Consider the following 142,114-nt stretch of genomic DNA (forward strand, 5'->3'; position numbering starts at 1 on the left):
AGAGTACATAGTTTTGTCCTGTGTCCCTCATGAAAGTAAATAATCCATGGAGCCCTGTATCTGTAGTTTGTAATGACCTCAGGAGTCCTTAATGCAATCGCAGTCTATTACATGCAGCTGGAGGTATATTAATCTTACCTATTTGCCAGGTCTTTCGTTTAGTTTTCCACAGTATGGTAGATGTTCTGGTGCAATGAAAGGTAATAAAGACCCAAGATTTTGCTCTATTTTGTTCACATCTCAGTGGTCACCTATTCCTGCATTATTTCTGAACCTCTCACCCTTTTGCTGTTGAGAATTAAATTTGAAAATTGTGGGAAAAGGTTTCATTCAAGTTAGTGTCTGATCGCAGCTACAGTTGTGGGTGGAATTCAGTTACTGTTAAGGTGGTGGAACATCCACTCTTCCAGTGCTGAAGTTCAAGTCAGTCACTAAATGAACTGCAGACCATCCGTGGTGGGTCTGGGGGAGCACTGGAGCCGGGAAGCCGACCTTGTGTGCGGCTGGAGGGACTGGGGTTTCTGTGCTCACCTGGCTGCCTTGCTACCAACCAGCACATCCCTGCAAACAAGAAAAGCTGGCCTAAGCACAAGCCAGCTGGCTTTGTGAAGGAGGAGGCACATGGGCTTGGCTTCTACAAGGCACAAAGCAACGAGTCTGTTCTGCCTGTGTGCTGGGAAGCTGCAGCTGACTCATGCTGGAGCTCCCCTTGGGAGGGACAAATGCCTACAAAGCTGACTGACACCTCAGTTTCCTCACTAAATGAAGTGGTCTAGTCATAAACAAACATGTCACTTCTGGCAAAAATGCAGAGAATGAGTGAATTTCAGAATAATAATGGTGTAAGAGCTTAAGTCTTGCACTCTGTATCCTTTCCCTTTGCCTGCACAACCAGCCAGGAATAAAACAACCGGGTGCTCACCCAGGCTTGAGCAGGGGCCTGTGCACGTTTCTCAGGGCTCAGGGTAAAAGATCACAACCACTACCCAGAGCTTTCTATTGACAAGAGTCTGTTCTTTTTCACTTCTGATGTGAGGAGCCAAGGCTTCCTCCAGCCCCTCAAAACATGGATCCAAGCAAGACACTCCTGCTGGCTCCCAAAGGCTTCCCAAAGGAGAAGGCTTCCCAAAATGACAGCCTTCCCTTCGCTACCTGCAGTTTGCACCCTTCTGCAGCTGCAGAGGCTATGCTGCTGCCACTATCTGAGCCCTGCCTGTGCTCTGTGGCTCACGCTGGGCACCAAGCAGGACTTAATGCCTTTTGATGTGACAACAACTTTCTGCATGTTTTACTGCAGTACTGCAGGTGTCAGACAGCATGGAGCATCCTTTTTTCAGGCCATTTTCACACTCAGCCCATTGCCGATCTTCTATTTCGTCTCTTTGGAGAGCGGCTGGTGGACAACAGGACCGTCTCTGTGGTCACCTTCTCCGTGCATCTCCTCAGTCCCTGCATCTTCTCTCTCGGGGGTGACAAGAGGCCTGTAGTAATAAGCAATCAAAATTAAACCAAGCTATTAAATGGATGAGTGACCTTATTAACATGAAAAAGATAACAGAACAACCATGGCCAAAACAACTGCAAAGCAGATCTTCAGAAAAAACAATTATTACATTATTACACTTTTAATTTCTAATGAACCAACATTTTCCTATGAATTACTGACCAAAATGTGTTCAAATTCTAAGGCAGGAAGTCTTTCTAAGCTTTCCCTTAGTCAGTGGTGCCATTAAACACATTTAGAAGACATTTGAGTTTACACTCCTTTCTTCTCCGACCACAAGCACATACACAAATCCATACCACAACGGGCTTGCATCAGTGGGAGTTTTGACCAAGTAAGGGTTGCAGAGTCAGGCCCCATGCAGAGCCCTAGACACAGCCTTGTTCTTATTTAGGATAAAAGTGAATGCATTTTGATGAGCTAAGCAACCAAACTGGGTTAATATCCAGTTTGTCAACAAACTTGTTTTGGCATGCTGGGTAGACCCTGGCTGTCTACCCTGAGTAAACCCAGTCTTGGATTATTTTGTTCCCAGAAAATTGAAGGACCCTGAAATTTCCCTTGCAACTGGTAGTGCCAGCTATGTGAGGAGAGAGCTAGGAGCTCACAGAGGCCCTCTCAAGTATTTGGGAGGCTTTGGGCTGAGGACTAGCTGGGAACCTCTATCATTCCAGACAGACAAATCATGCATGCTCAGAGCAACATGGTGCTGAATGTGCAAAGAGCAAGTCCAGTCACACCGCTCGTACAATGCAATGATGTCCTCCGCCTGTGCCTGCATCTGGAAAACTCCACTGTCGGCTGACTAGTGCTGAGCAGCTGGGGGCACCTCTTGAATCACACCAGAACTAACACAGCCAGGACTAAATATACTCTGTTTCATGTGTTTACCTACAAATATAGGCACACACATATATATATAACCTATTAATATATATATAAAGAACAATCCGTGACCTTTCACAAGCACGAGGGCTTCCTGGAGATAGACATACAACCCATCAAGTGCCTTCCAAATTCTTTTTCATCAGGTTTTTCAGAACAAGAATTGCATTTACAGCATTTACGAACATGTTTACAGCCTCAGCTATAAAAATCTGTTAAAATAGCGCAATGGAAATTCAGGCACATTGTCTTTCTTTTGATGCAGGGGAGGCTTTTTTTTTTTTACAGATTATTTTTAGAATTTGGTGAAGGGTTTGGCTGGTTTTATAGCAAAAGCTGCTGTCATGTAAATACTAGTAACTTCTCAAAGACAAAAATGTGTGTATGGTTCTAATTTTAAGTACATGAGGTCATCGGTTAAGTGTTTGAGGACTGTGTGCTGGTCAGACACGAGCAGATAGATGCAGTGCAGAGACTCTTGTTGATCCGATTTCAGCTTCAAGTGGGTTAAGGAGGCCGGCTGGCTCAGGCACACACATAAAGGGCTTGATTTACACAGATGCTGACACAGGGTTTTAGGAGCCTCCAGACAGTCTGTGACTTGCGGACTCGGAGCCGTGCGGGAGGCGGGCAGGGCTGCCCCATCGCCCTTCCCAAGGCCGACTCGTAGTAATAGGAGAGTCCCTGTGGCGACCCACTCGCCAGGCTGCGGCGAGGCCCGACGCCCCCGTGGGCCCCGTCCCTCACCGGGGGTCCGGGGGCTCCCCAGAACACTGACTCCCCAAGCTCCGCCGGCCTCTGAAGGAAGGGTCCGGCCCCTAGGCCTCCCTCACGAAGCAGCACACCTGCCCTCGGCCCAATTCACCTCGGGGCCGGGCCCAGCCTCCCTCCCGCTCCGCTCTGTACCCCGGCGGGGCCCGGCGCGGCTCCACCCGTGACGGGAGGGACGGTGGTGCCGGCGGAGGCCGCCCGCCCGCGTTTGCCGCGCCCGCCCCCACCGCCCGGCGCTTCCTGCGGCGCGGGGCGGCGGAGCCTGGCCGTCGGGGCGGGGGCGGGGAGGAGGAGGGAGACGGGGAAGGGAGCGCGGGGCAGCGGAGGGAGGAGGAGGAGTCGGTGCTGCCGCCGGATGCTGCGAGGAGGCGCCGCGGTCCCCCTAAGCTGCCGGCCGCTCACCTGAGCGGGGAGGAGGAGGAGCCGGCGGCCGAGCTGCGCGGAGCCCGGCGGCGAGGCGGGCGGGAGCACGGCGGGCGGAGGGTCGGCCGGCCGGGCGAGGCCATGGCGCCGGGCGCCTAGCGGGGCCGGCAGCGCGGCAGGAGGCCCGCGTCCCGCCGTCTGCGCCCGGCTGCCGGCAGGGTCGGCCGGCGGCCTCCGCCGCGGCCTAGGAGAGCGGGCGGCCTTCCCCTCAGCGCGCCGGCTGCGGCGCCGCCGCCGCGGCCCACAAGATGTCCACTCGGACGCCGCTGCCCACCGTCAACGAGCGGGACACGGAGAACGTGAGTGCCTCGCCGGGCTCCCCTCCACCGAGCCCCTTCCCCCGCCCGGCGCCCCCTCCGCGGCCGCCGCTCCCCGGCACCTGGCGCCGGCCGGGCCTGGCCTGTCGCCCGGGCCGGGTACCCGGCGGGCCGCGGCCGTCCGTCCCCTCGCCCGGCGGGCCGGGCGCTCCCCGGCGCCGGGCCGGCACCGCCGCCTGCCCGCGGCTCCGGCTCCTCCATGCGGCGCTGCCGGGGCGGGTCCGGCGCCCTGGGCTCCACGTCGCCCCAGCCCGCCCGCGGCCGCGGGCCTCCCGCAGGCTCGGCGGGCTGCTGTCGCCCCGCACGGAGGCCGGGCAACCCCTGCCGCGCGTTGCCGGGCCGGGCAGCCCTTATATGTACTCGGCTGGAGCCGGCGGCTGCGGGCGTCCACAGGCGCTTGGCTTCGGTCCCCCGGCGGGGAGCGGCCTCCAGCCCCCGCCGGCCGGGCTGCCCTGCCTTCACGCGTCCCCTGCGCTGGGCACCCCCGCCCTGGGCCACGGCACCCACTCGTGCTCCTTCTAATTGCTTGGCGCTCGGCCCGGTCTCGCCTTCTGGGATTCTTTGTTTGGTTTGCACCTCGAAGCCGGTCCCCGGCGTTGCTATATTTCTTCCGCCGTTGTGCTTTGTGTTGTGCCTGAGAGCGGCTGTTGTCGCAGTCTTGGTACCTCCCGAATTGATTGATTGTATCTTCCTTTGTGCTCTGTTTAAACATCTTTGCGCTCTTCCTCTGCTCCGCCCGGACTTGATCGAGTAGAAGCATAAGGTTGTTCTCCATTGTGGTGGTCTTCCCACAGAAAACAACCAGTCTCAGTTACGGTAGACAGAGTACCTGAGAAATCTGGAAATCCTGGGCCGTGTCTGGTCCTGTCCATCACTGGTGATTATTTAAATAGGCAGTAGTATGGGAGGTGTGGAATTTTCATCTTGGGTAAGGGGACCATTATTAAAAGAGGTATGTTTGGAATGTGTACTAGATATCATTAGTTGCCTTTGGGAAAGTGGGAGAAGGTGTGGGAGGGAAAAAGTCATACGAAATTTAATGCATGCAGTCAAACTCAACTTCTCGTTGGGTGGACAGTGATTAGTAAGAATGAAGGAAGATGGCCTGGTGGGATGAAATGGGTTGAAGAAGATGCTTGTTTGTATTGCATCAATCCATAGAGGTTCTGGCCAACAGTAGGAACTTATGATGTTTGTTACTGTACAAGCCAAAGCAGCAGTGTCTGCTGAATAGGTTAGTGAGATATATGAAATGAGAAGAGGATTTGGAAGACAAAGAAAACAGAAATGAGATAATATAGGTAAAGACGTGAAACCGTAGCTTGGTGTCTTATTATAACGAGCTTTTAGTATCTGTTGCTCAATGGAAGTTTAATTGACGTAGCAATATCAGTGTGGTTACTAGTTAAAGCTTAAAGCGAGTAGATGCATTTGGTCAGTCCTAACTCTTCATGGGCTGATGAGTCCTCTATTAGTGTCGGAATGAAAGCAAGTCCTTGAGATGAAAATTGAAGTTTAGATTTAATTAAATGACAAAGTCCAGGTTCGAGTGATACATGTTACTTATGAGTCTCCATTTCAAACATATATAGGAATGTAGATGAGGGATAGATGACAGGAAGAGATAAGAAATATTTATGCATATGTCCAGTAATATACTACATGAGACTTGCAAAGTACATTTACACAAGGTAAATGGAAATATTCTCAAACATCATCAACTTTTATAGAATGAAAACTTCAATTAAAGTGTTAGTAGTTCATCTAGAAAATATCATGCTACTTTTGAATGCTCTGTTTTGACATCTAGAGATAGGTAGGAATTGTTTTTTATTATACTGTCCTAATCTCCAGGTATCTGGATCTAGGGTATCTAAAAGAAACAGGTTTGTATAGGATATCAAAATACTCAAACTTGCACATTTGGTCCTGAAAATCTTGGTATAAGTCTGTAACCTAATTAATATAATCCTCCAGTCAGATAAACAGTAAAGAGCCCTGTAGTAGTAAGTTCCCAAATCTGCAGAAAGTAATTCTAGTGTTGTCATTAGTATGGCATTGTCTGTGTTTTGGAGCAGAGATCTTGAGGTTGTCACGGCTGCCCTCTGTGGAGCCTTGGGAAGCCCTGTCTGGTACCCATGGTCTCCCTTATGTGAGACCTTTTGCTGAAGTGGCAAACGTGGGATGAAGAAGGAGATGGTCCATTGCTGATTTCCTGAGCAGCGTTCCTTGGTTTAAAATGGACGCTGTCAGGGGGAGGTGAGACTCTTAATTTACTTTTAATGTTCTTCCTTCTGCTAATAAACACTAATGGACTGGCAAAGCATTTGTGCTGATGGGTCTTGATGCACAAAGTTTAGCTGGTAATCTCTGGGTAACTGGGGCGGTGAGTGGTGAAGGGAGAAGTTATTGGAAAGAGTGAGGAGTTAAAGAGCAGCATAAGTAGGAGTGGTTTTGGCCTGGTAAATAAATCCATCTTTGTAGTGCATATTTCCAATTCCTGAGTACGTGTATTAGCAAAGTGCTCCTGTGTTCTGCAGCTAATGGTGATCTTCAGGAGAGCACTCTTTTCTTCGGTCTCATGTGCGTGGCCATCTCAGCCATGCTGCTCCATTGTGTGACTCTCAAGGGACAGACTGTAGCTCTGTATCCTGGAGAGAGCTGATTGATGGTTCCGAGTACAAACCTACATACGCGTCCAGCTGTGCTTTGTACATGGCGTGAGGTCGTTGCATGAAATATGGGGAACTACCCTACCACTGCCACCCCCTGTCTCTTGGCAGCTGCTTTCAGTGCTCTTTAAAATAGGAAATAAATAAAAATTCAATGTATGCTTTTCTCAGTGAGTATGCAAGTGTGTGTTCTGTCATTTGAAAAAAAAAATTAATACTGTACTAATTGGATATAGCACCTGCCATAAGAATATATGTTCCTTGAGGAATTATGGGATTTCCTGGTGGGATGAGTAAAAACCATGCATATTTCTGTAATTCTTTGTGCCTTTTATCCCACAGCGCCATTTGAAAATAGTCTAGAAGGGATAAGATCATGTAGCAGATTACTTGATAAGGTCTTATCAGAAAGCTGGAGTGAAAGGTACAGGGGCTGCCGACAATGGACAAACAACAGGTGGAGGGAAGCTGTGGTTGTGAAACAGTATGTGTATAACTGATAGGTCTGTGTTCTAGAAATTCACACCCTTTTTTCTCTTTCTTTTCCTTCTTGCTATTCTTTAGGTCTCCCACGGCTATGTTTAACTTTGCTAGTATATGTCTGTAAATATTTTTCATTGGAAATGTTATTTTTCTTGAATGAAAGCTGTGTTTAAGGAAACAAAATAGAATATGATTGTCAAACACTTAGTCCTATTGAACAGTTTATTGGGAAACTTGGGGAAATTAATGGGTGGAGGTGGTACAGTAAAGATTATTTTCATGCCTATTACCAGATTTATTTTTTTCAAGTGAGGGGCAAGAGTAGTTTTCAAAATAATAATTCTTCTGTGTTTTGATTCTTATATGCGTAACTATTTACAGCTTCCCATGATAGATTTTATGTAGGCTGCGGTAGGTAACGTTTCATGGCATTCGAACCCTTGCAGTTGGGGTTAGTTTGGGTGAACTGCGCTTCCCATCTCTGCTGAGGCTGGAGGAGGAGAGGGACAGGAATCAAAAGCTTTGAGCTAGAGTAGCTCTTTTGCTTTAATTTGAGTTGGTATTAACTGAGAAAAGAGGGACTTTTATGTCTTTCCCTTCATATTATATTGTATTGCATCATGTCATTAAGTTGGGGAATGGTTTCCCTGAATTAAGGCAAAAGGAAAGAAATATGTTGGTAATACAGTCTCTTAAATGTTTTTGGGGAGCTTTGTACAAGAAAAGATTCATAGAGGTTCAACAGTCGGCTGTATACTACTTGCTTTAGTAAAATTAATAAAAAGGAGAATGCTGTAGTTTGCTTTTTCTGACATGAGGACCTCTTAGTCTGGCATGAGAATACTTTTTTATTCTCCCTATAGTAAGTGTAATTTAATCTTTTGGAGGTATTACTATTATTTGTGAAGGCATTACTATTATTTGCGTAGTGGTGTTACCCGTCTAGCTAAGTTTTAAGGTATTTTTTGCTTTGTACTTTTCAGACGCATAAAAGTTGGTTAATTCTGCTGCAGAGATCTTGCATGTTTATGGTGGTGGAAGGAACAAACAAGGCAGGAGTGCTGGATGATAACACTGGCTAGAGTCAAGGAGGAATGTGGCCATTGTGGTTTGTCTTACCTAGCCTGTGCCATATAAGAATGATTAAGAGATGTCACAGCAGAGGGAGTTTTAAGGAGGGGTGATACAGTGACCTGTGATTGTGTGATTTGCTTCATTATCATGCAAATAATTATAATTTTAACACTCATACCCATTTGGAGGCTAGCAAGAGAAGGATGATGTCTCAGATGCCAGCTAGAGTGGGTGTGGTTAAGGATGACTTTCTGATAGTGAAGGCAAGTAGCCAGCTGCATTTTCAAGAGGGGGAAAAAAACTGAACAGGGCAAGAGATAGGATGGAATGGAGTGGTCTGGTTCGGGTAATAATAATAATTATACCATGTTTAATTTCTTCCTGGTTGTTGGTGGTTTTTATTTTGGTTTTTTGTTTTTTGTTTTTTTTTCTCCTTCTGGATTTGCTTTTGCACAATAACGACACATGGTTTTGATTTGGACCGAGGGGGCGTGGGAGAAAGTATCTGACAAGAATTCTCGTTCAGTGCCTTAAGCAGAAGAATGGCCTAGTTTCCAAGCCTTACGGGTTCAAGAGTACAGCTGTATCTCTCTTATCCGCAGGAGATGGGCTTTAGCAAAGTGGAGAATGCCTGTGTTTTTTCCTTGTAAGATTATTTTCCTTGATCATAAATACACCATTAGGTCATATGTTTGTTTCAATGGTAAGAAGAGGGCATGTTCTCCTAATCGTATTTTAAAGGTTTGTCCTTTATACAGACTTTTTTTGTTTTGGTTCAGGTCTTGGGCAAGCTCTTATGTTGTGCGGTAAAACATATGTTTAGCTAGAGCATTTTGCACGGAGAGAGCAAGGTTCATTTTGTTACGAAGTATGTTATCCATCTTGAGGTTAACCTAATTGTAGAGAGTCATGGGACAGGTGATATAGATGTTTAGTTTCATTTTCCTTCTGTAAAGAAATAGTTTGGAACAAACAAGTGAAAATGTAGCTTCACACTTCAGTGTTCTATCTAGGCATTGTGAAAGAGTACATAAAGTTCAGAAAGAGTTGGTGCAGTTTATACTACTTGTAACTTTATGTTTACCTATGAAGTATGAAATTACACAGTTTGTGGTTGGTGTTGTGAAAACTACTTGGTGTGGTCAGTGGAGTTAAACGCTGAACTAGAACAAGAAGATTATGATCCATGGAGCCTTGTTACTGGTGGGGTCTCTACCATCATACTTTTCTGATCACACAGACTTACTCTTTATATTAATACAGCTTTTTTTAATTGTACACTTGAAAAGTTTTAATCATCAGTAAAGACAGGATATTTTTTTTTCTCATGGCACCCAATCATATTTGGAAATTAATATTTCTACTATAAATGTGGTAAGCTTCTACCATCACAATTGCTGCTGTTTAGGAGAGGCAGCTCCTGCTAACTTCTAATTGATAACAATAGTTGAAACATAGAAAAAATAGTAATTTCACTTTTAAGTGCAGATACAGTGATTTCTGTAGAATTATGTTCTTGATCAGTGATTTGTATTTGCAGTTGCATAGTTTTTTTTCTTGTTCTCAGAATTTAATATAGACCTGGCCTTAATATCTTACTGATGTTTGAGAGAGAACTTACAGATTTCTTAGAAATTGGCCTACTAACAGCTTGAGAGTTTGAGCAAACTTTTCAAATGTGATATCAGAGAGATAGCATTTTATCGCTTCTGTTTAGATATTATCTTTTAGTAGCTTCAACCTTTCTTTTTTTTTAATATACATTTATGCTCTGTGCTGCCCTCCAGGTTAAATATAATACTTTTAAGTTGCTGCAGCCAGTGACGTGTTTCAAACTTCACTTATTTGTGTTGTGGTCATGACATGATGTATTAATTTTTTATTGTTGTTGGTAACGCAATGCTTGCTTTTTGTGGTTGGGGTTTTGTTTTTTGTTCTGGGGTTTTGTTGTTTTGTGTTTTTTTTTTAATCTTTCTGGAATTTCAGAATTGCCAAAAAATTGGGTTTTTATGACTTCACATTTTTTCTGGGTCTTCATTCTCAGATGTTTACTCCCCTCTAAGTAGTGGTAAATTAAGAAGAAATTAAGTAGTGGTAAATTAAGAAGAAATCTTCTTCACAGTTGAATCTTTCTGAAAACAACTGTGAAAGCAGGAAAGTTCCATTGAAACATTTACATCATTCAGTGTAATGAATATAATGCAGCTGAATCTGGGTTTTAATAATAAGCTCTTTCTCCACATCAACTACCAAGCCTTTTTAAATTGTTAACATTTTTCTACTTTCTTCACGCTATAAATGAACATTTTTTGTGTGTGTGTTCTCTCTGCTCAGTGCTAAACTGAGCTTTAAATTGGGCCAGTTGTATTTCATCTAAGAAAGAAAATTTTTCCAATTTTTTGTTTTTCTGTGAATAACTTGGTAAAATAGTAAAATCAAAGGATTGCTGAGATCTTGAGGTCAGTTTAAGACTTCATAGTTGTATGTGATGATGCAGCTTAGACAGTTTTTGGTTAGCATCTTGGCGAATCGAAGATTAAAAATTTCAAGAAGGATAAGATGGTCCTTGTTCTTAAGGCAGGGGTCCCTGTGCTTGTTTCATCTTATTTTTGCTAAGTAGTGACCAAACACACTGTAGCTGTCATGGTAAAATAGTTTAAGGCAGAAGCACTGGGAAGTACTCTCTGTGCTTATCATAATCCTGCTTCTTTTTGAACTGAGATGGCAGTTGAAAAAGAAGTTTTGTGTTTTAGGGTTCGTTTTTTTCAGATGAGCTTTCTGTTAGGGATTTCTTATGTATGCTTTCAAAGAAGACACCAACTTGTGCTGCAAGACACATGTTCACAGTTGTAGTAAGGTGTCTGCACAGTTAAATTCAGCTGGGCTACAATTAACCTTTAAAGCAATGAACCAGACATACCCATGGAGCAGTGCCACGGCTTAGGCTGTAATGGTTGATCAATAGAGTGTATTTGTGTAAAACCCAAAAGCACAGGTTTTCTGTGCATCTCTAGAATGGAAGATCATTGTTATTCTAAAATTCTCCATCTTACCAGGACAGATGATTGACAGTCCCTTTGACAGTCCCTTTACATCACGTCATGGAAAGCAGGCTGTCTTCTGATGGAATAAATGCATTGTCTGTCTGTTTTCAAGCTCTCGTATTCTGTTTGTTGTATATAGATTCAGGGAAGAGTAATTTTCCTTCTTTTATCTTGCCATTCCTACGCTTGTGGGACACCTTAGGTGTAGGCTACAGGTGTCACAATGAGAAGTGGTGCGCACTCCACGTATTTGGCATTAACGTGGTTTACGATCAAGATGACTTTTGTAAAGACTCCTGCTGAGCTGTTCAGTTTTTAAGTGCTCAGTACCAATAAGTCCTGGCCCTTTGTGTGCAAACTCTTTCAAGCTTGCTACATTTCATAAAAATGTAAGACATTTTATAGAAACCTACATTCATAATACAATAATACAGCGTGTTTTGAAAAAAATTATTTTTTCTTCACACTTGCATTCTTCAGAAATCTGGTAACATATCAGTAAGGGGACTGTTGGTTACAATAAGCTTTAGCCGGTTTCATTATTTTAATTTCTAAGCTGTGTGCAAAATCTAAAGAAGCACTTGAAAAAAAAAAAGAGCAGTAAAACATTCTTTAAATTTTTCAGTAATTTTGAATTCTGGGTAAGTATAAAATGTGATATGTGTGTTCATAGTCCTAATAATTTCTTAGATAAGGACTGATAAACATAGCTGAGTTACACTGAGGAGGGAATGAAACATGTTTATGACTCCAGATCAGCGTCTGCCTTGTCCATCATGACCCTAATGGTGTGTTGGCAGCAAGTAGGAAAATAATCCTGTTTTACATTTAAACTTGTGGCATGTAGAATTCACAAAAGTAGCAAAATGAGAGATCTTAGAGCAGAGAATGATATCCAAACTTACAATATATTTTAATTGATTCAACATGAGAAGCTTTGTCCAGTTGTGTTGTAGAATTGTATTTTAAACATACATAGTTGTGATATGGACAGCTTGACTAATAAGACACAACTTTATTTCACCTCTGATGAAAGCACTTGTATAGTACATCGATGTTAGTGTAGCTGAACATACAGAGTTGCCGGATAGCCCATGGCAGTCTTTTGCAAGAGCAGATAATGATGATGTTACTGGTGACAAAGTCTAATTGTTTTTGTATTATAAAGTAATAGTAGTACGTGATAACTTTTAAAATCTCAAGCAGAGACAAAATTAGGCGAGGTTGTTAGGAAGAAGTGATATCTTTCATTAGATGGATGTGGTTGGAAAGAATAGATTAGATTTGGATAGATTAGGCTCTAGCAGGGCTTGCTGTAAAGGCTCCTGCCCAAGGCTAACCTCGTGGTAAAACCTGTAGTGCCTCTGCTCTGCTGCACTTCTGTAGGAGAACCCATGCCTTGCTCATGATGCAGTAAAATACACACCTTCTTGTAAGTGGAGGCACAACCTTAGTCACTACAGCAGAGTGCTATTTTCGGCTCTCTTGGAAGCTTTCATCCCGGATTCCTCCTTTCCCCACTGTTGGTTTGTATCTTTTCCATCTTAACTCAATACTTAGGAAGAAAGTAAAAGAATAATGAAATAAGACATCTTTTACTTGTCTCCAAGCAGCCCCCTTTTTCAGAGGGGAAAAAGGCTATTTATTTGTAATCTTAATGTTAGACATCATTGCATAGACCATTTTTCTTATTTAATCCCTCAAATATTTGGCCAGTTTCATTTTAAGCCTGGTGATAGTCACATTATCCTTACATACTTCCCAATATCCATCTTTCTGAGATTCCATTTACCCATGTTTATTAAGTTGCTGGCCATTTAATACCTGTAATTTCCTATCTTATCACATTCTTCCCCCCCACCTTGTTTTCCCCCACATTTTGCTTACTAATGTGCTTTTGTGCTTGAGCTTGCATACTTGTTGCCAACTTCCTTATGCTTCTCGCTCTTTCTGGGACCTTTTCCAGTTTTGCTCATTTAATGACATAAGCAAAACCAATACAAAGCTGTACTAAAGCTGCATAGTTGTAGCTCCTGTTCATCCTTCAAGTAATACCCTTTTGTATGAATCCCAAGGAGCACTTCAGTATGGGGATAGTCGGAATTGTAAAGCTAAAGGGAGTCAAGAAATGCTTTGCTGTGGGTGGGTTGGGGGGAATTGTTTCTGGTTTGGGGTTTCTTCTTGAAATTATTAGTAAAAAGGATTGTTACAACTTTAATACTCATCAGTTAGACTATATTTTCCTCACTCTGCATTTCCTTCTCTCCCCACCTTGTAAAGTTACTGTGCTTTCTTCTTCCAGATAACAGCAGAAAGTAACCAAAGCTTTATAGTGAGTAGTTAGAAAAGACGTACAATTTTTTAATGTCACTTGTAGAGAGAGATTTTCTTCATAAATTCAGCAGCTACGTGAGGAATTTAAAGAGTTGCAGTTAGGGAAGCAAAGTGTAGGGCGTACATGTAGCAGCAGTGTAAATGACTTGTGCTTAAACAGTAAATATCTGAAATTCTTTTTGAGAGTACATGCTTGGCTTCAGTTGTATATAAGTATCTTTCTAATTCTTAGATGTTTCTGTCATTACTTAAAATAAGCAGAGGCATAGCTCAAAAATTCAGAGAATCTCATGCATTAAGGAGAGTCTGATTTTTGCTGTGGAAATTACCTTAGGCTGTTAAATGCTGCACTGAGCTCTTACAGAGGATATGGTTGTTTTCCGCAAATAGATTACATGTGTAATATATTTACTCATATCTCTATTCCAGATAATATTATTGATTGAAGGTAATATAATTCTTTAAAGCATTTTGGGTTTTATTTAGTAATTTTTTTCCAACAGTAATCAGATTTTCTTCCCCCTGCAATTATGACAGTAAGGACTGTCTACCAGTGGTCAAAAAAAATCAGGAAAATGTATTATTTGGTGAAGGACTAAAATAGTGTTTTCCCCTTAAGATCAGACTCCAGAAGGAACAACAATTGTAATCATTCAGTACAATGAGTTGTATATAGAAAATATTAATAATACTGTCTCTGAGTAGTCTTTACCAGGCGTACCTGTGTGTAAAAGCTTTTCAAATTTGCTCTTCTTGATTTGATATTAAATGAACAAGGCTGGCTGCTTTTTAGAGTTCTTCTAGTGATGGTCATAAGATGCACATGAACAAAGAAAATTTATGAAAGCACTTCACGATGAAACTCTTGCTCCATCTACTGCATAGTCCAGAGAAATCTTATCTACAGAAAGTTGGTATGAGCAATGAGAGTTGATCTAATATAGATGCTGGAATTAGTCAATGGAAGACATAACTATTATTAGAGAATGTATGCCTACAGCCATGTTCGAAGGCTAAGGGAATTCTAATCCCTGAACCTGTGCAAAGCAAAGTAGACTGATAAAATAAAAACTGCATTTAAAGGTCCTTTTCAAAAAAGCTATTCTTGCTTAGCCAGTGATTGCAGAAGTATAGTGCTCATATCAAAATCAAATTTGAGGTTTTCTAAATATTATTATTGTTGTTGTTTTGTTTGGGTGTCCTTTTGTAAAACTTTGTATTTTGGTATTGTGTACAAGCTTTCTCATGGTTACTCGTTAAATCCATTTCCTAGTGGTGTGTAATATTTTGTTTAAATAGAATTATTTTCAAAGTGAATGGTGTCAGGCCTTCTGGAGTAGCACAGAAGAGACAAACTGGACTCATCAGTTTGTTTTTATTCCCTTCACATAATAATTACTAACCTGAAAAAGCTGAATTAAATATAGCACTTGACTATTAGACTAGAGTTATGATGAAGTGAAATGTTACTGGCGCATGAGCCATTTTCCTAATTTTGTCATGATTTAACTGCAGATATTTCTAAGGCTAGCTCAGTGACTGAAAAAACAGAAAAAAGAAGGCAGTAAACTGGGAGACTGTCAAGTATATTGGCAGGTAGTACAGTTATATAATGGAGTTAAGTTTACCTCCAGATAATTTTTGAGAAAGGGTAGACAGCTGTGCCTGATTTCAGGTCAGCTGTTGGGTGGTTGGAAGATGGTAGAAAATGAATAGCCGCTTGGTGAAATGAGTCAGATATTTAACACAATAGCTCTCATCCCCTGGGACTGGAAGGGTTCTAGTTAGTTTGGTAAATTAGGGAAAAAAATTACAGATGGGAGTTCTCAGTGAGACTGTGAAAATTTAGGGATTGCAACATTGCGTAAGGGGATCTGTGATCATCCCTCTACAGTGCTGTGGCTTTCCTCAACTCCAAAGAGGCAGGGAGCATCTTAGGACTGTGGGTAGGAGAGGGACCCTTGGCAGGCTGGTGGTGGAAGAGAGAACATGACATTGCAGTCTGACTCATCCTAGGACTTGGAATAATTTGGTGATGTCCATTTGAAAACTGCATAGGATGACTCTCCTATAAGGTTTTGAGGATGAGTTCCCAATTGCTGGTAACGGGATTGATAGTTCCTGTCACCTGCTGACATTACCCTCAGATTCCCATGACTTCTGCTTTCCGGACTTTCCCTTCCTTAAGACTGAATCAAATGAATTCCTGTTTTTAATATGAGACAGCATCTGATTAGGTAAGCCACCTCAGCTGGTGTAAGACATGTTGCTCTAGTGTTACCCAAAGCATTTCAATGTCCAGCTCAGGACAGAACCAAGAGTTGCCACTGCTAATGGTGAGCTGAAGGCAACCATTGCTGATACTCATTAGTTGCTGTACCTCACTGTCTAGATAAAGAAGACTGGAAATGCCTGACTTTGACAGTTTGCATGCTGGGGTACTGTCTAAAAGATCATAGCTGGGGATCTGGGATTTCTCACCCACTGATTGTCAAGGACTGGAGAGAGAAAGTAATGTTTTTTTTTTAAATTATTTTTTTCTTACTGTTGGATTGTTTTTTTGTTTTAATGACTGTATTCATTTTGAATACATAGTAGTTTTTGTTCAATCCTTTAATAATAGATTCTGTGGTTTGTATTCTTAAGCTTTATCCATATATATATGTGTGTACATTATTTCTTCCACATTTTCTTAACACTTTATTTTAATGGGCTGGTTAAATCCAGCATCTATTATTTTAAATATCTTCTTTGCATCATTTTTTCTTTCACTTCCTTTGCTGACATATGTAAAATGGACTATTTCATTTTTGCTCATTCTTTTTCTTGTGCTTGGCTTTTACATCTCGTCTATACTCTCACATGATTTCTTTTCATGGTTTGAATTGAGTACACTGACATTTCTGTGGTATACGTGTGATTATCAGTATTCATAATCTACTGTATTACTATATCTGCCTGTTTAAAACATAAAGAAATTTTTTTTTTCTAGTTGTATTCCTCAAAGATTTTGCAAAGGAATATTGCTGCTGTTTGCCTTTTTTTGTTGTTGTTCCTTTTTTTCAATATAGCTTCCTAGTTGCATATATTTGTGAAGTTCTATACTGTGGTAGTTTGTGATCATAAATTATCATACATAGATTGTGATCGTAAATAAAGAATTGAAGCCCAAAGATTAAAATAGGTGGTTGCATGTGTTTAGAAATGAGGGGCTCTGAGGAGATTGTAGTCTAAGCTCTGTATAGAGCGCACTCTTTGATCATAAGATATGAGCTGGTCCAAGGGGCATACAGTATTTGGACAGCTTTAAGTCAAGCATAAATCTGTGCAAGGTTGGGAGTGTATTTGCTAAGTTGAAATGTGGTGTAGCATTATCCACATAAAAGTAAATAGTTACTACAGCCCAACTGAGGACATTTTATTTGATCTGTTAATTAACACTTATAAAAAATGGGGCAGAGCACCCTCAGCAGAAGACTGTCTTCATTTTGCTTTGGTTTTTTTTTTTTGAGTTCACTGTGTACCTCTACACCCGCTGGCTTTGACACATCATCATAATCTTGCTCTATATGTAAAACATGCTTTACTCTTTCAGAAGACCAACTAAGTTTAGTTGTGTCCTTATAACTTCATCTGCAGCTCTTACCATCAGATCAGACTCTGCTAGATTCTTCTTGGTAGACAAAATCATTGTAGCTGAATGCTGCTCGAGTGCAGGCTCGTTGGTAGAAGTGTCCTATGCCATCTGAGGTGCTTCCTCCTCTTAGGAAGGCAGCTGGTTTTCCTGTGCCAAAATATGCATTACTCATCAGAAAGTTAACCTTTGTATCCATACGTATGAAAAAAATATGTCTGCAGAATGCTTACTCTGATTAAACCCTGGCTTAATAAAACTACGTCTCCTTGGCAGATGGGGTCCAGTAGGCACTCTGCACTTAAGTCCTCTGAGGCAAGACTTGTTAATGACATCAGAAGGCCTTGCTGCAGAGAGAGGGACCAGAAAATACTATCAGGCCTTGAAACTGAAGAAACTAAGCTATTATGCTCTAGTGCAAGAGGCCATGAAAGTGCTCTCCAGGTCGGGAAGGATTCCCTGCTCCTCCCCGGAAGGCTGCAGCTGCTGTGGAAGGGCATGAAATAGGCCCTATTAATCTCCTGTAGGTCCATGCAATTTTTTCCTCTTCTAATTCCCAAGGTGAACTGGTTCCCCAACTACTTCTAGATGCATTTGTGTTGTATACTGTATTGTATGAAGGGAAACATTTAAGATGAGTCTCTGTACCCTTTAAATTAGGTTTTTAAGATCCCTAAAAGGTATGTCTCAAAAGAATATCGCAAAAATCCTTCTGAATATTGGGTAATTTCATTTGAAACATGACTTGACACAATCCTGAAACATCAGAGGCCTGCGTTGCCCTCCAATTTATTTTCTAGGACATGTGTGCATCATTTAGTATGTATTGCCATCAGGTTGGATATTTTAATTGGTCATCTCATCACTTTTTAGAAGCAGGCTTTACTTCAGAAAGCTAATAAGACCTTGAGGTAAAATAGTCTTCAAAATAAGATGGTGATCTCTCTTGATGGATTTGTCACTGGATCTATTGGATGAATCCAGTAATGGGGATGGAAGACTTTAGAAATGCTGTCCAGCTTGCTAAAGAAATGTTAAAGGTGCTTTGCCCATGCATGTCACTCCTAAATGGTAGCTTCGTAAGCTGCTCTTCTGTCTTACACAGCCAGTGCAGGTAAACAACAGAAATAAGCAAGTCAACTTATTTGTTTGGGGGCTGGGTTTTTTTGGGGGTGTGGGTTTTTTTCCACAGTTCTGGTTTTCTACCTTGTTGTAGAGTGGGAGCAAGTATCTCCTAGGTAAAGTTTCACTACTGGTGTTGATTTGCCTCTGGATTATCAAGAAAAGTGGTGTGATCAATTTTCTTTTTGCTGTTGTTCCTGTCCTGATGGTGTAGTTCCACAAGAGCTTAACACGGAGCTGCTGTGGCCTGATCTTCCCCAGGCTGGGTGTTCCGCTTTCTCCTTGGGCCTGTGCTGACACTTGAGAAACCATCTGGGTGTGCATGCACTCAGGGAGAGAGTTGCTAGGTTTTGTCGGCCTTGGCTCCCTGTGTTGGCTCTCCATCCCGCTGCACCAGTGGTAGTGCGGTTGTAAGTGGGTGAAGGCATGTAAGGAGTGTTGGGTCAGCTTCAGCAGCCAACGTGCCACATGTGGACTCTTCCAGAGCTGTTTTAGGTATGCAATGGGCAAGGAAAAATTTCCTATTTCATAACCTTTGAGAGAAAGAATGAGTTAGGATTCAGAGCCTGGTCCCAATTAGCTGCATGTATGTTTTCCTTCTGTAGAAGAAACCTCAGCTGGCCCAGAAGACTGCTTGTTTGATCATGAGTATGAGAGACACTTAGCTCTATAATCTAGTCGCTCTTTTGTGAGTAAACCTTGCCTCTTGCTGCCATTCTTCTCATCTGGAGGAAAGCCTCAGTCTTCCAGATTGTAGCCTCCGGGCTGTAGCCCTTTCCCCTCGGTTTTGAAGTTCAATATTAAAGCATTTTCCACTTCTTGTAGTCCTGCAAACACTTGAGAAGCTCCATGTGCCTGACATGATCCTGAACTGTAAGTTGTTTCATGTCTCTCTTCTCCTGCCTTTCATCAGGCCGCTTGAAAAGTGACCTGGCTGCATCATTTATAAGTGCAATAAAAACTGCTGCCAGTTTCCTTTGCCAGAAGTTTCGCTTTCTGGGTGTGTTCCTGTTCTTGTTTGGTTAGTTCAGTTAACAATCAACATGAGCATTTCATTTTCTTTTTGTTTTACTGAGGGTTTTTGAGCAAACTGTGAGTGCCGTGGCATTCAGCAGCAGTGCCCTGTAGCTGCCTGCGTCTCCAGGTGCTGGCAAGATGTCCTGGGTGAGCTGGGAACCCTCCCCAGGAGCTCTGTGCCAGCAGGTTTGAAGATCTCATGAAATAAGTCAAAAAAGACCGGTAAGGTCAAATTGATCAGCTCCTGAAGAAAGAGCAATGGCTGGCAAGGAATGTTGAAAGAATTCTCTGTGTGTCGGGCAGTGTTTAAATGTGTTCAGGAGGCTGCAGCAGGAATAGCCTTTCTCCTTCCTTCCCCCTCCCATAAGTGCTTTTCTTTAAAAACATGGGTTCATGTTAGGTTTTACGGGTGAGGGATATTAACCACTTTGTTTTGACAGGATAGGAAATGTTTTACTCTTTTGCTTCGTAGGGTTGGCTGTAGCTTATGGTACTATACCAAATGACAAATAAAAATATGTAAATGTAGAAGGATTTTAGGAAAAACTCTCCCCATCTGCCTCGGTTCTACCTGTGGTTTACTGCAGCAGCTTCTAGCTGGCTTGTCTCAATATTCACTGGGGCTATGGGGAGGGTTCAATTTTGTTGTAGCAATTAATGGAGATGATATGGGCTGACTGTCCTGAATTAGCCCTGGAAAATATTGTTTGTATGTTAGGGATGAGTCAGGAGGGAAAGTGCCAGGTTGAAATAACTGCGCCAATTCTGAGCGAAATGGAACAAAGACAGGAAGGTCCTGTTCTTCTGCACCTGCGCGCCTGGCCGGGCTGAGGCTTTAGGCCCAGGGCGAGGAGGAAACGTGTTAGCTGAGTTCAGGTTACAAGACCTGATTTAATGCTGCGAAGGTACTTGTTTTTCTAAAATGTTTTGACTGACTTCCCAGGGGAGGACTGGTGCATTTTTTTTTTTTTAAATCCTTTAAATAAAAAATTATTCCATGTGATAATGAACTCCACCCTTCCATATGACACTGTTTAAAAAAAAAAAAAAACCCAAAACAAACTGGGAGCAAGCTTATGATAACATGGACAGGATTTATGACAGGTTAGCATCACCATATGAAAATTACCAGTATTCTGAAGAACCTTGTGTACGAACTGCTAAAATCCATCAGTTAGCTGTGTATGGAGCGCACTGGTGGATGGTGGGCTGTTTTCTGTCCTGAGTGGCTTCAAGTACAGATTTATAAACATTGTGTCCTGTATAGTTTGTGATTAGAAAAACAATTCTGTCTGGAAGTTGGCAAGCTTACTTCTGATGTGTCTCGCAAAGCTACATTGAGCACTTGAAAAAACAATCAAACAAAACAAAAAAACCTACCAAAACTTCTAAGGGGCTTAGATACCATAGTAACAAGCACAGGATAAAATTTATTCAATGCTCAGCATAAGTTTACCTATCACCAGCATATATATATGCTTTTGGAAAGGAATCTTTATTGTGTAACGACATTAAGGGATTGTACTTCACCTTGCAATAGAAAGATTTTACTATTAGATTTGAAGTTGTTTTTTTGAAATACGGAATAGTACAGTTGGAAAGAAAAGGAAAGAGACACAAAGAATAAGGGGAAGTTATTTTATTTAGTATCTTACTTGGTACATTAGACTGTACTCTATGCTTGTAGTTTGGATTTTTTTTAAAAAAAGGTTCATCTAAAATGCCTTTCAGAGTTACAGCATCAGTTAACGAAATGTTTCCATATGCTTGACTGAGGCCAGCTTTATTCAAAATCATTGTTTCTTATTGCTAATAGCTTCAAGCTCTTTCAAAAGTTCATGCCTGGAATTCCTACATATTATGTAAATCTGATAGAAACAGAAAGATGCAGATGCATGTGTTTGATTATTTTCTTTGTGCACTCTGGAAAGCCTATGGGAGCCAGCTCAGGGTATTGGGTACAAGTTAAAGACAAACTTTTCACAATTTTGTCTGATTCTCTCCTGTCTTTGCCATGCGTTGACCTTGGTATCTGATTTTAAATTTGTATATACTTTTTCCCTTATTGTGTTTTGTTTATTTGTTTCTTGGGTTTTTCTGAGCTTTTCTGAGTTTTTCTGTGTTTTTTGTTTGTTTGTTTTTAATACTATCATGCATTCCCAATCTAGTATGCATTTAATTGCTGATAAGAAATTACGGAAAGAATTGTGTGCATATACACACATTCAGTCTTTTTAATTGTTCCCTCCAAAGCACTTTCATGTACGTCCAAAAGGTATGAAAAATCGGAGTATATAGTGCTGTATTAATGCTTTGATTGAGATCAGAGGTGCTTTAGTAATTGCAGTATGATGTGACTGGTGCACATGGCAAGAGTAAGCTGTGATTTTGTGCAAATGTGAGGTTTACCTGCAAGAGTGAATCCCCTTGTTCTGGCACTAGCTGATGGATCAGGTACTATCATCTTGTGCAGTTCAGAGTTGCAGCACACTTAATACCTGTAAATCTGGACCTCTTGATATGTGATGTAGAAGAAGCTGATCTGAACATCTCTGGTTTCTACATTGAGGTTTACCAAGATCTTTCAAAAAACTGGACTCTTCTAGTTTGGTTTCTTTGTTATTTCATCAAAAGAGACTTGCTTGAGATGGTTTGCTAGCAGCTCATAAGGCCTGAAGGAATAGTTATAGACAGCAAGCAGTTAAAACACAAAAGCAGCTGGATATCTAGGACACTACTTTTCATCTTTCTCCCCTTTTCTTCCCCTGTATTGTGAATCAAAGTTGTGGCAGATCAGAGCTGCTTAGAAGATGGTCTTCTAAACCCTTCAGACTCACTCTGTCTGGGCTAGCTATTTTGATTACCTTGCAAAATATGACAGCTGTTACAAATGCTCATGTGTATGGCACATGCTTGAAAATGTTTGGAGTTATGAATATAAAAATTGGCTGCAAGAAACCTAAATTCAGAACAGGAGATAATATTGATAGAGGAAATGTGATGATGTGCCTTCTCTAGCATCACGTGTGCATACTTTGCGTCCATGGTCTGACTGTACCAAGGAATTTGCCTTGCAGTAATTCAAGAAGAGGAAAATTCAGGTCCAAGATGTTTGCTTAATCAAGTGAGGTGTATTTGTAGGGAGACCAATGTGTGGAAGTTACCCTGTCACTCAGAAGGACTCTAGAGGCCTGTAGTGTTTGATTGAGAAAGACACTGTGGTTTGGTGGCTGGAGTAGTTTTGGGGACTTTTTAAGAATAAGCTGTAAGAGCAGTTAATATATGCAATGATGTAAGTTTATTTACAGCATATAAGCCATGACAACACTACCCCAGTGGCAAGCTAAGTGGCTAAAGGATGCTGAATAAGTAAAGTACTGGAGTACACGCTTTGTATCTACTTGGTGGGGTTAGTTCTTCTGCACTTTCTCAAAGATAAATGTGTCTGGTCGTGTCATCTTGCTTTTGCAAAGCTGCCATGGGTAAACAAGGAAAAGAATAGTTTTGAGTCTTGGAAGTGATGGGTCAGGTTAACTCTTGTGATTTTTAGTGCCATTGACTTTCTGTAATAATTTTAATGCAACGTGTCATGAAACAAATCTAGTTAGGAGTAATAAGTGTTAATTGAGCTCTCTTCAGTTGCAATCTAAAATTGAATTCTAGAGTTTGAGATTTCTGAAAAGGTGGTGGGTTTTGGTTTGCATGGGTTTTTTTCTTGTTTGTTTTAAAGGCTTGACTAATGTGCAAAATAGCTAAATGGCTGCTCTAATACACTGTTTCAGCTCTAAACTTTTGTTACTGCTGCATCTTTTGTGTTTAACATTGTTTTATTTTAAGAAACATCTAATTTTGTGTTGACTTCTAAACATTTTATTTAACACTGACATAAACTGAACATAAAGGGAGTCATGTTTATGATGTACTATAAGGTAGTGTTTCCCACTACATTTTAGAGAGAGATATAGATGTGTGTGTGTATATATATATATAAAAAAGATATATTATCAAGGTATCTAGAGAATTATCAGAATCCTAATTAAAATCCTATGTAGGAAATGCAGCTTGTTAGCTGGAATTGTTTTTAGATGGCAGTGAACTTCAAGGGTAGTGGTGGTTTTTGACAGTCTCCTTGTTACCAGTACCCGGAAAAATTTCTCAGAATTTAGAGATTGTTCTTCTGAAATGGCATTTTTAAATAGCCACGTAATAGCTGATGCATAATGAATGAACGTATTCTAATGGACCAGAAAGATCGTAAAACTACATAGCCAGTCTTTCTAGACAGTGTGTGGATATTGCATTGCTGCTGAGGAATTCAGCTTTAGCATTGTTTGGAAATAATCTCTGAGTTGCTGTTATTTGACTTAACTTGATTGTTTGAGGTTTCTTAGGGGTTTTTTTCCAACATCTTAACCTTGTTATGTTTTGATTTCCTTGAATGCTGATTTCTAGAAGTTGATGAGTTACTAGTTTAAATTCTTCTGTACTTTCCAACAATAGCAAGCTGTTAACGTGCAAGAGAGAAGCCTATTGCAAAACTTAATATGAATTTCATCCAGTGCTGTTCAAATTAAAAAACTACACACATTATATATATAATGTGGCTCACAAAGAAAGAAACTCTACCTTCTTCACGCATGTTTTCTGTAACCGTCGGGCATAGCTGGGGTGAAGGGTTGACTCTGAAAATAATCTGTCTATGAGGGAATAATTAAGAAACTATCTGGAGGAGCTCAGTGTTTCTGTCACAAAAATCCAGAATCGTCATGACCATGAACCTTGTTACTTGTTTTTTGGTTGTTTTGTTGTGGTGTTTTTTTTGGCCTCTTCAGATTTGGTTCTGTGTTGTCATATTGTCATTATGATTTCCATGTTAAATCTGCATTAAAATGATCTGTCCTCTGAAGCCATCTTTCGCTTTGCCTGTGGCATTGGTTTTGCTTGCCTATCCAGCTGCTTGTCTAAAAGATCCCTTCAAGTACCTACTGGAAGCAGCCTAATCCTATGAAACACGTGAAATTGGCAACTGATACTAGGGTTGCTAATGCTTCTGGTAGGCATTGTATTTCAAGTAGTGAAGATCTAATTGTGTGCATAAACAGGCTCGAAGACTTTTAAAAATTGCTTGTATAGCATAGTGCTGTAGCTCTGGACAGGGTTCTAGGTATGGCTATAATATTCATTACTAGCACCATACAAATACTGTTCTTGCGGGGTGTTTTCTTAAGCAAGACTTTTATTTGGGCTGTGGTTTATTGCTTGTAGGACTAGTGTCCGATGTTGAAGGAATGTTTCAAGGCCTCTTTGCCTGGAGCTGTCCTTCTGATCCTCTCTTCCCAAGTCCACAGAAAGTATTTTAATTACGTGCTTCTAAAGGATAAATACTATTGCTAACGTCTTATTTCATGGTTGAATAAATTTGTCTGATATACAGAATCTAAACACGCCTGGCCTGCTTGGTTCTGCAGTAATTTGGAAAAAAGTTTAGTGGTGGTGATATAGTAGTATTTTGCAGAGAGACTCAGTTAATGAGAAGACAAACAGAAAATTATATTTAGGACCATTCTCCTGGCCATAGTGAATAATTAATAATGCTGGAGGTGATGTAAGCAGAGTTGTGCTACATTTGGAAAGAACATTCTGGTTGTGGTATACTCCTTGTTTTTTCCGGTTGTGTTGCAGCTGTTTGCTAGTTTTCCCAATTTTACTAGTACTTATGTCCCCAAATAACTCTGCTTGGCTCAATGGGACTAATTGTAAGCCTGGGTTTTTACACAGGAGGGGTTTGATTCCAGTCTATAATAAATGCACACACTGAAGCTGGAAGCACTTCTTTAAATTCCATTTTGAATAAGAAAATAATTACTTGCATAAGGAATGACAGGTGAGATTAGCATAGGCCAATGTTAGGTTGGGTATTGGGAGAAACAGTGAAGCTTCCTGCTGCGTTCTGACTCTACATCTTTGACCTTAAGCTGAAAGCAGAAAACTTTGGTCTGTAAAGACTTTTTGATTGAAGCAGTGAATAATGAGAAAATATTGAGGTGTCTCGAGTTCTGTTTGGGCTTTATGCTTAGCAGAAACTGAGTGAGCAGGGAGTAAGCATGCCTTTCTGTTGCAAAATCTGAAAACTGGTCTGAGAAGACACTGTTTCTACCTACAGTATTTGCCTGCCTTAAAATCTGTAACTTAAAAGATTAGAGGCTAAATTTTAGTGGCAAATGGATACAAATGTTTAACAGGTAATGTTAGAAAGTGTTAGAAATACTGAAATGCTTAACACCCTTTGGACATCATCTGTTAGTTTGGTTTCTCCTTGGAACGTTTCCAAGCCCCATCTGTATCTTGCCCCTTATATACTTGGAAGTTAGAGAGTACAGAAGCACGCAGATTTCAGTGACTAACATTTAATGTGGGATGATGTGTTGGCATGCATTAAAAATAACATCCTTTTAGTTCTTGAGACTTTCTGAGATTTAAAATATATTTATGAGATACCATGGAGTTTTCTTTTTAAGAATAGATTCTACATCATTTTTTTAGAAATAATATTGCTCGTTACTTGTAAGTCATAGAAGTTCTCACTTTAAAAGATGCAAACAGGCTTGGGAAACAAAGCTTACTTCAAAAATATTTTTGTCATAATGTTATTTGAGATGAAGAAAGTTAGGAAAAAAATAATTGAAACCTTGTTTCCAAATATGCCAAAACACAAATTTTTTTTTTTACTATGTATTTTTAAAAGACTAAATGTTGTTATGATTAAGCAAGTTTATTTGCAACATAGTGATGTCGTGTGTAGTTAGTCATACTTTCGTATTTTTAAAAAAGTCTGTAATGGTTTGTTGGTTACTGCCTAGGTGTCTCTAGTTTTACTTTTGGAGCTGGTAAAATCTTCCTGCAAACTTTTTTCTTGAGACATGCATCAAACTCTTCCAAAAGACAGCATGTTCTGCTTAAGCTACCATCCAAAGTTATCAGTTATACTTGCAAAGGAAATAAATTACTCCCCTATACACCTTTTTACGCTTTTAGTCTATTCTGCTGCAACTGTGTAAAATCCAAGTAGCTAAATTCCCAACTATTTTATCTGCTTTCCAGCATACCTCTGTGGATGGATACACTGAACCACATGTCCAGCCTATCAAGTCAAGTAGCAGACAAAACATCCCCCGATGTAGAAACTCCATTACATCTACCAATGAAGAGCATCCTCACATTGGAAATTATCGCTTGCTGAAAACAATAGGAAAAGGAAATTTTGCCAAAGTGAAACTGGCAAGGCATGTGCTTACTGGAAGAGAGGTAAGCCTTTAAAAAGAAAAAAAAGCTGACAGTGTTTTATATTCTCTTTGACTATCTTTATAATAAGTATTTCTGCTATTCTTTTACCTTTCTCTCCTGAATAGGAAAAAAAAAATGCTTTTTTTGTCATCATAAAGGAAGATGCAGAGAGGCTGTTTCAGGATATAAGAAAAGTTACCTGAGGTGCCCAGGCTTTTTCCCTCTAACCGCTAACCCTGTTTTTTTAAAAATGTAACCTCTTGGTGAAGAGATCAAAAAGTTTGTTGCGCATTCAGGGGTTTTTTGGGGGTGGGAGGGGGGTGCATTCATCCCCAAGCATTTTCCAAAACCAAAGAGAAATCTATTGATATATAGATTTTATTGATGTTGATAATGTATTCATAGATCCTTGATATGAAAATCTATTGATAGATAGATCTCATGTTTGGAGGGCCTGGTTTTACAGTGGACGGAATAACATTGCTCTGTCCAAACACTGACAGAAGTACAAAACTGACTCTGTGGTGGTACCATCTGGTGGCAAAATTCTGCTGGTAGGTCTTAATAGGTGAGAAATTTTGCTTGATGAAATGCACAAAAGCAGACACATATGCATGTCTTACAGGCAAATCTACGCTTTTGCTCACAGAGGTGCAATATGTTTTTGTTCAAACATTTTTGAGTTTAATAATCCACGGTTGGTTGTTTTTTCCCAAGGTTGCTGTGAAAATAATAGATAAAACCCAGCTAAACCCTACTAGTCTGCAAAAGGTAAGAATATACCATAACATCTGAAATTCTATAAATAGTTGAACTGTGATCTCTTATTTACTTGACAAAAATATCTGGTCCCGTTATCTTGCTAAACAAACACCTTTGTGTATGTATGACCTTGGCAGAGAGTGGTATCCTGCTGTCTTTGCTATAATGTGCATGTGCCATTTGGCTGAGGGTAGTTACTCTATGTAGTTCCTATGTAAACATTGCTTACTTGCTCACTCTTCTTCCTTATCCATTTGCTCTTCCTTCTCCTTATCCATTGCTGACAATAAAATTTATATCTAATTAGGTACACAAATAATTTGCCAATCTAATAAACTGAGATGTAATGCTGTAAAGGACAGTATTTTTCTTGGATTTTTTCGTTAATGTAGGAAGTGGGTTTTGTGGATTTATAAGAGTGCCGATTTTTATGGCTTTAATGGTTGGGCGGGGGGTTACCTTTGTTTTAACATTGTTTCAACTTTAATAAAATTTCTTAAACATAAGGGACCTTTGGCAATTACTTTTTATGCATAGAACTGACGAAATGACTGAATGTAATCAGAACATTCGTGTGTGCTTGTGCCTGTAGATAGAAATTCAGAAGTCCCTCATAACCTTTGTGATAAGTGTTTTAACAAACCCCTGGGGGTTTTTGTTTGGTTTGGGGTTTTTCACTATTTGTACATATGTTTGGTTTTGGCTGAAGCACAGAAATGTTGATTTGTCATAATGGAGGTTGTCCATTATAAAAATTTGGGATATTTTTTGTTCATAAATACTAGACTGCTGCTGTCTGTATCTGTAGGAATGAGAGAAGGAGGCAAAGACTTACTGCTGTTCTTTTATCTGTGGATGCTGTTACATTTATTTTATTGTGTAACTTTGGTTATGGGGAGTTATAAACAACTTTGCTCTAATTTCTTTTTTCTTTATTTCTTTTAACTCTTATTTGCTTTAATTTCTCTTCTGTAGTATTTTTGTTTGAGTATGGGTTCTTTGTGATTTGTTTTTTTTAATTCAACCTCCTGTGCAGAGTCCATGCAAAAGCTGTGCTATCCATAAGTCCTATATTCTGTATTAAGGAAATCTCTTTGCTAATATTTGAGCTAGCAAAGAGAGACCTACAGAGGCAGTACATGACATATTGGGGAAATCCTGTGCTGCTCACATAGCTTGTTTCCTACCTAGCTTGGTATGCTAGGAGAGCTAGGTGAGTTTGTCTCATTGTTGAGCAATGGGAGAGTAAAAAACTTCCTAGAAAACTAAGCATGAGAAACTTATTCTGGGATCATTGCTTTAATGATATGTAAGTTGTGTTTCACACAAAAATATTCCATAATCGATTAAAAAAAAATCATTCCAAGTGTAAATGAAATTTTTATAGCCTACACAAGATGCTGTCACACTGCACAAGTAGCACACAAAATATTTATATAATAGAACATTGCTGCAGTTACTTGTCTTTTCTGAGGGGGAAGCTAATAACAAGAGAAACATTTTTAGATACAGTTAGAAGCAGTTTATAGCAGAATTAAAGACTGAAGTTGGATTTAGTGATTTAGCCACAATAACTTCTAGAAATATTTATCCCATGCATCTTCTGTTTATACTGGGAAGTGTCATAATTTGTTGGCATAAAATTTTCCTTCTAACATCTTGATTGTCACGTTCGGGGGGTGGGGGGGTGGGAATCTTTGTTCTGAAGCTCTAAAGGTCTTCAGCTTCCTCCAATTTTCTGAGAATTTTGAGTGAAACAGAATATTGATTCCCTGAAAGCTTTAAGTAAGCTTAATCACAGTTTTTGCACAGTCACTCAAGCGACTGTAGGTTTTTAAAGCAAATAGGAGTGGGAGGGTAGTTCATCAGCATGCTTAGAATTCATTCTGTTACTATTTTGATATGTCATTTGTGTATTGTAAATAATTTTTTTTAAATCTTGTTCTATGAAATCTCTATGCTTCACAGTCATCTTTATTTGAATTTTTGCACTGAACTCTTATATGAGTTTGTGATTCTTTACTATATAGTGTGATTGTAATGTGAATTTTTGTAATTTTATCATTAGGGTTGTACCGTAGGACTGTTCAGTCAATTTTTCTTCAAGAGGTGATGTTGGGGGGAAGTGGTGATAGTAGTACTGTCTTAATAGGAACAGGCACTTTTCTAATTAATGCTTTTAGAGAAATACTATAGTAAGTTTCTGCAACAAAAATACCACTCCTGAGTTTGAACCCATCTAAATGAGCAGAGTAGAGAGGTCAGTCTCTGGAACTTCAAAGCTGCTAGACTGTATGCAGATCAGCAAAACTTTTAGGCCTTCAATCATTTTTTACATACATTATTAATCAAATAAGAGAAATATGTAGTGATCTCTGGTCTTGTGAATGACCTTGTCTTTTTCCTTTTTCACTCAGTGTAATATAAAGGATACCAAGTGCAAGTAGGTTTCGCTTTAATATTTAGTACTGACCTAGTTTAAGTAAAAATAACTGAGGCATCATAGCTCTTCTTAGGCACTGTTCTGTTTTGTAGACAGAAATATTTGAGCTTGTACTTCAGTTGCTGGAAGCGTCATACAAGCTGGGTCTGTAGTTAGTCACAGGTATGAAAGCAGAGAAAGTGTTTAGTTTGTTTTTTGCCACTCTCCAGTGTTATTTATGCCATATTGTATGGGCAGGGTACTCTGCAGGCATAGTTATTTTAACTTAAGCTGGGAGAGATGACAGAAGTAAGCTGACCTTGTGAATTTTTTTATTTTGCATCCTTGTGCATGTGATGTGATGGTCTTAAGTTTTATAATATACTTCTTGCTTCAGGACCTCTACCTCTTCAAATAGATAAGCAATGTTGAACTAAGGGCTCTGCCTTTTGTTTTCAGTTTGTTCAGTACGTGGTTCCCACCTTAGTGAGCACTTGTTTAGAAGACGGGGCTGGCTTTTTTGTGAACTTGCTGTCTTGATAGTAACATGCTGTACTGACTTAGCTTTTTCCACTGTCATGATTGTAATTTGTTCCCAAATATAAGTATTTGGGTTTCATCATAACTATAATTTCTTTCAAAATAGCCGTTCTATTTTCTGCATGTCTGCTACACTGGAAATGTCGTCTTGTACTGGCTTCACTAGGATGTTTCTGAAATAGCATTCTCCTGCTCTTCTGCAAACTGCTAGTGGAGCAGAAGGTACTTCTTTAATAGTTTTGATTAGTAAGTGGCATTTCAGGTTTTCCTGTTTTAGAGGTCAGTGGGCTTCTTTTTATTCTTTAAATATATCTAAAGCCTCAAACTCAGGTTCTCTCTGTTGTTAAGAAAAGCAGAACAGAGGTAAAGAGGTAGTAGAAGATTTCAATGTGTTACCTATTGAAAGATATGCTTTTTTGCAATATCCCTTTTCAGTAATGATTTAGAAACTAGAGAAGCATTCAAACACATCTTTTAAAGCAAGAAAAATTGTTGGTTAACTGAAGATTTTTAGTTTGATCGTAGTGACTTAAAGTAGTAAATCTTAAACGTAGATGTTAACCTGACAGCAAGTAGAAGTGTTAGCAATGGCATGAGGGAAGATATTTGCACTTTCTGCAGTCTGCCCTGAAAAATGAACTGGAAAAGCAGGGGTCGAATTTTCAAGCCTTGTGCCATTTCCATAGGTACAAGGTCCACAAATTGAGTATGGTGCTGGGTGTCCACTGTAAGTGAAGTTACAGTACAGTAGCTACAGTAAACTTAAAGCTTACAGGCTATAAGCTGTTTGCAACAAGGAGATACTTGTTCAGGAGCTTTTTTGAATGGTAGCACTTTGTTAAGAAGAGCGGTGGGGTGGGGGGAGAGAAGTCAGGGAGCACTTACACCTTCTGAGAGAGCAGTACACTGCTGCTCAAGAAAAGAGAGGTGTGCGTGAATTCTGAAGGCGCTATTTTTTATCAGTAAAACAGAGCATTATATAATCCTGAAGCTCGCCTTGTCGCAAAAGGAGAACTGATCTCTCTGTTCTCTCCAAACTTCTATAAAATTAACAAAATTGGCTTTGTAGGAAGTAATTATGGCCCTGTTGCTTTAATACATCTCGTCCTTTGCATATAGAGGTATTCTGGGTATTGTTGAGGGGGTGTAGTGGCTATTGTTTACAAATATCTATTTATAAACACATTGACATAAGTAGTGTTAATGACCAGCAAACTTCTGCAAGGGGAAATGGGGATGAGGGGGGAGATATATTTCAAAGTAGTGCTCCATGGAATGCAGACTTGCAATGTAAAATAATGCACCCTGATACTTGAATACTGTTAATGCTTTTTTAGTCAAGTGTTATCCATTGTTCAGAGATTTTCTAGACTGTTCCTCTCTTGTGAGAGAAAATTGGAGGAGTGAACAATGGCATTTTCTTAATTTGTATAAATATGCATTTACACTGGACCAAATAAAATCCTGAATATACACCAGGACTCCAGAGAACAGTTTATTTGCCCAACTTCCATCCCACTCCCCCTCTGCTGTTCTGAACGTCTGTATTAAAATAAGGTTGCCTGCTCTTTTTCCCCGCTCTGCATTTGAGAGACCCATAAGCGTTCCCTGGGATTGTACGGGCCAGGAACTACACAAGGTGTAGCCACAAAGTGTGGCTGTGTTTGTGGTCTCTACACAGTGCTGTTCAATTATTTAAGTTCTTCCAGTCTTTCAAACAATTTCTTTCTTCCAGCCTTCCCGGGCTGGAAGATACCTGTCATGCCAAGCAGCTTTAGCAAAGCTGCTTGACTTAGTTATGTAGCAGTATTATAAAATATGTAAGTTACATCTGCCTAATTTGCAAGATGCCTATACCTGAGTTACTTCAGAAAAAGGCCTGAAAACATCAGTTTCCCAGTAAACAACTGCTAGAAACCTGTCAGAAGCCAATAACAACTGCAAAACATAGACTTTCAGGGGAATGCCGATCTCCTGATGAAGAAGGCAACTTTTGTGCTTGAGTTTCAGTAGTGGGTAGGCAGTTGGGAGAGGAGTTTTGTAGGGAGTACAACCGCTTAGGGGTTTTTAACCTTTTTCTCAGAGCAAGCCATTTAGTCAGCAGGTAACTGCTGGTAGATTCCAAGATTTCAACTATTCTTTCAATTCTTACTGTGCTGGTTTCTCTTTTTTCCTGCTTTCATATGTTTGTAGGGAGGCTGGCACCATTCTGCTGTAAAATAAACTAGCCAGTTTCCATTCAACTTATGCTTGATGTGATTTGTGTGGATGAGCATTACCTAAGATAACTTTGGCTGCTTCAGCCTTGTCCAGTTCTTGCTCTAAGCATGCAAACACATTTCAACCAACATTAAAAGTGTCTTTGAGTAAAAATCCCCAAAGAAACAAGATAACCACTTCAGAGCCACTAACCAGCAAGAAAATATCCAGATTCACCTTGTGACTTTGAGTTCATTTAGAATTTGCCTTAGAATAGCTGCTTTCTTTCAAAAGGTCAAGACTAACTACTTCCTCTTGAGATACTCATGGTGACTACCAAGACTGCATACCTGCTTTTGTATGAGAACAGGATATATATAATACAAGATGTTGCAAAAAAATTTATTGGCATTTGTATGGGATAAACCTAAGCCCATATTTTGGGTCCTGGTGATGTCTTCTATTCAGAACCAGAGCCAGTAAATGTTTCGTTCATATGACAAAGTATCTGCATCAGGCTAGAGGTCAGTAATGTTCTGTCTGGAGGAAAATAGACTTTTATGTCCATTTCCTGATAGGCTTTTTCCTTTATGGAAGGAATAATTACATACTATGTGGAACAAAATTTCATGTCATTGTGAAATCAATTTGAATCTTAAACCAATTAGTGACCTTCTAAATCCTGTGAGAATATTGAATAATGTACATCTTTCCTCCCATTACTATGCGCTTCACATTACAAATAAAATTGTGATTCTTAATGATCTTTTTTTCCTATATCTGAAATTACTTTATTTACAGAAGTGTTAATATTTTAATCCTGCTATGAAGACCTGCGTTCACTGCTGTAACTCTTATACCAGGATTAATACTGTGAAGTTATGAAATATCTTTCCAATATTCTGGCAGGAATTGCGGTTTTCCACATACCTGCTTAGAAGCTTGTTTGAAGCTGTACCATCTATTGGTTTAGCTTCTGACTGTTACTGATTTAGTTGAGAAACTTCTTGTGCAACAAATTCAAATACTTAGAAAAGCAAAAAAAATGCACAAAGAACAGCCTGCTGTGTTGCTTTTTTCATGGGAATAACTGGCTTTATGAGGAGAAGAGAATATTTGCTAAAGTTAATTCTAGTACATAGTATTACATACCCACGTGTTACATTTTGAACACAACCAAACTGCATCATACTGTTCGTGTTTTCTCAGAGAAATGCTTTTTTAGTCTTTGCTTCCTTCTGAAATGGTTTTAGTGGCAATTAGAAGGCAAGTGGATAGTAACTAGCTTGAAAATAGTTAAGTAATGTAAATGTAGAACTGCGATGCTATTACTTGATCAAAAGCTGAATTTCAAAAATATGTTGCTCTATAGCCTTAACTTGTAGAATAAATGTAGAATTTCAGAAATGTTATGACTAGGTTTCACAAATGGAGTAAAAAAAATCAGTGGTGTCTAAGCAAAAGAATTTTAATTTCTCTTAGCTTGTAGCCTCAGCCATCATAAAATAGAAACGAAAGTGCTACTCTTTGAGGTGGTGTTCGGTCTCTGGCTTGCATTGTTGTACCCTTTGGCAAAGGTAGCATCCGAACAAATGGGACTAATTTTGAAAATGGAGGGAGTGATGTCCTCTGAGGCATCAGACAAGCAGAACAGCACCAACACACTTCTGTGTTGAGCCAAGTTTCTCTATAAGGAGGATATAGCACTACAAGGTTTCCAAAATGCTAAGCATTATGCTGAAGCCAGGGAGCTGCTTTTCCTTCATTTCAGCATCCTACTTCAGTCCAGTATGGGACTAAAGAGCATGCAGCACAGTAAATAGATCTGGCAATGGGGATACACTGTTGTGAGAAAAGTGAACTTGCCCAGTTCACCTCTGTGTGGTGGCAAGACTGGGGGGCATCAGGATTCCTGGTATCTAATTCCATTTTAACATTTGTGTGTTCAACTTTTTTGTAGTACTACAGCTTCTGTTTGCACCCACAGTTCTATATGTATTCAGGGTAGTTAACGGAACTTGCCAGTGTCACCAAAGAAATCAGAGCAAAGAGATAAAACTTGTGTGAATAATCTGTTGGTTTTGGTCAATGTGAAACTCTGGAAAGGGCTATAAAAGTTATCTGTGTCTGTTTGTATAAAGCTTAAAAATTAGTCTGTTTTTTGATATGTAGTTCGTAGTGGTTATTGTTATATAATGTATAAGATGTAGATTACATTTTCTGGCATTCACTGCACCATATTTATCTGTATTTTATGCTAATGCTATTTTCTGTGGCTTATTCTGTTCCATTTTGCCATCTAAAATTGCATATCTTTAATAACTTTTCCTTAATAAGCACACTTTAAGAAAATTGTCTTGCTTCCTTGACAGTTGTTTCGAGAAGTACGAATAATGAAGATACTGAATCATCCTAATATTGGTAGGAGCCCTGCATTTCTGCAAACTTTTTTTTATTATACTGTTTACATTTTACTCTTTGGCTTTATTTGAACATACTTTACAGCTATGCTTTTGTTCGTTAAAATTTTTTGAGATAATAAGACAATGAGTGTTCAGTAAATGCATCATTGTCCAACCTCCTTTATTGACTCTGCTTGAAACAAGAATTTTGCTCTGGACTGAGCATGTATCTCCTCAGGAAAGCCTTAACACAAAGTAGGAGATGCTGAGCGCTCTGGTCTGTTGTGGGCCCCAACTCTCCTCTGTCCATTGAAATTTTTGAGGCCAAAAAGCATGAATTTCTTAGGTGAAGGTAGCAAAACTCGATTAGTTCAGTCTAGGAAAGACTCCCGCCGACTGATATTTCCAGAAAATTAGAATTACGAAGTATGTAATTTTCCCTTTCTGCTTTAGTTCTTTCACCTACCCCACAGCTTCAGGGCCCTACTTTGTGATGACAATTCTTCTGGCTGAGGAGGGCTGGACAGTCTTGTTCCAGAGACAGTTTATGGTCCTGAATTGGCCAGAGGGCTTGTTGCATACAAGGTATGGACGAGGCGTACAAGTTATTACATGCTAGGCACTCCCTTCTCATCCCTTGAATTGTTTGTTGCTTTTCCAGCATTCCTACCTTCTGCTGTTTTTTGTTTTCTTGGGGGTGGTGGTGGTGGGGTATGTTTGTTTTAAATGAGTGGTTACTATTACAGTCTGAGGAAAGTCTTCCAGACTTAACTGGTGTCCACTCAGTTTTCAGTTGGTCAGAATCTCAGATTTCTAACTGGGAGCAGTTTACTAGTGAAACAGGGAAGGTTTGTATGGTCTCAAAGTTGCCTGTGTCAAATTAAACACTAATTTCAGCATGAACGTGTTTGTACAGTGTGCATAAACTTCTGAGGAAATTGTGAATTAATATGCTTTATTTATAAAACATGATAAAGAAATTAATTTTGCTTTTTTCCCTCAAAAGATTGCTAACCTAAGGGATATAAAGTTTTTGTATGGTTTAGTGTTATCACTAGCCATAAATGATACTCGCTTTGTGAGTATAATTTTTTGTTTGTGCTGTGCTTTTGCTCCCTGCTGCAATCTCTCCCTTATTCATTTTTCTTGCAGTAAAATTATTTGAAGTTATTGAAACTGAAAAGACATTGTATTTGGTAATGGAATATGCCAGTGGGGGTAAGTGGATTCTTATTTCTGCTTTAAGGGTAAACTGAAATATGGAAAGCCATGCCAGTTGCATGCCTATGAACAATTTAAGGATTTTATGGTTAATGGGTTATTCCAATCCGGCCTTTGCAACAGTCCTAGCAGACCTCCCAGGGCAGATATTCTTGCTTGCATCACATTCTGTAAACTATTAGGTTTGTGCTTAAGGGTAGTTTCTGTTCTGAGGTTTCTGCTGGAATATCAGGAGATAATCTGCTTCTGATTCTGGCAAAAACTTGACTCGGTATTTATTGGCTATATTTAGGCAAGCACTGGTGCCCCTCGCTTTATCTTGAAAATGTGTGCCAAAGCACAGGGAGAGGCAGGGCCAGGGGATGGGAGTAAGGAACACGGGAAAGGGCACCTACTGGGTCATAAAGAGCATGAGCGATACTGGGTACCTGCTTGAGAAGCTCCTTAGCATGTGAATGGGGAATCCAGCGCAGGGCTAGCGACCAGCTAGGACAGGCTGCTCATCAGACAGTGCAAAGATGAGGATCTGAAAGGCATTTGAGCAGCTCTATTAGAAAAAGAACAAGAAGGGAAAGACAATACAGGTACTGTTAAGTGAAGCCACTAGAGATATGCAAAACAAATTTGGTACATAAGACGCTAGCTGTTTCCCACTGTGTCTTATATGCAACGTGAATATTTTCCATGATTGAAGTAAATTTTCTTTTGTTTCAGTGTTTTTAAGTAAATTTATTTTAAAAATTGAAGAAGCTGCAGTATGAAGGGTTCCATTTTATATTTCTTGACTATTATATATTTGAAAAATTAAACCCAATGCAAACAGTAAAAATGAATTTTTCCTGGCTGCTTCTATTTCCTTTCCCTTCAAGAACGGGGGTGAGGGGGTTGTTTTCAAGCATGATTTGATTGTGCATGACAGTCAAGAATAAAACCTGGGCAATAGGACTGATGTTTTGTCCTTGTCGTGTCAGGAGAAGTATTTGACTACCTAGTTGCACATGGAAGAATGAAAGAGAAAGAGGCTCGTGCAAAATTCAGGCAGGTATGAAATTAACATTCACTCTTTCTTTTGTTTCTGTTTATGGTGTTTTCAGATAGACATGAATGTGAGCATATTTCTTTTACGTTAAAAAAATATTCATTGGTGTGATAATGTTTATTAAAGCTGGAGTGGAAAAAAATCTCTGAAGAGAAAAATATCTGCTTCCTACGTACTGTCTAAAAATAGTAAGACTGCTTTACATTCTTTTTTAGTGGATGTTCCTAAGAAAGAGCCACGGTTTTTTTATTGTGACTCACTTGAGATTTAAATTCTAAAATATTCAGAAAAGGATTAAACAGATGTTCTATCTGGAGATGTTGATACGCTGACATATATTGCTGTGTCATGTCACATTGTTTTGTATGAAGGGTATTCTGTAACAGGTTTTTATAGTCTTATTACAAACTTTCTCATCTTAATCTTTTTCTTACCCTGTTTTTAGTGATTTTTTTAAAAGCTTTAATTAGATAAATAAACAAAATCTGGTATTTTTCAGAATTAAGGTATATAATTAACATGTAAAGAAAATGGTTCTAACTTGCTGCTTCAGACTTGTTTTTTGTTATACATATGTATAAAAGATGTGTATGAAAATGTTTAATTAACTATTCTGTTATGGATGAATTGCAGAGGTATGCTGCAAATATTTCAGAAGATAAAATTTGAGATGGTACATCCAGCTATTGGGTTGAGGGATGGAATTTTTTCCTTTTATAGTTACTGTTGTTGGGTGATCTGCATTTAAAACAGATGTTTCTCCTGTTACCTTGAGGGGTATATATTAAACTTTTTTTTAGTAAGAAGATGAGCTGCTTTTAGGGACTAAAACTTTTTAGTTTCAGTATTTGAGCTTTAATGAAACTTACATGAATATTTTCTAAAATGAAAGCTTTATTTATTGATTTCTTTTGTTTTACTGAATCATATCAGAAGCCAAACTACTAAATTATATATGAAAACTTAGACTGAGACTGAAATAAAACATCTCACTGATAATCTTTGTGTTTCAGATTGTATCTGCTGTGCAGTACTGTCATCAGAAATGCATAGTTCATCGTGATCTTAAGGTAGGCTGTTACTTGTTTTCCATTTTGCTGGCTGACAGTATAGACTTAATTTCATTTTATATGCTTGTCCTTGCCACTGTTTCTGAATACCTCAAACATGCAAATGAGGGAACTATCACTTGTATTTTATTCTCACTTTTCTGAAGCGCAAAAATAATGTAGCTTGCCTGTTGGAACAGAGGAGAGACAAGAATAGAGCATGTGTTACTTTCATTCCAGTTTTGGCTTGAAGAGAAAGACATACTCTCCAAAGAACTATACCTGCTGGCGTGCAGATATCTACCCACAGAAGCTGCAGAAGTTCAATGATACCACTCAGCACTACTTAATTAAAATCTTTTCCATTAAAATATGTTGCAAGATACATAAAATGGTCTTTCCTTGGTGATTCATAAGAAATATGTTAGGTTTTTAATCCATTTGAACTTCTGCTTTATACTCTAGTGTTTCATTCAGGCAGAAAAGTAAATTGAAGGTAAACAGAAATTAGTTGAATTGTCTTTTTTTGATGCTTTCAGTAATATATCTGTGTAAACATAACAGATCATGTTAGAGTTCAGCAGTTGCAGGTACAATCTAAGCCTTCTGTCTGAAGCGTCTTCATGCCAAGTTTAGATATCATGAGACTTGGACACAAGATCTTCTCCCGCTTAAAACTTGGCTTGTGCTCTTGCTGTGATGTCTTTGTACGTTTACAAAGAAAGCACTGGTGTAGGTTCCTTTTTACTAATGTATCTAATACTTGTGAAAAGCTTTTTTTTTTCACCAGTATCTTTTGTCTTAGCTTTCTTATAATACACTGCAGCATGCTGTCAACCTCTTCCTTACAAATCTGTTCCCTAATACCTGTCCATCTGCCAGCTCCTGCATGTGCATATGGTGCTGGATAATAACATCCTTTTCTGCTGAGTGCCCCAGGACCATCGTCACCTGATGATGGAGGTGCCTGGCCAGTACTCTGAAGTCAGAATGCAAGGAAGGAAAGGGTTAGATCTCATCAACATAGTGATTAAAAAAAATTTCTCCTATCTTGCATGGTGGTTTGGAGCCTCTGAATGTTTCATCAAGCTCCCTGGAGCTTACTGCGTCCACTGTTGAGTTTTCTAGAAGGCTGCACCTAGGGATCTATTGGCTTGGCTGGACAAGCCACCCTCACTGGTTGTCTCAGCCCTATACTTGGCTTGGAGCAGGGAGCCAGCCACCTCCTCATGCTTATCTGGCACTGGCTTGATCAGCCCAGCAATATTATTGAGTCTTACTGCATTAACCCCTGCAGTTATTTAGCATCCTGTTACAGCTTCCACCCCTCATTCATTTCTTAGTTCCATAGCACACATACAGCTCACTGCATTGCTCACAGGACTATCCAAAACTGCTTTGCAGCATTTATGTGCAATCCCTTTCACCATCTGTCACAAGTACTCTGCTGCTGATCTCCTTCCTATCTGCAAGGCAGGCAGGCAGGCTGCAAAATAATGTTTGTTTTTCTCTCTCTGTCTTCTCTTGGATGAAGTTACACTAGACTCATGTGAAAAGTTCAGTGTTATGTGTGGTTGAGAGCCACTCAGACTAGCCAATGAAAAATACATTCCCCAAAGAAAAAAGGGCTAAAGGTGACTTTAAGGAGGTGTTCTCACTTCATCTCTCCTTTCCAAATGTTATGTGTCATCTCCGTCTCACATAAAACTCTTCTCACAGAGCTGCAGAGAAGGAAGAAGCCGCTTTAAAGTTGTGTCTGCATTCACATCTGCTTCTATTGACTTTCTCTGTGGTATCAACATGCTAGCCAACTGACATTAGCACCGCGAGGCAGAGGTCTAGCACCACTTTGGAGGTTTTTGGTAAACCTTTGTGGCTTTAATAACAGAAAGGGTAAATTCCATCAAATATAAGTTACTTCAGACTAGACTAGGAAGACGTGTAAGAAAACGTGCAAGTTTGTCCAGGCTGTTCTGGCAGAAGAGGAGGGAGTGCAAGGCCCGTGGGTACTTAAACGGTCTCCTTTTAATTTTCTGTGATTCCAAACAGCTTGCATAGAAAGGGCTATAACCAGTTCCAACTTTGCTCATCCTGTGATGCACAAAACATACCTTAACTTTTCAGTGACTGTTAATACTTTTTGCTCTGAACATGTAACCAACAAAAGCGTAGTCTTTCTGTTTGGCATATTTGAAAGGGTTTTTTTCGGTTGTTTCTGTTTGAAGTAAGGAACCTAAAAGCATGGGGTACTTGGGTTACAGAGTACTGTTGAGCTAGGAGGACTATTGTAATTGCAGAGCAGCTGCAGTGACAGTAATGTTTTCATCACAAGGAAAATGAAGTCTTTGTGTGGTAATGTAGAAGGCTGTCAGATCTGGAAAACATCTCTGCGAGCCAGTCTGCAGGCCCATCAGCTGGAACCAGCTGAGATTACAGGTCATGAATCGGGAAAATAAAATATTTTCCAGGATAGTTAGTTTGTAAAAACGGGCTGTATTTTACTACTGATACAGGCTAAATTCTGTCACATGGTGATTGCTTGATATACTGGTAGCTAATTGTCTCCTGTTCATTGAGTGTAAGTGAAATTATTAAAAATAAAACCAACACACAAGCCCAAACAAAATCCCGTTTAATCAAAGCAACTAACAAATTGATTGCTGCTTCTCAGATCCTAAACTAAGACTTTTATTTTCTGGACTCAGTTCTGAGCACAGCATCCAATGAGAGGTGTCTGTGTTCACTTATAAGACTGATGTTTGGCAATTAGGTGAATCTAGCTCTGGCTAACATCTGTCCTCCTGTTGAAAAAAGATTCCTACACTGCTCAGTGCTGCTCCTGTGTTGCTGATACGCAGATCAGGAGACAGGGTGCTCTTATAGGAGTAGACATTGCCCAGTTCTGCTGCACTCCTTGCACAGCAACCTTGCATTTTGAGAAATGCACTTTATTTTTTTCCAGTAATGTAATAGTATTTCTCTAATCTCACTCTTAATCTTCTGACCTACCTGTGATACTAAGTATAAGATACTGTTTACTGACTCTTCAGGTTCCTGAATACTTGCATCTATGTATGTGATGCACTGCGTCCACATGATGATCGCTGTACAGGCATTAATAATATTAGATGTATATATACATGCATTTTTTTTATACACAATGAGTGTTAAACACCTTGGTGGTGTTACTGCTAAAGCAAACACTGATAATAAGGGGGAGATAATTTTTTGGTACAGAATGCTAAGATACAGCACATAGCTTGAACTGTTTCATCTTGTAAGCGGAAGAGATCTTCTTTTAAAGTCTTAAATCCTTCCTATCATTCACCCCACCAAAATGGTATATGCTATCTGGAATTATATTTACACTCGTCAGCATCAGAAGTTGGCATGAACCTTGTCAAAAGCTGAAACTGCTATCCTGAGATGTCTAGATGCTTCAGTCTAAAGTTGAACTAAGTTATTTCTTCCAGAAAAGAAAAATCTTCATAGTTAATTCACTAGTTGACTTCCAGGTCAGTTTAGCTTTTTTTAACAGTGGTACTTTCCTGAGTAAGCATAGATCATTTTCAATCTTTCTAATATATTCAGGAGGGTTAGTTTCTTTTGATCTTCAAGAAAGATACAGATGGGGAACGATTGTAGAAAAAGAAATGTTCCTGCATTTATTGATAAATGATACACTGTAATATATTGATCTTATTCTGATACATAAATTGTCCTTTTCCTCTTCTATTTCTCTTAGGCAGAAAACCTTCTACTTGATGCAGACATGAACATTAAAATTGCAGACTTTGGTTTTAGTAATGAATTTACAGTTGGTAATAAACTGGACACGTTTTGTGGAAGCCCGCCTTATGCTGCTCCTGAACTTTTCCAAGGAAAAAAATACGATGGTCCCGAAGTGGATGTGTGGAGCCTTGGGGTGATTTTGTACACATTAGTAAGCGGATCATTGCCATTTGATGGCCAGAATCTAAAGGTACAATTATAATATGAAAGCTTGGCTTTTACTCTCTTTAAATCTTCTATGTCATTGGTAGGCTTACTTTTTAAAACTTTGTTTTAAAGGAACTGAGGGAGCGAGTACTGAGGGGGAAGTACCGCATTCCGTTCTATATGTCCACAGACTGTGAAAATCTACTTAAGAAGCTACTAGTACTGAACCCAATAAAACGAGGCAGCTTGGAAGTAAGTTATTTTATCTTGGGGGAAAAAAAAGCGTTTTCAGATTAAGAAAGAATACAATACAATAATTGCTTAAGACTTCTCTATTTTTCGTGATAGGTACTTTCTTCCTGTTTTAAGGGCCCAAAAGACATGTTTTTAAAAAAAAAAAAAAAAGAGAGAAAATGTCCCAGAAACAGTGCAGCCTTGAAAATACAGTGTTAATGACAGTCTAACCTTAATTGTAGCTGACTAAAGACTATCATTTAAGAGCATGTCAAAGTGCAAACTGCTCCCACTTGTTTTGGTCAGATAATGGAGCTAGTTCAAAATGTGTGGAAAGCAGGACAAGATTGTGAATACCTTCTGCTTGGAGTTTTTCAGAAAAACAAAAACAACAGCAGGCAGTACCATAACCATTTTTGACGTAACTTACTGTTTCTAGCATGACTTCTTAAAAAGGATAGAGACAGGAAGAATAACTGTGATAGAAAACTATGTGGGTTTTCTGTTTGTTTTAGTGCCATAACACAGATAAACGCTAAGAACCCTTTGAATGATAAGCTAATAATTGCTAGTCATTTCTGTACAGTCTTTTGTTTTCCTCCTTCTGGTACCTCTGTTTCTTAATAGCTGGAAAATTAATATGTATAATATCTGCTGTGTCCATCAGCTAAAATCTGTTTTGATGATTTCTACTGAGTTATGGTTTGGGTTTATTTGTTTTGTTTTGGGTTTGTTGGTGGTATTTTTGGTTTGTTTTTTTTGTTTGGTTAGTAAATTACATTGTCTTGGTGGGATGCAGAGAAGATCTGTGCATAATTTGTAAGGTGTCTAAAAGGCTCTGTTTTTAAGGGGCTGTTTTGTTCACATTTGCTGTAATGGAATGTACTTGCTGGGTAACTCTGAAGCTGATATTTAACAAATATTTTGTGAAGGGTTCACTCCAAAAGGTGCTCTGTTCTATTTTGCGAAGTCTTTAACAAAGGGAGACTTTTTAAAATAACAGTTACTTACCATAGAGATGAAAGTAGAGCAGAAGATAAATAGAATCATTTTAAAATAGTATTTGCATGAGTTAATCACCAGCGACCTTTGTTTCATCTTTCTGTGCGTACTTGTGCAGCAGTGGATGGTGTTCCAGAGAATAAATCCCATTTAAGCAGCTTTTTATTTGTAGTGGCATGACTTAGGCTTCCTGCATGGATGCTACCTGTGCAAGGAAGGATGCATGTACTGAGCTCTGTCTGCATGCAACTGATTTCAAGCTGATACTGGTTTGTGACTTGGTATGAATAGTTTTAACTTGGATAAAATCTGTGCTGAAGAGAATACAGAATGGTGGCTTCTACTTTGCTGATATTCATTAATTATGTTGTATTTGTTACTGTCTAGAGGACATAGTGATAGAGTGCAGTCACTCGAAGATGGTAAAAGGTCGTGCTTTTTTCCTGTCATGTTTAAGTTTTAGGAAAATAGATTTCCCATTTATTGAACTTTCCTCTGGATTTTCAGCAGTTTCTCTTCAGATCTAATTTCACTTTAATTCTAGATATTGTAGTGTTATCCTGTTCTAAAATTCTTGTCCCTGGAGAGAGGTGTTGGACAGCAGCCTCACTGGAACAGCGTAGTTGTCAGATTGTATGGAAGAGAGAGAGTAAATGTTACGTGTGACAAGGGGTCTTGAGCCACTACCAGAATACTGATGATAACAGGCATTGATCAGTATCCTATCGTGGGATAGAGACATCACAAACTTTTTTTAAATTAATGTTCCTGAAATCATGTTTATTGAATTAGAAAGCTGAGCACTTCTAAAAATGCATATTTAGAACGAAAGTATATATTTATTAGAAGTTTCTAGAAGTGGAAAGACAATGTCATCTTAGGTGAGGAGGATCTTTGCTTGTGCTTTGTCTGTTAATTATTTGCTCGGTCCCAGCCATGCACCCGCTCAGTTCCCCTGCAATAGGACAGCTGTCAGTTACATTAGCATCGAAGCTGAGACTGACATGGGATCAGCACCATATGGGTTAGGCTGAGCACTTTTCCTCTGGTAAAGACCAGGCAAATTTTTGTTAAAAGAGTTCACCTAGACTTTTTGATGGTTGCAGCAGAGAGGAAAAACTTCAGAAGCAAGAGAATGTTGTTGTAAAAGAGTAAATCATCTCAGGAAGAGATGAGAAAAACTCATTGTCAGAAAATAGGTGGATATCTCTTAACTATCAGGATTTCAACAAATTACTCCTCCTGTCCCAGTCTTCAATTCTTTGCAAAGCAACACTATTTGAAATTCCCACAGAGCAGATTTATGCTTACAAAGACTAATAAAGCAAATAACTTTGAGACAGACAAGTCTTGAGCCAGGTCAGATTTTTATTAGGTAGCTTTCCTGAAAATTGAGGGAAACCTCATCAATAATATCTAGTTGGTTGAAATTCAGTTTGGGTTGATGTTTAAAAAATACAGTTCGGGTCAGATCTTTAAATACCCTGATCAAGGCTGCTGCTTTCTAGTCAGCTGACTCAAAGCCCAGCTGAACTTGCACAGACGTAATATTGATCCTGGAATTGGATAATTGGTGTCACTTCAAAATGCTTGATTGTATGACCCTGCTTTGAGTTGTACAATAACTCAGTACGCCTGTGAGATCATGTATTTAAAAGCCAGAAGCTACCAAAAGTTTGGATGTTTAACAGATGGAAACCTAGAACAGATTACATTGAACTATAGATCCACCTACTGAAGAGACGTGAAAAACTCTAAGTGGGAATTGTTGCGTTTGCCTGTTAATTCAAGAAGGATCACGAAAGGGAGGTAGGATTTGAGCAGTGTGATTCCTGTCATCCAAACACCTCATCATGCTTAAACTTTAGACTTAATTAAAGGTATCTTTAAAAAAAATTTACTTGCAGGTACTGCACAGTACTCTGGGGAATCTACCATGTTACTGCGAGGCTACAAATACGTAACCAAAGTCTCTTGTCAAATAGACTCGAGTCTGTGTGCCAGAATGCAATATAACAGTATGTGTTCACAATCTCACCCTCTTTATCCCCCTCAAAAGCTATAAAATCAATTCTGGGGCAGAACTTTGAACAACTCTTTAAGTCTTACTGTCAACAAAATGTTAACTGGCCAAAGTACAAAGTTCGGTATTGTTCTTGTAAGGATACAGCTACTTGGGTCTGTAATTTGGCAGCAGCACTACATACAAAGAATTTGGTGATATCAATGGAAAATTGAGTCTTTTGCTCTTTGTGAGAAATAACTTAATTTGGTGTTTGTAAGGCAGATTTGGAGCCTGTGGGAAACTTGACTTGCTGGCACTTGTTTCACTCTTCTGTCAACCTAGTGAGCAATATTAGCATCTGTCCCTAAAGAGGCATGTGTGCTTGTTGCTGTAGGAGGGAATATTGTTTTAGCTGTTTTAAAAAAGATTAATGTGTCCTTAAGGAGAATTTGTGGTGGTTAGGGATCGATCGATAGCTGATCGATCTTGCAGGCATATGAAAGATTCAGGCCACGCAAGGAATGCAGGAAAGATCTTTAAATATCTGCATGGCATAGAGAGAGTTAAGAGGTATTTCTCCCTCCAGCCAAACTGTGAACATATTTAGGTCAAGTGCAGTGAGAAGATCCATAGGAAAAAATGACCAGTTGGCATCACGATCTTGAAACAAATGACTGTAGGAAGCATCGGCATGCTCCTGAAATACTCCTTAGTTTCTAAACACTTCCTTTGTGTGTAGTAGAGGAGTTGTTTGTTGTGATAGAGTTGGTACTGTAGTAACATCTAGGCATCTTAACCAAGATTAGGGCATGAGTGTCAGGCACTCAGCAAGGTGAGATTCAGAGACAGTGGAAATGAAAGATAGAAAATGAAAGGTTTTTGTGCATTGGAAGAGCAGTTTTTTTCTTGGTAGCTTTTCTGCTATTTTGGGCAGGGGACATGCATTGTAAAGGGTAAATAGTAGGGGGGGAATGAACTAATGGAAGGAAATGGATGTGAAAGATGAAAGAAAAAACTGTAAGATGGAGGGAAAAAGGTGGGAGGGAAAGAGCAGCATTCAGATTATTATGAATTTTAAGTTGCTTTTCCTCAGACCAGCTAACACAGATTTCATCAGGTACGGTAAATGGCATATTGACCTTCAGCTCATTTCTTTTCTTAGCAAATTATGAAGGATCGGTGGATGAATGTTGGCCATGAAGAAGAAGAACTAAAGCCATATACTGAGCCTGAACCAGATTTTAATGACACCAAGAGAATAGGTAAGACTGATGCATCTGATGTACGTAGGCAATTTTATCTTGTAAATCAAACCAAACTCTTCTAACGAATTTGAGATACAATCTTGTCATAGAAGTAAAATGTTTTATTTTTATTTAAATGAGAAATTTCATGACAATGCTCCCCTTATAACTACTCTTGTGACTTCACTGAGCTGACATGAATCTACAAGCACAGCAAAAAATAAATGAGATTACAGAATTCAGCAGGCAGAAGGAAACAGATTTTGTTATGAGGGCAAGAATTTTTATCCGCCATGGTCAGAGAAAGATACTGTTGGCCCTGTAGCCATTTGTAGTTTCTGCTTGCCAGTGTTTTATTTGTTTGTTGAATAACAAACTATGTTGAATAACATAGTTGAGAGTTTTCAAGAAGAAAATAACAATAGAAGAGCGGAGTTGTAGCCTTTTTGATTTTTGTACAGCAAAGATGATGATGCTTGAGTTGAATCCTAGTTGCCTGTTAAATCATAAGGTTTTTTTCTGTTTTCATTGTTCTTAAGTTCTCAGTAAATCCAAGCACTTATTCTGCTAATGTATCTAGCTCTTCTTACTTTTAGACATTATGGTCACAATGGGCTTTTCAAGAGAAGAAATCCATGAATCTTTAGTAAACCAGAAGTACGATGAAGTCATGGCTACTTACCTGCTTCTAGGTAGAAAACCACCTGAAGTAAGTGCTACCTAATTTATATCTTCTGTTTTGCCCTTTACATCTGGCTAGGTTGAATGGCTGGTTGTTGATGTTTTTTATGAACTATTTTCTAATATAATTTTTAAAATTTGTAATTGATAACTTAATGTCTTTTTCCTTTTCATATCTTCCTGGATATCTTGTTAGTGCCCATATGAAGTAACATTGAATATAGCATCTCCACATTTGCTTGTAAATATGTTGAGTAGTTGTTTTTTTTTAAAGCTAGCTTTTAATCTATAGTGGCATGATTTTTAAGTGCTCTAGTCTTCTTCTGGTATGTGTTTACAGTTAAAATCTGGAATAGTTAATTTGACTAGAGCAATTATTAATCTACCAACTAATACGTGACATCCTTTATTTCTCAGAAGTATACTCATCCTTCCTCACTTGTATACTCTATTATAGTATATTTTATTATTGAACAAATAATTGCTGTCATTAATTGTAGTCATTAATAAATTTGTAACAGAAAATCCTTTGACTGTTTTGGAATTGGAGGGTTCTGTAGATCTTTTGGGACCACAGGGATTTTCAAGAAATCGAGCCAAGACCAAGGCTTTCTTTTCGAAGGAATATTTTTCCTGCTACTTCATTGGCCTTCCTTCATTTTTAAGATAGTGTAGATCTGATATGTGCATCCTTGAGTGCATTTTCCCACAACATCTCTGAAACAGAATTCCCTTGTGATGGCTGAGCATGGAGGGAATATGTATAAAATGATTCTGACTCAAACTGCTTGGAAAAGGATATTTGTCTTTTCCACTGCTCTTACAACTTATGCTTCTTAGATTTCAACGAGTGGCTGAGTTACATACCTTATAAAGATGTGTTGAAGGTCGTAAAGAATCCTTGAATCAGTAGTACTTGCTTTTTTAGTTCTTCTGACTCAATCTGATGCATTTTGAAACAGTTCTGAAGCTATAAATGCTCTTCAAGCTTTTAAAAAAAAAAAAAAAAGGCAGGGGGAGCCATTTGTTGGCTTAGGTTTTAAAATAGCACAGTTTTCGTTACTGTCAAGATTATTCTAATTTTATTTTAAGTATTCATTATCTTCTTAGCTTTAGCTGTGTGTTTTTAAAGCACATTAAACACAGATGAAGTGATAAAATTTAATCTTGAAGAAAATTAAACTCTGGATACAATTTAAAATTTTTTAAAAAGGCCTTTGATTGGAACTTGCCACTTTATTATCCCATAAAAATACATACTAGTAATGTTGAATTTTGCTTATGCTTTGAAAAACTGTTTTTCTTGTAGTTTGAAGGAGGCGAGTCCTTGTCCAGCAGCAACTTGGGTCAAAGGTCTCGTCCTAGCAGTGACCTCAACAACAGTTCTGTGCAGTCTCCCGCTCACCTGAAGGTCCAGCGGAGTATATCAACTAACCAGAAGCAACGGCGGTTCAGTGATCATGGTGGGGATGACATTCCAACAAGTAAAGTAACATACACAATTTAAGTCTGAATGTGCAGTGTTTTGTGAACCTGGCAGGTCCACCACTCTGTGCATTTGTTGTGTATCTCATCGTGCTCTGCTGTGATGCTTTTATTTGTATCAACGCTTCTATGGTAAATCTGGGTCAATGTAATTTGCAGATTTAATTTTTGGGGCTTGTTACTTGGTTGACTCACTAAATAAGAGCTTGAGGATGTTTCCTGTTTAGGAAGTGATAGCAAAATACTGGTCTGGATAAACTCAGAAGGCTGCAAACTGTTATGCTGATCGGTAGATTCGGAGTTGGGGCCAAATTGTTTGTTTCCAAGAGACAACATTTTTACCAAATAATCAGGAAACATTTTCAGGTGAAAGTGGTTACATCAAAAAGGAGTGCATATTTAAAACATTAAACAAAAGGTAATTTCTTTTCTTCTCCTCAAAGGGACCTATCAATTCACTAAAAATATTTCTAAAATATTTGGCCCTTTTCTCTGCCTAATGTACATTGTTCTTTCTAATTTTTTTCCCAGTAGTATTCTCCCTCTGTGTTATTGTGGTGTTGTTTTTTCAAAAAAAGTAACCAATATTGTGCAGATCATCAACTAATGTAATTTTATTTCAAGGGAATGTAAAATTCTACTGATGGAGGATTTGCCCCAAAACATTTCAAAGAATGATGAGGGGGAAAGAACTAATTTTTCCAAGTATAAACATGCTTCTAAACTAAGTAATTCTAGGGTTTTCAGGGGAATAACATCTTTCATAGTGTTTAGAGGAAGAGATATGCAGCAAAAGGTACTAAAAAATTTTTTAAAGTATTCTTTAATTCCTTTTTTTTATAATATTGCACAAATTACATGGGTTTAAAATGAGAATTAAAATACTCTTTGAGGTTTTACATATTGATATGAAATAGATACTAATTCTGAACTGCAAATTGGTAATGAAGAGAAAGTGGGTAAAAGAACGTAGGCTGTCAAAGCTCAGTTTAATAGGTTGGTAATGTGCTGAGTTTGCAGTCATAGTTGATCGAATGCTTTTTTCTTTTGGACTTGGGGAATTTTATTTAGACTATTTTGGCCAAGAAAAATGCAGTGATTATTTTTAGGTATTATTAATACTGTTTTCATTTGGCAGTTGGTCCCTCAATTCCTCCTGCTGTGTCATACACAAAAAGGGCTCAGGCAAATAGCGTGGAAAGTGAACAGAAAGAAGACTGGGACAAAGATGTCTCACGCAAACTTAGCAGCACTACAGTGGGATCCAAAGGAGAGATGGCTGCAAGTCCACTTGTGGGTCCAGAAAGAAAGAAATCAACTACAGTTCCCAGTGTGAGTGTGTGCGTTTTTGGCTGGTTATATTTATTTTTCCCTATTTAAACAAAATCTGTAGCATAAGGTTACTGTAGACATAATGGTTACTGAATAAGCCACTAAGTCTATTTCTGGTAACTCTTACTGGCAGACAGAAATAGGCTACAGTGGATGTCTTCTAAAATTAACCTTTCCCTTCCCCCCACAACTTTACTTTTTCAAACACTAACATAACAGTAAGTGCAAGAATGTCTGCATATGGGCAAACTGAAGATCTGTGAAGACAAACAGTGGATATTTAGGGAAAGAATGTAAGAACAGAGCCAATACGGAGTGCTCTTTTTCTGGTTTCTGACTCTTGTATATCTACAAGGAAGTCGAGGGTCTTCCTGAACAGATGAAATATCCAGAATGATCCTACATGCTACCCCTTGTGAACTTTTTTCTCTGTGAATCTGTCTGTCTGGCTTTCTGAAACCACTTCATTTTGGACTTCAGAAATGGGGTGAGGGGAGCAACCCACATGTTCCCTAGTGTGTGTGCCTGTTGATGTTGAGTTGCGACCTGGTTCTTGTAGTAAGAAATGAATTTGCTAGTTCTTCTGTTAAGATATAATTTGGAGTTTTGCAAACTGCTATCATATTACTGCGTCAGACATCTTTGTTCCAAAGAGAAGAGTCTGTCTCTCCTAATGTGAAAGCATCTGCTTTGCTGTGTGTAAGTTCATGTGCAGTTGTATCAGTGTTCAGGACACACAATGAAAAAATATTGCATAGTGTATAAACAGCTACTTAAGAGTTCACGTGAGGGAAAAAAAGTAAGAAATATGCATGAATCATAATTGAAAATTCAAGTACATTCTTTGCTATTTAAGAGACACACTGTATTAAATACAAAAAATTCTGGCCATCTTTTAGTACAGTAGATGAGCAGCAGGAATTCTTATTGTCCTTTGACATTCTGTGTGCTGGCTCCCATCTTTGATATGCTGGGAAGATGATATGCATTTATGCTAGAATTCTCTTTAAACAAAATAAATGCTAAGTTCGTTTAACTCTTCATGTTCTGCAGGCTGTGACTGCAATACATCCACGTTTTAAACATTTTTTTCAAATCTTAAAATCCATCCCCCCCCCCCCCCAAGTCTTTGAAATTATGGCTGTGTGGGTTGCATGCAGGAACTTCAAGTCTTCTAAGATGAGATTTCATATCTGAGCTTTCCCAAAACTATATCGCCCCAAAGCTGATAACAGTCATGTATGGTACAAGCTGATATGTCGAAAGCATTTCTCTGCTTTGTGAGAACTAATTAAATGGAGCATCCTTGCTACGAAGAATGAGAAATTGATTTACTTGCTAATGGCACTTCACTATTTGTACACTTTTAGCCCAGTTACTGTTTTGGGGACTTTGAAAGGCTTTGTGGTGGGCACAATTAAGGAATAATGGTGTCTTGATGTTGCACCTGTACGTAAGGTTGAGCAGCTTACACAGAAAAAAGTGAGTTTGTTTTTTAAAACTCAAACACTTAAACAAAGCTAATTTAATGTGCTTAACTTAAAAATACTTTTGTGTAACACTGAGAATAACATGATACTAAGGAAGGCAGGATTTCTCACAAACATATTTATCACCTTCAGTCATATTAGTCTTTCTTAGGAGAGTTTACTTTCAAAAACAGTTACTGCAGTTGTTAATCTTCCTTAAGAATTGGCTTTGAAACAGTTTATTCAGTACTCTCTGCAGAGTGATAGTAACACTGAAAAGCTGTAGATGAGGGAGACCTAAACACACAGTAAATCTTGCAGTGTTCACAATGTCCTACAGTACCCAGTTAGTGTATTTGAAATCTTTTGCCAGCATGCGTCAGTATGTAATGTTAGCACTCTGCGAACCTCTCACACCCCAAATTCAATATGTACTGTATTAAAAACTGAGACTTGTACGTCAGGTACTGAAAGTAAGTCTTTAGCAGCTAATCTGTGCATGGCAGGGGGAGGAGAACGTTTGTAGGTATTTTATGAAGCATATGGAAACTGAAATTAGGTCTTGTAGCAATAAATATCAACGGGTCTGTCTTTCTGTGCTATTTGCCATGTTATCTGCATGATAATTTCTGGGTTGACTGACACAGATCAATAATCTTTTAATTTTTATCTTGAAAATTCTTTTGACTGGGGGCAACAAACTGTAGGGCTGGAGCTGTAGTTGGCATCTTAGTCTGCGCAGGGAAGCCTTTCAAACAGCCAGATAGATCTGTTCTCTGGGATTCCAGTTTGTTCCTTTGATCCCAGAGAGAAATAATTCAGTAACTCAGTATGTGGGAATTAGACGATAATAACACTTAATAAAGCAAGTGTCAACAAAATTAAATTTCTCTGTGTTTTCTTCTAGCGTACTCTCAATGGTACAGTAATGAGGTGGTGAATGAGCTTTTGGAAAATATAGCTGACGATATAAATGGTTTGTGTTGATAGATTAATCTAGTTCATTTGAAGACATTAAGAATATACATAAATAGCTGAAACTTTTGATTTGCCTCCAATGCTTACATTTTTGTACAACATAATATATAGTAGAAAAAAGTATTTAATTTTAGTCTTCATTTTCTTCTAGAGTAATGTATTTTCTGGTAGTGGAATGACAAGGAGGAACACTTATGTCTGTGAACGTTCTTCAGATCGCTATTCTGCAATACAGAATGGGAAGGACAACAGGTATTCTTCAATTTTTCTTGCTTATTAATTTGGGTACAAGAACTCAGGCGTAGTAGTAGTAGTAGGTTATGCAATTAATCACTACCATTATGAAGCACGGTGTGACATACATTAAGTCTGACTGTATGTTTTCATCTTGTCTTCCACTGCAGTTTCTACGTTTGTGATGAAATTTATAGCTAAATGTGTAGATCTGCCTTTGCCTCTTTTTATGGAATCACATTTATTGCAGGGGTTGTTCCACAACACAAAATAACTATGCCCACAGCTAAGTAGGCAGTTCTGCTGTGGAGAGCTTCAGATGGATTGCCCTACCATTGTAGCCTAAGCCTTTTTCATTTCTCCTAGTAATCACTCCAAAAGTTTGAATTGTTATAACTTGTTGATCCTTTTCAATATCATTTTTTTGGCCTCAGTAATATTTTAGTAGTGATGGTAACCAATTTGTATCTGTATGTGGGATGATAATTACACTCAGTTTAGTATGTTTTGTTAAATATTTTTGTATTTAACAGTGCCACAATTACTTTTTTGGAAATATGTTCTTTGTTCATCCTTGGTGTCAGTTAACCCCTGTACCTGACTGAAAAATAAAACATTGGCTTTAATGGAGAGTAATAAAAACTGCTGCCTTTTTGGTTGGTTGGTTTTGGGGTTGGTTTTGTTTGTTTGGCTTTCTTTTAGTTTAAAGCAATAGAGTCTGCTCTGACTGTTTGTTTGTGGTTTTTTAAAGCTATTTAAATAAAACAGTTAAAGGTAAAATGAACCAAAAAATCCCTAGAATGAAATAAATGCATCACTGCTAGATTATGTTAATTTTGGAAATAGGAAAAGTATAGGGCTGTTGACCTATATTAAAATTAGGAGCTATGGAATTTGTAAAGTACAGCTATTTAAATTGCTTTAAGGAGGAGGTATGTTAAAAAGCACAAAACTAATTTTCAATATTAATTTCAAATTATTAGATGGGTGTTTTCAAAAGCATCTTTCCAAATTTTTATACTGTTTAAAATATTTGAACAACTTCTATAACAATCCTTTTTTATAAAGAAAGATAACACATGTTGTTTAGAATGAGGGTTAAAATATACACTAAAATAGTTTTTTCTGATCTTGCAATGATTGATAAAGCTTTTCTTTCAGTAGATGTAAAACCATTATAATGAGAAGGGATTTTATTTAGAACTTTCTCATTTTACAATTTTTTATTTTTCTATAGTATTGAAAAGGCAGCTGACTCTTAATCCCTGTTCCTTTCATCAGTTCAATGAATGCTCAGTTCTTCGGGCATGTCCTGAAAAATGAAAGACAAGAATTTTCAGTTCTATTTTTGCCTCTCCTACCGTACGCTGTGTTGCAGTTCAGTCTGGATTTGGTGTAGCTGAACATCTTGTGTCATTGGATTATTAATCCAAAATCTTTACCTCTTTGCTACAGATATTATTTTGCTTTGGGACTGTTGTTGCTAATACTTTATTAATGCAATTTAGTTTATGCTTGTAGAGGCAAACCTTTAGTTTGGCTTAAGTCATTTGACTTGTGTTTTAAAAATTAATAACACAGTAGTTTTGCCCCTGCTTTCATCCCTTCCTTGCCACTTAGGGGAAGCAGAAATATAAGTACTGGTGGAAGGAACTGTATCTTGAATGGGTTGGCTCAGCCTAGCAGTGGTTAGGGTAGAGAGCTGGTACGGACAGAATGTTTTTGCTTGAAGCAGAGCGGACCATCTTGTTCCCCTTGGCAAGCAGCGCAGGTGCTGCTCTGCGAGGCTCAGGAACGAGCCTTCCCTTGCCTGGGGGGAGCACTGCCGCCTTCCTGGGGTCGTGGGAGACTTTACATCATGTCTCTGTCAAGAAGTAAGTTCCTGACTGAGCTTTTACAGCTTTCCAAAATTTTATTTCACTTTCAGTGCTTATTTGAAGGCAGGTTGAGGGGTTTTGGTTATCATGTGCCCATAGGGATTTTATCTTTTGGAAAACATCCAGCATGGCAGCCCCAGGTACTGATAACCAGAGGATTTTTCAGATTGCAGTGCTGTCACTGTCAGAGGCATTTTATGGCATATTGACATTCTCAAAGGTATTGAAAATGTCTTTCAGAAATTAATACAATTTTGTCTTGCTAAAGTCGTCTGGCAGCCATGTAGTAAGGTGCAAGTAATTCCACATATGTAACATTTCAAGGTGTTACCATGATAGAGAACAAAGTGATTAGAAATATAGATGTGAGGCTACCTATGGTTTGTGTGTCTTCCATTGTTCCTTACTGATATAACACCCCTAACTATTTAATGGCTGATGACATTTGGAAGAACTTAATCAGAATGGAAGGGATTTTTTTTTTCCCTCTCCTAAGAATATGTTGACCACTTACCTAAAGTTCAAAATTGGTAACTTTTTTGTAAATAAGGGGAAAAAAATAAAGCAGAATTGCTTTTGTGGTTGCTGAGTGGTTGCTGCCTTGGACCTTCTCTTCCATAGGTTGGGGCTTTCTGAGGGAACTACCTTTCCCTTAAAACACTATGGAAAAGTCCAGAGGAGAAGCATAACTTGGTCCTTTAAAAACACAGTCACTTCCAAATGATAATTTGACAGCAGTTCCAAATGTTTCAAGTTTTAGGTGTTTTAATTTTAACTGAAAATAAGGGTATTCACTTCACAAAAAGAGAGTGTATTTAATCAGTCTTTTGCAAATTGCTTTTTCAGTATTTTTTACTATTTCTACGTACTCTTTGTGGTCTTCCTTCATTACTTTAAATAATGTGTGTGTAAGCTTTAATCTTGGGAAGAATGAAAAGACCTAATTTAACATCTATGGTAATTTGATTTATGGGTGAACACAGTTTTCTCAGAATTCTGTATTCTTTACTTCAGCTGACTAAGGCAGCCTGGTCACTCAGTCTTCTGGTTATTTAAACAGCACTTACTATGTTATAAAAGAAAAAAGATAGTTCTTATTTTCCCTGTTTTCTGTGGGGTTTTACACTAACTTTTATCTTCCCTTTTCATTTGTCCATCCCTCCTGCCTTGCTGCCGTGGTAAAAGCCTAACAGAAATGTCTGCAAGTAGCACATCTTCTGCTGGCTCTACAGTAGCTTCTGTATCAACACGGCCTCGACATCAGAAGTCCATGTCTGCCTCCGGACACCCTATAAAAATTACACTGCCAACCATCAAAGATGGCACTGAAGCTTACCGACCAAGGTAATAAATTTTTTATTATTTCTTTAATGCTGTGCACTATAGAAATGTTGTTCAGTTCATGATATGCTTCAATATGTTCGTAGTCTATTAGAAACGGTCACGTTGCATTCTGTTTCAAAACAATAGCTTACTCAAGTAGTGTGGGTATAACAGATGATTTAAGCCTGATTTTGTTCATCGCATGTGTTTGCATACAGTTTAAAAAGTTCCTTGACTGCCTCCCTCTGGAAGCTTCGGGAAAATTAAAGTAGTTAAAAATTTAATTTAGACAGGACCATACAGCACAGGCCAATGTAAATTCAAATGAAATACTGAAATGTTAACCTCTTGGTTTTGTAAATTGCTAGGCTCATTTCTGTCTAAAAGCACCATAGTATAGTTGTTCTTGCTATTAACTGCCCAAATAGCTTTATTTATGATTTGTGCCAGATGGTTGATTGCTTCTTAAGAAATACCTGTTAAGTTTTTGGAGTGCTTGTGGGTTAAAAGTTTTGATGAACATATTTTTCCAGAAGACGGCTGGGAACACTTTCAGATCTTACTACAGGCTTTTCTACCTTTTTCCTTTGTCCTATCATCTGTGTGTACTTTTTTTTAACTGCTCTTAATGCTTGAGATGATTTGACTTTACACTGAAAGTATCTCTTGATTATTTCTAAGTATGAATCATAACAGCAAATCAGTAGCAGATTCAGGTTTTAAAAAACAGAACCACGAGCAGGGGTTTTTTTCCTATCTTTGAGAAATGGTTGTCATGTAGGAGGGTTTCTAGCATAGTCTTTCTCTTTATTTATGCTTCTGTTTTCCCAGCAGTGCAACTCAAAGAGTGCCTGCTGCTTCCCCGTCTGCTCATAGTATTAGCACTACCACTCCAGACCGAACCCGCTTTCCTCGGGGGAGTTCAAGTCGAAGCACTTTCCATGGTGAGCAGCTAAGGGAGCGGCGTAATGCCACTTACAATGGACCGCCCGCCTCACCATCACATGAAACCGGTGCTTTTGCACATGCTAGAAGAGGGACATCAACTGGTATAATAAGCAAGATAACTTCCAAGTTTGTTCGCAGGTTAGTACCTCGATTTTTAAGAAAAAAAAAAAAGAGCCCAGCCTATAACTAGGGCCATAACTGCAAAGTCATTGAGAATTTCCAGCTTAAGTCTGAAGTAAATGTAAATTTAGTTAGAATGCTGCTTGTTTTGTGTGTTCCTTCCAGAACCTGCCTTGTTTTACTTCTCTGTGTATATTGTAACCGTTATGATTGAAAAGCTGTTCTGCTTCTTTATCTTAAAGGAACAAGAGAATGCTACTTAAAAGGTTTTTTGCTCACACTTTACAGCTAAAATACAAAGATGCTACAATTAAGTTAAAATCAAATTAACTTAAATACTGAAAGCAGTGACTTAAAAATGAGTCATTATTTAATGTTAACAATATTTTACTTTTCTAACTGGGTGCAGTTTTGTTGCAAGGGCTATATTTACAACAATTTCATTGCCGTGCTTACAGGGACAGGTATTAACAAAGTATTTCGAAGAATTCTAAAACCTGTGAATAAGTGAGAAGTTTAGAAGTGAGCAGAAGTCTGGATGTCTGGGAATACTAATATTTCAGTATTGTGCAGCCTCTCGTATCATGTTACCAGCTTCTTCAAATGTGTAAGCTCAGGATTCTGAAAGAAGAAAATCTCCACATCCTGGGCCGGCATTCATTCTTGTGATGATGCTAACAGTACTAATACTGTTAGGAGAGGTGTTGGGAAAGATTTTCAAACGCACTGTTTAATATCAAGTGACTGTTGACTTAGCGGTCACAATAGCTTTCCCAAAAATGGACTTAGAAAGAGGCAAACTGAAAATCAACAGTGATTTACCTATAATTCTTAAGCCTACTTATGGATGTGTCCATACTGCATTATTGTCGGTTTTACAACAGAATTATATCTTGGAAACCTCTGTTTCCTTTGCAGAATCATGCTGTTATGTAAAGAATTCTATCATTTCTGTGGTTTTAAAAAAAAACAAAGCTAGGTTAAGCTAGTAGTTGCAAATTTGTAAGTAAAACATCATGAATTGCATAAAGTGATATTACAAGTAAAAAGAAGAAAAAGTGCAATGATGTTCCTTATAAAATTGATTTAACCTGGTGAGCTGATAACGTGTGTCTTAAGTAATTCCTCCTGCAATGACCAAAAAAAAAAAAAAAAAAGTATGTGAATGACTTTCTTTTTTCAGAAACCTGCAGATACAGGACTATGATATTCCATTATTGGTATCTCCAGCACTTACCTACTTGCGAGAAGAGAGTTTGTTCTCTGGTTTTAAAAGAAAAAAAAAAAAAAAAGGTTTAGCAAAGTTAGTCAACTGTTGTCAGCCAATTTCAAGAGCGCAGGCTGGTTTTTAGCACTATAACTCATTGTTTTTTGCAAGGAATAGTATCTTGAATTTTTTTGAAGAGTCGGATCCAAGAATTCCTACTTTCATTATGTTAAGCTATAATATTAAAATAATATTGTAAATGTAAACTATGTATTTAGAATTAACATACTCTAAATTTAATCTTTTAAAAATATTTTTACTATAGAACATTTTAATACAATTTCCTATTATGTTTTATACCGCTAAAAATACTTTTTCCGATAGTGAAGACCTTGTAGGTTTTTGTTTGCTTGCTTTGTTGCTGGTGGGGTGGGGAGGGGGTTGCTGGTGTTTTATTGTGTGTTTATTTCTTTTACCTTTGGGTTGTTTGAGACTTTTAGTGGCTGGGATTAAATTTTTTGCTGTTCTTTAGTTGGATCACATAACTTGCATGCCTTTTAACTTCTGTACTGTTCAGGAGATAATAGTTTAAAGCATACTTTGATTAGATGGTGTCATGAAAGACTTTTTTGACTATCTTTTGGGAAAGGTAAATGCCTTTTCTGGTAAGTATATAAAATAAATGCATAATGAGAATGCTTAATGTATAGGGTATTGAAGTATTTTTTTAATCAATGGTTTATGTCAAGTGATACTTCTGATGTTAGTTACTAAAGTATTTGTGTTTCAAAGTTATTAAATTAATTGGTTAATTGAAATTGGGTTCTAAAATATTTGTACAGCAGCACTAGGAACGTACCTAGGTGGCTTATACCATCTATGGATATGTTTCAAGTTGCTTCAGACTAAAAAGGCATAGTATAAAACAGTTCCTTGGTAAAGTACAGCTCTAATTCAACAAGATAAAAAAAGATATGTTTAACCTCAAGCTCACCAGTAATCTTACCAAACTCCATGTAACAGCTGATTCGCTTAAAGTTAAGCAGATGTTGAAGTAACCTTTCTGAACTGGGCTCCAAACACTTGGTCTCGCAAACTCTAGGCACCTCTGATCTTTAATTACTTGAGTGTGCTTAAGCATGGGCATGTACTTAAGTGCTTTCAGGACTAAGGTCTAAAGGCCTGGCCCAGAAGGCCAGAGTGGAGCCCCCCTGGACCACCTTGATCAGCTACTCCTCTGTGCTTGCTGGAATTACATGTGGCCATTTCTCTGTCTGCAGTAGGTTGAGAACATCATGTTAATTTTACCATCAGTTTTAAAAAAAATTAATTACATGTCAGAGCTGAAAGAAGTTAAGGGAAATTAAAATTACAGCTGTGAAAAAATAGTATTAAATAGTATTAGGCTTGACATGACTATACTGATTTATTTTCTTTTTTGTTCAGTAGCTATTTAACAATGTTCTAGATGTAGGTTTTCTTAACTTTTATTTTTCACCTTTATCATTGAATCTCAACCTTAACTTTGTTTTGAGGGATCCAAGTGAAGGCGAAGCCAGTGGCAGAACTGACACCTCAAGGTGAGGAGCCACTATTAATACTTCGCTCCTAGGTCTTTCGCATCAAGGTTTAAGTGATTTCTTAAAGACTTTTAATCAGATGTAAAATAGAATAGTGCTTAAGTAATCTGCATTTTTTAAATGCTTTTTTTATTTGGGGGGGGGGGAGGGGGTTTTGATGAGGTCCTTTATCCTTCACTCTTGCTTTCTTGCGAAGTATTTAATATAAAACTTTATTTAAGCATATTCCTTTGAATAATAAAGACCCCTGTAGGAGTTAACAAATCATTTAGGCACTTAAAATCATGTTTTGGCTTATAAATATTTAATGGTGTTTACTTCTGGTTTCAGTGGAAAATGTAGCATACTTTGTGTGTGTCTCTGTGTATATATGTATATATTAAAATTTTACTAGTTACATACTGTGTTCATTACTAAAGCTGCTGTTTGCCATAAGTAAGCACCTTATAGTCCCTGAGAAATGAATGTCACTTTGCACTGAGAAATAAAATAAGTGACATTCAATGGAAAAGGGTGGAGACCGCTAAATGTTGAATTTGTATGGCAACCGCTGTACACAAATCTGTAGATGCTTTGTTAGTAATAAAGCATTCCTTCATATGCTCATTTTCCAGTATATCTGCTCTTTTGCCATGTTTCAGCATTTGGTTCTGCATTTTTGGTGTGCTTAGCACAGTGCATAACTTTTTATTTTTATGCTTTCTAATGAACAGGCATTGTAGTTTGCATTCTAAACTGGTCACGTACAGAAAGTATCGACTTAGTTTTCAAAACAGAAAGCCTTTATTTAAAAAAAACCCAGCACATTCTTAACAGGAAACGTTGTTTAATACGCAATGCATTTTATCTATGTTAGCCTTTTTCAATTCAAAGTCTATTAGCTGTCAAATTCTTGACGTGGAAAGGGAAAAGAGATTAATTAAATGTTCAAATGAAATGAAGTGTGAAGTTGCTTTCAACTCTTGCTTTCATTCTCTAGCTTCCTCTACTTTTTGTCATCCTACAGTGTCTGTTTTGGGCTAAAAGTCATTTGAGATCTTATCCCTGCCATACTCTATCCCTCAATATTGATGTGGTTCTCTGGGGATCACACCAAAAGTTAAATTAAAAAAAAAAAAAAGCTTGTTTTGACTCCTCTCTGAATAGTGCCAATTTATAGACTATCAAAATGAGAACAGCACCTTTCCGCAGCGATGGATGGGGAGGCATCAGGCATCTTAAGTACCTGGGACAAGAACAGAAATAGTTGGCTGTGGAATTACTTTAAAATAATTAGTGCTGTTTCTCAAAATGTTTTCTACAACGGAATAAGTAATCTTTTCGGTAAGGAAGCATCAGAGTAAGAACATTCATTGGAAACTACTCCCTTGAAATTTTGTCCAGGTCATTTTATCAGCTAAAATATTTTGTGTCTACATGTCACTTTCTTCTGTGAAAAAGCTGCTGGCTGTGTACTCCACTGGTTGAAAAACAAGCTGTTTATGATCAAATTACAGCACAAAATTCTGCTTCGTCAGTTAAAATAAAGCATGTTGTTATAAGGTGGTCTTACACAGAGAGAGGTCAAAAATACTTAATAAAGGCAAAAGAGGGGAAGGGTGGAAAAGAGAGGAGGGAATTAACTGAAGACGTGTGAATTGCAGGGTGGGATTTCTTCCTCTGCTGCTTTACAGTATGGTTTATGCTTCAGGATTGTGTCCCTCAACTTCAGCTTTGTTGGTGTATGGCATGCTCCAGATCATGAAATCAGCAGAACTTCAGTCATGCTTTTACATAGATTCCACTTTCTTGGGAGCAGTATGGAGTAACGTGTGTCTGCTGCGGTTACCATTGCACATGTTGTCATCAGAACATTTTAGAGCAGGGGTTTCCAAACTTGCTTGGCTTGTGTGGCACCGCTGGGAGCTGCACCGGTGCTGGTAGCAGCTCCCAGTGCTGTGCCAAAGCGTGCGGGAGTGTACGAGATGGTGCACAACTGTTCCAACAGTATCCATCGAACTCTGCGAGTTAGCTTGCGTGTGTTTAGCAGTGTGTCAGTTGCAGTTTAGGAACCCCTGTTCTAGAACTGTGTTTATCTTCTGTCTCTTGGCTATCCTGCTTTTATTTTTGACTGTTCCGTGTGTCACTTCTTCCAGGAGTGCTTCTGGGGAGCCAAAAGACAGAGAGAAGGAGGATAGCAAAGATTCGAAGCCACGTTCCTTGCGGTTCACGTGGAGTATGAAGACCACTAGTTCTATGGACCCGAACGATATGATGAGAGAGATTCGGAAAGTGTTAGACGCTAATAACTGTGATTACGAACAAAAAGAGAGGTTTTTGCTCTTCTGTGTTCACGGTGATGCACGACAAGATAGTCTTGTTCAGTGGGAGATGGAAGTCTGCAAACTGCCACGATTGTCACTCAATGGAGTTCGATTCAAGAGAATATCTGGGACTTCCATCGCATTTAAGAACATTGCATCCAAGATAGCAAACGAGCTTAAGCTGTAAAGAGAACCTACATTTTTTGGGATCAGGGAAGATTCATACATGATCTACACTTTGAATGTACTGGTTACGCCTAATGTGATTGGCCTGTGAAACTCCCCATGTAGAAATTGTCCTTATTGCAATAAGGTTATACATAGTTATTCAGAATTGTAAAGTTAAATCCAGTATGACCTATATTAAATAACTGTAGCTAAAGAAGTTATGTTCACATGTACAGGTAAGTATATAGAGCATTCTGTTCATTTTATGTTCATAGAGTTGTATAATAAAAAGATGACTGCTTAAATTCAGATCTTGTATAGTTGTCTAGATTTCTGCACAGAAATGTATGTTTGATGCTTTCAGTTGGAAAAGTTCTTCCCTATCATTTACATTTTTGGTGGGTTTTATAAGTCTTACCTCTATCATGCGTTTTTTAAAAAACTTGTGTCCTGAGTCAAATGCACAAAAATAGTTTTCACAACTGTAGCATGACCATTCTTAATTATTTAAAGATTGTTCATGATTTGAACCAAAAGTTATGAATAATCGGCTTTTGTTCTACACGAGACTGTTCCTGCTTATCTTTGGCTCTTATCCTTGTTATTGGACAGTGTTTAGTTGAGAAAAAAGAAATACAAACGTGTTTACAGTGTTGGCACTTACAGTTTGAAAACTTTTTGTTCTGCCTTGGGCTGGCTCAGAGCTGTGGGGGAACAGAAACCAGGCGTAAGTGATGTTCTGTCTGCAAATTACAGTGCTTACTCCCATGGCCCATTAACAAATGTAGCACCAAAATGGAGAACCGTAATTATTTCATTTTAATATCATGGTGTAAAATATCACTTGTTTGCTGCCTTCAGAATACTATAAATTCCATTTTATGGAAGTATATTAATAGTGGGACTGTTTAATAGCACAAGATAATCTGAAGTGTTGACCAACTGTATAAGTTAATAATACCACCTCAGGAATTAGCTTGGCTTTTGGAACATGTGCCTCCAAAGAGTACATGCAATTCCACATAATATTTTACAGCTAAACATACATTGTTTATAATGAGAAATTGTTGATTTATGCTTTTGTGGTTGTACAGTTTGTTCCCATGTAACCTGTTTGTGTTTAATATTTTACCAGATTTCTTGTATTTATTCCACATCATTATGCCTGTAATGTGCAGCTTTGTAATTAGGCACTTGCCTACAGAAAAGAAAAAAAAAAACCCACATTTTTTTCCTTCATAATTAATGATTATAAACTATGTAAAACCACTAGTACTGGTACATTTTAATACTTGTTATTTTGTACTGAATTAACCATAGAGGTTGGTTGTGCAATGTTATTTAATGTCGTAATTACTGTAATATCAACATATGGGCCCCATCTGCACACTCTTGTGAAGAATAGAAAGTTCATTAAGAAACTGTCACTTTAAAAAATAAAAATAAAAAAAAAAGCTGTGGTAAACTCTGTAACCCTAAGTTAGAAGGCTGTAAGTGTAGTAAATGTGCCATTCTCTAATGGCTTCTTGACTGAGATGGACTTTACATACTGTACTGTGATGTAGCTTTCCTCTGTAACAGTTATGTTCGGAAATGGACGTGTATTGTTGCCTTAGAAAAAGGGTGGTGTTTGGAGAGAAAGAACTGTAGCCCCTTTTCTTTTTTTTTTGTTTTTTTTTTTTACCTGATGTTCATTGAAACAAAATCTGATGCAAGTCATCTTGATTCACTGGTGCACTCTATTAAAACTTACTTGAACAGTTCTCATACTAAAATACTTGTTGTTTGCCCTTCATAAAAGCGCAGTCGCTACTGCAGGTAGCAAAATAGTCTAAAGGTGTTCAGACTTTATCTTCAACGTTGTGTGAATTCAGGATTGGCATTGCATTGGCTCTGTGGTCCCGCACTGTCCAGAAAGTGTCAGTGGCTTATCACTAATTGAAAATGGATGTCCAGGAGCTTTTCCAGAAATTTTAAAAAAATCAGCCTCAGGAGGGGTTTGTGGGCCTGCTCAATTTAGCTGTGAATGTTCGGTTATCCCTGAAAATACACCAGTGGAACGTAACTGTGACGTTAATACATGGTCTTGGATTAACTTAGTCATGAAACAAAGCCCTTTGCCTTTTCGGAATGCGGTGGGAAAAATATAGGTCATGCTGTGAGATGGTAGATTAAGTACTTAAGCTAGCTTCCCGCTTTACGGGCCCTGTTTTTACACAGCTAACTTTGCCCTAGATTGCTGCTGCTTTTCAGCGCTTCATGTAACCAGAGATGAATTACTGTTCCACAAAACACAGACATCCTCGCAAGGGGAGGGAGGTTACAAATTTTAGTTCAGCTCTCCCATGAAACACGGCACCCCAAAGTGCCAATTTTAATGTTTCAGTATACGGACAGTTTGCAAATGGTGGTATTTCCAGCAACTGCCAGCAGTGTCAAATTTCCCTGATTCCCAAACCCTTCCGACTTCTTTCCTCCTTTTGCCTGCTTGGAAGATGAGCTGTGAGCCACCTTACGCTCCCTGTAGCGAATACACCCAGTGCTTCAGTGAGGGCACGATCTGAGTGTGAAAGCAAACTGCACCCAAACACATCATCTGGCTTTCCAAATATCCTGGTCCTGGCAGGAATAAAATTGGAAGATCAGAGAAAGACTTTCAGAACTGCTGGTTTTATTGGCAAGCGGAGTGTACTTAGCGTGAAAATCGGTAAGATGTTGCATACTGAATCCTCAGTGCCTGTTTTTGAGGCCCTCAACAGCTGCCTTGCTACATACCTGTTACATATTAAGTTACTCCTTGGGTAAGAGTGGGATAAGAACGCTTGGATCTGAAATGCAGCTTGACATTCATGTGGGAGGGGATCAGTGGAGCATTTTATCAGCACAGCCTTAACTCGAGAAAGCCTAAAGACAGTTAAATGCCACATCATGTTCCACAGCTCTAGGATGGGCTAGGGATGTCTTGGATCTTCAGAGGGCTTACGCATTTGAGTGTAATATCTTGGTAGCATTGCTAGAGGGTGTTTCAGGGGGGTGGGGGGTGACCAGTTAGACTCCCACATGGTTCTGCTCATTTGGATTGGGGTTGGGTTTTTTGAGTGGTACTCGGAGCATGAAATCCTGCCCTGGGTTTAGATCTCCATCTCAGCCTTCTGGAGAATTAAATCAGAAACCTGACGATGGTAGAGGGAGTGATGATGCCTTTAATATAAAATAGGGGGAAGAACAGAGTGCTTTTCCCACAGCAACAGACCTGAGGCTTAGCTCACATCTTCCACTGTTCAGAGGACTGGCCAAGCCATCCATTACACAGCTTTCTGGCTGGAGCTGTAACGATGGTGAGACAACATCCCTGGGGCAGAGCACTATGCTACGTGCAGGATTTACTTGCTGAACGCTGAGGATACATTTGGGGAGACACAGGTTCAAGGCTTTGTTCCTCAGTAAGAAAAATCTGCAGTAAATGATTAGTCTGTCCCCTGATTACATCTGTTCGTCCAAAGTATTTGTATACCTATTGAACGTTGATAAATAGATCAACTGGTTTAATAAATAATACCAATCATCCCTCTACAATCTTGCTTTTCTTGATCTACCCCAGCTACACAAACAGTGCTTGGGAAGCACGACCATGAACCTGCAACCCACCCAGCCGCAGAGGCGACCAGCCTCCCCCTGCAACTGGGCGAAAACCACTGAGAAAGTTCGCCTTCAGATCAGGGCTTGGGTACTTTCCCCTCGGCCGAGGGCGGCAGAAGGGAGCCCTGCATGCCGCAGGTGCTGTTCACCCGAGGCTGTAGGTAGGAACACCTGTAATAGGGGGATCACCAGGGAGTCTGGCTTTTTTTTTGGGGGGGGGGGGGGGGAGCGGTAGAAAAGTGCGATCCCCTAAGTGGAGCGGTGCGGGCGGTGCCGCAGCCGGAACCATCCCCGTGCTCCGCCGGGGGTCCCGGCGCGGAGGCCGGAGCTGCCCGGGTGCAGTGCGGGGGCTGCGGTGTCCCCCCCGCCCCGTCCCACCGCTAGCGACTGGGGGGTGTCCGCTCTCCGGGGCTGGCGGGGGGCCGCTCCCGGGCTTCCCCCAGCAACCCCCGTCTTGCTCCAGCAAGGCGAGACGCGGTTTGCCGGGGGTACCGGGGCTCCCCGCCAGGCACCCCCGGGTGCCCCGGGGCGGCTCCCGCGGGAAGGGCCCACAGGGCGGCGGGGACCGGGGCGCCTCTTCCCTTGGCCGTCCCGCCCCGGGGAGGGGGCAGCGGCCGCCTCCGGCCACACCTGTGGCGCAGCGGCGGCGGAGGAAGCGGCAGGCGGGCGCCCGGCGGCACCATGACGGTGGGTGCGCGGCTGGGCGCCAAGGTGAGGGGCAGGTACTCCCGCCGCGGGCCCGGCGACGACCAGGTCTCCATCCTGCCCGGCGAGGAGCAGCAGCAGGAGGGGGGGGAGGAGGAGGAGGAGGAGGAGGCGGCCCCGCGGCCGGCGGCGCTGGAGGAGGCAGAGGAGGAGGGAGCTGCCTCCCGGAAGGTGTGCTTCGCCCTCCTGCCCGACTCGTACGAGCCGCTGCGGCCGCCGCGGGCCGCCGGGAAGCGGCCCTACGGGAAGCGGCTGAAGAAGTACGGCAAGGTGAGGGCGGGGGCGCCGCCGGAGCGGGGACCTTGCGGGGCTCGGCACCGGCTCCCCCGAGGGGCTCTCGGAAGCCGCCCCTCGCCCTTCAGGCGGTTTAGCTGCGAGGCGCCTAGGCGCCCTTAGGTGCTGGGGGGGGGGTGGGGGGTGGGGTGGGGTGTCAGCCCCGGGCTTCCTCCTGCCGGGGAGGCACGGCACCGACCCTCGCCTGCATCAAAGAGCAGAAAATCCGCCGGTCTGGAGTGAAAATGACACTAAGCTGGTCCGTGTGACGGGTACTTTGCCTTTCTTTGTTCTCCGTTTCCTTCGGCGTCATTGTTTTGATACCGTTTCTTAAAACTTCCAGTAAATTAGCCTGCTTCCCACGTCCCCCCCCCCCCCCCCCCCCTTAAGTGACCCAAAGAAAGGGTGCTAAAATACCTCCCGTGCACTCCTTTGCCGGTTTGCCTTCTCGGTGTCCCCTGAAAAGCACTGGTACGAGTTAATGAAAAAAATGCAACATGTTCTTCATTGGGTAATTACTGTTTTGACTCAAATTGTTCTTTTGCTTTCCTGTGAGGAAAGTTACAAGTCCTGCAGTCTGGTGGTTATTTTTACTTCCCCTGGAGGGCGGGTGCCTTTAATTACAAAAATGCTATTTGGAAGACTTTCATTATTTTTTCTGTCGTTCATGTCACTTAAATACAGCTTAGGAATGTCTTGTATATTTGTAGCAAAAACTAGTTTCTCTGTCAGGAGGAAGAAGCTGCCTGGAGGCTTTTCTTGGAGAGATTACCAGTTTCAGTATGAGACCTGACTTTCTATTGCATTCTTTAAAAAATGATGATTTTCTTAAAGGTATGCTAGCGATGTCGGACATCCAGAAAATGCCAGTTACCTTGGCATAGTTACATAATTTTGACATTCACAGAATTTACAGATGATGGCATTAGCCACGAGCTGACTCACAAATACTACTGTTTCGTAAAGAGGTGAATAGAATATTTCATTCTTCCATGATGGGTTCGACACTTTGAGTTTCCAACGCTGTGATTTCCAAACACATGTAGTACGAAGCAGTCTCAAGCCCGAAGAGCTTCCAGCGTAGGCTTGGTTTATACAGAGCAGTTCTATAAGCCTGGTTATGCCACAGCAGTTCATAGATTTGCTGATGTGCTATTACTATATATGCTGTTGGTATAAGGGTGCTTATAATAGCTTTCAGAGCACAGGGTAGTTCTAGAACACTGCATATTCCCTTTTGCGTTGGTCAGACAGCGTCCCCACGGGGAAGGTTTGCCAGTTTAGCTTTGGCACTAAAGACCACTTGTGGAAGTGTTGGTGACGTCCAGGTAGGTAAATTGTATGCGGTGCAGGAAGGAGGAAAGAAGTCACCAGTGCGACACAACAAGACGGGCAGATGTGGGACAGGAAGGCCCTGTGTCTCCTCTGTCCCCAGGCTCTACCTCTGGGTTTGAGCTGACTTTTTATTTTGCCGTCTTAACTCCCTTCAAGTAAGTTTCCATAGGGGTAAATACAGCAAAAATCAGCTACACGGTGGCATCGTGCCAGCTGAGGGGTTTTTTGTGCCAGTACCACTGTAATCCATCTTTAAGAAATCCTAGGCATATAATAGATATTGACTGAATTTCATTGATTTCATTATATTTAAAAAGATACCCTCTGTTTCAGTGTTTTCCATATTACAAGAGATTATTTCGATCCAGTCCCACACAACCATGAAGCGTTGCTAGCAGTTAATGCTGATATTCCTCCCAAACTGACCACGTTGTATTGGATTAAAGTTTTTAGTTTAAATAATCTGTAGTAAGTTATCTCTAATGCAGTACACAGGTGAGTTCTTAAACATGTACAGAAATGAAAGGGGTCAAAACATTCTTATTTTGACCCAAAAAATCTTGTTTTGACAAAAAGCAATGAAATTTCCATAAAATTATTCTCAGTGATTTACTGCCTTCTTGTTCAGCACCAGTTTTAACCGCTTCTGTGCTTTCAAGAGTTACTAAAACATACTTAGAACATGGGGGGTGAGGGGAAACATACCTCTACAAACTAGGTGTGAATGTAAACTAATTTTATTCTTGAATAGAAGCCCACGTAAAAGCCTGGCTTCCTGTGGAGGCTGCATCCATTCGGTTTAACTATATTCTGTAGGTATGTATTTCTGTATAAAAATAGATGGTCAAATGTTGTTCCATGCTCAAACCCTCATTAGCTGTGGGAGAAGTTAATTTTCTGGGTCAGTGACATTGGCTGTCGGAATGATTTTATGTCAAGGTATTTTCTATTACCTTTTTTTTTTTTTTTTAATCCCCTTCTCCTGTCTCTCCACAGAATGTCAGCAAAGCTTTGCAGAAGGGATGCCGCTACTTGGTGGTTGGCCTGCAAGGATTAGCAATGGCCTATTCCGCTCCCTTTGGGGTGGCAGCTCAGGTGGCGTCCTTTGTCCGCTAGCACAGCTCCACGCACGCCACCGGGGAGGATGCAAGACCATTGCTGCTTTCTTAGGATTAAATGAGACCCACATCTGAGAAACTTCCTGGACAGACGGTCCCAGCCCTTTCCCCTGGACTGAGTGCTCTTCTCTGCAAAAACTTCCAGCGCTTTATCAAATGAGATCTGGTTGAAGAAATGCAAGGATGAAGAAATAATCTTCGAGTAATTGAGCTGAGGTTTGTTCTCAGACATGGGTTGGTTTTCTGAAGCTTTGGGCTATGTGTGGAAGGGAGCCAAGGATGAATGGAAAAGCAAGTAGATGAGGGAGAGAGGAATGAAGGGAAGTAGAGGATGGGGGAGCAGCTAGGGAGGTGGAGATCTGAGTCAGGCTACTGAGAGGAATTGTCAAAGCATTGGAGGAAACAGATAACAAGGGATCAGGAAAAGGTAGGCTTTGGTTTTCTGATTGCCTCCCTTCCACCCTGAGAAGGTTAAGATTATGAGTATACATAAAAATATACTCAGGTATAAATGGACTGTGGTCTGAGACATGGTGAGATTTGCTGCATCCCTGTTGTTCATCTCAAACACTGGAAATCATGGGCCTTTAAATCTTAAGACTGATGTAAAAAAGCAGAAGGAAAATGAGGTGTGTTTGTCTTCTGATTTGGGGGCATTAAAGGTTCACTGTGATTAATATTTGAAACTTTGCCTCTGCTGCTGTGAAACCTGCATACACTTCTCTTATTGAGAACAGTGTTCATATCTGATATACCTGATTCTGGAAGCTGGAGCTATAAGAACACCCAGTTCTGTGGTGTTTGCCGGAGAAGACGACGGATTACCAGTTGCATCTGAAAAAACTGCATACAGCATTCAGTGTAAGAATGTACAACCATTTGTACAGGAATGCAGCCAAATAACCTGCCAGCTCCATCTTCATTTCCGTATGTGGAAGCTGCAGCTAGAGAACGTCAACATCAGATGGCTCAGCTCAAGTCATGTGGATGGAGCAGCTTCTGTGTCGCACTTCTAGGGATATAAATCTTGTATTGATGGCTCAGGAATAAGGGGGTTTATGAACCTTCAAAATTCTGTGCATTTTGGTTTTGTTTGGGTTTTATCTATCAGTCTTTTGTGGCAGCAGTAAAGGATTTCCCCTCCTCGCACTTTCTCTGTATTATAGATCTTTTCTAGTGTTGATAGTGGTTATGGAATCAAGGAGTTGATACGTTCTGGAAAAAAATGCTGTTGATTTGCTTTCTTTGCCTTCTTTTGTTGAAGGGGTTTGCTCATCTTAGCAAACCACACTATTTCTCTTAAATGTAGCAGATGAAACAAAGATGGATTTTTTTTAATGCTCTTTTCTAACTGGACTGTAAATAAAAGTAATGCGATCTCTGTAACATGTTCACCTACACACATAAATAAGTGCACAAAGGAGGCGTTTCTCAGTGGTGACTAAAGCAGCGAGGGGAAGCAGCAACGTAAACTTCCCCGTGGCCTCAGCCGTCTTCTGGAAGGACACGGTTGTAGCCCAGGCTGCATGGAAATGTTCAGGAAAGGCAAGGTGTGGAAATGAGGCTGCAGAGGATCTCAGGCTGCAGGAGTTGGGGCAGGAATAGCCACAAAGGGATTTCACTCATTGATTTCATGCCTTCGGTTGTTTCTCTTGAGCTTCCTTGTGGGAACAGACCTGTCCCTCTAAGCTGCCCCACCAGCATGCCAGATGGTCTTGATAACTGTTTTGTCTTCTGCACCAAGAACAGAGATGTCCTAACACTTACATGCCACACCAGCTTGCATATTTTGGGATTAACTTCAAAATTTTGTTACACCACTTGATGCTTTACAGTGCTTTTACAGCATGAATCATTACAGCTTTTTTTTTTTTAATGACTAAAGCAACGCAGTGGGGATTTGTGTCTCCATTTTCCTGTGTGAAATGAGTGTCTATCTATTCATCCCTATGTCCTCTGAATAGCAAGATTGCTCCCTCATTGCAACACCCAGGATCCAACCTATTCAGTGTGGGGACTTTCCACAAAGATAAACATGAACTTTAGCTTGTGGAACCACTCAGTACAATGATTACCACTGACACTTGCCTGTTGACCTATGGTCTCTGCTCACCTGGTCCAACTTCTAAGGGAACAGCCTGATTGCCTCCATAAGAACCAGAATGGTATGTAAATGCTGTCTCTGTGCGAGCCTGGGGAAAGAAAAGCTTTATGCCTATTGGCAAGTCAGCTTCTGCTGAATGGTGTTCCTAAAATAGACCAAAAACAAAGAAAGAAAGAGAAAGAAAAAGTAAGCATGTAACCTATGCTGTTGCTGTAAAACAGCTGGTGATTCATGCCAGCCCGTTTTCCTTCCTCAGAATGAACTGATGGTTCTCACGAGGCTAACAATTAGTGCTCTTTATCAGTTCTTCAGCAGTAACTCACTCCTCAGCTGGTGGAACAAATTTGTGAGGCCAAGCCTTGGCTTGAGGGCTTGCTACTCTCTTCACCAGCCCAGCTGACACAGCAGTATCTAGAAAATCAGAATCTGGGGAGTGAGGTTCATTTTTCAGTGGGGGATGGCAGAGGGCTGTAGTTCTTGTCAATCACGGCAGCATCCCTGCTATGGCACGTCTACGATGCAAACAGGTGGGACAGGGCAGATCCTGCAGCGCTGTTGCTAAATGTTGTCTCAGTGGCATGAGACAAGAGGAAATATTCCCCAGCTTGCTCAGCATTGGGTGGAAGGCTGGCTGCTCAGCTGACAAGAAATGCCAACTTCCATCGGAAGCAGAGCGGTTGTGTTGGAAGTCTGCAAGGGACTCGTAGGAGAGTGAGATATCAGTGGCGGTGAGGGAGGCTGGGCAGCCCCGACAGCGTACCAAGCCAGGAGGTCAGTCCAGGATTATCTCTTGGCTTCTGCACAGGCTTTATGTGCTCCTGGCGAGGCTGGCCTTAGAGGAGCCACCCCAGCAGGAAGAGCTTTCAACCTGTGGGTGCAGGCAGGCTTTTATTTAAAATGGGCTTGCCTATAGTTTATCTCCTGGTTCCTTTAAAGAACAAGACAGAGATTTGACCCTCTCCTAGAGAAATGTGGGATCTGGTGGATATTACAGTACAGTGGGTACATGGGGAAGATTTGATTTGATGTTTGAGCTGGACAAAATGCGTTCCTCCCTTCAGGCACTTGCTTGGCACGTCTACCCATCATTTTACCTCACGGGTTTTTGTTTTCAGTGATATGGCACTGTGCTGTCTGGTTCCCTTCAGATTTCTACCTGCCTTTCACCATGTTTTATAACAAACAGCAGGATAGATAAGTGTGGGAAGTTCAATATGTGCAAGAGTGGCAAGAAGTAGTCAACTCATCTAAGCTACTCTTAGGAATGAACTCCACTAACCTGACAGCCTGGCAAGTCACTTAAATCCCTGGCTATTCCTAGTGCCTGCTCAGTGAGTCACAGAGCAGAATAAAGCTTATTTTTGCTAGTTTTGCCAGAGCATTTAAGTACTACTGTGGCTTACTGTAGGCTCTGAGGAAATGACAGGGGACTCACAGCTATTGTCCTTTGTCCTGCAACTTCAGCAACAAGGAAGCACTCTTGCTCAGCTTGCTGTTGAAGTGCTGTAACTGAGGGGAGCCTTACCACACCACTCCCAGGGCTTTGCCAGTCCCAGGCTGAGGTTCACTTCAGGGCTGAACACTTTTCTGTCCTTGGCCTGTCTGTAACACTGTCAAGGGGGCAGGTTTTGTGTTGAGTTGCTATAAAATGAGTTGTCTCTTCTTCTGTATCCCGAGTCCCTTGTTAGCTAGACATTGGCCTCTTCTGAGACAAAACTGGTCCTAAAATGTGTATCAAGTTGCTGCAGTTACCTGTACGGAGTGTGCTTTGGAAATCTCTTTTTCTTCAAGGAGCAGTAGTACCCTAAAGAGCTTGTAGAGTAAGGAGATAATTCAATGTAAATAAAGGAATAAAATTCTCCCCTTCCTTCTCCTTGTAGGAAGAAGTTATCAGGATGCCAGGCCTGTTTTGGGGTGAAGTCTAGCCTGAGCTCAGAGAGGGTGGTGCTCCTTCCTGAATCCTGCGGTCACCTACAAGGAGAGGCTTCCCTAAGGAAGGAAGACTTAGGAGGGACCTGACAGCACCTTTAATATTCTAAAAACGGGTTGACAACAAGATGGAGTCAGGCTACTAAGGTCCACAGCCAGGCAGCAAGGGGCAATGGTCATAAATCAAAACTGGGAAGTTCCAGCTGGATATAAGGGGGGAAAAATCACTAATATGATAATTAAGGATGAGAAGAGGTTGCCTTAGGAGGCTGGGGAGTCTCTGTCTGTGAAGACTTTCAAGGCATGACTGTACAAAGTGCAGAGCAACCCGGTGCAAATTCAGTGTCGACCCTGCTGTGAGCAGGAGGCTGGAGGAGACACCTCCTAGGTCCTTCCAGCCTGGGTGACTCTCTGAGGCTATGGGTGGGATCCTGCCACGATAAGCAGAAAGCTTATATTTACCAACTGTATGGAGATGTAAAATACAGTTATCCTCACCCTTGCTAAAAACACAGATGCTAAGAATAAATCTTTGCTTCTGGTAACAGGAGCGACTCTTGAAGATGGCACTGCAAACTGCGTGAGGAACAGTTTGGCCCCCAGTGAAATTTCCACTGCATTGCACAATGCCGGCTGAAAGGCAATTGTCCTTTAGTGCCATCTCCTGGGAAAAAATCAGATTTCCAGCCTTGTCAGCCTGCCTCGTTTTCTTTCTCATCTCCTGCAGGGATTTCCTGCCCTCCCCTAGGCTGGCCTTTTGGTTTTTCCAGATCTACCTTCAGGATGCTGGGTCCCAACAGTGTAATGTGTGTCTCTGCATACCAGTGTTCTCTACCCAGGTGAATCCTGAGCCTCCTGTTTGCAAGCGTCTCAAATGTAAGGCCATAGGATCATTGTTTTGTTGGTTGTATTTTTTTTCCTTCATCTCCTAAAAATGCATTACACTTTGCCCTGAGGTTCTTGCCGTGCCTTAAAAACATTCATTAGGGATGCTTCACTGGAGAAAAGGGGTCGAGCCACAGCCACTTCTTATTTCTGAATCTCATCCTCCATTGGAGAGATCACAACAACAGGACATGTAATTCAGTGCAGGAGGAACAGAGGTCAGCGGACTGGAATGACTCCCCCAGGAGCTGCCTTGAACCCCAGCTCCAGCATGCCGTCTGTGCTTGCCTCCTGATGCCTTCTGTATTCCCCTATTTCCGCTGCCCATAGAGCAACCCTTGCTCTTTCCTTTCCTAGGACGCTAAGCTAGCATCAGATTGCTTTTTCAGCTGTGCCTGAATTAGGGTGGGGACTTTCCTGTCCTTGGTGAACCCCATCCTCCCACATGATGGCTGCAGAAGTGTTAGTCCTTATGCTGGAGAACAAATTCACTGCTCCCCAGCAAAGCTTCTCTTTCAGTCCTTACCTGCTCTCCCAGATGACATGCAGCCCCACCCTGACTATTCAAATTCCTAAAGCTGCCTGACTGATATCATCCTCACCTGAAGAATTGGAATTATGGAACACAGGGAGAACTTGTAGCACCATTAGCCTGTATTAGTTAATACTGGGCCAAACATTGGCCTGGAACAACCATTTCTGTATTGTCCTGGTGAATTTAAAGAGACTGAAGTTCAACATTTGACTGAAAGAAAAAGATAATTTTCAGTTCTTTTTGCTGTATGACTGGACAGTGAACAAAGTAGCCTACCAACCTGCCCAGCTTTTATGTCTTTATGATTCCTTATGTGGGAAAAGCCCCACAAAAAAGATACCTTTATCTCATTGCTCTGGCTCCATCAAAAAGCATCTACCATTAATGTCTCTATTTTAAATTCTATCATCACCAATTATTTGCCTGAGATTTTTCCCTACATGAATTTCACTGAGCTCATTTCTAGTGCATGACTCACTGAACTCTGATTTCCTTGAAGACTGTAAGAGGAAACAGCAGTGCTTTCATCCTCCCCTCCTCTCTATGAAGGAATCTTTTGAATTTATTGTTTGTTCTAACTTTGGAAGAAGGATATAATTTGTATGTGTGTGGGAGTGTAATATAATTTTTATAATCTCTTGTTGAAATCAGCATAGGATGACTGCATACTCGGCTGTGTCATCTCCTCATCCCTGCCTTTCGCTGAATTATCAGAGTCGCTGGAAAAATAACTGGCATATCTCTGGTGCGGGCATTTAACCCCATTCCTTCACTGAGACAAGACCAGCGTATGTTTAATTCCATCCTAACACCCTGTCACTTAATCTAGGCCAGTGTTCTGCTGTGTCGCTGGGATTTTTTTTTTTCTAATGTCCATCCAAATCACCTCCTCAGTGCAGTATTTTATGCCTTTCCATAGTGCAGCACTGTGCACATGTTGGAGACCTACCGGATCCCCAGTCACTTGGATTTTTTAGTGGAAACAAGTAAAATTCTTCAACTCTTTCCTTGTCATTCATCCTAGACCTCTGATTGAGCTGCTGCTACAACAGAGTCTAGGTTTTCCTCTATGTCCTGGTTTCAGCTGGGGTAGAGTTATATTTCTTCGTAGTAGCTAGTATGGGGCTACGTTTTGGATTTTTGCTGGAAACAGCGGTAATAATGTGGAGATGTTTTAGTTGTTGCTAAGTAGCGCATACACTGGCCAAGGATTTTTTCAGCTCCCCGTGCTCTGCCGGGCGCACAAGAAGCTGGGAGGGGGCACAGCCAGGACAGCTCACCCAAACTGACCAAAGGGATATTCCATACCATATGACGTCATGATCAGTATATAAAGCTGGGGGAAGAAGAAGGAAGGGTTGGGGACAACATGTTTGGAGTGATGGTGTTTGTCTTCCCAAGTAACCATTACGCGTGATGGAGTCCTGCTTTCCTGGAGATGGCTGAACACCTGCCTGCCCGTGGGAAGTAGTGAATTAATTCCTTGTTTTGCTTTGCTTCCATGAGCAGCTTTTGCTTTCCCTATTAAACTGTCTTAGCGAGCGGCTGCATGGTGCTTGGTTGCTGACTGGGGCTGAACCACGACACTCTAGCAGAATTATCTCCAGTTATCCACTGCATCTGAAGGCAGATACATTATTACTTTTTCCATAAAATTTGGTCCTCCTGAAAATGTGTCATGTGGATGCTTCTGAGCTGACACCGTGCTTTTTCCAGATACGCCAGCATTGTGTGCTTTCATGACCAAGACAGCCTGGCCCCAGTTTGCTGTGGGATTGACACTGCAAATCCTTCACCTGATCAGACACATTTTAAGGAGCCTGAGGCAAGAACCCAGTGCAGAGAATTTCAGTGCAACTGCCTTGAAGTTTGATGAAGTTACAAGCAATTGAAAACACTGTAATTCAGTTTTAAGTGCAGGTTTACCATGCATGCTCTAGCTACCACAAATACAATGCCGTTGCACAAGAGGCTGTGGATTGTAACAAAAGAAGTACCTACATTTTGTCTGAATGACTCTGTTCACAGTGCTTTATAGCAGGAGCTGGTGGCTCCTAAGTAAGCACAGGTACGCCTGGGATGGAGGATTAAACAAACCTGCTGGTCAAGCTATTTACTGGAAGCTTTCTGAGAGGTGCCTGGTGTATGGGTGAAGAAGGCTTTTCTCAAAGGCTGCAGTCTTAGACCTGAAGTATTAAGCCACAACCATACTCTCTGCAGCTATTCCTGATTTTACATTCCTTGTATCACAGCAGGAGAGGAGAGATTATGCAGATGCTGCTGCCTTCTGTTATTCCTCTTTAAGCTCCTTCATACTGTAGTCTTCAAGAAGAGTCAGGGCTGAATGTAAGACTTGTGTTTCAGGGCTGGTCTGAACAAAATCTCCTCAGGCTCTAGCCTGGTAGATTTGGGAATGAAAGTTCAAGACCCTTCTTGGATTTAGAAATAATTTTGTCTCTAAATTAATAAGTAATCACTAGCAAAGGCTAGTTATTTCTGAACTTGGTTAACAAATCCTTCAAACTGAAAGATACTGGGTTTGTACACCCTTGCGCTCCCCAAAATCTGCAGCTAGGGAGGAGCTATAGCTATTCACAATGCCATCACACTATATAGGTCCATATTTCCCCAAATTCTCATGCTGGTAAAGTATATATATACACTCTGAAAGTGTCTGTATATGCATGTGTATGTATGTATCGCTCCCTGAAGAAGGCAGCAGGAGTAAATAATAAAAAATTATTTTCTCTTATTCCAAGTCCTGTCATTTTGATGCCTCTTAGACTGAAGTCCAGAGAGTCAAAAGCTTTATGCATTTTGTGATTTGCACAGTGGAGAGTACTACCAGTGCTCAAGAAATCGCAGAAGATAGTTACTCATTTCTGCCTTATGCTTGTGAAAATAAGCAGCAATGTTCATTAGGAACGCCTTTGCTTTTTTTAAAAGCTTGTGGCCAGCACAAATACTAACTTTTTTCCATTTATTTATTTCATTTGATGCATATCTTTTATTGTTAGATTTGAAAACCAGTTTGCGTTTTTGTGGTTTTTTTCTCTTTAGTACTTAGGTTAATTTGTTTGATTCATGCTTGTAAGCACTGCTTATCAAACAGCGCTTACTAATTAGCCAGTCATTGCAGTTTTGTTGAACATTTGCTAACACACTAGATGTCTGGTTCCCCTTACAGCGGTTTTCTGCTCCTGTGGATGTGGTTGCAAATTAAAGATCTCTGTATGAATTCAATTAAATTACAAAATATTGGCTCCATGTTAAATGAGATTAACCGAGACAGCACAAGTGCTCTCAGTCTGCTTAGCAGGGCTGGCTCTCCTCTCTCGTCTGTGGCAGTGTCACAAAAGCCATCACAAGTAATTAATTTTGACTCAGTGGGTCAGCGATTTGAAGGTGATCGCGGAGGTCTGGTCAAACCAGACCAAGCAGTTTAGTGCCTGTGATTTACCTGGTGCAGTGAGGGGATCCCAGGGGTATGGAGGTTCGGGTGTCTCACCATGGGTGGGTGGTCACAGCCTGCCTGTGCTGCAGCAGGACAGCATGTGGTTGATTCAGGCTTGTTGCCAAGCAGCTGCCACAGCTGCCAGGAGCAAAGAAAGCCTGTGTGTGAGATGATCAGCCCTGACGGAGATAGCCCTCGAGTCTTCCCTACATTGGTCCCATCTCAAGCGCACCAGTTCTGCCTCATTTCAGACTGGCCATTTAGGGTTACAAGGAGCAGCAGGAGGGGAGGGCTGTACTGGTGAATGGAGGAGGAAATCCACAATATTCAGCACTACTCCATGTCCTCCCCCATGTCCTGGGGGGCTTACAGGGTCTCCTGTGATCTTGAAGCTAGACAGTGTGACTGAGCAGGATGGAAAGGAAGCAACCTTCAGAAGATTCCCATGCCACAGATGCAAGACAGGTAACTTATCTCGTAAAAAAACCAATTTGCACAGTAAAGTAACACAAGAAAGGGTTTCAGGTGATGTAGAAGGTGAGCAGGTGGCAGACTCTCTCTGCATGTGCCTCCCACACAGTGCAACTGCAGCACAAGGCTCTGCTGATCTATAGTTAATCTCCAGAATGAACCAGGCTTGTTCCAGGGGCAAATTCAAAACAAACAGTAAGTCCTGCTTATTTCTGGTGTTGCGGCCTACTTGTAGGAGGAAAGTCTCAAAATCCATGCCCATTAGGGCATGATTTAAACAGCAAAGTGGTGAACAAGAGGGCAAAGGGATTGCCCTCCCTCCTGCCCTTTCCCAAAGCTAAAGTTGTCAAGAGACCTTCACCCCAAAATCAGTCAGTAAAATGAGAGTAACAGGGAGCAACTACCCAAGGCAGCCGGGAGAGCACGCAAATAATGCTGAGCGTCCTGATGAGGAATGTAGGTGTTACTCCTTTCCGCACCACAGCTGGTCAGGTAGACTGTGTCCCAGCACTGCTGCCTGCCCAGCAACCCCCCACCTGAAAGAAGCAGGCAAAGACATGTGCAACAAAATCAGGTTTGCTTCCCTTCTCTGCTTCAGCAACGACTGTGCCCCTGTGCTCAGGCAGATGTCTGTGTCTTTGGCACTATTTGCTTCACACTTTCATGCCTGCAATCATATCAGGGACCTTTTGGTTGAGGGCTCCTCCATGGACTCCTTTCTTGCCTATGAGGAAGATCAGGGCTTTGGGGGTCTTGCCAATACAGATGAATCTGCTGTCACTGCCGTTGCTTCTGACATCCATCATGTTGTCTTCATCTACCAGCAGGTTGTCACAAATCACACTGCACTTTTTGCCAGTTACGGTGATTCTTGTTAGCAGGAACGTTTACCAGTCCTGGCCCGTGATCAAGGCTGCTTCTTGAGGCAAGATGGCTGCGAGGAGTCTTCCTGGCTTGGCCTCCCACATGCACTTGTTGTCAGAGAGGCCCACGATAGCCACAACTTCAGTGTTCCTGTCCACCAGGATGCTGTTGATGTAATAGTCATCCATCATGGCCAGGCTGTCTGAATCTCTCAGAAATGCCCAACACTGAGCTTCCCCATCCTCTGCCTGCTGGGACATTGGTCTTGACATGCTGATCCTAGAAATTTCAGTTTGTAAGTCCAGCCTTCAGATCCATGCCAGCCTGAATGGGGGAGCTGGGAGAAATCAACAGCCAAGGCTCTTGCTTTGCCTGTAGGAGAAACCTTTGACAATACTGCCGTTTGCCACTCTAGCCTGTTCTATAATGTCATATTTGCCTCGCAGCCAGGTGTCCCACAAAGTGACTTCCCTGCAACCCTGACAACAAGAGGGAAGTTCTCGGAGGGGGTCTTATGAGTTTGGTACCAGGTAGGTGGCACGGGCAGACACCCCAAGGCAGCCAAATGCATGGGACCCCCCCACCCCAACCTCAGGCACTGCCATTTGCCACCCCCCACACCAGCTCTTGGCCACCAGCAACCTCTTTCCCTCTTCTTCTCTGAGTCAACCCAACAGCTGAATTTCATGTACTCATGTGTTTCTATACAGTTTGTACTTTTCCTGCAACATTGCTTTTGATAAAAGCCCAGATATTAAAAGAAATGCATTTGCTGCCTGTATTTTGTTGAGCTGGATGATGACCTTTAGAGGCCATCTAATCCAAACCCTCTTCAGCGAGCAGGGACGTCTTCAACTAGATCAGGTTGCTCAGAGCCCCGTCCAACATGACCTTGAATGTCTCTGAGGATGGGGCCTCCACAACCTCTCCGGGTAACCTGTTCCAGCGCTTCACCACCCTCACTGTAAACATTTCTTTCCTACATCCACTCTGAATCTACCCTCCTTCCATTTAAAACCATTACCCCTTGTCCTGTCACAACAGGCCCTGCTAAAGAGATTGCCCCCATCCTTCCCATAGTCCCCCTTTAAGCACTGAAAGGCAACAATAAGGTCTCCCTGCAGCCTTCTCTTCTCCAGGCTGAACCACCCCAACTCTCTCAGCCTGTCCTCGTAGGAGAGGTGCTCCAGCCCTCGGATCATTTCTGTGGCCTCATCTGGACCCGCTCCAACAGCTCTGTGTCCTTCCTGTGCCGAGGGCCCCAGAGCTGGACGCAGCACTGTAGGTGGGGTCTCACCAGAGCGAAGCAGAGGGGCAGAATCACCCCCCTCGACCTGCTGGCCACGCTGCTTTTGATGCAGCCCAGGATACGGTTCTTCCAACAAAGCCCTTGGACCCGCAGCGGCCTCGGCCTGGGACGGGGGCAGGTGCCGGTGTAAAGCCCCGCAGGCCGCCAGCAGCCGGGTCCGTGAAGCGCCAGCGGCGGCGTGGCCTGACGGGGGCGGCCGCCGGCCCTCGGCCCGCCCCCACCCCCGGCCCCTGCCCCGGCCCCGTCAGGCGCCGCGCCGCTGCCTGCGGGGCCCAGTCGCCATGAGCGGGGCGCGGGGGCCGCTGGGGATGTCGCTGCGGGCGGCGCGGCCGGGCTGGCTGTGGGGGGCGGCGGCACTGCTGGCGCTGGGCGCCCTGCTGGGAGCCTGGCGCTGGGCCGGCGGGCGGTGGCGGGCGGCGGAGGGACGCCGCCGCCGCCGCTTGCAGCGGGTCGGGACGGTGTCGAGTCTCTTCGTGTACCCGGTGAAGTCGTGCCGGGGGGTGTCGGTGCGGCGGGCGCAGGTGACGCCGATGGGGCTGCGGAGCGGGGAGCTGCGGGACAGGTATGGCGGGACGGGCTGCGGAGCGGGGAGCTGCGGGACGGGCATGGCGGGGCGGGCTGCGGAGCAGGGAGCTGCCAGGCCTCCCTGGCGTCCCGGCTCCGCGTCTGGGAGATGTTTTCCTCACCATCTCTGTAAGGGGACTTGTGCTGGTCCTGCTGTGGCCAGCACGCTGCGGGGGTGCGGGAGCACCCTGTGCCCGCCATCGGCCCTCGACGTTGTTCCCTGTCACTCCACAGGTTTTGGCTTGTGACCAAGGAAGATGGGCACATGGTTACAGCTCGCCAGGAGCCACGGCTGGTCCTCATCTCTGTCAGCTGTGAAAATGGGCACTTGACCTTGGATGCCCCAGAAATGAAGAAGGTGTGCTTGCCCTTAAAGCTCCCCAGGAAAAATCCTGTGCACAACTGCAGGTACTGAAGAAGGGGGGGTTTCCATCCCTTCTCTCTAAATATTGTCTCTCACGTACATGTTTTGCGTTTCAAGACTGTGTGACGGTTTGTGTTTTTCTGATGCAGAAATTGGAGGGGGAAAATTGGGGGTCTCTTGCTTTTCGGTGAGGGTCTGTCTCCCCGTCTGCATAATTTTAGCAAGGCCTGTTGTGGTAGAACAAAGGGTAATGGTTTTAAACTAGAGGAGAGTGGATATAGGAAAGAAATTTTTTACAATGAGGGTGGTGAAGCGCTGGAACAGGTTGCCCAGAGAGGTTGTGGAGGCCCCATCCCTGAAAATATGCAAGGTCATGTTGGACGGGGCTCTGAGCAACCTGATATAGTTGAAGACGTCCCTGCTCGCTGAAGAGGGGTTGATGGCCTCTGCCATCATGATGAGGTTTAGATGGCCTCTAAAGGTCCCTTCCAACCCAAACCATTCTATGATAATGGAGAGAGGCTTCAGACTAGCGCCTGTAGTGACAGGACAAGGGGCAATGGTTTTAAACTAAAGGAGGGTAGATTTAGATTACGTATAAGGAAGAAATTTTTTATGGTGAGGGTGGTGAGACACTGGTACAGGTTGTCCAGAGAAGTTGTGGATGCCCCATCATTGCAAGTGTTTGAAGCCAAGTTGGATGGGGCTTTGAACAACCTGATTTAGTGAAAGATGCCCCTGCCCTTGGCGGGGGGGTTGGACTAGATGATCTTTAAAGGTCCCTTCCAATCCAAACCATTCTGTGAAATTTTCTGCCATGTGTTATACAGGAGGCCAGGGTTGACTGTCATAACAAAAGGTCTAGTTTTAATCTGCTAATCAGTGGTGAAAACAAATCTCAGGAAACGATGATGCAATAGTCGAAAACCAGACATTGTACATCTGCCAAACGAACGGTGATCTTAAGTCTTCATAGACTGCTATGTTTACTCATTCGTGTGTACTTCTAGTGTTTTCACTGTTGCTTGGGTGAGCAATTGCATCTTAGAGCCTCAGTCACGCATACTGGTATTTCTTGGTCACCACTAGTATATGCATCAACATTTTTTGATACACACTGACCATTTAGAATTGGTCAGATATTGGAGTTTAGATTCCCTCAACCCTGTCTGTAGACATTTGACTGAGGTGCCTAAACTGAAAACTTGGTTGCCTGAGGCTCACCTTGTGGTCACGGGGAAAAATGGGCATCCCCAGAGAGCAAGTCATTCCCTGTAGGTGCTACCTCAAAGGAGTCTCAGGTGAACAGGTTACATAGTCATTTAACTGCGTGCCTAGAGTTCTTTTGTATGAATGCAGGCCTAGTTATTTTATCCATGTATTGAAATCCATGCTGGAAAATTGTGAGGGGGAAGCAGAAAACCTTTTCTCTGCTAAAATGTCAATTAAGATGTAAGACTATTTAGTAACTGTAAACAGTGTTAGCCCCTACAGAAATACTGATAAGTGCTTTTCCTTTGGATAGCAGAGAAGACTAATGTACCAGCTGCCATAATTAAAACTAAAGCAGTGCTGGAGAGGAACTACATTCACTAGCTTTTAGCATAAATCTGTTGCTGTGGAAACCCTTGATCAGCATAGCTCGGTATCTCTGTTTATACAAGGCAGGTGCAAGTTACAAATGATAGTATTTCTCTTGGAGAAATAGGACAGTCTTTTAAAAATCTGTCTGTAATGTGTATATGTTAGCCAATGACACATACACTAAAAAAGCATGTGGTTTTCAAGATGTTATTTTTCTCAAATTTGTTGTGCCATTAGAAAAATACTTAAATAGACTAAATACATTTCAGTAATGAAAAATTATCTTGGATTTTCCAGTTTTGAATCTCAGTGATGTGTTATCTTGATTCTTTCCTTTCTTTACCTTAATAAACTGTTGCATACTTTAAAATTGCTAGAATTTGGGAATGCAAATAAGCAAAAGTTAGATGCGTGTAAATGGACTTTAAAAATTACCAAGTTGTCTGCTATTGCAGGTGGTGTCCCAGGGTGTTAGATTAGCAATACCAACAGTTAAATGTTGCCTTGTACTTCTCAGGAAGAATCCCGAGGTTTTGTATGACTGCTATGCTTAAACAATTTGCCATTTGTCAGCTCAAGGCTGACTCTTTTTGATTCATTCAGCTATTTGTAAGAATGAGATTTAGGAATAGTGCTGTATTCAGGCAAATGAAGATTTGGCTTTTGCTCTGAGATTCTATCCTTCCAGCTTGTGCGTGGGAGTGGCTGTCTTACTGCACAGTACGCTCTGCTGGCAAGCCCCTCTGCACGGGCTTGGATTTGTTCTGGCACTGGGCACAATGCCTTCAGATTGGTGCTGGCTCGTGCCCAGTAGTTTGGAGCTAAGGCAGTGCAATAGTGCATCTGGCTGCAAAAGGCTGTGCAGATGCGAATCTTTAAAACTGGTAGGTCTGGTTGCAGATTTTACTTGGATATTTAAAAATCCTGTGTTTTGGGGAGCCAAATGTAGGACCAAAGCCATTGCGCAGCCACATTTTCTATTTGTGCAGATAATATGCTAGAAGGTTTTTACAGCCCTCTGGTTAAGAAGCCTCTGTGTTCTTCATTTGTGCCCTTCGTCTGTGTGTGTTGTGATACTTAAATTGCATGATGTATTCCCATGGATCCCTATACCACCCAGTGCTTAGGACAGTCCTCTTTGTGGGTGTAAAACAGTAGTGTTGGAAGCTGTAAGAGCCTCACCTCTGTTACGCCAGCCAGAAGGCACACAGGGACTGAGAGGATGGAGGGCAGAGAAAGGCAGTTGAATGCTGGATGGGGCAATGGCATTTAGTCCCAACCTGTGCCACAGAGTTGACACAGGGATCCCAGCAAACAGAATAGGAGTATTGCTGACAGCACCCTGATCATTCACCTCTCCCCCAGATGAGTAAAGGAGGGCTCCTAGGAGCTGGGCTCAGGCGAGATGAACTACCTGGGCATCTCCAGGCTCTAAACTGTCCCAGGTGTGATTGCAGAGGCAGAGGAAACTGCAGTGCATTTGGGTCAAAATCGCTGCTTTGAAGAGAGTGATAAAACTGTTCATGACTGGTGTTGAAGTTTATTGGAATATTGGGTTGAGGTTTACCTTTTCTTGCCAGGAAATTGTTCCTTGTGTAAACTTGTTTGTATTCTGCTGCTAGTGGCTCTTTCTGCCCTATGGACTTTGCTTCCATTATAAATCTTTAACCTCTCTTAGCATATAGAATAGCTTAGTATTTAAGTTAGAGCTTAAGAGTTTCACTCAGCTCTGACTAAAATTTTACAGCACTAAAATCTGAAGGAAAGCTTCACTTAACAATCAGTGGCACTTATTGACAGTTACAAATGTTATTAATTATTACAGTAACTAACCACATCCTTTCAAACTATCATTCATTTTCTGAAATTAATTACCTTTCAGTTGATTTCTGGGCAAATCTTTTGGTGTAGCAGTTGCATGCAAATGCAAGAGTAGACCCTTTTTTTTGGCTTAAAAGTACGGCAAACAGGGAGGTTTGTTACTGGTCATTGATGTGATGTTTAGCTCTGGGCACCTAAAGGCTGCTTCATGGCTCATTCTTTCACCAGCTGGTATTGTCAGGCCATGTCCATGTTACTGCACTTCCAAAACAAGGTGACCATAAGGAGATTGTGCACTGGGACTGATCCTTTGCCAAATTCAGAAACCAAATTCCACCTTGTTATAATTCAGGTGGTTTATTTACTTATCTTGCTACTTGTTGTGGTTTAACCCCAGCCAGCAACTAAGCACACCACAGGTGCTCTCTCACTCCGCCCTGGTGGGATGGCAGAGAAAATTCAGAAGAGTGAAAATGAGAAAGCTTGTGGGTTGAGAAAAAGACAGGTAAATCAAAAGCCCGGCATGCAAGCAAAGCATAACAAGGAATTCATTCACTCCTTCCTCTCAGCAGGCAGGTGTTCAGCCATCTCCAGGAAGGCAGGGCTCCATCAGACATAACCGTTACTCGGGAAGACAAATGCCATAACTCCAAACGTCCCCCCCTTCCCTCTGCTTCCCCCAGCTTTGTATCCTGAGCATGACATCATATGGTGTGGATATCCCTCTGGTCAGTCTGGGTCAGCTGTCCCAGCTGTGTCTCCTCCCAGCTTCTTGTGCACCCCCAGCCTGCTCGCTGGTGGGGTGGGATGAGAAACAGAAAAGGCCTTGATTTTGTGTAACCACTGCTCAGCAGTAACAAAAACATCCCTGTATTATTCAGCACTGTTTTCAGCACAAATCAAAACATAGTGCCGTAGTAGCTACTGTAAAGAAAATTAACTTTATCCCAGCCAAAACCAGCACAGTAGTGCTTCAAAACAAGATGTTTGCCGTTGAATAATAAGCATGCTTGAGCCTCCAGCTTTCCAACTAACTTGCTGATGTGTTTTGTGATCCTTCAGAGTGTTTGGACTGGATATCCAAGGCAGGGACTGTGGAGATGAAGTGGCTCAGTGGATCACCACCTTCCTAAATTCAGAGCCATATCGACTGGTGCACTTTGAACCCTCCATGCTGCCAAGAAAGTCTAAGGACATAATAAGCCTTTTCCGAACCACAGATGAGGTAAATGAATGTTCTTTTTCTCAGAAGAATTTTCTTTTAACCATTTCCCACCCATCCACCAAAACCTCCCCATTCCAACACTGGTGAATGAGCCCAGTTTAGCAAGGTGTCTAGTCATGTACTTAAACCACATGAATATTCTCCTTTTCTATGATGAGGTGACTTGCTTAAAATTTACTTTAAATCTGTTCTAAGCTATTGACTATTCACACCTAGAGCCTGATACCAATATTTGAAGAGGAACTATTACATTGCAGAACAGCATTCCTTTTGTGCCTCAGTGAATAGAAAAAAGTTACATTTTTTAAGACGTTTTGATGGTGAATCTGTGTTGCATAGAAAACCTCCATTCCCTATCCCTGTTAGGTCTAGGAGTGTACTGATATGAGTTGTGTAGCTTGTATTTTGCTTAGAGAAACAATGCTTAACCCAGGGCTCTATAGTTGTGGGCCTAGGAATTAAAATCCAAAGAATCAGACAAGTTTTTCCCTATATTCAGGTGGAACTTCCTGTGTTCCAGTTTGTGCCCATTGCCCCCTGTCCTGTTGTTGGGCACCACTGAAAAGAGTCTGGCCCTATCCTCTAGACACCCACCCTTCAGATATTTGTAAGCATTGATGAAATTCCCCCTCAGTCTTCTCCAGGCTGAACAAACCCAAGTCTCTCAGCCTTTCCTCATAAGAGAGGTGCTCCAGTTGCCTGGTCACCTTCATAGCTCTCCGCTGGACTCTTTCCAGTAGTTCCCTGTCTTTCTTGAACCGGGGAGCCCAGAACTGGACACAGTACTCCAGATGTGGCCTCGCTAGGGCAGAGTAGAGGGGGAGGATAACCTCCCTCTACCTGCTGGCCACACTGGATACCATTGGTCTTCTTGGCCACAAGGGCACAGTGCTGGCTCAGGGTCAGCTTGTGGTCCACCAGCGCTCCCAGGTCCTTCTCAACAGAGCCGCTTTCCAGCAGGTCAACCCCCAACCTGTAAGGGTGTATGGGGTTGTTCCTCCCCAGGTGCATGACCCTACATTTACTTTTGTTGAATTTCATGAGGTTTCCCTTGGCCCAGCTCTCCAGCCTGTCCAGGTTTCGCTGAATAGCAGCACAGCCTTCTGGTATATCAGCCACTCCTCCCAGCTTGGTGTCATCAGCAAACTTGCTGAGGGTACACTCTGTCCTTTTGTCCAGGCCATTGATGAATATATTGAACAGGACTGGACCCAGTACAGACCCCTGGGGAACACTGCTAGTTACAGGCCTCCAACCAGACTCTACGCCATTGATTACAATGCTCTGAGCTCTGCCGTTCAGCCAGTTCTAATTCACTAAAATTCTTGCCAAAATTTCTCTTGAGATTTTTCTCTGTGGAACCACCATGTATAGGAGTCTTCTTTGTATAGGAGTTTTCTTTTAATACTGTTCATTGGCCTTGTTTACTAAAATGGCAGCCCTCCCACTTCCAAGCAAACTTAAGCTGGTGAATGGACAGTTGCAATTTAGTGTTGCTATTCTATATGTGAAACTCCCACTGGTGTTGTGTTAAGACTGGCTAATTATATAGACAAATCCAGTTAGTTGATCGTGGTCAACCAGGTAAGTTCAGCAGGTCCATAAACATCTTAAGTACCTTTCATAACATAGTAAAACATGTTAAGTTTAGTCCTGTCTGTAACACCTAGAATAAACATCTGGGCCATGCATACGGTATTATGTTGTAAGAAGCTGTGGTGGCTTATACATAATTTTGGTTTAATTCTATAAAGAGAAGTTTATTTTTACAATCTAAGCAAATGAAACTTGCCGTGGTTACTGAAATAAGACAGGGCACACTATTTTACTTGTTAACCTACTTCCAGGAAAATTAATACCTGAATGCAGCAGCCTAACAGTCAGGCTAATATGTGGCCACTGGTTTCAACATCTGTTGTTTTGCCATTCAGTAACTTTGCTTCCGTGCTGTTACAGCGGCCTTAGGATTTGTTTGTGTTTGTTTATGTAGGTTGCCTATCCTGACTGTAGCCCAGTCTTGATCCTCTCGGAAGCTTCACTGGAAGATCTAAATAGCAGGCTGGAGCAGAAAGTTAAGATACAGAACTTCAGGCCAAATATTCTTGTGACAGATTGCAGTGCTTTTGAGGAGGTAAAATAACTGTCTTAAATGTCTTTTTGAAGGCTTGTTTATATTTCTTTGTAACTCATTTTCCCTGTGTGATGGTGCCTACAAGGATCAAGAAAGCTGCAATTCAGTGATGTGATTTTTTTTCCCGCCTGGATTCCAGAGATACAGTTTCTGCTCACATCAGTGCATGTGAAACGTTGAGCGGGGAGACAGGTCTGTAAATGCTTATTTAGCTTGGCAAAGGATAAAGTAAGTGCATTTAAATGACAGGATGCTACTGAAAGCTCATCTTTAAGTGTAAAGTAGGGAAAACTATGCATGCTATTACTGATCAATTAATGATACAAATGAACAATTTGTAAATTGTCAGTGTGATATTTTATAGCCTTTGGCATAAGAGTAAAACTGACCCTTGCAATATTGCAGTCTATCACTGCATCTCTGACAATATTCTGGTAGTTCAAAAAACACTATCTAGGAACGTATCTGGTGGTGAAGTGACCTGGTGATGGTGGCTTTTAAGTGCTTTTAAGTCATGTTGCCATTTTTCCAAAGAACTTGCTCTGGATAGATCTGATAATTTCCCAAATCTAAGAAGTTCCTAAAATGGGAATGGGTTTTTGTCTTCCAAGAAGGATTGCAATAGGAAGCTTGTGTAGACGAGAAGCAAAAACTTACTTCCCCTAAAAATCTTCTTTCTGCAAAAACGGTTACTTACCAGAGGTCAGATCAGACTATCACACATACAGTAAAAATAAACTTGCTTTAGGTTCAGACAAGCACAGGCTGTGGAATGGGGTTTATTACTTGCGTATCTTTCTTTCCAGATATAGTAGGTCGTGAATTGGAAGAATGCAGTGACATAGGATTTTTGTTAAAATAGTACCATAATATAATTGTACTTATTTTGAAGATACAAGTAAAGGTGATCATCTGGAATGGCGCTGCTTCTTTTAGGAATGACTGTGCCACTCATGGAAAAATGATTGCAAGTTGATATGTCTAATCTGTGCATAATGTTTACCTTTCCTCAGGACACCTGGGAGGAGATTCTTATTGGTGATGCGGAGATGAAAGGGACAGTGTGTTGTGCCAGGTAAGCATTTGAGACAGTTATTTTATATAGATGTATAGAGATTTATAATAAGCCCTTGTTAATTTGGTGTTGTCTGTCATTGCAGGTGTATTTTAACAACTGTTAACCCAGACACTGGGGTCCTGGACAGGAAGGAGCCCCTGGAAACCTTGAAAAGGTTGTAAAAATACCAGTGCTGCTGAGGCTGTGAGAGTGGATTTAGGCTAGATCCCAACAGATGTTAGACTAGTGTTTTAAAAGTGGTTTGAAGTATGTGTGGGACATAATAATGCAGTGTAAAGGTCTGTGTATATTGGCTTCCATTCTACTTTCTGCAATTCTATATGGTAAGAAAATTCAGGAAGTTCTCCCTTCTTTCTTGCAAACTTTACATTCCCTGTCTCTTTCATCTCTGCTAGGGTGAATGCCTGCGGTAACAGGTATTTAAAGGTCTAACTTTGCAACTTTGGCATTTCTTTTTATATAGTCTTTCGTATGTGTATTATATACGGATGTGTGAATACAGTCAGGCTTTTTTTCTCTATTTCAACTGCTTGGTTCTCTTAATTGTAGTGTTTATTTAGTTTTAGTCTAATATGGTGATCAAAACAGGCCATCACTGTTCATATGTGTTCTCTCTCATCACTGATATCTTGGTGTTTAGAATTTGCTACCCCTGATTCTAAAGAAGTGCTCTCTCTCTGCAGTTACCGCTTATGTGATCCGTCTGAGCGACACATACACAAATCCAGCCCGCTCTTTGGAAGATACTTTGCTATTGACAAAACTGGAACGATTGAAGTTGGAGACCCTGTGTACAAGATGGTCAAATAATGAGAGGGATTTTGATCAGCAGATATCTTCACTTTGATATGCAAATTGTTTTTCAATGAATCACCAGCATAAGTTTTTCTTATTCCTTGCAATATCTTTTGTGCTGTGTTCCTTTGTAAGGTGCAGGGGGGGTCTCTGAGTCTATGAAGTGCCAATCATTTCAGATCATGTCATCTGCTAGCATGTCTGTAGCAACCATGTCTTTAGGTTTTCTGCAGACTGTGATAGAAGAAACTCTAATCCAAGACAGACTTCACACCTCCTAAAGTTTTATGTCAAGCTTGATATCATAATCCAAAATTACATACAAGGACTTTGCCTCGTGTATTAGGTACATTCAGTGCCTATAAAGAACCGCAAAAACAGTCATGCCAAGTGTAAAGTATGTTGGTAATAGAGCTGCCTTTAAAGGTGAACAGGGATGGCAGATGGCAAAGCTCTGCCTTAAATTCCACCCTTCTTTGGTCCTAAGCATCTTACCCTGTCTGTAGCTGTACGCTTCTACGGGAGAACTTATCTTGGGCCGCATATCTCCGGGACACAGGGCTCTACCCACCCTGGGGACAGTGATGCACAGACATCAATATGATGGATACAAAATGTCCGTTTATTTAGCTGCGTCACACGCTTATATAGCTCTTGTGCTTCCTGTTCCTGCCACTCCTATGGGGAGGAGTCTATCTTTCCGTCACATCCTGTAATCTTCCGGTCACCGATCCCTGTCTATTCCCCTACACCTGTCTATGTCTGGAGGTACTTTCTTGCAATGTTTCTTATCCTGCAGTTGTTTCCTGAAGATTGCTACTGTCTTTCGAGATCGGAGCAATATCAGGAGAAGGGTTGCAAGCTGACTAAATGCTACTCTAATCTAGAGGTGGGAACACTGGCTAACAATGCGTAAGACTCAGGGGTTCATTTGGTTTATGACCTCTGTTTGATAGAGTTTGAACCATCAATTTTTCCTCCCGCGAAGCGTACCGTAACAGCTAGGTTGTAGAGTAGTGATGCATTTGCTAATGTATCAGTAGAGCTTCCAGTTTGACTAAAAGGATTAGGTGTTCACTGGATCAGAGACTTCATGCACACTGGAGGGGAAGAAAAGCTGTTGGGAGTGATCGGATTCTGAGCCTGCCTTGTTCCAGCTGGTGTCCAGGCCAATATTGTAGGGCTCTGTGTTCATGTGTAGTTCCTCTCTGGCTCAGTGAATCTCTTACTATAGAAAGTTAGGCTGCTAAGCGGGTGTTTCGGAAGCTGCAGTTTTAGACTAAGCATGTTAACATCCTACTGGTTGCACATTTGGATCTCTGGTTGCCCTCCACCCTTGTTTCTATTCTAATCAAAATGTCAGCCATTTATATGATACTGATAATTATATTTTCTGCTATATTTGTTACTGTATAAAACAGGGAAAGAAGCTAGTTGCATGTTGGCAGTACTATCTTTTCTTTAAATATTACATGATTTTTCTGTTTTTAAAAGTAAGTGGACTCCAAGACAAAATCTAGCCATCTTTCAAATGCTTGGCTGCCTCTTGCTTTGTTATGGATTACTAGATCTAGAATGAGTGTTGAACTAGCCAAAAAGAGGAGTCTAAGTGTGATGAAGGACAAATCATGACCCAATTTGGTGTTTAGATTCTTTGTTTTCAGTTGTGAATATGACACTGGAGTTTTGCTGCATGTTCACAACTCAGACCTGTAAAATGAAGAGCCGCTGTGCCTTTGAGCAAATTCAGACAGATGTGTGTGGCAAGCCTGAAGCAGGCACGTGGGGAAGGTAGTTTTCTATTTTTTGTGAACTCAGAGTTGCTCCAAATACCCTTTCATTAGCAGAGTGCTCTGTGAGTATTAAGTTTTCCTGTGACAGAAAGCGCCCAGTTCGGACTGCACGTTGCATATTTGTGCATTGTTATGCCTGGTGCAGCTACTGGTAGGAGGAAGTGAGAGAAAAAGCATCTTTCTAAAAGGAAAGTAATCCTGAGGTTCACTTTTGAAAAGCATATGTTGAAGATCCTCAATATTAGAAGCTGAAACCTGGTGGAATTCCTAATGGTATTATTAAGCAAAGACAGCCTGCTGGCCTGCCCAAGCAATTAGTTAAGTGTGTGCCTCTTCATTAAGTCAGAGAAGCGGAATGAAAGAGAGCTGAATTTTTGCCTCTAGCCAAACATATTTTTTCATTGTTTCTTTAACACCACATTAAGATTTACGTAACACAAATTGTGTGGTATAGGTCATGTTGCTTCTTGTTAGGCTATCGTCGATTTGGCTAATTTGGAAATGGGGCTGTCTTTCCAATGAGAAACTGCATCTACATTCCTGTTAAGAAAATGCCATAGATCTAAAATCCTGATTTATCCCTGTTAAAGCCCCTTAGAAGAATTTGGCTAGGATCCTAAAACATGTATGCACCTGAGTACAATACATCTCACAAATGACACTTAAATCAATTATGTGATGAAAAAGGGCCATTCTCGGAAGTGGAGAGCATAACTTACAAATGTTACAATATAAATATCTTCCTATAAATGTTGAACTGCTGTAACTGTAGGAATTGTGTTTGATTTTGCTAAAGCCATTTAGGAAATTGACTGAAAATGTGTCAATCATAAAACACTCTTTAAAATTGTGTACTTAAAAATGTTAATTGCTTTTCTTAACTCTAGGGGAAGAAAACAAAAGCATAAACTTCTTTTGACCAAACTCTTGTATGCTGTAAAATCTGTGAATCGTCTTTCTTTGTTTTTTTGTTTCGGCATTAAGCTGCTTCTGCTGTTTCCAGGACCTCATATATAATTAACAGTGATTATTATTTTCTTTAAATCTTACCTCTAAGTTCAGGAAAATCTGCAGTTAACCAGAGGAAGCTACATGCGTTAAGAGAGCAGAACCATCAGATAGAAGTGGTCTTCACACTGAGTTTTACAACCCTCATGATCTAGATGATAAAAAAGGTGTTCACAGGCTGTCTTCTTTTTTCCACAGACATATCATAATAGGGAAAAAAGGGTTTGAAAGTAGGAAAGTATAGTACACTCATGTCAATGCAAGGTCACGTTTCCTATTTCAGATCTCTAAAACAAGTTTTGGCTTTATACTTACAGCACTTACTGCACCGACATAACTCTTGCAGAAGATTGTGTGAAAGAACAGTCCTTGCAGGCAGAAATTTCTTGGTTACTTAAGATTTGAAGTGGGTAAACCTTCAGATAAGACTGCCCTCCCCAAAAAAAAGGTCTGTGCTTTTGCATCTTAAGGAGAAAAAAAGCCTTCCACAGGTTTTGCTCCACTTCTTCATAAGAAGAAAAGAGATTCCTGGCCCTTGCCACTCCAGATGGCTACGGTTTCAAAAAGGGCTGCCACAGGGTGTTCATTTCAGGTCTATTCTAGCGCTTTAAAATATTCTCATTTTGAGATCCATAAGAAATTCCCTGTATGGGCAGCTGCAGGGTTGAGGACGGCACCTGCAAAGTCTTTTTTTTCTTTAGGACAGAAGGTTCTTAAAAAATAATGCAGGCATCAAAACCACGTGTGTATCAGTCTTCAGCTGGAAGAGAGGCAGCATTCGTACCTCATAAAGGTTCCTATTTTTACATATTCTACATAGCCATCATGTTAATGTTAACAATCTCTAAAATGTCACTGGTACCGGTAATTGTTTTTGCATTTTACACAGAGACCCTAGTGAAGTCAGTAAGGGTTTCATACACTGGGCATCTTCTGAAACAAATCTGCTTGCTCAGCATGACAATATTTGGATTCTGGAGCCAGAATCTTCACTTGTATTGACTCACCTGGTGTGGGACAAGGGTTTTCACCTATAGATGTCCTTTTAGTTTATTTGTCAGTGTTCCTTTTCAAGTATCTTGAAACAGTGCCATGCCTGCCTGCTAGCCAGGCTGCTTCATGGACAGCGTTACGAAGATGATGCCCGCAGTGGAGAGGGGAATGCTGGATGCTGCTGTGTGACTGCATCGTGTTGCGTGGGAGCATGCAGTACTGGTCGGTGCTGGTGAAGCAGGGGCTAATACCTCTTGGCTCCTCAGCTGGTAAATGCATGTCTGGTATTGTTAGAATAAGGAGGATGTGGGAAGTCGAGCATAGCAATGAAGCTTGGACTGACCTTTTTGGTGATGGTGGATATCATCTACCACAGCTGAGACTGGCACGAAGCCGTGAAGCAGAGAGAACTGAGGAGGTGCCCGTCTACAGCGAAGGGAAGGATGGTGTCAGCATGGCAAGTAGCAGTTTGCTTGGCCAGGCAGACCAGGGAACGGGAATGGTTGGAAGGGAGAGGAGGTGAGTGAGGCTCAGGTGTGTAGAGGGTGTGTGTCAGGGCTGGGGCTGCAAGAGATGTAGCTGTGAATCAAGGCAGAGAACTGGGTGATCGCACATCCTGAAGGTATTTCTGTGCAGGTGGATTGAGAATGAGCCTTAGTTGTGGGGTAGCATCAACTTCCAATATTTGTCACAGCCACCTGTAGCCTGGCCCGAGGAATGCCATGGTCCCCAATGGGCAGCAACTCATTTTGACTTCAGGAAGTCAAAACACAAGTAATTGTAGCCTGAGCTAAACAGCAGGTAGGGACTATCTTCCACCTGTGCAAACTGTAGACACAGAGGAGGCTGTGGTACCTTGTTGTGAAGAGTTTGGGTGGGAGCCTTGGATTTTTCTGACCCTATGTAAGGCTGAAGTATCTCCCCTTTGCTCTTGGACCATTAAGCACTAGGCACCTAGCTGACTGATCCCGGAGGAAATTTCAGTATTGTAGAGAAGAGTTGTTCTCCTCTAGTGCACAGAATTGCTCTGACGGCTGATTGCTGCATGTTTACCAGCTGACCTCACTTTCTCTTGGGGCTGGATAATAAGCACAGTGAAACAATTATCGTGCTTCATTGATGCACTAACCCTCATACCCACTTTGCTGTTCAACTCCAAAACCCAGCTGCATTCACTGTTAACTGAGGTTTGTCTTCCAGAGATTATGAAGGATGATGATTCTTCAGTTGTAGGAGGCATGATTATATGCACTGACTCATGGACAGTTATTTTCAACAGACCTACTTATATCCCCCTGGCATAAGTAAAAGGTGATGGCTAAGTCTCTTCATTTTATCAAGATTTCAGTCATAGAAGTGTAGGACTGAAAGAAACCAGCTGGGTCACAGAGTGCAGTCGTCTGTAACTGCAGAAAACAAAGCAATAGACATCAAATTCAGATTTGGAGAATACCTGCTTCATCTGTCTTCACTTACATGGCCCACAGGGCGCTTCCTGTTCACTTTGAAAACTTTAGATTTTTAGTAACAGATCAAAAGCCACAGTGATAGTTGGACTACAAGAACATAATGGGAGAGGTGAAGAGTGCCTAGATCCTTTCGAAGGTAAAGACTGAGCTCCTCAAAATCTTAATCTTCCACTGTGGTTACAGTTATGTGGTTTGGTGGTCAATATTAACTCTCTGTTCCTTGGATTTATGTAAGGTAGAGCAGAATATCAACCTCTTTCCAATTAGCTCAACAGATAGGTGACACGAAGTTTTGTTTCCCTCAGCTCTCCGTTACTCCTTTATTTCTGCTTAACAGACCAAAAGCTGTCCAATAATGGTTTGCTGCATCCCAGGCTGTGTGGCCTTTAGCAGGACTAACTCTCTTCCAACTCATGTTTGTGTGTTCAGGAATGTGAGCCACAAACATCCTAACTGGGGGTGTGAGGATCACTATGTAATTAATTCTGGAAGGGCACCAAGAAGCCAAATAGATCCATCAATCTAAACTTAGTTGTAAAAAGTCTGGGAAAATACCTCATCCTTTCAGACTTCCATGGAAACTATTTGCTGAGCCCTGGAAGTGGTTGTAGGAAAAGGCTGAGCTTACTTGAAATGCAAGGGCACACAAATTGAGTCCTTCAACAACCAATTCAAAACAGAGGCTCTTGGGCATTGTGTCTGATGGAGCAGATCTATGCTGAACCTCACTTTTATGCAACCCTATGTGTAACTGCTCTCTAACTGGGCAAACTGTAGCATGTCGTGTGACCAAAACATCTGTGTAAACAGTCAGCTGGGATCTCCCTCATTGCAAGACTCTTCATCGGCTAAGTAGGGTAGCAATGTTGGCTGTGCCTTCTGGGAGGACCTCTTCTGGGAGCTGCTGTGCTCCAGGAAGCCACTGTGATTTATCAGCCCCTTGGTGGATGCTGAGAACAGATGCAATCTGAACAGCTTGCTAGGACTTCTATGGCGCTGCTGAGATCCCGGCTTGGTTTCTCTTCTGGACTCAGCTCAGCCTTGTGGAGTCTATCTTTGGAAGCGGTGGTGGCAGTGCTGGAGTCAGTGTTGCGCATCCATGAAGAGGTAAGTGATATATACTTATTTTAAGATTTCTAGCAAGAGTAAAGTCTATCTGATTTCTTTAATCTGAACACACAGCTGGACATGAAGGAAGGCAGGCAGTGCAGCAGACAAGGGAAAGCTGCTGGAGTAAATAAAAAGATTAGCTTGCTTTTCCCCTCTTTATTCTGTTGCACTTAACTAACTGTAGAGAAACCACAAATATGGATGGCATGGCTAAATATTCCCCTTGCGTGCTGAGCAGAAAAAGTTAACTCCTGCACTCAGAGAGATTAGAGGTAGCAGTGTGTCTCAAACACTCTGCTTCCAAAGCATGCCTGCAACTCTGTGCTGCTGGAAATACTCTGGAGCCTCAGTGTCTGTGGCCCTGGCTGAGAGCTTCTAAGACCCAAACGCCACAGGAGCTGCAGGCCGGGGTGCATATGAGCCCCGGCTGGGGCTTCTTTGGACTGGGCTTCTTTGGACGCTTTCAGTACAGCGGGTTTCCTCGAGAGTGGCAGGAGGCTGAACTCCAGCTGTACTCTGAACTAAAAAGGGGCAGCCTGGTACACCCTCTTCCCGTGGTATCTCATTTCCATGCAAAGCCTTAGTTACTTAGCTTGACTATGTAATTCACTGCCATTAAAGCTTTTTTTTTTTTAATTTGCTTTTCAAGAGGGTAACATAAAATTACCACTTCTTTATTTGCACAGGTATATTAAAATATTATTTCATTTAACTTTAAAAAATACCCAAACAACCCCCTCTCCCCCCAAAAATGCAAAAAAAAACCCAAAACCCCAAAAAAAACCCAAACCAAAAACCCCTGGGATTTTTTTTTGTTTGTTTTGAAGAAGATTCCCAACACCTCAGCTCCAAGCAGTAGAAAAGTTGGATTGCTTATCAACAACTGCAGTCCTTTACTTAATACATGCAGTCATTATGGAGCCATCTACCAGCATCTCTCTCCTAAAAATGCATTTTCCTAAAAAGCCCTGTCAAGTTTAGCATCCTTACAAAGGCCTTGGAACACCAATGCTTGTCTTGCATTTCTCTGACCTTTCTGCAACCCCAAATTAGCTGTGCCTACCCCACTGAACTTTCTATGTACATAAATACATTTGATGCCAGCTATATTTGAAGAAAATAGACTATATTTAAAGCTACTAGTTGGCATCACAGATAGTTCCTGCCCACCCCAGTCCCCCTGGGATTGTTTGCCCTTTTTAAATGGAGTAGGTTTGGTGAAGTATGTGCCTCTGGCATGCCCATTCTGAAGGGGTCTCCCACAGATGCTATTTGATATACCCTCTGTTAATCTGAGTAGGAGAGATCAGTGTATTTTATCTATTCATCTAGAGTGAGCTGTCAAAGTGGATTTGGAGCTGGATTAGAAGACATGAAGTTATGTAAATTTAAAAGCGGAAAGAGAAGCTAGCCCACAGGTGAGTCTGAATACAACCATGCACTAAGTTTATTCTTCAAAAAAATAAAATTTGATTGTACAGTATTTATAATAGACTTCAGATAATGCTTTTGGTTTTGTTTAAGGTTTATTTGTGGAGTGTCAATGTTTAGCCTGCACCTTGTCCCCAAAATTACAAAGTCCTGAAATTCTCCACAAAACTCACACAATACAAATGTGTTTTCAAAAAATCAATTCAATTCCTCCTGTCCTTTCTCATTTCCGTTACTGGGTAGTGCAATATGGACATTGCATTTCCTTAAACTTGTACTGGGGTCAGCTTATAGAGTGTGGGTGTCTATGTGTATATATATGTATGTATGTATGCATATTTATCCTTGCATGCATAAGAAATCAACCTTTGTTTCAAAATGGCGTGGTTTGCATTTATACTCAAATACTTTTTGTCAGGCTCCCCTGCCCCAAACAAATGTCTGAAGGCATCTCAAGTTGGCAAGATAATCAGCTCTGACCACTTTATTTCCATTCCTGATTGCTTACTTTTTCCCATGAGAAAATCTTTTTGAATTACATATTTAACTTGTGTAAGGGAATGGAAGCTCCATTCCTGCAAAATGTGAAGGCTCCCTGGCTTGCTGTTCTTGTTTCATGCTCACCACAACCTATTACAGGTGCATGCATGGACTTTTTGTTCTCCCTGGCAGATTTCCACCAAAAAGTGGAGGCAACACTTTTGGTGCATCCTCTGGACTAAAAGTCTTCTGGCATCAGTGAAATAAAGCAAGATGGTACGTAGTGTCCCAGCCCTGGATGAAGTTGTGAGAACTAGCTTCTGAACCTTTAAAACTTGTCTTTATTTATTTTTTTTCTTGGCTTAGTTTTCTTTCTCCTTTCTTTCTCCATCTTTAGTGACTGGAAAATTACTTAATGTAAGGCACCTTGAAGGGACATTTTCTAGATGTCCAGCCTCAGTGCTCCCTGATGCACTTTAAGTCCCTCTCTGCCATACAGATGGTGCATCTTTTAGTGTATTTGAGTACTTGGTCACGTTTTCTGCAGGTTGAGCACCTTTCCTAGACCTACAGTGGCTCTTAGTCCAGTTGTTTGCGTAGCTTTTTGGGGTGTAGTGGGAAATAGCATGGGAAGTGGGCGATGGGATGGCATCGGGACTCTGCTCGTCTTACTGGGTAGTGAGGTCTGGGAAAGGAAAGGGAGAACAGCAGCTATCATAATTCATCAGAATGGTAAAAAAAAATGGGATTTTTGTTTGCCAAGGCCCAGGGTATAATGTGTTTCTGTTGCATAAGGGCAAGTCCTGTGAGAACGTAGGACCTTTGCTGTTGCTTCCAGGCTTCCACATTTTACCCCAGCGTGCTCAGTAGGTTCCTAAAGAGACCAGTGCATGGTCATAAATGCAGCCCTGTGCAGAAAACACTAACTTCCAGCACATGGTGGGGTGCACCTGGCTGCATCACAGGTATATGCACTTTATAGAGTGTCTGTAAGACTGGGATGAGCCAGGGTTTCCATCAACTGCACCAGCAGCGTCTGCAAGGGAAGTATGCAGGGAGGTGTGGAACTGACCCTGCAGCCCCCACCATGCCGCAGAGCCAGACGGTAGCTCTGCTGTGTGTGCATCTGTGCATCCTTATAAAATAAGGCTCTGTGTGCTGGATGGCATCAGTGGCATCCCCTGAGGTATCCAGTGGAATTGGAATCCAGCCTTGTGTGTGTATTAGTGACCAGCTGCAGCATGTAGTCTGCTTTAGCTTTTGCTGTGAGTGGGAGGTAGGTACTCTCTGCTGAAGGCTGTCTTCTGGCCTTCTCTGGAGAATGAGGTTGCTTATCTTGGTTTTGCAACTTCAGTAAATCTTTCACTAACTGTCTTTTCCAAGTGTTCTCTTAGGTGCACTGTGCTGGGACATGTGGGGTTTTCCAGCGCAATATGCTTTCCTATATGTTGATTGTGCCTGTACTGTTGCAGAAGCTTTTGATTAATGTATCACCTGGCTTTTCTGTAGATGCGTGCCAAATATCTAACCTCTTGAAGATGATACACTGAAAAAGAAAGATGCAAAATCAGTTTGGGATATAGGACATCCCAGGCTTATTGGGTTAGAGTGAATGTATTTATGTCTAATCCCATTGGTGTCAGGAGTTCTGCTTCTCTGCTTTGGATCTTCACCCCATATTGAAATTAAAGGTCTTGGCAATCAGTAGTGCCAATAAATAAATAATTGACTGAGATTTTCTTTTCAAACCTGTCCCAAGTGAAGTTTTGTGCATGATTATTTTTGTTTCAGTTGCATCTGTGACTGGAACCAGTCCCTGCCAGTGGCATGGCTGAACAGCAGCCTGTGCTTTAAGGAGCCTTCCATCAGTTGCATGGGACAAGCCCAAGCCAGGCAGGAACACAAGGGTGACAACAAACACATGAAGGTTTCACTTAAATCAGCTTCTTCAAAATGCTGTGCACATCATCAGCCTCTGAGAAGGAATAATTACATTAGGCAAAATCTTGCAAGCTGATTCTCTGCGTTAAGATGCCCTCGCAAATTCTGCAACAGGGACTAAACAAGTGGGAAAATAATCATCTAGAAGGGAAATCTCTGGGAGCTGCTTTCAAGGTAGACATAAGTGGCATCGCAGAAATGATGCTTCATTCAACAAAACAGTTCCTTCAGGGAGTCTTTTCTAAAGTCAGGGCAGGATTTATCTGTAATAACCTACAATTGCTGAACTGGCGTGTGAATAGTTGAAATAACCAAGAAGCTATCTGTGAACACATGGGCGTGTAATGACTGGGCAACACCCCCTGAGTGAGGGTGCTGCAATAATGGTGTTCCTGGGGTGTGCGGTACTGGAGAGGGAGGGAGAGGGGGCTCCTGTTTTCCAGAACATGGCTTCTTGGAAAGGATTTTCCTTCTCATATGCCTTCCTTTTGGCCAGAAGTTTAGTATTTTTAACATAATTCTTTTAACACCCTTTTGATGGATCAGAACAAATGGAAAAAAGCACTCTTCATGTGTTACAAAAAACCCAGGTGCACTTCCACTACGTTTTGGAAGACCACTAGGGAAATCCGTCCTCTGAGCACCAGTGTGCTGTGGCTCAGCCCCGGGCATCAGCTTGCTTCACATTGCTGCCCTGCTGTGCTGCATCAGCTGCATGCAATGGAGGTGGCCCCGATGGGTGGTGGAGGGCACTGGGAGTCTCCAGCCTCTCTTTGTTTTTATCTCAGTGGTTACAAGCTCGCGAAAATGTTGTTGAGCGTTGTTTCTGCAGCCAACTGGCAGAGCAGGAAACCACTCCTGAATTAGAGCCAGGAGTCACTTGTAAAATACTCCTGTGGCCACCCTGTGAAGGGCTTGCATCACCTCAGGCGTGTTAATTCAGCACCTGGCAGGCTTTGGGCTTCTTACAAACCCCAAGGGTAATGAATAATTGCTGTCTTTTTCTTAGAGAGGAGCAGAGTGAAACACAAGAGGTGAAATGCACTGGTAATGACAGTCAGCTCCTGCCAGCATTTCGCAGTCAGAAAGTGGTGGCTCCTGGAGGGCTGCCAGGCATTTCTGAGAGACAGGCAGGAGCCTGTGTGTGCCGTGCGGGGCATGTGCAGTGAGCCTGCAGCATCCAGGAGCCTCTGGCAGGCAGCTCACATGTAACCTGGGTCTGGAAGCCCCATGGTGTGGCAGGCCAAGGGACTCCAAGGCAGCAATGGGTGAAGGCTGACACCCAGGGCTTTGCTAGGTTGAATCCAGAATGGAAGTAACATGTGAATCCTGCTGAGGACTAGCTCTGCTTGGTGCTCAGCTGTGCTCTGAGGAGATTGGGTTGGTACTAGAGGGAAGTATTTTTGTCGTCTTGGCTTTGTGGGGAGGACACCTTTGGCTCCTCTTCCCTTGAGGTATGGGGTGCAGTTGACTACTTTTCTGAAGCAAAGGCTGGTGGTAATGGTGTGTTATTGTCATGGGCAGCTGGGGCTGATCCACAGCTTCTCTGCATTGGAGGCAAAATTGCATTTTGCTCCTTCGAGGATGAAGGCAGCAGGCTCATCCCGGATTTAATGCTGCCTGCTTGAACAGGAACAGGAATGGCTTCTCTGAAAGGCATCCTATCTTCCTAACTTTACTGCCGCCCAGGAAGTCTGCCCTCGTAAACGGGTAGGATTTAAGCAGACCAATACGTGCAGCAGCCCTCAGTTTGTGGGTAGCTGAGCAGCAGAGCTCATCTGGGTTAGGCACTGGGAAAACCTTTCTGAGTGGCAAAGAGAGGGAGAAGTTAGACTGGATTGTGCAGGCATGGGGAGAGGCTTTGCTATTGGAGATCTTTAAAGACAAGTTGGACAAACCTTGCCCAGAAATAACATAGTAGCCGATCCTGCCTTATGGAAGGGATTAACTTGGGTAATTTACCACAGTCCTTTCCACCCCCTTGTTCTGCTTTTTTTTCCATTGCTACTTTAGTCTGTAAATTCTTCCTGCGTGTGCCAATGCAGTACCTACGGTACCGATCTCTTCTCCCAAGGGTGCTGACAGCATAGATGTGTTATGACCTCCCTCTTCCCTGCTGATAAAAACATGTTAGCCTGTGCTGATGCACTCTCCCAAATAGAAATGGTCGTTGGGGGATGTAAGTAAAATGTATGCATAGGTACAGCACAGCAGGCAGGGCCTGGAAAAGTATTTAAAACATTGTAGCCTATGGGTTCAACCACTTACATCATAGATCTGGCATTTTAAGTCATTAAAAACAAATGCTAATTCCTGCTTATGCTGAAATAAATAATTTTTGGATGGAAAACTCTGTACAAAGAATAGACAGACTAAAAGTGATTTAGAATGTTATTGAACTCTCTTTGCATCTTCTGGGAAAAACAAAACAAACCAAAAATCCAACCAAGGGCATATATAATCTGTGGACACCATGAAAAGCTGAATTAGCCTCTCATATCCAGAGAGCACAACAAAACTGCATGGTTTCACTTGAGTTTTCATTTATATTTGTCAAAACTCACAGTGCAATATGGTACATTTTCACCCTCAATTTCTACTGGAAATTGCTTTCAGAGTGACTCATTCTTTATTTGTGTTCTTTCTGTGGTTTCTGATGTGTTCCACATTCCAGTAGCTCTTCATTTGAATACACACAGCCTTAATCGCTGGCGTTTGTAGTTATCTTCTTTGAACTGTTAAAGTTAGGGCTTGTAAGCCCTAAGAAGCCATACATCCAGCATCTCCGAGAATTAGACCTGAAATTGAAGAATAATTTCACCTGAATAAGGTGAGTAGGATTTGACTTGAGATCTCAGTGTGCTACAGATGATCTTTGCCTTTCTCCTTTCTTCAGGGTGCTTTTGTTGAAAAATACTGCAGGGATTTGTGCTGCTGCTTCAGAGTTCCATTTTTTTTATGTGAGCTGTTTAGCCTGATAAACTTTCCACACAGGAGCATCCCTGGTTTTGTTACCGTGTTATTTATATACAAAAATGCAGCACTGGAAACATAGTACTTTTGTTGCAAGACCTGTTCCAGCTGAAGTCTACATCCAAGAAGTGAAGTCCCAGTGCGGTCCCCTGCCATGTTCCTGCTCACTAGGTTGTCTGTGGATAAGTGACAACTGTGTCTAAAGGGACTTCAATGCAAATAAACTGAACTCTGCCCATTTTCAACCATCTTACAAAACTCAAACTTCTCCCAAATCAAAGAATTCAGCATGGGCTTTCTAGCCTGGCTTAGGACTGTTCATGAACTTTAAGCTCCCATAAATATAACAAAGTGTAGGCTTCCAGGAAAGGGAATCATTAATTTGAGGGACCGATGTCCTTTGCTGCATCCCAGAGGACAGATCCAGCTGAGGATCCTAACTCTTGCCTGGAGAGGCTTTGCATTTGGCAGTACTGGGTCCTAAATCTGTGCTAGCTCTACAGTTGTCAGCAAACTATTCTACTCCTATCCTTTTCCAGATGTTTAAGAAGTAAAGCTGCATTTTACTCTTACTGTCAGCTGTTTGACAGTGCTGCTGCTTTTTAAATAAATACAAATGTTAAGATCTTAAATTACTGATAAAGTATAAATATGCTTTAAAACCACATTTGAACAGAGTTGCTGTTGCTCACCTGTTAGGGCTCTGTTGGTATTACTGGAGCTCAGATCACCCTTGGCTGAATGTTTAGAAGAGCTTTGCTTTGCTCCCCTTACTATTTAGGTGTTTTGATATTACTGAAAATGCAATTCTTTCAGCTGGGATCTTGGGAGAGATCTCACTCTCCCATGTGCTGCTTGTGGTGTGTCCACAAGCACACCACTGATTGTTTTGCTGTGGAATTGCCTGGCCCACGTATCAGCGGAAATTTTACCATTGTTTTCAATAGAAAGCGGATCAGGCCTTTACCAGTTTAAGATTTTATGTTCTTTCCTTAATTTACAGCATTTTCATTTCACTTATTGAACCCCAAGAAAAATGCATAATAAAACTGGTGAAAGAGGACACCATATTAGGCAACCTGTAGCCTTACAGATTCTCCCAAATACACTTCTCTGCTCCTTGCAAATCCAGAAAGCATCCAGCTCTTTCGCTACCAGTTGGAGGGTTTCTAATGATGAGCTGGGAGAGAAAGCAGAGGTCTGCTGCCTCCCTGCGGCCAGGGTAAGAGATGTCACTAGAAAACTCCCTCATCTAGTAAGGTCTTCAGACTGTTACCCACTATTGGTTCTTCATGTTGGCAGGGAAGCGGTGGCAAAGAGAAGTCCAAAGGCAATCAAAAGGGATTTCAGAGCCTTGGGGCGGTTGGCTGAAAGATCAAGTGCTCAAGTAGTATTTTCTTCAATCTTTTCAGTAGCAGGGAAGAATATTGAACGGAACACGCAGACCCAGCTGATCAACACGTGGCTCCGAGGCTGGTGTCACTGGCAGAACTTTGGGTTTTTGATCATGAGATGGTCTATTCAACACCGTGTCTACTGGCATCCAATGGGATGCACCTTTCTCAGAAGGGGAAAAGGGTTTTTGCTTAGGAGCTAGCAGGGCTGATTAATAGAGCTTTAAACTATATTGGAAGGGGGAAAGGGACAATATCAGGGTGGTCAGTGATGAGCAATAGGATGGCACGCCAGAGTTTGAGGAGCTGCATGCTATTGAGATTATTCAGAGTGCTCCACGTGGCAATGAGCACCATGAACCACACTTGAAGTGTTTCTACAGAAATGCGCACAGTGTGAAGAACAAGTAAGAGGAGCTGGAAGCCTTGGCCCAGTTCCAGAGATATGACATCACTGGCATAAGTGAAATCTGGTGGGACAAGTCGTGTGACTGATGTGCCTTGATAGATGGTTACAAGCTCTTCAGGAGGCATAGGCAGCACAGGCAATGGGTGGTGGTGACATTGTATGTAGTGGAGGAGCTGGAATGCATGGAACATGGAACTTGCAGTTGGAGATGGCACAGCCGAGAGCCTCTGGGTAAGGATTAAGGGACAGACAAATAAAGCAGATGATGTCTACTATAGGCCACCCAGCCAGGATGATGACACTGATGAGTTATTCTTTAAGGAACTAAGGGATGCCTCTAAGTCATCTGCCCTTGTCCTTATGGGGTCTTCCACTTGCAAGACGTCAACTGGGAATACCACACAGCTGGTACAAATAGGTCCATAAAATTCCTAAACTGTCTGGAAAGTAACTTCTTAGTACAGGTACTAAGGGAACAGACCAGTAAGAGTGCCTTCCTCGATTTGTTGCTCATTAACAGAGAGGGTCTTGTGGATGAAGTGGAGATTGGTGGCTGCCTTGGCCACAGTGACCATGAAGCTGTCGAGTTTAAAATCTATGGTAACAGGTGGAAAACTGCCAGCAAGACCTCAACTCTGGGTATGAGGAGAGCAGACTTCAGGTTGCTCGGGGAACTACTTAGTAAGGTCCCCTGGGGAAAAGCTTTTGAAGGTGCTGGGACCCATCAGTGCTGGTCACTTTTTAAGTACCACCTCCTAAGAGCACAGGAGCAGGCAATTCCAAAGTGCAGAGAGTCAAGCAGGTGATGCAGAAGGCCGGCTTGGCTGACCAGGGATATTCTTCTTGAAATAAGGCACAAAAAAATAAAGTATATGGCCAATGGAAGCAAGGTCAGGCAACATGGGAAGACTACAGACATGCTGTTCACCACTGTAGGGAGGAAATTTGTGCAGCCAAAGCTCAATTAGAGTTGAAGCTGGCCAGTACCATGAGGGACAATAAAAAGGGCTTTTTAAAAATACATTAATGGCAAAACACAGGCCAGAAATAACATTGGCCCATTACTTGATGAACACGGCCACCTCACAAACAGGGATGTAGACAAAACAAAGATGTTTAATGCTTTCTTTGCCTCCATCTTCAACACTGATGATGGGCTCTGGGACCTCCAGAGCCCTGGGCTACAGACCCATGACTGTGGGAATGATAAACTCCCAATTAGCTCTGAACTTGTGCAGGACTGTCTGTTCCAGTTGGATGCCTGTAAGTTGATGGGGCCTGATGAGATTCATCCAAGGGCACTTAAAGAGCTGGCTGATGTCATAGCAAGACCTCTCTCAATGATTTTTCAATGCTCTTGGGAATCTGGAGAGGTCCCTGTTGATGGGAAGCTGGAAAATGTTGTCCTAATCTTCAAGAAGGGCAACAGGGATGACCTTGGTACCTACAGGCCTGTCAGTCTCACTTCCAGATATACATACAGACTGGGGAATGAAAGGCTGGAAAGCAGCTCTGCAGGGAGGGACCTGGGGGTTCTGGTCGATGGCAAATTGAACATGAGCCTATAGCATGGCAGCCAAGAGGGCCAACCGTGTCCTGGGGTGCATCAAGCACTGCATTGCTAGCCAGTCGAGGGAAGTTCTTGTCCCGCTCTACTCTGTGCTGGTGTGGCCTCACCTCAAGTACTGTGTACAGTTTGATGCACCACAATATGTTAAGGATATAAAGCTACTAGAGAGTGTTCAGAGGAGGGCCACAAAGTTGGTGAAGGGTTTAGAGGGAAGCCCTATGAGAATTGGCTAAAGTCACTTGGTTTGTTCAGCCTGGAGAAGAGAAAACTGAGGAGAGAACTCATCGTGGGCTGCAGCTTCCTCACAGGGCGCTGATCTCTTCTCTCTGGTGACCAATGACAGGACCCGAGGGAGTGTCAGGAAGATGTGCCAGGGGAGGTTTAATTTGGGTATTAGGAAAAGGTTTTTCACCCACAGGGTGGTGGAGCACTGGAACAGGCTCCCCAGGGAGGCAGTCACAGCACCAAGCCTGGCAATATTCAAGCAGCACCCGGACAACGCCCTCAGACACATGGTGTGAATTTTGGGGTTGTCCTGTGCAGGGACAGGAATTGGCCTCAATGATCCTTGTGGGTCCCTTCCAACTCAGGACATTCTACGATTCTATTGCAATATATTTTGCCCTCTTTCATCCCTGGGTGAAGAAAAGTCTTAGAACTGTACTTTAGAAACAGCATTTTTGCTTTTTCTGAGTGAGTTTAATTTTTACTGGTACTTGAGGTACAACTTAATCCTTCTCTGAAACATCTCAGCAAACTGGCTTCACTTCCAGAGAGGGTCTTTCTTAAGGCGTTGGCTGCTTGGAGATGCATTTCAGTGTGGAGAGGCCTTCCTGAAAACTCCCCACTTAGCTGCAGGGTCCAGTAGAGGATTCTGGTGTTAGCTGGGCCAAACCACCCTCCATAGGTGCCTCTGTCTTTCTCCTAACTACAAAGAAAACAAAGACAATCTGGTACCTGGAGTTGGGTGGGAGGAATCCAGGCTGCCACTTACAAACTGACCGCTTTCCTTTTCAGCTATCTGACAATATTTTTTTTCTGAATCCATGTTTCTGAAATAACTACCATATTCCCTTCTGATTTGGGGTTTGCATCACATAGACCTCTGGAAAAAATATTATCCCTATATGGATTTCATGACTTGCCAAACTTTATTTATTCTTTCCTGTCATGTCACCAGGTGATATACTGACGTTCAGTCTTCAAGTTTTCTTTACAGCATGAGCTTAGTCCTTCTAGTAGAACAACAGTCCTGAAATGAAGTATATTTTAGATGATCTGTTTTATCTGATCAGCAGAGAAATGAGACAGAAGGAATATGACAGGCAAAACCATATGAATGGTTTACTGTACTTTTTCTAGCAGACCAATGTAACTAAACATGGTTAGGTTAGATGAGAGGAATGGGATGGCTTTGCTTTCTTTTCTATGCTATTATAGCTTGGACAATGTCCTGAAAAAATATCGCCAGGCAGGATGAATGCTGTAAAATGGTTGTGGCAAATAATTTTGTCATGAGCATCGCTATCTGTATTGCAGTAGTATTTATTAATTTGCTTTCCTCACCACCTGTCTGCTCTCCCTATGCTAATCTGTCCTTGTGGTTTTATTTCATCCTTGCTCACCAGTGTTCATGTGATTGTTCCCTGCCCTTGCTTTCCTTCCTAATAACACCCAGGATATGTAATGGATTATTCTTGCTCAGGCTTCTGTTGACTTCAACTAGACCTCGTTTCTATGTGTTTCCTAAAGGGGCAGATTCCGTTGTAAGTGCTAAGGTGATGGAGAGCAAGTGTCACTGCACTGGGCTCTGCTGCCCTCTTAGCGGTACCGAGCAGATCCTTGGGCAGGGCCTTGGTGAGCTGAGGCTTGCTGTGCCTCTGCACATGCTCATCGCTGCCTGTTTGTAAGACCCTAAAGCAACAAATGTGGCTCTGTCTGTGAGCACAACCATGTGCAGGAGAAAGGAGGGAAAAGGCACTGTGATTTAGCAACAGGATATTTAAACAAGAAATGCTATATCAGTGTTCGAAATCTAGTGATTCTGCTACAGGATCAGCTTTTATCAAAACAGGGGCTGGAAACTGTTCTGAGAAAGAAATTCAAAATTAGGCTTCACACTGAGGCCACAGACTTAGGATCTCCCGAAATCAGAACAAGCACACAGCATGGTAGCAGATGTGTCAGTGCCAGTTTCCAGAAATAAAGAATATCTTGGGGCAGCAATTGCCTACCACTGTATTGCTGATGTGCCACATATAGTCAGCCCTTTCTTGAACTGGGCTGCTTGAAAAGAAAGCGGTCAGAGTACCAGAGAGGTTTAATAATCTGTGACAAAAATGGGTATGGCAAGATGAAATAAATCAAAAGAAGATTTAATTTATGTTATCCCAGTCAGACTTTTTAGGAAAAGAAAGTGAAGGCAGCAATTTTACCTTCATGCTACATTACATTACTACATTAGCTACGTTACTGTAGCATTATTGGGTTACATTAACTTATTAGAATTATATTAGAAATAATATTTTTCAGTCATTCATTGAAATTAATAAAATTCACAAATTAATTGAAAATTAATTAATATATGGGATCAATTTTCCACCCAACTGCATAAAATGGTATACCATCTGTTGCAGATGGGACTGGAAGTCAGATATTCAAAAGGTGGAGACTTTTCTGAGGATACGTGATCTTGGGAAGGTTCAACATTTTGTGAGTGATAGCTCTCACTTTTTACTCATGACTGCTTCATTCTTTGATCTGAATAAGCAGCTCAGACCTTGTGTAAATGAACAGTGTTTCCAATAAAGGTGTATATTTACAGTGCATTTCATGTATAAAATCTCAAATCAACTGAAATGCTAAAAAGTTTGTTTAAATCAGAGTATTTTTTTTTTTAAAAAAAGAGTCTAGAAATACATGACTTCATGTTAGGGGTTTTCATTTAGATCAGCTCCTGATTTCTATTTTGCATTAGATCTTGAGAAGCAGCTCATGGTAAGAGAGATAAATGTGTTAGAAGAGTGGCGATGAACATTTTATCCATCTCTCTTCTGGCTGTAGCTGCACGATGGGAATCAGGATTTCCCCATAATTTCCTCTTTGCAGTGGCTAATGCAGAAGAGACGATACTTTCATTCATTTTTTGTTTTGTTAATGGTTATTCCTTCATTCGTCTGTTAGTGAAAGCAGACAGGTGGGATTTTACCTATAGGCAGCCTATAGCTTACAGGACTGATATAATCATTTAGAGGAGAGTGGTGGAGCGAAATGGATGAGACTTTTGTTTAGACAGGGATTCTGTTCCTAGCTCTGCCTAAAGTGACCCTGTGCTGCCTTTCCGAGCCTCCTGTATTTTATCTCTGACATGGGTGGATTGCTTGCTTTGCTCATAAAGTAGAAGGATGGAGCTGTACTTAGTAATAAACTACCTGAAGTGTCAGTATTGCTAGGCATAATCAGGGGAAGAAGTAAAAGTAGGACTCCTGGGTCCCCTCCAAGCCTTTCCCTGGCTAGTGAGGCACTCTAGCAATCCCAGCTGTTCTTCCAGTAAGTGCTAGGCTTTGCTGGTTTTATTTGGTTGTTTTTATAAACAGTGGAGGAGGGATGGTGGGGTCAATAACCATGCATAGGCTGGGTAAGTAAAGCCTCTTTAAAAGTGCTAAAAAAGCATGCAAAACGTGAGGTCTTTCTTTTTACAGTGGGCGTATTTCACAGTGGTGCCATGCCACCTCTCAAATCCTGTTGGACTCTCTTCTTGCCAGAATCTGAATTCTCAGTACAAACCCTAGAAACATAATGAGTTTTTTAAAGGTATGCTGTTAAAGCTGTAGTTTTTACTGCCCTTATTCTAGAAATAGATGCAGATCAATATAAAGGGTGAAATGTTTCCTAAAGTATCCACATATTTTTTGCATTCAGTCTGGAAAAAAAAAACAACAAAAAAACCAAGATTAAACTGAGGCTGGTTGATCAGGGTAAATATCAAAAGGTTAAAGCAGGATTTTTCATTTGCTAGCATTTTTGAAAAGCCAGAGTCTCCAGCTCCATAATCACTTCTTTCTGGTGTCACAGATGACATCTTGAGAGTCTAGCCTGAACACAATGGGAGTGTCAGCATGAAAGAGTTTACTATTTCAGGTTTTTCTCAGTTTTTTGTTTTCATCTGGAAATAATAATGGCATTCAGACATAATTCTGTGGAGTCCCATGTCTAAACATTTTTCTGCTGTCTGCATTTATCCTAAGCTTTAGTGTTTCTCATCAGCTTTATCATGTAGAGGAAACTGTTTAAAAAAAGAAATTTTTTAGCTCTTCTCAGATCAGCTCTTTTTATGTGCTTGCTTCGCACTTGATTACATGGTGTTTATGTCCAGATTTTCTCAGTTCCTTTTGTATGGCAGTTTTCCCTGGTTTGGATGGGTCTTTCAAACCAAAAAAGGCAAAAAGCATAGATTAAAGAGAGTTGAAGGTGTGATATTTAAACCTCTTTAAATCTTACTCATTTGTGGTTGAAAAAGATTTCAGGGTAACAACTTTGTTAGGGTAAACAGTCACTACAAAATGAGAAAAATGTAATGTAATCAATTAGAGCAGATTAATTACGTCTGTTAATGCGACCAAAATGTTTATACGTATCCTCCATATGCCATGTACAGGAAAGCTTACTTGGGATTTCATGTACTGAATTGTGAGCAAGAGCTAGATTTTGGTTGCTGGGACATCCTTTTCCCTGCCCCGGTCTCCTACCTTATCACCACCCCAGTCCAGGGTCTTCAATATTTTGACACCTGCTGGGTCTCAGGTTGAACCCAGTTAATTAGTCCATATTTTGTTGTTTATTTCAATAAAAATACCAGATTGCTTACAGAGAAATTAAGCAATCTTTTCAGCCTCTGAGAACAGCCTCATGGGACAGCCAAGGACAGCTGTAAAGTTCTTCTTTTTAAGAAGTTCTGGTTAATGTCAGCTGAGAAAGCTCTTGGTAAACAAACGAATAATTGATTGCTCAGCTTGCACATAGCTACTGCGTTTCTGGGCTCACATGACTCATTTGTGAACCATTCCTGTCGTCCTAATGCCATAACATTGGAGAAATGATGATTGTTTCTTGGAGGATTCTTCTGTGGACATAGTTGCCAAGACCAAAGCTGTAATGGTTTGTTATTATGACCTTTGTTATTCCATTAGGCTCAATAGCTTTAAAAAAAATGATGTGTGCATACTTTAGGAAAGTTTTTACCCTTTACATTGACCTGACATCATAGTTTATGCTACAAAATGTATTAATGACAAAGTAGTGTTTTCATGTCAGGAGGACAAATTTTAACAACTATAATCTGCCCTTAGTCATCATAAATACAAATGTATTGGTAAAACAGACCTTGTTAATGCAGCCAAGACAAATGCTAGACCATATTTCAAATCAATTGAAGCACTAGTCTATACACTCCACGATTTTTTGTGTAGCTTCAAATACATTATTGTCAAACCACTCTTAACATGCGTTTTCCAGTGGGTATTGTAGAACAGTAATGACCCATCAGATGCAGTCTAGGTCATTTTTCTCAATTACTTGAAGATGGGCAAATGTCTTTGAGGATATGGAAGGGCAAGGGAGCAATCCATTAATATTGTTTTAATTTTTTTTAATACTTGAAGAATAAACAGTAGAAAACCTTGTGAGCATGACAGTACTTGCAAATTGCCTTGTACAGTAAACAGTTTAATTTACAATAGATTCTGTGCATTATAGTTAACTGAGGTACAACTTATTCAGTACCCCCTGCACACAGTAGTGATGATATAAAGTAGGCTCACTATTTTCAATTGCTCTAGCACTTCAAAGCCAGTGTGCTGTCCAAAAATGTTCCTTTCTGGTTCTGCTTCCACAAATTCATTAACTATATCCAAAAGGTAATTTTGGTTTCTTCCTCAGCTTACACCCTTCCTTGGGCACACAGGTCTCTCAGGGTCAGAATGGGACCCTAGAAGAAGCTATGAAACAGAAAGGCTACCTGCTTTCTTCCAGCTCCCATTCATGTTTTCTAGCTCGCAGTTGAAGAGGTCTTGTCATGTGGGTAGAACTGCTCTGAGTGATCCTGAGGGAATGTGTAAGCAACCCTTGGCCTCTTGGTTTTTTCCAGTGTCTTTATGGAGGGAAACTGCCTGTCACTGTACCTATCTCTGACACCAGTGTGCTACCTACACAACTGAGTCTCTCCTCATGAAGACTTTGCTGTAAGGAATTCATGCAGAGAAAGGAAATAATGAGCTTTCAAAACACTTTCATAGATTTGTAGGAAAGCAGAAGAGGCAAATCTGGGTATTTGTGCCTGGGGTTGGGGCAAAGGGAAGTCTCTTCACTCTGTCTGCAGGAGATGTTGCGGTCACCAAAGAGATGTTTACAGGAGAAATGCACCAGAAGGTCTCACTCCTGTTAACAATGGTACTGAAGAAATGTGTCTATCACTTAAAAGGGCACTGCAGTAAGGCAGTGAGAATACTTGTCCTACACGGAATGTGAGCTGAGGAATGGGTATTTACTGTTACAAAAAGTGAGGAGTAATTCTTAATGTCAGGGCGCAAGAAGAAACTTAGCTCAGCATCTCTCTGCAAGGAGAAAACATCCAGTGCATGTTGTTACCCAGTGCAAATGGATAAAGAAGAGCATATTTAGAGACTCATCTTTCTCGTTTTAGACCTAAATCCTTGTGGAAAACAGTATGCATCTTAGGAATCCTGGATGCAAAATTATCATGCTTCTGCTTGGTGCTGTTTAACTGCTGAATTAATCGAGTACAATTGCTTAAGGCCCTGGAGGGAAGGATGTAATAAATCTTGGGAGTATTTGTTCTGGTTTATGGCTGGGAGAAGCTGCATAACATTAAATCAGATGTTATAAACATTTGCAATGGCACATTTTCCTTACTCGGGGCATTGTGGCATGAGTCTTGGGAAACTGAAGAGGGTATGTCCTGAGGGCCGAATGCATTTCTTTTTATTTTTTATAACTGACAGCATTGCGTTGCAAGGGGTGGGATTGGGCAGGGTTCCTCGGCGAGCCGCACGCTGTACGTCCCGCACCGTCGGGTAGAGGGCAGTCGGATACAGCAGACGGTGCGGGGAGCCCTGCTCCGGGCTGAGCCTGCTGCCTGCCTCCCTGGCCTGCCTGCCCTGGGCTGGGGGTAGGCAGCACCCCCCCATCCCCAAATAAACTTTCACTTAATTGGAGAGACAGAGAGATTGCTTCATTGTACCTGGACTCTGATATTCCTCTGGAGTCGGACAAATCGCTGGTGGTACAGGGAGCTTCTTCCCACTGGGAGTAGGAACTGCAGAGACATGTAACAACCAGTTGAAAAAATTGTCCTGCCTTAAATATGAATCTTCCTGAGTTTAAAACGGAGCTGCCTTGAATTGTTTTCCTCACTGCAGTGGGGGACAGTCCCAGCACGCTGGGCTGAGCAGAACGTGTGCTATTCTCATGCACGGCACGTCCTGCCCTCTGGGACCTCGGTCGCTGGAAGCAGAGCAAGGAGGCAGATCTTCTTTCCCCAGAAAAGACACAGCCATTCCAGCACAGGAAGTTTTGTCTCCACTTTAGGAGACAATGTCCTGAGACAGTTGTGGGGTTTTTTTTCCCTCCTAATCTACAAGTACATGAACAGGCTGGTTGCACCATGCTTGCTCACTGCCTGCTTTGCTCAGAGCCCTTCAAGGCTGCTTAGAACCTTTGGAAAGCGTAAATGGTGTCAACCTGGATGAGGGTCCAAGGCTGGACCCGTCTTGTTCTGGGGAGGGAAGGGTGAACCGAAGTGTCTGGGTTGAGCCCCAGAGGGCCAGCCCTGCTCCTTCTGCTCCAGCCAGGGATGGGTGACGAGCTGCTGCTTCTGTCCCTGTCCCCCGACCTCCCTCTGCAGGAGTCGCTTGCTGACCTGCTGGGTGAAGCAGGCAGAAGGGCTGTGATTATTGCATTTTCCCTGGTAGTCTGCAGCCCTAGACCTGATTCCAAGAGTGGTTCCAAGAGCTGGTGGTGGTTTGATGCTCCAAGGTCAGCAACAGAACTGCAAAGGCCTGGGATGTTCCTCAGGGGATACCAAGCCCCAGTGGTACAAGGTCTTCTTCTTGCTCAGATATATAAGAGCCTATGGATGATGGGAGGATGCAGCTGCTTGAATGGCAGGAAAGGGTCACTTGTGAAGTGGCTGCAGAAGCTGCATTGCAGAATTTGAGCTTTTATTGTTCTAGTGTTTTAAAGGAAGGCAGAAGACGAAAGGCAACCAGGCTTTTGTGATGGGGAAGAACTTGGTGATCCCAGTATAAGTGTGTTGTCATAAGTCCGAGTCTGCAGCCAGCCTGAAACAAGAAGAAAGCAGCCCTGTTTACCTCAGGGCTATTTAAAAAATGCCAGTGCTGTCCCTTGGCTTACTGCTGAAAGGCATAGCCGTTACTTCAAGTGTTTAGGTATTTCATGGCCATGTTGTTGGCCACAAGATGGATGGTGGGCTGGGCGATGGGGGACAAGGGGCTGCTGCTGAGGCTGAGCAGGTACCGTTCACTCGTCCCCTTGGACTGTAAAAGCTCGGCACTGACCAGTGGGATTGCCTTGCTTGCACTAATATTGAGTCTGGCCCTGGTGCACCTGTATGTGCTGGGCCAACTCACCCAGCTTGTGTGGGCTCCCCAGACCTTCCCAGTAGGAGCTGCACAGTCACTGGGCAGTGTATCAACAGAGAAATTAGCCGTGCTTTAAAAATGCAGCCAAAAACCTAAATTATGCAGGACAGAGCTGCAGCCGGGGAGGGGGCCAGGGGCTCTTCTGCTTCACGTCTTGCAGTGGCTGAAGCATAAAGCATATCCCTAGAGCTGCACAGGGTGGGAGCTGCCTGCTGCAGCAGCCTTGAAAACACCCTGGCCAGCTGACTGCTTCTCAGCTGGTGTTGGAAATCTCATTAGGAAAGTGCTCCCAGCTGAGGGGCTCTTATTCATCAGAGTGATATCTTTGTCGTGTTTCCTATTGGCTTGGTGAGAGCATGGCTCGCGAGCGTCTGGACATGCTTGGGCAGTGGCGGGACCTTCCTCTCTCTGGCAGCGGCAGTCAGGCAGGAGCTGCAATGCTGAAATACCTGAGGGTTTGCCTACTGCAGCCTCAAATCCAAACAAATAAATTCCTGGCCCTGGTGCCAGCAGCGCTGGGGATGCTGCTGGTGCCCGTGGGCACAACCTTGGCCAGGGACTCCATCTCTGCTCCCCAGCACCTGCCCTCCCTGTGCCAGCGAATCTGGGCTGCCTGGAACATGTGTGTGTGTCTCATGCATGGTGCCTCAGTCCTGACAGCAAAACGCCACACCAGTTTTGTTTGCAACAGCTGTAGAGAGCAGCAAGGCCACACCATGAAGTATAATCATGTTTTTATTAGAATAATTTCCTGGGGAGCTTTTTTTTTTTTGCTTTTTTTTTTTTCTTTTCCTTCTGTAACACTGCTTTAGGTTTTAAGAGGGGAAGGAAAATAATAAATAGTCTAGAGAAAATAGATTGGTGGGACCGTATCATATAACACTGGAACAAAGGGGCATTCAATGAAATTAGAAGGTGGCAAATTCAAAACAGATCAGAGGAAGTATTTTTATACAACGTGTGTTCAGGCTGAGGAGCTCCCTGCTACAGGAGATAGTGAAGGCCAGCAATGTGGCGGGTTTTGAAAAGGGCTTGGATGTTTGAAAGTTTGGATGGGCAGTGTGAATGCTGAGACTTACTGAAGTCAAGAGAGGCACATAGTATTAATTGGATAGAAATAATAAGCTTTCAGGGAAAAGATGACCTCTGATTATCGCAGGCTGGGATCTGAAGTGCTACTTCAGCACTTGGTTGGACTCCAGGAGCAGACATGAACATCCCCTGGAAAAACCCAAGATGCGGAGAGGGTCATGCAGGCAGCCTGCGGCAGCGCCAAAGTATGAGCACAGGTCCCCTGAGGGACAGCCACAGAGCCACCCTTCCTCTCACAGCCGGGCTCTGGCTCTTAGAGGTGCTCTTCATGTGAACAAGCTGAGCAGGGCTTGGCCACAGACACTCTGGACTTGCCTCTGGTGAGAAATCATAATTGCGAGTGTCAAGAAACTTGGGTTTTATTCCTGTGCTTCAATGTTTTATAAAAATAAATCTCTTTGGAGATATTCATAAAAGTTAATGGAAGTCTTGAATAGACCTTTTTTTTCCTCTACCAACCTAATAAAATGTATTGCTTTTTCTCCCAAGTATTTTTATATTAGCAGGCGGTGGCTGCTGCTGGAGGAGAACCGTTCTAGTGCTATAAAATGACTCCAGATGGAGACCCTCTTGCTGGCCGCTGACTTCAGGCCCAAGCAAAGCTGAAACGTAACGCTTGTCCTAATGGTCACCATCCTCGGCCAGGAAATACAGGAATGCGTTTGGCTCAGGGAACAGCAGCGTTCTCCCCTTACGACGTCTGATTTATTGTATGTCTGTTGAAACAATAGTTTTGGAATAATTTTTAGATTTGCTTTAAGAAAAGGAAGAAAATGAAGATGAATGAAATGGGACTGGTGCTCTGGTTTTGACAGGGGTAGCACAGAAATCAGTCCCCACAGACTTGCTGCTAAAAGTCACACTGAACGTCTGGATCCCGTGTTCCTGGCAGATCATTTTTCCATCTGCTTGCGAAAATCATCACTGCTCTCTCCCAACAGCTGACACAGGGATGCAGCCAAAGCTTCCTCCTGGCAGGCTGAGCTGGCAAGGGCTGTGGGTGCCCACCACCATTGGGACCAAATGCCATTAAAAAAATTTAAAATTTAAAACTCGAATGGTGCCCACTGTGCAGGGAAGGAAAAGAAACCTTCATGAGTGCAGAGGTACATGACGACTGTGGTGGCAGTGAAGCAAGGGGCTGAGCAAGCCCATGGCAAACTCAGCCCTGCTCAGGACATCTCCACAGAGCATCTGGTGTCCAAACATGCTGCTGCAGCACCAGGAGGGCATCCAGGCCAGAAAGGTGATACCACCACCAGGATACACAGCAGCAGTAATGGAATAAGGATTTTCTGTGCCTTAGCACTGAAATACTTCAGGGTTTACCTATCATGGTCTCAAATCCAAACAAAGAAAATCCTGGCTCTGGTGAGGCAGTGAACAGATGCTGCTTCTTGTTCCTTCTGCTCTGGAGAAGATGAAGGAAGTTATCTATTAGCTGATCCAAGCTAAGGCATATAGTACAAAGGATCTTTGCATCATCCCCTATTTTCATTCTTGCAGAAAGCCCACTCTTCCTCTTCTAGCAGATAATTTGTGAATGTTGCATGTTTTCTTTGGAAATGGCTTGCCCTACACTAAATTTTGATTCTCTCTCTCTGTAGTCTGCCAGGTTTTCTGTGCTCTTCTAAGTGACCTGCACTTAAATGGCTTGTCCTGGCTGCCATGCTATTGTTCTGCACACATGTGCTATTGCTACCGGAGTGTTTGTCTTTTGATTACGTGTGGCCTGAAGATTAAGCCTCAATGAACCGGCACTGTTAGGTTTGCATGAGTTTTCCTCTCCTGCAGCAGCTCAGCCTGGCAGGTGACTTTGGCATTGTTGTGCTGTGTGGGGCTACGTACACACATGTGAAGTTCATAGGGGAGATTTGCTAAGCTTTCCTTTCCTGGCGAGTGATCTGTAAACATGCTTTCAAAGCCAAGCATTTGATTTTTCTGTTGTTCTGAGGATCAGCTGTGCACCACTGGTATTTCTCCCTTCAGAAAAATGGGAGACTTCAAGGAGGTGAATTGTAATCCATTGTTGGATACCAGTTCTGTTGGGTTTCCTTCTCCACTGAAAACAGTTGACAGGAAAGTAATTACAGGAGCAGATGTGACTTGTGACGTAAATGTTACTTCTGGCCTTTTTTTTCCCCCTTTTTTTCTTTAAGTAGTCCAGCGGAGTGATTTCAAAGCAACAGTCAACTGGTGCATGAGATACATGGGCCTATGGTGGCCATCTTAAGCTTTTCCTTGACTCAGTCAGGTCCAGGAACAATTTGCAATACCTTAGAAGTCACTTTTTCAAATGGAATTAGCAAGTAAGACAAATTTTCAGAGCAGCTTCAATATCTGCATCCTGCATAGCTGCCTGCATGAATCCCACCACTTTATCCACTGACTTACTGATGTCTCTGTCCTGAGCAAGATATTGCAGTGCTGCCTGTAATTCTTTTGGAATAATAAATCAGTCAGTATTTTGCATCTCACGTTTCTCTTGAAGACAAGTTACTGCCATAGTCTTAAGTCTGGAAATAGAGCTGGATTAAACCATTTAGGCCTCAAACCACCTCGTTTTCAGGATGTCATGTAATTTCTGCTGAATCAGATGCAGCTGTAAAAGAGTGTGTTTGTAACCTTTCTAGATGCTCACTTGTCTAAGCGTTTTGTAAGGATAAGCCCAGTGAGCTGTCACGTTTGATGTCCTTCTCTGCCCATGTTGAGGCCAGCAGTCTGGCCAACCGCTGGTCCATTGGCATAGCCCCTTCCCTGAGCAGTCTGGTGTCAGTGAGGCACCCTGGGGCTGCGAACTGTTCCCCCAAGCAGCTGCAGCCCTAGAGCCTTCCTGCACCAACAGCTGGATGTGTCCCTGAGCTTGCTTGGTGCCAACGCAGCAGTGCCTCAGTGCTGTCCTCGAGATACACACCAGCATCGGAGGCTCAGAGAGTGGTAACTACAACTGCTGGAGCCCTGGGAGCCAGACCCTGAGGATGCTCATCTCTTTATGCACAAGACTTCAACTCTTCCCAAACTCACCTGGCATTGTCTGCCCAAAGCTGACGTGTCAGCTAGAAAATGGACACACAGGCTATTACCGACTGGTGGACCATCAGCTGGTGGCAGAGCCAGGAGTGACGGGTACACACCTACACATCTCATGTCGGGGCTCGTATCAGTGCACGTTCCGGGGGGAGGGAGCGTGCCTGCTGCTTGCCCTGCCGCTGCCCAGTGCCATGGGGTCTCTCTCCCTGCCCACAGCCTCAAGCGCTGCAGCCATGCAGACACTAGAAATAGTAGTGGATGTTATGCCTTCTTTTGAAGTAGGGCACTCTGAAGCTTAATTTATTTTGTGCCCTTTGCTGGCAAAGGTTCTGCTTTCACGTTCTGGAGGGGTGGCCGAGGAAAGGAGGTTGGCAGCCGCAGCTGGCAGGAGTGGCCGCCAGCGCACTGCAGCTCTGAGTGGCACCTGTTTATACGAGGGCTGACTTCGTCTCACATTAAGTTATTCATATGCTCTTATTTCTGGCCAGAAAAACATTTTTTCAAAATGTGCCCTTCCTCATTAACAGTCCCCACCCAGGGACCTCCTTTCAACTTCGCCAAGCTTCCCAGCACCTCGCTGCAGGGACCAGTCAGGGACACAATAGCTCCGGAGTGTTTATTTCATTTCATTTCACTTTTCCTCTCTGTTTGGCTGGCATCCAGCAGAGATGTTCTTTGCAAAGATAATAGTTTCAACTTAATCATTCACCTCTTATGTGTCTAAAAGGAGTTAAGGAGACTGGAGGTTTCCAAGAAAAATAAATGAACAGAACTCGTTCAAGGGGGCCTTTTTTAAGGCTGTTCTATTGATTTAAAACAAAAAAAAAAAAAAAAAAAGGAGAAGCAGCAAGCTGTTCTTGCATGTCACCCGTGCCCTATTTATTTTTTAAATGCATGTTTAAATTTGGAGGGACAGTCACGAATAGAAGGATTATGAACTGTTTCTCTTTATGAAGGGATTTGCAGCATGTTTGGAGAAATGGCTCCAATATGAAATTCTAGTCATGTTCATTTTGGGGGTTGTAGAGCTGGATCTGGACCTTGGGAGACTCCTTCCTAGGCATGCATGCGGGTGACGGGCAAAAAGTCACCCATTTATTTGGTTTTGTTTGTTTGTTTTTAAGGGGACTGGTTCTGTCTGATTCCTTTTGGGGTTGTTCATTTTGTCACACGCTAAAGGTCTGATGTTTCAGAAAGTTGGAGGACCCAGTCCCTTAATGATGGAGCCCATTGTTTTGTCTCTAGTTAAGCAACAACTATCACCAGTTTCTTTTGGAAATAAGGCCTTCATTTAAGACACAGAAAAAACATCTTCCTTCCACCTGGCCCGGCTGAGGAACAGTGATTAAAAACCATATCTTTCTCACTCACATATCCTGTCCATAGAGCTGTTAAGAAAATGCATGTCCTTGGGAACTGTTGATAAAAAGAAAAGGTTTCTCTTTCAACAGCATTTAACATGGACACTTTCCAGTTTTACTGAAAACCTGAAAAATGGGATGGTTTTGGTGAAGAAGCAAGATAAATCCCTGCTCGCTTGTAGCTGGGGGTGGATTAAGACACCAGCAGTAACCCTGGAATGAGCTCCTAAATCATACAGCTTCAGGGGAATCTGGACTTTCATTTAACCATCAAACCAAAAGCAACTTACGGTTGAGCCTAAATCATGGGAATGTGTCCCGTGAAGAAACAAGTGCCAGGTGGAGGGACTCAATGGGCTGCCCTGGGCTCAGGGCAGGAAGCCCAGTAGTAGGGGCTGCTTTTGTCCCTTCTCAGGTTTCCCAGCTCTCTAGAGCAAGGTGTTTGGGTGGCTTCCCCAGAGCAACTCCAAGAGAGATTGCTCCTGCCCTTACTGTCATTTCAGACAGAGATGGGAGAGGCAGAGCCTGCCACCACAAAGCCATGGCAAGAGAGCAGCATGCAATCCACAGCGGGGATCTACTGTAATCCAGTTGACCTGGTAACACAGACAGATTCTTCCTACCATGCTGTGACTCCCTGTGTCTTTCCCTACCTTCAGAGAAGTTCCTTTCTGGAAAAGAGTGAAATACCTGTATCCATTCCTCCCCTTTCATCACCCCAGCTCCATCCTCTGAGTAAAGTGTCTGTGTGGTGCTCTGGGCTCTCCAGTGTAGTGCTGCCCTTTGCCCATGCATACGTATGTATATGTGAACGTATATGTACTAAGCACTCTCTCCCCACAGGTTTGGAGGGGCTCTGCCTGATCCCACTGTTGTAAAGCAGGCTTTCTTATGGGTACAGATTGGAGGACTCACTTAATTCTCCATAAAATAGTGGAAAAAGGAATAAAGTTGTAACTGTCATCACCTATTCAGAAAAATTCCTGCAGTGTAGACACCCATTTTCCAGCCTTTGATGACTAGGGGAAAAAATATCTTGCCAGGTGGAGTGTGATTTCTAGTTCTTCTCTTCAGCAAATGAAGGGCTGAATTTAGCAAGTTTGGAGTGAGATGCTAGTGAACCTTCCCTCCTTCTGCTCCCCCTCTTCTTCCCTCTGCCCTGGGCAAGCAGCACCCTCCTCATTAGAGAACACATCTTCACAGATGTGTTAATTTTCATAAGGCTGTGATGAGGCTCTGGGCTGGGCGCTTGTTTCCCTTCCCCCTCGCCAAGCGCTCCAGTAACCACACATTACCCAAGCCGAGCACTTTCTGCATGACTCAGATTTTTTTTTTTTCTTAAGAACTAGAATCCAATTGATGTTTTTCTCGCTGATACCACTGGGACTAGAAGGTCTTTTTTTTCCCACCAACCTTAAAAACATGCTGATATACTGCAATTTTTTTCCCCTTTTCAATATTTTGTTGTTATTCTTATTAAAACAGCACCAAGTCCCACAGCACCAAAGGATGGGGTCTCTCCTGCTCTTTTCTCCCTTCCTCGACAGCTAAGAATTAAAAAGGGTAATTATCCATAAAAGAAAACATTAAAGGACACTTGGACCATCCCTCATGGCTGGGCTGAACTGGGGGTGCTGCCAGCACAGGATGGAGCCACGGCACAGGTCCCCATCATCTGCAGCTGAACCACCCCCACCCTGGGGTGCAAGTGCGAGGAAGAGGAGCAGCCAAGGATTAGTGTCCCATCATCACCACCATCCTAAGGATGGGTCACACTGGACACAACCTGCACTTTTCTTAGACCTAACGCTTCTGACCAAAGCTGGGCATGCATCAGCTGATGGCAGGTGAAGAGTGGAAATTGCCTTAGTGAAGGGACAGGTAGCGACCTGAGTCCCTCTGTAAGCCAGGGCCTCAGTCTCAAATACAAACAAAAGTGCCGAAGGGACAATTAGGTCAAACAGCAAGGCAGTGAGCTCCCACATGGAGGTGCCTGATGGCAAGGAGAGGAGTTTCACAAGGACTGCAGCCAGATTTCGTTGCAGCATAAAGCAGCACATACAACCTGCATGGCCTCCCATGCTGGAAATGTAGCTCTGTAGTGGATGTCCGGGTGGGTGCAGGCTTGTGCCTGCTCAGCAGCAGGGATGGCCCAGCCCTGAGCTTCCTCTGAAACCACAAGTGACATACGCAGCCAATGTGCGTTTTCTCATGTGAATCCTGATGCATTCAAATTAACAGGTTTGGGGCCACAGTTCCCATCTGACGTTGACTGCTCGACATGATTATTCAACCCTGAATTCCTTCAATTGACAGCTGCGCTATTTCCAGTCTCTTAGTCAGCATATACCATGCCGCTTCCCAGTCTGATGAGACCTGGATTTTCCCACACTCCCCCTTAAATGGAAACACATTGTTCATCTTCATTTTATTTATTTATTTGGTACAAAAAAACAAGATACTGCTATAACTTTGAAGTGCTGGCTCTACAATGGTTGGTTCCTTTTCAGAGCAATGGGTTTTCCTAAAAGCCAGTCTCAGCAAGATCCTTATCAAACTTTCCTTAGCAGGAGACAATGAACATTTCACAGCATGAAGAAGGAAAAAATAAAAAGGTCGGTGAGAAGACAAATGGTCTCTGTGAAGAGATAGCCAGGGTGCAGATGAGCTCCCCCAGCCTTGTAAACACAGATTATTTTCTGTCTAACCTACAGTTTCTGAATGTTTCATTTGTTGAATCAGCTCCAGAGTTTATCGAGGGGTGAAAACAGGGACCTGAGCATCGCCTGGACCCTTCCATCTGGGACCCATAAACCTCAGCCTGATGTGTCCAAATACCCAAGGGCCTCACTGCCTACAGCTGCCAGGGGTGGCAATTAGGATGGGACCTGGGGGGACACATGTGCCTCTGCAAGCTGCCAGGGGAGACTTTCCACAACAGGTCTCACTGGAACCAGTTTATTTCCTACTGGGCTGCGAAACTGGTGGGTGACCTGCGTGGTGGCACAGCACTTTCCCACAGCTTGGGGCAGTGGGGAGAGGAAGGGACCGAGGAAACCTCCCAGGGGAGCCCAGCTGCCAAGCCTCACAGTGAAGGGGCACCATCTTCTCCCACAGCCTGCCCAAAACCTCTCCCATGTCAGGCAGCTGCCAAAGGGTGTTCTGAGCAGGGACAGCCTGGGGTCAGCTTCAGACCTGACCTCTCCTAAAAATGCCAGTGCCACTGGATAGCTGATCTGAGAGATGAGCAAGCACCATAAGGGGTCATCCTCACCCAGGACCTGCCAAATTTGAACCAAACTCCTCAGCTTGGCTCCATGAGGGAGAAGGCACTGGGGGGCGGCCCGTGCTCTGGGTCTAGGTGGGGCTCGGGTGTTGGTTTTGCTGGGGGTGATCACTGCTTTACTCTGGCTGAGTCAGAGCAGCTCCGTGCAGGCGGGTGGCAGCTTTGTGTGGAGGAAACGTGTAGGCTGGCGTCTGCTGTGTTTTTTTTTTCTTTTAGCCTAATTGTATTTTTAATTATTCGGCAGATGATTTCGAGCCAAGACTATGCAGTCAGTCAATGTTTGTTGGTTAAAATAGAAGTAAACGCTAGGTTAATATAAACAAAGGAGCGCTCTGGTTTATTGCCCAGGGATAACGCCAGCATTGTTGTGTGGATCCTCATCTGAGGGCTTTGAAGATCACTTGCTTTATTTATTTTTCTAAAGATGGGTAACTTTGTTCTATTAGCTCAGCTTCTGATGGGCTTGAATAGACAACGGGTAAGGTGCGGTAAAGGTGGGTCTGGCTCTAAAGGAGCCTGGAGGGAAAATGTAGTTTTGGGTTCTGATCTGATCCAAAAAAATGTCCCATGTTTCAGTACCCTTAGATAGCTTACATGTTGGAAATGCCAAGGAACTGGAAACCTTCACTCCAAAGTCAACTGTGCTTTCATTAATAATTATTTTAAGACAGCATTCACAGAACAAAACAGTATAATATGAAGCAGCAGAAAGACACTGGTGGGGAGTTCAGGGCTAAGCAGGGGTTCAGCCCGCCATACCCACTCCCACACTGGCTGTCAAGGATTAGTGTCCTGAGATGCAGGCGAGGCGTTCGGGTGAAGTGATGGTGAGGGGCATGACGAAGGGGAGAAAGCAGAGCTGCCCTCCAAAACGATAACAGCGACAGCAGAGTCTGGCCACCGCAAGGGGAGACAGGTGGTGGGACAGGCAGGGCTGTGTGCCTGGGGCCGTGGAGGGGCTGCGCCCAGCTCAGAAGGCTCCCAGCACACATGAAGGCAAAGTCTGGGGAGCATGTGTCCTCCTAATTTCTGGGGGTGGTAGAGACATGTTCCTGACCCCATTTTACCGATGGGAAAACCAAGCCACAGAACATGAAGATGGACATTTTACTGACAAAGATGGGGCTTGACTTTCTCCTTTGGACCTGACCTGGTATCATTCCTCACCTTGTTTTCCTGTCATAAAGTCACCACCTGTGCCTGTAATCTGCTTCTACAAGTCCTGTAGGTCATTACAAATATTATTAGATTTATCACTTCTGTACGTAACGTGCCAATCCTGGGAGCACGTTTTGAAAGCACAACAGCAACAAGAAGCATATGTTCTGAGAGTCAAGTTAGTGGGATTTTTTTTTTCTGCCAAGGACAATAATTTTTTTCCTCTTTTTTTTTTTTTTTTTTCAAAATAAACATCATGCTGGAATGTGCTGCAGCAAATGGCTTGGGCTCTATTATATTTCATGCAGCTTTCTAAACAATTTTCAACCCTGCTGGCCCAGTGTCAAACAGAAGGCAACCAACAATAGCAAAATCCCATTAAAGCTGAGAAGGTTCCTTCCTGAGGTGAACACGGCCAGAAATAGTAATCTTGGCTCTCTTTTCAATTTGGCATTGGGGACTAATAATGCCTGTTCTCCTAATGGAAATTATCTAATTTCATCCAAGTGCAGCTCCAGAGAGAGCTGGGCTGACGCACAAACAGTCAATATAACAACATTCTTCTTGAAGAGCTGAACAATGGGGCTTTGGTGGGACTGTGATTAACAACGTCAAACTAAGAACAAACAGAAGGTGTAAAAATAGGCATCTGAGGAGTTGACACAACGGACCATTTTTCATCTGTAAGGCCAGAGGAGAATAGCTTGTTAAATTGTATGCTTGGAGCACTTCATCAGATGTTGTGTGGAAGGACAAAAAAAAAAAAAAAAATCCTATTTCCCATCTGGATCTGAATGTACTAAGGAACTGCACATGCCTTATTAATATAAATCACGCTAGGAGTATAATTCCCATTAGCATTAAAGAACCATTTTTCAATGAAATACTCTTGCACCAGGAACACCTAACGGGAAATAATGGTGTTTGCTTCATTTGAAGAGAATAGTAAAATACAGTCTGGAGATGGAGAAGGTAGAGAGCCAGTTCTTCTCTCCAATGCCATGGGTTTTCGTGGCTGTCATAAGATCTCCCCTTCCCAGCCCATCAGGGCTGTATCCAGCCACAGTGCGGAGGCCCCGAGAGGTGGTAGGGAACGGGGATGGGGGTGAAGGGTTGCTCCAGAAAACTGGAGCATCGCTACAGCCCAGGGGCAAAGCACTGCTTCCCCGTTTGCCACAGATCCCTGCGGCCGCACGGGGCGGGCGAGGGAAGGGGTCCAGCCTCCCTCCACCCACCCCTGCTTCCTCGCCAGTTCAGCTTCACATTTGAGGAGCACTGGGATGGCTTTGGGCCACATCCACCCCCTTACCCACATGGTACAACCTCACCCTGGAACTCTTTGTTGTTGACCTAAAAATAGCCCTCCCCAAAAACAAATTGCAGCCCTGGCCATTATTTATCACGTCTGGAGAAAAAGCATCACTCCCTACATTTCCCTTTAACACTGAAGCCACAGCCGGACTCACAACGTGTCCAGAACATAAAAAAGCAGAAGCATTAGAGGTAGGTGAAGCTACCACGCAGCTCATGAGCTCTGGTGCCTTGCCTGCTTTCCTGAGGGTTATGGCTTTGGTATTTGCCCTGTAAGGAGATATGTGTGCCCTGGGTGAACGCTCACCCCCGTGTTTGTGCGGGCATGTGCTGGCTCCTGAACCTCAGCATCACCTAGGTTTGACACTAAGGGATTTATTCTCCTTCCCCAGCTTAAGCGCCGCAGCTCCCTTCTAGTTCTTAATGAAAGGAAGGTCTAGCCTTGAAACTTTAGACGAAATTTCCACCTCTGGTTAAGCAGGTATGTTTCTTTTCAATTTTTATGAAATGTTGAGTAGCCATTTACTCACTGTTATTTTTAGAGTGTGAGAGGGGAGCTCTGTGTTTTAATAAAACCCCTAGATGTGCGCTGGGGCAATGGGATTTTGCATGTGACACAACACAACTTGCCTCTGCATTGTGGCTGATGGCATCCAGGAATGACCTTGCTCCCCCCGCAGGTCACCCCCTGCTCAGGGTCTGCCAAAATTGTGTCATTTTCTTGTCCTCCTTCCTTCTAACAACAGTAAAACTGATGAAACCTATGGAAATTGCTAGTAATGAGAGAAAAGCACACCAGAAGTAATACAACACTGCATTGCTCTCAGCCTCAGTTTCACACCTGGTTAGTCCTCGAGCCTCCCAGAAACCAGTGCCTTTCTCCATGCAAAAGTCCTGGTCCCTCCTCCGCACCCCAGCCCTGCTTCCCACAGCCCAGCCCCAGGCTTGGCCCCCTGTCTGCATCAGCCAACCCCTTTTTCGCCCTCCTTTTTGCCCCCGGCCCTTTCAAACCAGGTAGGAACCCTCTTGCAGGTCTCACAACACTCAAGACCTGTGGCAGACTCCTGGCAAGGAATATTTCTTACCTCTAGGATTTCTCAAGCAGCAGCATCCCATAGAAATAAAAGCAGCACAGCACGATGGTGAGTCCGTGACGCCTGCCTGCGGGCAATGCTGCCGCCTGGGTCTGACGGAACCTGGGCAATATCCAGCATCCGACAGGTGCCCAAAAACGGGGGTCCTAAGCAGAAAATCTGGGAAAGCTTCAGAGAGCAGAAGGGAAAAGCCTTGTGGCTGGGCTCATTCTCAGCAGTTCCAGTGGCAATGCACCAAGACTGAATACGACCCAGAAGCGTTGTTGTTGTTATTGAGGATTTTATTGTTAGCTTGCGCTAGAGGGTGCTACTCTGTTAGTGTTTGGGAAAGATCGCAGTAACGAGACCATCTTCAATGTCTTTAATCCTTGCAAAGTCAGGCTGTGAAGCACATTGAGGTGTGTATTACCATTCAGCGTGGCTTCAAAATAAATGGATTGCTTAGCTGGGAAGAAGAGAATGTCTTGGCTTGGAAAAGAGGTTATACATCTAGGGGCAAGGGTGAACATTTGGGTTAGACAGGGTGAAAAATGAAAGGAAAAACTGGTCAGCCTTGCCTTTTTTCTCTCCATTTCCCAATTCTGGGATGGATGGATGCCTCAAGGAACTAAGTGAGAAATTAGAAGGAAAAAAATAAGGACAGTGAATGCAGGCATGGGAGATAATGATCCTTTGGAATTCACTGCTGCAGGACAGATAATCAAAATCTCATGATTAAGTTTTCTAGAAGAAATAAAAGCAAAACACATTTTTATGACCGCTACAGTCTTTTGGCTAAGATAAAGGTAACCAGATCCCAGGCATCGAGATATAAAATGATGTGTTAGAGGTATCAGTAGGAAATTACTTCCCCTGTGTGCTGCATTGCTCCACCAACTGCGCCTCCTCTGTTTTTGTTTCCATTTGCTGAAGGCACGGAGGAATGGCTATTGCTGTAGGCAGCATCCCAGACCCGCAGCTGGGAAGGGGATATCTTACACCATGCTGCTCGGCTCCAAGAGCATCTCCCCACCCTCCCAGGCGTTCCACACGGAGGGGACCTGCACCTTCCAAGACCTGGTGGAGCCTGGCATGGGGAAGCCGTGAGCTGCCCCTGGAGCTGAGAAGTGGTGGCTGGACTTTATCTAGGGCAGATTTGGTTCCAGTGAGGGAAGCAGGCCCGGATGGTGCTATGTACATGCTATATAACCTGGTGTGCTTGTTTATTGGGCTGTAAAACTTCCCTGACTGGCACTTCCATTTGGTATTCACCAGGAAGCATCTCCCATCGGCAAAAAGGATTACAATGGGATTTATTTTTTTTTTAATAGCATTAAAATAGCATGATGGCATTATTCTGCTGGGATTTTATATATGTTAATAGCAAGGAAAGAACTGGTTTTAAAGCTGGACTGATGTGTACCTACTGCATTTAAGTCCACTTAGAGCATGAAAGGCAGGTTGGAAGAAAAACAATAACTGTTCTCAAATCCAGATGAATTTTACAGAGTAATTTTGTTCTAGAAACTTGACTTCCTTCAGGGGCTGATTTTCCCTTTTATGCGACTGCATTCTGATAGCTTTATTTCCAGCTTCCCCACATTTTTGACCACTGTTGGCAAGGAGGAGGAAACCGTTTCTTACTAAAACTTTTATTAGGCAGTTATTAGTGTATTTCCTTCTTCATTATTGAACGGCTTTTCTGTGCGGTGACTTCAATGTACTGCTGCTGGAGGGGTGGTGGGCCTAACACATCAGCTTGGTGTTGTAGAAATAGATGGGGTTGCTCTGGCCAAACCATAGGGGTGATGACCTGCAATGGGAATAAAAAATCCCCCGTTCAATTTCCATCTGTACTTGCACCTAAGTCTGTTACTTGCACTGGGACATCCTGAGCCTGTCCTCAACAGCAGCAGTTTGCCTCAGTTAAGGAGCTGCCCCTTTGGGTCTCAGACGAAAATGGGTGTAATTATACTCTCCTGTCAGATTTAGGAAACACCTGTGAATGACCCTCCTGCGCTCAGAGTTAAATCACCTTCGTTTTATGCAAAGATGCCTGTTTTCAGTCGCTGCTCACTGTGTAAATTAAATCTGGCATGTGTATGCAAATGCTTCTCTCATCAGTGGTTGCACGTTAGAGCAGGAGGTCAGCACTTCTGTGCGTCACGTCACCTTTAATCAGCTACTGGGGGGTTAATTGCAGACCAGCTCTCTGCAGACCACTCTGTTGGTGTGGCCTGGAAAATGACAGCTAGCCTGCGATCACTCCCTCTGCAAGCAGATTACGGGCCAACCACAGTGTAAAGGTGGAGTAACCTATGAAATCAGTGATGTTGATGGAAATGAAAGTAAACTCAGGGTCTTTCCATATGAGAAGGACCCATTTTAGACTGCAGGAAGCAGCTCCAAGAGGCAGCACTTAAATTAAGGGGTGATCTGGTGAGAGGCTAGAGCAGTCTAGCAGAGGGTTGCAGCAGCCCTGCCACCCACCCCTCCCCAAATGTGTGTTTCCTCTGGCACCCTCACCCTGGCTATCCACATGATAAAGAAGTTAGTTTGGGGTACTATGACAGAAAAAAACCCTCTTCTTACTGGTGGAGTTAGTTTTCTACACTTTGACATCCCTGCGGATGGGAACAGGCAGGCAGGGTTGGAGCAAGTGTGGGAGACTGGCACTTCAATTTAGAGCTGCTTAAACCATTACAGTGTTGCAGGCTCACAGTGCCTGACTCCTGGCACAGCATCAGATGCCTAACAATGGGCTTCAGTGAAGTCAGCACGGTGGGGAGGACTGCCTGCTCTAACCCATAGGAAACCCCAAGGAAGGGACCGTCCTGACCTTGCTGCTCCTCAGAACGCAGCCTCCTTTCCCGGCACTGTGGAGAGGAGCTTCTTTCCAACCGCTATTTATTACCCTGACCCTTCTTTAAGATTTATGTATCTGCAGCTTTTCATGAAAAAAAAAAAAAAAGGAAGAGGAAAAAAAAAAAAAGAAAGGAAGGAAAGGTCACCTCCTTCTCTGTAAACATGGCTGTGGAAAGATGCAGTGCCCTCCCACATCCCAGATCTCTGAGCCAGGCCATGGGCACAGGAGAATCAGTGTTTTCATGTCCCCCCTCTGTCTGAAGAGAGTTGAGGGACTACACAGCATTTGAGAGCATGCAAAAATTCTCTCCACCTGAAACCCGTCAGCTTCATATGATCTAATATATTTCATCAGACCAGCAGTCGAAAGAAAGACAGAGAGAGAGTGCAAAGGTGCAAGTGTGAGAACACGTCACCAGCTCCATGGCTGGCGTGTCGGCCCTGGAGCTGGGAGCCTTGGGCTTTCATCCTCTCTAGCATACGGACCTACTCAGTGGGACCTATCCTGCTCTAACATATGGAAAATTCTCAGGGCTGCTCACGTGCAGAAAACCCCATGGAGTTTGCAAACAACTGCAGAAGAGGCATGTCAGAGGGATTTTGCTGCAGAGTAATTTTAGCATGCCCTGGGGACTCAATTCCCATCCAGGATGCCTGCTTGTGCACCCTGAGACCTCTCCATGATGCAAAGCAGCGAGTGATTGGGGTCAGGTGATTCCCTCCAAAAGCACACCCTGACTCAAACTCAAACACGAGCTCAAATGCACCCGCAGGAGGCTTGAGATCCTGTCCCACCGCACGGAAACCCAGATCCTGCCTGTTTTCAGGCACCTTCCACTTAGGCTCAGCAAATGACATAACATCAGTCGTTCCTTACTGACACAGGTATTCAACTAAATAATGTGTGAAACAATAGAAAGGAAATGTCAAGGAGTCGACCAGCTTAGTCACTTAATTCACTTGTGGTTCTGGGCAGTTCCTGCCTGCAGCGCCTGTGCTTCTCTTGAGCATTTCAGATAACAAACTGCTGATCAGCTGAGGGAAGCCCAAGCAGCCTTGCGGCGCACGCCTGTGGCCTGCCTCCAGCTGCGGAGCCCCGGCGGGGGGGGATCGGCCTGCGGTCACATTTGGCGGCCCCGGGGCAGCTCTCCCGGCTTCCCAGGGCGGTGCTGGGGGAGCACCGGCACCAGCCGGCAGCAAACATCCCCCCCGCACCCCTCCCGGCAATCTGCAAAACGCGCCGGCCCAGCCTGCAACCACGAGCTTTTTTTGGGGGGGTAGCGTTATTTTTGGCTCTTGGCTCCCCAAATGTGCCTGCTCTCTGCTCCCATGGGCGGGGGTGGGGAATTTGGAGGGAAGAGCCCACGCCGCGGAGGTGCCTCGCGTGGGGGTGGGCGGCCGGCGCCGGCCCGCTCGGCAGGTGGCGACAGAGAACGGGCTTTGCGGGGCCGGGCACGGCGGGCGGGGACCTGCCGGGTGCTCGGCGCTGCGCAGCGCGGGGCGCGGGCGGGGCGGCTCGGGGGACGGACGGACCCGGGAGGAGGGGGACCCCGGGGCGGGGGGGGACACACGGCAGCGATCCCGGTGACGCCACCTGAGCAAACCATCCCCCTGGAGGGTTTGCAACGAGGTTTAAATAACTATTTCTGAAAGTGCTTCTAGCGGGAGAGATTCGGGTTTAAAAAATATTTTTTTTATTTGCATCTATTGCATATGTATATGGGTCTATACACGGACAGAGGTATGAACAGAACGACATAGCGAAGCCTAAAAGCCAAGGCGCCCGATGGCGCTGGCCGTGGGCGGAGGAAGAGGAGGACGAAGGCCGGGCGGCAGTAACCCGGGCGGGCACGGGGGCGCGCACCCGGCCCACACCCCCCGGGAGAGCTCGGGTGGGCCGCCGAGGCCTGCGTGTCCGTGAAGGGGGGTCCCCAGTCCCCGGCGGTGGGTGAAGAGCCCGCCGCGGGGACGGGCACCTCGCGGGGCTCGCCGCCAGGGGCGGCGGGGGCTCCGGCTGCCGGGGATCCGGCTGCCAGCGCCCCGGCGGGTCCGTGGGCTCGACCTGCCGCCCGCAGCTCCACGCGGGGGCGGAGAGCTCGGAGGGATAGCCAAAAGAGCGGCCTGTCCTCCCCGTGGGGCGCGGGCAGGCAGGGCACGGCCCTCTCCGGGATGCCCCCGGCCCGCTGCCCGCGAGTGGGGACCGGGAGCTGCAGCACCTCGGGGTTAGCCCGTCTGTTTTCCCCTCGTAAGAACTCGAATAATTTTTTTTCCATCTCTTTTGTCGGCCTCGGGAGAAAAATAAAAAAAAAGTCCTTCGAGACTCCATTCCTTAAAAAAAAAAAACCAAAACATCGCTCCTGCCTGCCCAGTTCATTCGCCTCCTTCTCGAGTCCCTCGGAAAGCAAGATTAAAGGGGAAAGTCGCAGCTGTATATTTATGTTTTCATTGCTAGAAGGGAATTGATTTCCTTGCATTTATTTTTGTAGTTGCAATACACAAGGGCGGATTTGCGTCACCAAAGCAACTTGCTGGTCGAGATAAAGTTGCACAAATATTGAAAAGGGAAGTGCTCGCGCTCATTATGAAGTTTTTCTCCGGAAGAAATAAGGATTTCTGCTGTATCCTAAAATACTAAAGCCGCTTCTATTTTGGGACAAATCTCGCAGGCACATCCGCTCATTTAGTCCGAGTTGGAACCTCTCAAAAAAACAGGAGATGACCTGGACTGCAGCGAGCCCCGGGTTTCCTGCAGCCTTCTCCCTCCTTGGGCGGGGAGGAGGGGCTGCCCCCCACCCCCGCCCCGGGCCAGCGCGGCCGCGCAGCCCTGCTCGCCCCCGGCCGCCGAGGCGGAAGGTGCGCAGGCCGGGAGGCCTGCGGGGCCCTTCGGGGAGAGAGGACAGCCCTGTCCCCCGGGAGGGGAGCGGCCGGGACCGGGGGGGGAGGCAGGTGCTCCCGGTTCTGCCCGCGGAAGATGCGCGGGGGCGCAGCGCAGCGGGGCGGGCGCGGAGCTGAGCGGGCGGGCCCCGGGAAGGCACCTGTCCCCGCGGGTCGGGCTCCCCAGCTCCCTCGCCCTCCCGAGGCCCAGCCCGGGGGGTCAAGTGCTTTAGTGCGACAAGTTTAGTGCTTCCTTTCGGGTTATTTTCGTCCCCGCGGAATGATAGCGCGGAAGGCGCGCATCTCTGCGCTGAGGACGGCGGGGCGAGACGGCTCCCGTGGGCAGCGCCGAGGGGAGCGGAGCGGCGGCCGCGCCCTGGGCCGGAGCCCCCGCAAACGGGCGCTTCCCTCCAGGGCTAAAAATACTAAATAATAAAAACACCCTGGTGGTTTTTTTCCCGCCCTCCGCCCCCCCCCCCCCGCCCCCACCCCCGACTGCCGGGCGAGCAGCCCCGGGGAGGCGCAGCAATGGCACCGGCGGCAGCGCCGGTAGCCGTGGCACGAAGCGGTTTGCAGCTGGGATGCAGCGGGCAGAGCAGCCTTCGTTCCCCTCCCCTCAGGCGGGCTGGTGGCGCGGCTCTGCCCGGCGGTGGAAATGCAAGTGAAACCGGAGTCGTTTGATCCGATTTGAGAGCAAGGGGCTGGCGCTGGGGTCATCTGCGCGGGGTGGGGGGGGGAACGAGGGGGTGCAAGGGAAAGGGGCTTTCCGCTGTCGAAGCAGGAAAAGTTCAAACCTAATCAAGCCTCTCTTTCGCCGGCTTCGGTTTTCGGGCGCACGTCGGCGAGCCCAGCCCGGCTTTATTTTTCGGTTTCGTCTCGTTAATTAAAAACCGAAGCAAAGCGGTGCCCGGCTTTTCGCGGGGAGCCAGCCTCGCCGTGACCCGGGCGCAGGGTCCTGCCTAAGGAGCGCCTTCGCTCTGGCTGGCAGGTGGTTTTAATATTCAGACAGAAGCTCCATCTTCATACCTGGTGGAAGAAAAATAGTTTGCCTTTCTGGCGGTTCCCCTAAAACATAATTTGGGAAGTTATTTGAATAATAATAATTATTATTAATATTATTATTTTTATCATTATTATTTTATTTTTTAAAAAAACCAAAACCAAAGCAAACCTGCAATCATCCCACCCGGGAGACTGCTCAAAACGGCAGCGGCTAGTTTACGTGAATGAAAGAGAAAAATAAAGAAATGCGCTTTTTTTCAGAGTTAGGTAGGGGCAAATGTGGATGTTAGAGGGGGGAAAAAGCGCAAAAGGTGCTTTGATAAACTTATCCCTAAATTATTGCACCGAATGTACGAATGTAGGTTACTATTGGATTCTTTAAAAAAAAAAAAAAAAAAAAAAAAAAAGACAGGCTAATTCTGTTGTAAAAGGTTTGCAAAATTACAAACTAGTCTTTAAGGTGAAATTGGTGTGGAAGGAGATGCAGCCACCCGGCTGGAGAACACGATAAAAATCTGTAAATTTACATTGCGGACAAGATACGTTTAATTAATTAATCGCTGCTAACGCAGGAACCAACGTGTCCTGGGCCCAGAATAGCTCGGAGCTCACATAAATACATATGTTGCATGCATGAGCGCAGACTCATTTTCTTCCAGACTATCCCAGCCTCATTTATCCTTGAAGGAAACACATTTCCTTGGGAATCATTTCCGAGAGGACGGACCTGACTCCCATCGTGAAGAATTCTCCTGCGCATTTCTTTCAAACGTTTGGAAATCGTGGCGGCAAGGGCAGCGCCCTTGCGCTGGTTTTGGGTGGGGGATTTTCAAAGTCGAGGGCAGAATTTAAGGGGGTGTGAGAGGGATGGGGGGGGTACCTTGAGGGGCAAACTGGGCCTGGCAGGGTAGCGGGTACGGGACGCAGTTGCGCGCTGGCGGCGCGGTGTCCCGTACCCGCGACCCGGCCCTGCGTGGGCGTGTCGGCGGGCGGTGCTACCCGGCCCCGCGGATCGTGGATTGGGCGCGGGGAGGGAACGGGGGCTGCTCCGGAGCCGGGAGTGTCGCTGCCAGAGAAAGTTTTGGGGAGGGGTGGATATTTTTTTTGTAATTTTTTTTTCCCCCAGTGCGAGGAAAGGGGGTTTGGTTTGGGTTTGTTTTGTTTGCGCCGCTCCGCTCCTCGCCCGCTCGCTCTCTCCGTCTCGCCGTGGGTTTTGGGGACTTTTTCTTTCTTTCTTTTTTCTTTTCTTTTTCTTTTTTTTTTTTTTTTTTGGTTGATTATCCCTCTGTACCCCTCCGGCAAGTGCTCCGCCAGCCTCCTCTCGCCCCTCCATCCCTCCCCATGCGCCCGGGGCAGCGGGCAGCTCCGCGGCGCGTCCCCGGGAGCTGAGCTGCAGAGCGGCGCGTCCCCTCCCCGGGCAGGATGTACACGGCCGGGCTGGCTCCTTTCTACGCCTCCAACTTCAGTTTGTGGTCAGCGGCTTATTGCTCGCCATCGGGGCCGGCAGCCGGCGGCTGCTTCCCTCTGGACGCCGGAGCGGCGAAGAAACCGTCCTTCTGCATCGCCGACATCCTCCACGCCGGCGGGGAAGCGGCGGGAGGACCCGCCGACAGCCTTCCCGGAGGTCCCGCCACCGGCATGCCGGCCACTTTGGGAAGCGTCCACCACGGCGGTCCCTTCCACGCCACCCCCTCGCCGCTCCGGCCCACGCCCGTCGTGGCCCCCGACGCCCCCGCCGCCGCCGCCTTCCCGCCGCGCCTCTCGCCGCTCTCCGCCGCCTACCACTCCCACCACCACCGCCCCCCGCCACACCGGTCCCCCGCGGCGGCGGCGGCGGCGGCGGCGGCGGCGGCGGCGGGCGGCGGAGGAGCCCCGGCCCCCGCCCGCCTGCCGGGCGGCCACACGCACGGCTCGGCGCCGGCGCCCGCCAGCAAGGACCTCAAATTCGGCATCGACCGCATTTTATCGTCGGAGTTTGACCCCAAAGTCAAGGAAGGCAACACGCTGAGAGGTACAGCGGCCGGCTCCGCCGCTGCCCGCGCGCGTCGTCCTCTCGCGTTTATCTCGCGTTATTATTTTTAGCATCTGTGGGTACCCGCGGGTTGAGAACTTTTTCGATCCAGCCGCGAAAAGGGTTATTAAAACCGGCGTTATAAACCCGAGTTTCTAATAGATAGCGGCCTCCCCCAAACCCCCCCGCCCCGGCCCCGCGGAGGGCCTAGACTTGCCCCGCTGGGAAAAATAGCGATAGCATTAAAATAGTAGTGAAGCGGCCCCCGCTTCCCCAGGCGGGCCCGGGGCTTCGCATCGGGGAGCACAGCCCGTGGTAAAGGCTTTCCCCGCAACCCCTGTCCCCGCGCGGCATGTAGACATCCCGGCCAAGGGAACAGATATACTGGAGGGTGTCTGATCGCCGGGGCACGGCCGCCTCCCCCCAGGAGAGACCCCGGGGCGAGGAGGCGGCTGCCCGGTTCCCCCCCACCCCCACCCCAGCCCCTCCGGCTGGGGACACCCCGGCCCCCCCGCCCGGCCCCGGCCCCGCTGCTTGGAGCCTGTCGGGGTGTCGGTTTCGACCGCGGTATAACAGAGCTCTCCTTGTTCCTGTGCTCACAGATCTGACCTCCTTATTAACTACCAGCCGCCAAACTGGGGTTCATCTCCCCAACTTGCAGCCTTCCGCCGGCCAGTTCTTCGCGTCTCTAGACCCCATTAACGAGGCCTCTGCCATCCTGGGTCCCTTAAACACAAACCCAAGGAGTTCAGTTCAGCACCAGTTTCAAGACACTTTTCCAGGTACATCTCCTCCCCTCGTCGGCCCTCCCGTGGGGCAGGGTCCTCCGTCCCGGAGCAGCCCCCAGGCCCCCTCCTCCCGGAGGGCCTCGATTTTGAAAGGCCAGGGATTACGTTCGCTAGCGAGGCTCAGGTTTTGGGTGAAAAGCCGGGCGGCGTGGGGGGGGAGAAAGAGCCGGCTAGGGCCCGACCCGGAGGATCATCCCCTCTAGTGCCAAAATAATACCTGGGCCGAGAGAGAAGGGGCGGGAAGTGGGGAGAGGAAGAAATTGGGGTGCCGAAACGCTCCGTCCTTGCCCGAGGAAGTGCCCGCTGACAGGACTCGTACCCAGCCGGCAGGCAGGGCCGCACTGGCCCGGGCCTTCCCGCACACCGCGGCCCAGCTCTTATTTTGATCGATTTAAGGTTCCCTTTTACGCATCAATATTAAAACGCCGTCTCCCTCTCTCCCCGCTTTTCTCCCCCCCCGCCCAGGTCCGTACGCAGTTTTAACCAAGGACACGCTGCCCCAGACGTACAAGAGGAAACGCTCCTGGTCCAGGGCTGTTTTTTCCAACCTGCAGAGGAAAGGTTTAGAAAAACGGTTCGAAATCCAGAAATATGTCACCAAACCGGACAGAAAGCAACTGGCGGCGATGCTGGGACTGACAGATGCTCAAGTAAGAACGGCTTCGGTTTTATTTCGAATCTTACTTCCAGTTTAGAGGGATACGGAGCGAGGCGGGGGTGGGGGGGTATGGGGTGTGTGTGTTGCAGAGCGTTCTCCCTTCCCTTGACCCCCGGCGGGGCCGGCTGAGGAGCGGGAGCTCGCCCCGAGCATCTCCTGTGCGCCGGTTCCGCGGCCCGGCGCGGAGCTTTCACCTTTGTTTCGGGTGCCGCGGAGCAGGCCGAGCGAAGGGGCGAGGAGGGTCGGGGCAGATCACCAGCTTGCGCTTTATTGAAGTGCAACTCGCTGTAGGAGGCAGTTTAGGTCAAAGGAAGTAGAAGCAAAAGCACTATTTTTAATGTCCCCCCCTTTTTTTCTTTTCCTTTTTTTTTTTTTTTTCTAAATCTCTCCTCGCGTTGTGAAATCCTTAGTTCTGGGGAAGTGAAAACTCTTCTTCAAACGGAATCATTAAACGCCACTCTGTAATGATTCCACTATTGAGGGCCCGCAGCGCACAGAATTGTATAACGCTGTGGTTTCTTGAGCAAGATTTGGTTTCCTGGAAGAAGAAGTAGAAAGGACGGGGGGAGGAAGGGGGGAATGAAGGGGGGCGTTTTATATTTAAACACGCGAACTAGAAGAAGAAGGGAAAAAAAAAAACCAAACTAAAGGCACCATAGTGGCATAACGGTGGGGGCAGAGGGAGGTGAGGACGGCGCCTCCTGTTCTCCCCTTGCTACCCGTCCGCGGTGGAAGACGCCGGGGCCGGGGGCTGCGCGGGGCGCGGTGGGGGCCGTGGCGCCCGTCTAAGGGCGGCGCGGCCGCAGGTGAAGGTGTGGTTCCAGAACCGGCGGATGAAGTGGCGGCACTCCAAGGAGGCGCAGGCCCAGAAGGACAAGGAGCCGCTGCCGGAGCCGGAGCCGGAGCCGGAGGCCCAGCGAGCCGGCGGGCCGCCCGCCGCCGCCGCCGGGGAGCCCGAGCGCAGCCCCAGCCGTTCCGAGGGCGACAGCGACAGCAGCGACCCCGACTCCCTCGACATGGCCCCCAGCGACACGGAACGGACTGAGGGTGCCGAGCGGAGCCTGCCAGCCGCCGGGCTCGGCAAACCGTCCGGCGGCACCGGCCTCCCCTCCCCGCCGCCCGCCGCCGCCGCCAGCCCCGAGCCGCGGAGCGGCCTATAGACGGGGCGGCCGCGCCGCCGCACCGCGCCCGGGACCTGCGCGCTAATTTATCTGCCTTCTTCCGCCCCGGGAGCGCGGCAAGGCCGACCGGGCACTAGCACGGCAACGGCAGGGCACCGGCCCGGCACCGGCCCGCTCCCGCCCGCTGCCAGCGCCCGGCCCGGCCCGGGGCAAGCGGCCGAGGACGCGGGCGGAGCGGGGAGCCCTGGGTCCGGGCCGGCTGTGCGTGAAGCGGCCGCCTCTCCCTCCGGAGGAGAGCGGGATTGCTCTGGTTTTTTTTTTTTTTTTGTTTTCCTGTTTGGTTTTTTTAATTAAATTTTATTTTATTCTCCGTCTCCCGCCCCTCGTCCTCTGCGGGAAAATCTGAGCGAGGGACTCAGAGAACGTGCTCCGAAATCCCTCTCTTCCCCTCCCCCCAAAACAAGTTACAATGTGAAGTATTTTCCCAACGTCCTCATGGGTTGCAACGTGTTGCTTCGAATAATCCGGCCAAGAAATACTGCACTGACAAAATATATAAATATATATATATATCTCCTGTAAATAAAATGTTTGCTATGGTTTGTAACCACGTCAGTCTGTTGACCAGGGGAGCGGGCTGGTGAGGCTGCCCCGGCTCCCTTCGCCCTGCTCAGAGGCGGCCGTTGCAGCCCCTCGCCTCGAGACCCTCCCAGGGCAGCCTTCTTCCTGCCCCACCTTCCCTTTCCCCCTTCTTTTTCTAACGGAGCCGATGAGAAGGACCACATTTGATTACACAGATTGTGCCCCTGGTGAGAAAGTTGCCATTTACGTTTGTAGATCCCCACGTGCGTACGTATATGTATCTCGTGAGGTGGCATTTGCATTTCGATGCCAGAGGGGGGGCTGGACCGCGTGAATCCCCGCGGCTCTCAGGGGCGCTGCCAAGAGCCGGCGGGGCCGTTTGGGGGTGCGGGGGAGGGGGGGGCTGTTTGCTTTGCTTTGCTTTGGCGTCGCTCCGATTTGCCGTTTACCTCTCCGCAACTCCCCCCACCTCCCGCGGCGGGGTGGGGAGGTAGTGCTCTCTGACGTCACAGCGTGGCTGTGCGGCCCGGGGGGCGTGCTGTGACGTCACGCACGCGCTCTGCGCAGCGCGGGGACCGAGCGGAGGATCGGGCCGCGGCGGCGAGCCGGAGCTCGAAGCCCCCGGCGGCCTGTCCCCATCCCTCGGCGGGCGGTGCGGGGCTGGGTGCCCCCCCGGGAGGGAGCGCCCCGGGGCGGGGGCCAGGCGGCTCCGCCGGGCGTCCCTTGGGGTCCAAGCCGAGATCCGCCAGCTCCGCTCGGGTTCGTCCTCGGCTTCGCTCCTTGGGAAAAAAAATTAAGCGCCGCGGTGCTGGGAGCTCCGCTCCTCCCGGGGCACGCAGCCTGCTTCCCCCTCTTCCCTTCCCAAGCAGTGTGGGTGAAAGTGAAAGGCGCAGCGGTGAGGAGCCCCTCTCCTTGCCCACTGGGAAGCGAGTTTTCTGCCTCAGGGCTTTCTGCGAGGTCCTAGCGGGAGCAATTCTGTTTTCAAACACGCGTGGGGCCGAGGGAGGCCTGATCCTGCCCAGGGAGGTTAAGGCGAGGGCAGGCGAAGCAAAGCCGGTGTCCCGCCGTGTCCGTGTCCCCCCACGCTGGGCCGATGGGCGCTGAGCGTGTGACACCGTTAGAAAGAAAGGGGAGACGGAGAAATAAGGTGAAGGACCGAAGAATGCCTGGCCCTCACCTGCTCCTTCCTTGGGGCTCAGGCGAGAAATCCCTCGGGGCCGGGGGGCGTTTGCCGGGGAGGACACGGTCCCCGGGGCCACCCCCGCTAGCAGGGGGACTCGGGCAGGAGTAAAAGCTTGGGGAAGAAGGAAACGCCGCCAGCACCCCTCGGCACAAGCCCCGGGGGGAAAGGAGCCAAGAGGCCGACTCGCTGAGGCGAAAAGGGGTCGGGTGAAGTGGTAAATAAGGTGTAAACGAGAGGGCAGAGACTCCGCCGGAGTCACAACGGGCAGGGGGGATGTCCGGGGGGACCGCGTAGATCCCGCGCAGGGCAGTGCGCCTGCAGCGCCGTCCCCATCCGAGCCCTGATGGGACAGGGAAGCGGGCGGCATCGGGGGAAGGCGCTGGAAGTGGCTTGTAAAATTGGCTCTGCCTTTAAGACACCGTCAGGGAGGAAACGGGGTTGTCACGGTTTTTCGGGGCGCGGAGCAGGCCCTGCAGTTCGCTTCCAGCCCGTGGCTGTTCCCAGGGCCGCTGCTGCGCCCGTCAGCGCGGGGGTTGCTGCGAGGGGTTGTAACTTCCCCTAAGAGTAAGGGAAGCCGTGGGACAGATGTCCAGCGAAACACGACTGTTTCTACTCCGATAAACCACCGCGGTGCGGCTCAGGGACACGCAGGAATTTGTTCGCCTCTTGCTTTTGTTTCTTAAAAACTAACCCGCGCGGGAAAGAGGGGTTTGAGGTGGCTCTTGTCAGATGAGAGAGGAAAAGCGCCTCGGGACAGCGTTTCTTCCCCCTCGGGTTAGAGGACTGCGTCTCCTCCAAGTGCAGGGCTGGCTGCGCGGGGGCAGGCTCCCCCCGCAGCCTCCCCAAATAACGGGAGAGCAATGCCTCCCTGGCCCCCGGGTCGGGGAGCGAGCTAGGGCAGCGCCTTTACAGCACCTTTTTAAGATAACGCGGCAAAAGGGGAAAAATAACCCTGCCGAG

General features: G+C 43.6%; 5 protein-coding genes across 16 annotated transcripts; 4 read left to right on the plus strand and 1 right to left on the minus strand.

The window, feature by feature from the left end:
* The first annotated feature begins 3,448 nt into the window (after positions 1 to 3,448).
* Positions 3,449 to 64,090, plus strand: MARK1 (microtubule affinity regulating kinase 1). 11 transcript variants are annotated; one of them, XM_064446288.1, is made up of 18 exons: positions 3,462 to 3,882; positions 26,382 to 26,585; positions 27,282 to 27,335; positions 34,860 to 34,908; positions 36,042 to 36,107; positions 37,082 to 37,152; positions 38,163 to 38,219; positions 41,944 to 42,180; positions 42,270 to 42,389; positions 46,541 to 46,640; positions 47,219 to 47,331; positions 48,613 to 48,787; positions 49,927 to 50,120; positions 52,719 to 52,819; positions 55,864 to 56,022; positions 56,833 to 57,087; positions 59,812 to 59,856; positions 61,992 to 64,090. In XM_064446288.1, the coding sequence occupies exons 1-18, from the start codon at positions 3,832 to 3,834 to the stop codon at positions 62,344 to 62,346; spliced, it is 2,406 nt and encodes an 801-aa protein (XP_064302358.1). In that variant the 5' UTR covers positions 3,462 to 3,831; the 3' UTR covers positions 62,347 to 64,090. The 11 variants fall into 11 exon arrangements, with proteins under 11 accessions (XP_064302368.1, XP_064302358.1, XP_064302362.1 ...); XM_064446292.1 differs by having other exon boundaries at positions 56,878 to 57,087; XM_064446289.1 differs by having other exon boundaries at positions 3,463 to 3,882; positions 56,836 to 57,087.
* Positions 64,091 to 66,522: 2,432 nt separating this feature from the next.
* Positions 66,523 to 70,783, plus strand: C3H1orf115 (chromosome 3 C1orf115 homolog). The gene is made up of 2 exons (XM_064446301.1): positions 66,523 to 66,941; positions 69,276 to 70,783. The coding sequence occupies exons 1-2, from the start codon at positions 66,648 to 66,650 to the stop codon at positions 69,393 to 69,395; spliced, it is 414 nt and encodes a 137-aa protein (XP_064302371.1). The 5' UTR covers positions 66,523 to 66,647; the 3' UTR covers positions 69,396 to 70,783.
* Positions 70,784 to 79,333: 8,550 nt separating this feature from the next.
* LOC104052633 (profilin-3) lies at positions 79,334 to 81,355 on the minus strand. The gene is given in 2 exon segments (XM_064446300.1): positions 79,334 to 80,011; positions 80,937 to 81,355. A coding segment is annotated over 1 exon segment (483 nt). The 5' UTR covers positions 79,912 to 80,011; positions 80,937 to 81,355; the 3' UTR covers positions 79,334 to 79,428.
* Positions 81,188 to 90,617, plus strand: LOC104043217 (mitochondrial amidoxime reducing component 2). The gene is made up of 7 exons (XM_064446299.1): positions 81,188 to 81,510; positions 81,747 to 81,920; positions 86,344 to 86,506; positions 88,497 to 88,637; positions 89,651 to 89,712; positions 89,798 to 89,869; positions 90,399 to 90,617. Exons 1-7 carry the CDS (start codon positions 81,230 to 81,232, stop codon positions 90,523 to 90,525), a joined length of 1,020 nt encoding a protein of 339 aa, XP_064302369.1. The 5' UTR covers positions 81,188 to 81,229; the 3' UTR covers positions 90,526 to 90,617.
* A 45,142-nt stretch (positions 90,618 to 135,759) lies between these two features.
* Positions 135,760 to 139,996, plus strand: HLX (H2.0 like homeobox). 2 transcript variants are annotated; one of them, XM_064446303.1, is made up of 4 exons: positions 135,760 to 136,822; positions 137,425 to 137,604; positions 138,076 to 138,260; positions 139,075 to 139,996. In XM_064446303.1, exons 1-4 carry the CDS (start codon positions 136,234 to 136,236, stop codon positions 139,426 to 139,428), a joined length of 1,308 nt encoding a protein of 435 aa, XP_064302373.1. In that variant the 5' UTR covers positions 135,760 to 136,233; the 3' UTR covers positions 139,429 to 139,996. The 2 variants fall into 2 exon arrangements, with proteins under 2 accessions (XP_064302373.1, XP_064302374.1); XM_064446304.1 differs by lacking the exon at positions 137,425 to 137,604.
* The last annotated feature ends 2,118 nt before the right edge of the window (positions 139,997 to 142,114 follow it).

This window comes from Phalacrocorax carbo, chromosome 3, assembly GCF_963921805.1.
Source record: "Phalacrocorax carbo chromosome 3, bPhaCar2.1, whole genome shotgun sequence".
In the NCBI taxonomy this organism is placed as follows: Eukaryota; Metazoa; Chordata; class Aves; order Suliformes; family Phalacrocoracidae; genus Phalacrocorax; species Phalacrocorax carbo.

Excerpts from the sequence above, each read along its gene's own strand:
- MARK1 (XM_064446288.1), top strand. The coding sequence starts at position 3,832 with ATGTCCACTCGGACGCCGCTGCCCACCGTCAACGAGCGGGACACGGAG. Across the intron at positions 34,909-36,041 it reads ACTGAATCATCCTAATATTG|TAAAATTATTTGAAGTTATT; the intron begins GTAGGAGCCCTG and ends TTTTTCTTGCAG. Across the intron at positions 42,390-46,540 it reads TAAAACGAGGCAGCTTGGAA|CAAATTATGAAGGATCGGTG; the intron begins GTAAGTTATTTT and ends TTCTTTTCTTAG.
- C3H1orf115 (XM_064446301.1), top strand. The coding sequence starts at position 66,648 with ATGACGGTGGGTGCGCGGCTGGGCGCCAAGGTGAGGGGCAGGTACTCC. Across the intron at positions 66,942-69,275 it reads GGCTGAAGAAGTACGGCAAG|AATGTCAGCAAAGCTTTGCA; the intron begins GTGAGGGCGGGG and ends GTCTCTCCACAG.
- LOC104043217 (XM_064446299.1), top strand. The coding sequence starts at position 81,230 with ATGAGCGGGGCGCGGGGGCCGCTGGGGATGTCGCTGCGGGCGGCGCGG. Across the intron at positions 81,921-86,343 it reads AATCCTGTGCACAACTGCAG|AGTGTTTGGACTGGATATCC; the intron begins GTACTGAAGAAG and ends GTGATCCTTCAG. Across the intron at positions 86,507-88,496 it reads TTTTCCGAACCACAGATGAG|GTTGCCTATCCTGACTGTAG; the intron begins GTAAATGAATGT and ends TTGTTTATGTAG.
- HLX (XM_064446303.1), top strand. The coding sequence starts at position 136,234 with ATGTACACGGCCGGGCTGGCTCCTTTCTACGCCTCCAACTTCAGTTTG. Across the intron at positions 136,823-137,424 it reads GGAAGGCAACACGCTGAGAG|ATCTGACCTCCTTATTAACT; the intron begins GTACAGCGGCCG and ends CTGTGCTCACAG. Across the intron at positions 138,261-139,074 it reads TGGGACTGACAGATGCTCAA|GTGAAGGTGTGGTTCCAGAA; the intron begins GTAAGAACGGCT and ends GCGCGGCCGCAG.